This window comes from Manis javanica, chromosome 8, assembly GCF_040802235.1.
Source record: "Manis javanica isolate MJ-LG chromosome 8, MJ_LKY, whole genome shotgun sequence".
NCBI lineage: Eukaryota > Metazoa > Chordata > Mammalia > Pholidota > Manidae > Manis > Manis javanica.
The window spans coordinates 35,921,466-36,043,714 of NC_133163.1; the positions used below are offsets into that span (position 1 = coordinate 35,921,466).

General features: G+C 46.8%; 1 protein-coding gene across 9 annotated transcripts; it reads right to left on the reverse strand.

Annotated features, from left to right (window-relative positions):
- Nucleotides 1–2,065: 2,065 nt before the first annotated feature.
- On the reverse strand, nt 2,066–65,066 carry PLEKHG3 (pleckstrin homology and RhoGEF domain containing G3). 9 transcript variants are annotated; one of them, XM_073242261.1, is made up of 19 exons: nt 41,364–41,622; nt 21,375–21,538; nt 16,674–17,057; nt 15,497–15,594; nt 14,221–14,290; nt 13,854–13,900; nt 13,593–13,743; nt 13,369–13,500; nt 12,928–13,110; nt 12,651–12,743; nt 12,333–12,419; nt 12,045–12,078; nt 11,606–11,704; nt 8,979–9,017; nt 8,526–8,545; nt 7,781–8,032; nt 7,082–7,195; nt 3,929–5,318; nt 2,066–3,442 (listed from the first exon to the last, which is right to left on the reverse strand). In XM_073242261.1, the coding sequence occupies exons 2-19, from the start codon at nt 21,435–21,437 to the stop codon at nt 2,712–2,714; spliced, it is 3,987 nt and encodes a 1,328-aa protein (XP_073098362.1). In that variant the 5' UTR covers nt 21,438–21,538; nt 41,364–41,622; the 3' UTR covers nt 2,066–2,711. The 9 variants fall into 9 exon arrangements, with proteins under 9 accessions (XP_073098362.1, XP_036862206.2, XP_073098361.1 ...); XM_037006311.2 differs by having other exon boundaries at nt 7,694–8,032; XM_073242260.1 differs by having other exon boundaries at nt 8,526–8,548.
- Nucleotides 65,067–122,249: the final 57,183 nt, after the last annotated feature.

Genomic DNA, 122,249 nt, shown 5'->3' on the forward strand with positions numbered 1-122,249 from the left:
CTTCTGGACATGGTCACACGGTCCTCCTATCCTTCAGCTCCTGGCCTCAACTGGCTGAGGTGGGCACGGAGGGTCCTCAGGCTTCCCTCCCCTTGCCAGCACTCAAAACAGGAGGCCTGTGTAAGGCTGTGTTCCCACACCACTCCCCCTATCAGAGGGCAACTAGGGTTCCCGAGGCTGGTCCTGCATCTTCCTCCTCCCTTTAGTGGTTGGGGGGGCAGAGACCCAAGAGACCACATGGCTTGGTCCCTTGGACAAGCAAGCTCAGGGAGGACGCCAGTGAGAAGGCGGCTGCAGAGGACTGCGAGCCTGCTGGGCACAGGCCATGCAATCTGGGGAAGGCCCTGGGGCCAGCAGGCCTTTTCCTCCACCTGCTCAAATGTGCTTCCACTAACCAGAGGAAACCCATTTACTAGTTTTTCTAATAAATCAGTAACACTCCGTATTTCTCTGTTTCTCATTTGACTAGTTTCCCTTTGAACCAACCGAGGAGCACTAGTTGTATGAGTGAAGAGGGATCTGTGTCCACAGGCCCACCAGGGAGACCAGGAGACATGCAGACCCTCTGGCTGTCCCCGGGAGTCTCATGCTGGCACCCAGGTCTTGTGCCCCACGTGAGACCCTGAGGAAAGCCTGCTCATTCACGCCTTCAACCATCTTGGGGGCCTTTCCCCAGAGAGCTCAGAACAGAAATCTCAGCCCCCACTGGACATCAGAATCACCAGAAACCCCATGCCTGGGATTCAACCTGAGGGCGGTTCCATCTGATCCGGGTGGATGGTTTGCAGGCATCACTTTTCAAAAGGCTCTGTTGATGATTTTAATAGGCAGCCAGTGAGAACCACTGAGCTGGACCAAGGTTCTCAGACATACCTAGATGGTTGTGTAAGCATGACCTGAGGAAGGTGTTCACAACTTCCCAGGCCCCGCCCCCGGGAGAGTCTGAGTCAGGAAGTTTAAGAAGCAGTGACTCATCCATCTCCTTCAATTTATAGAAGAAAAAGTAGGAGTTTAGGTGACCCAGGTAGTTAATGGCAGGGCTGGGACGAGAACCCAGGTCTCCTGACTCACTCCACTCCATCTATCATGGCTGAGCATCATAACCTGAGACTTGGCGGGTAGGAGCCAGCTCTCTCCTCAGTGACTGTGGGAGTGGCCACAGAACATTCAGGGCAGCCGGCAGAACATGGGCAGACCTGCCCTGTCCACCTGTGCCAGGGGGTGGCCAGCTCTGCCCCACCCACCTGTGCTGGGGGGCGCAGATCTGTCCCGCACACCTGTGCCCAGGAGGCCTCCACCCACTTCCAATCCTCCTTTGACCTCATTAGGCTCAGCACACCCCTCTTCAAGTTGAGTCCATCCTCCTGGGCCACAAGACTCAGGCACCGACCCAGCAGACCTGGGGGAACACTTAGATGTTCCTGCAGGCCCACTCCTCCCAGCCCCCACTACGAGAAACAGGATGAAACCAAGCTGGTCTGCCAGAAAGGTCAGAAAACACAGAAAAAGGCATTCCTTGCACTTTTGACTCAAAGACACTTTTGAGAATGGGGTGAAAACTAAGGACTCATCCCAAAAAAAATGCACTTGTACTCTTCACCCAATATTGCAAGCCACTGTAGACATTTCTAGGCTCTAAGTTTAGAATTCTTGCTTCCTAGGATGCCTCCTGAAAACTTGGGAGGGAGAGAATAAAAGGCACCAGACACTGGAAACTTCTGCCCATTGTAAAAATATTCCACTCAGTGCCCCCTTTTCAGTCCAACTTTGGCCGTTAAGGAAAAGTGTTAAAAGGCTGGTATGAACGCCTGCCTCCCCAGGTGGGAAGTCAGGCTGTGGGCAGAGAAGCCCATGGGAGCAGAGCAGCAGAGAACAAGTTCCCCCTGCACCCCTCCTGCCCCAGCCTCCCTGACAAGCACCCTGTGCCTTATGCATTGTGAGGATGGATAATGGATATGTGAACATGGAAGCCAATAACCCCCATGTCCCACCTCCCCTAACACATCCCTGGCCATGATCAACTCTCCCCACCCCAGCCAGACCCAGGAAGGAGGCCACACACCAGTCAGTGGGTCAGAGTGGTTATTGCACCATTGGCAAATAATGAAATGTGTATACATTAGCGACAACCACAGGGTCAGCAAGGCAACCCACAGAAGTACCTGAACTGAGTCCATTACATTCTTCAAGGGAGGGGGAATCAACAGAACATACACTCATGTGCACACATGTGCACACACACACATACCACAGAACAGAAAGCAATAAATTATGGGTCTCACTCCTGCCTGGATCCTAAGAGGCACAAAGAGCAAAGCCTCCCCAGCCACCTGCCCACAGCTCCTCTGGATGTGCTGTGGCTGACCAGTGCTGGAGGCCCAAGCAGGGCTGGCTCTTGCTGGGAGGAAGTGAGCTTAAATATTCGGCTTCTGACCAGAGAGGAACTGTATACAAGGGAAGTAGTCACACTGGCCTCAGAGGGAAGGGGGGCTCGCCTGGGCCTGTGGAAAGTTGCTGTGAGCCTGCGGGAGCACCGGCTCGTGCACAGCAGGTGAAGACACCTGCAAGTACACCAGAGCTTCTTCCAGGGGGACAGCCTACTGAGGGCTCCAGGCGGGGCTCGAATGCACAGGATGAGCCCAGGCTTGTTAACAAGTAGGCCAGGGTTCCTCCCCAACCCCAGCACCGCCTCCTTCCCCCAGTCCTCAGAGTCACCCTACAGAGTTCAAGGCCTGGAATTTCTCCCTTAGGTTTTTCACTCTGCCCTGCTGGCTTGAGTCCACTGGGTCCTTGGGACCCTCTTCCTTTGACCCATAATCTGCAGGCTCCTGGAAATCCTGGCCCTGCCCCATCACAACTGCTGCTGAGTTCAGTCCCTGCCTGCTACCCTCCTCCAGGCTGGCGGCAGGGCCAGGCAGGGGCCCCTTCTCCATGACAATCACCCGCCGACTGTTCTCCAGGGGAAAGTCCGCAGTGACGTACAGGGCCCCCTCTCCATCAGGCTGACTTTGGCGCAACCCCCCAGGGGGCTGGGGCTGGGGGGCCTCTGGGCCTGCCCGGCCCCTCTTTGTGTTGAGGCTGAAGCAGCGGCTCACCCTGCCAGACACAGCTGGCTCCACGATGTTGTCCGGCACAGAGCGGCTCCTGTTGACTGGTGGGCCACGGGGCCGGCTACCCTCGGCCTGGAACACCTCATCATGCGAGGTGTACTTGGAGCAGAGCTCACGAACATCCGGCCAGTTGAAGGTCTCGGTGTCAAGTGGGCTGAGGGGGCTTCGAGTAGACGGCCGGACCCCGGGCAAGGTGGTGCTTGGGCTGGCAGCAGAAGGGCTGAAGGAGAAATGCTGTGGCGACACCTCCCGGGCAGAGCAGGGCTTGGGTGGGCTGTGCTCCTGGGCTGTCATCTGCTCATAGCTGAGGGACAGCACCAGCTTTCTCTTACCTGTGAGGAGAGAGCCAGCTGCCTGAAACCACTGGGCAGAGTGGGTAAGGGGAGGGGCGGGGGAGGTGCAGGGAGGAGGAAGTGAGGTCCCTGAACTGCCTTCAACTCACTCTCCAGACAAGGCTCCTTACTGGGGTGTAGGGTGTGACAGAAGAGAAACCTTACCACTTACAGCCTCTTTATCAAAGGGAAATGGGAATATGAGGAAAAGGAGGTAGACAAGGGGTCAGGAGTCAAAGTAAGAGACAAGCACTTCTGCTGTCCTGGAGAACAGGGGGCCTGTGGCACTTCCCCCATGTCTGCTCCATGTGGAGGGCAGGTGGGGAGGGCTGGCAGTGAGGGTCATTCCCCATCAGACCAGCCACTAGGCACACCTCGGCCCTTGATGTGCGATCCAGCCCCTCTCCCTGGCAGGGTCTCATCAGGAGCTTTACCCCAGGAGCCTCCCCAGTCTCGTGGAAAGGGCCCACTCCCCCATCACTGTACCTCTGCTGACTGGTGCTGCTCCAGCCTCCTCCTGCAGGTGGGGAATAGCGGGAGCTTTTTCCCACTGCACTGGTGGCCTGGCTGCCACTGACTTGTTCTTGATCCGGAGGCTATACTGACGGGCCAACTGGTAGACCTTGTTCTTGACTCGCTCGCTCACATGACTGTCCATCACATGGGAAAGCTGCACAATTCGAGGGTGCAGTGGGGCCACCAGCTCTCCCTGGGCACTACTGTTCAGCTCCTTCACCAGCTCCTTCAGCTCCCGGGCCAGGTGGGCAGGGCTGGGCCTCTTGGTGGGGGAGGCACTCTCTGGGGAGGCAGCGGCCGACTCCTCGGTGATGGCCCCTAGCTCGTGCTCCTCCAGGATGAAGAGCGGCTCGTGTAGGTCAAAGCCGTTGGCTTGGCCCTGAGCTTGCCCCTTCTGAGGGCTCCCCGCAGGAGACTCCATTCTGTCCCAGATCTTCACAATTTCTGAAGATGGACGGAACTCAGCATCTGTGATAGGAGCTGGTTCCCTAGTGCCAACCTGCCCTGGTCCCGGAAGATCAAACAGGGCCCAGGAGGCTGGCCGGGAGCCAACCTGTCTCTTCTGCCCTGGCAGAGCCATTGGCTCTGGGTCTGGCCTGGGAAGACTGTTGAATCTGGAGACCGAGTTTCTCACCAGCCCTTTGGGGATGTAGGAGAGGCTCTCCCGGCGCCGGATGCTAAAGCCTGCATCGTGGTTCTCTGCATTTTCATAGTAGCTCTTAATTTTATCTAGCAACAGCCGGTCTCGAGTGGAGAGAGTCGATTCCTTCTTGCAGGAAGACCTGTCAGGCTCTGCCAGGCAGCCTGGGCTTGGTGGCTCTGTCCCATTGACAGAAGGGCCACTCTCTGTGGCCACCCCAACACTGATGTCCACCTCATGGGGGAGCTGAGAGCTGAGAGAATCTGTGATGCTGCCACACCGGGCTGAGTTCTTTTCACTGCCCTCCAGGCTGAGCACACTGCTGCTCCGGCTGGTCAGCCGTGGGGTCCCAAAGCCACTAGACTTGCCATCCTCCAGTGCCAGGCTGCTCCGCCGAGAAAAGCTGCTGACGAATCGCTCAGCAATGACACTGGCCTGGTCCAGCACAGAGGGTGGCAGGAGACTCTCAGGCTCCTGGGCACCCATGTCCTCCTCTTCCTCCTCCTCACTGCTCAGGGCCTTAAGGTCCTCGGTGTTCTCAGCCACAACAAAGTCCACCAGGTCACCCGGGTGGTCCAGCCCCAATAGGCCCTGGTGCGTGTCAAGCTGTGATTCCAGGACTTCTGGAGACTCTGTGTCTGAGGGTATTTCCTCGGTGCTGGGATCTTCCACAGCAGCAAACACCTCTTGCTCCACCTCAGGCTCAGGGTCTGGTTCAACCTGGGACAGTACAGAGAGTTCATATGAGCCAAAAACCTCCCTCGTGAGACCCAGGGAACGAAGAGACAGTGAGGCCTGCTCACAGCCTGGCAAGAGGGGCTGCAGGTCAGGGCCGAAGGCCATCAGAATGAGCATGACTCAAGAGTGGGGCAAAGGCCGGCCTTAGGTTCAGCAATGTAATCATGTCCCTTAGTCATCCTGCAGCATGAGGACTTGCTCATGTCTTCAAACCCAAGGAAAAATTCTAAGAATGTAGGTGAATAGAGTGGTGGCACCTCTCGGTGGCAGCCTGCCTGGGAGCTACAGGGACAAGGTGAAAACTTACAACAGAGTGCCAGGTCAGAGCACCAGGACTCACCTGTCCAACGGTGAGCTAGCTCCCTAAAGCCTGAGAGGCTCCCCACATGGGGACTGTTCTGGGCTCAAAGCCAGGCCTGAGCACCATGAGAGGCCACTCCAACTTCCCCGAGGGTCCAGAGGGCAGCAGGACCATGTGCAGGAATCCTGTCAGAGGGCAAGCCTGCATATGCCCAGCAGATGGGCAAAGACGGAAACATATCTGAGAACTCCCTCTTGATCACCGTGCAGGTCATTCGAACCATAAAACCAGCCAGCACAGGCAAGCTTTCCAGAGGGGTCTTTAGGAAGAAGATAAGAGCAAACACTACATTTTGGGGAACCAGGTCTGATTCCTACTGTTCTAGTCCAGAAGGTGCAAAGCAGGATCCATACTCTAGCCCTGCACTGTCCAACATGTATCTGCCAGCCATACATGGCTTTTGAGCACCTGAAATGTGGCTAGTTCAAACTGAGAACATTTATAAGGATAAAATACACACCAGATTATAAAAACTTCATACAAAGAAAGCAAATATCTCATTAATAGCTTATTATACTGACTACACATTGAAACAGTGTGTTGTTTCATGTTGAAACATTCCACGCTCAACATTATATGTTGAAATAATAGTTTGGATGTACTGGGTCAAATAATTTTTAATTCAGCTACTAGAAAATTTAAAATTACACATGTGGCTGGCATTCTCTTATCACTGGACAGCACCATTTGGGACTCTTAGCCAATGGCATACAGTTTCTAAGTCTCATCCTGGTATGAGGCCCACCTCAGGGAACCAGGCCTCATGAACTTCTCCTTCTGACTTTGGGAAAACAAAAGACTCTGTTCCATACAACCCACAGACTGCACAGCACGCCAGAAAGAGGCCTGTAGGTTTCTGGGCCACAGACCCACATCTGATCTCAGCTCTATTCCTCAAAAGCTACCCAATGTCAGACACATCACTCAACCTCTCTGAGCCTCTTTCTCAGTGGAACTGCTGCAGGGAATAGAAGAAATAAAACATTAGACATGTAGATTGTCCAGTAGATATCAATCCCCTACCCCTTCCCCCAGCTGGGTGCAGAAGTATTTCAATGTCTACCATGCTGGCAGGGGCAAGGGCCTTATGCCCCATACAAGAAGGCTCAGCCTAGGAGACCTAAAATCTGGTCCCTTGACAAGGGAAGGCCTCTAAAGGAAGGGGTACCTTTTTCTAATTTATAGAAAGAGGCTGTCTGTTCACCAAGCCATGTGCCCTCAAGCCAGACAGGCTTCCTGAGCAATGAGAGACCTGGGGAATGAAGAATCTCTGTCCCCATGGGTCTGACCAGAGAGCACATGCCTGACCACCTGGCCTGCAGACCTGGAGATCTGGGCACCAGTCACCTCTTCACTATCCCCTTTCTGCCTGCTGGCCACTCACCTCTGGCAGGGAAGAGATGGACTCAAAGCTCATGCGTTTCTCAGCAGAGGTTGGAGACTGGCCACTAGGCCTTCTGCAGCTCCTGGGGTCTTCAGACTCCCTGCGACCCTTCCCCTGAAGCAAGCAGAAGGCCGACATCAGCTCCCAGGACAGTTGGGAACTGGTCCCTTCTACATCCCAACATGGGCAGCACCTCCTGAGCCCCAAGGGGGCTGGACTGCGTTGAGAGCCAGCCTTGGACCTGAGCCCAAGAGTCAACCTAAACTGCCAGGTCTGGGGATGCAGAAATGCAGCTAGGTGTGTGGCCTCAGCAAAGCCCAACCAGCCTGCCCCTCCCAGCCCCACTGTGCTGGCTTCTCCCCTCCCCCACCGCACCCACCCCCCCTCAGTCATGCTCACTGGGCAGTGTATTAGTTAGTGTCCCGTCCTGGAACACCTGCATGCCAGGGGCTCACCAGGGCACGACAGCCAGTGAGGGGTTAGGAAGTGCTGATGGCAGGAGTAGAGGAACAAGGACAGACGGGTGGGAAGGGCAGAAGAGGGGACTCTCGGATGGGCATGCACTTGCCAGGGAACATGCAGCAAGGAGGGGAGATCAAAGAGACACCTCACCATAGCGCCCCGGGAGAAAAGTAAAGCGTTGGCCCGATAGTGCCAGCAGTGGAGGGCAGCCAGCAGGGAGCTGGCGAAGTCGGCTACCTGCTCCGCCACCGCCAGGCTCTCCTCCTCCTCCTCCTCCTCCTCTGAGCCCGGAGGCTCCGGCCCAGCCCCCTTCTCGTTGCCTTCATGCCTTGCCAGGTCCTCCAGAGAGACCTGAAAGGCCTCCTCCACCACCTCCTCCTCCTCCTCCTCCTCCTGTTCCTGCAGGGCGGCCCCTTCAGCCTCCGGCTGCAGGTCCCGAGTACGGGGAGGCTGCCCAAAGTCCAGGAGAGTGCCGGCACTGCCTGCATGCTGTTCACAGCACAAGAACCCCTTGTGACCAGCCTCTGGGCAACCCCTTCCTCCTGCCAACGGCTGGGGTGGGCAGGCTTTACATAGAGAAAGCCATGTCTAGACAACCAACACAACCCCTGGTCTCCACCAGGGTCCAGGGATAACGGAGTTCTCAAGGTGGGACACTGGGACCCGGGACAGCTGGGGCTGGGGCCTAGTCAGGGGCTCAAGACCCAGAGAAGCCTTCCTGCTCCAGAGAGAGGGGAAGATGAGATAGGATCCAGGCTGGGCAGGCCACCACTAGGGTGCTGTTCCAGGAAAAGAGTACAGAAGGGTCCCCAGGGAAGGGCCATGGCTTTTCATCTGTGGCCCTCATGACGGAGCCCAGGGCACACAGGTGCTTCCTATGTATTTGTTGAATGAATGAAGACCTGGGAGCTAAGGACCAGGGGCTAGCCAGGCAGTCCCCCCTACCTCCATCCAGCCAGTCCCCTCTGCCCACCGGCCTTACCTTCATTCCTGCTGCTCTGGCTGCTGCCACCACCACCACCGGGTCCCAGCACATGGGCGAGGGGGAGGGGAGATTGGTAAGCAGGAGAAGAGCCTCTTTGCAGAGGCCAGGAGCCCCCTGGGGAAGGCCTCGCTGGGGGCTCTGATTCCCAGAGCCCTCGCCCAGTCTCCCGGGCTTCCAAAGGCATGACTAACAGAACAGAGGCCCAGGGGACACAAGGCAGCACAGATCTGTGTGTGTCCCTTGCTTCGCTATCACCTGAGCACAGGGTGCAAGCAGTGGGGGGTGCAGGCCAGGCCCCCTCCCCAGACAGCAAGGGGTGAGGCGCATGCCCAGTGAGGGACAGAGGCAGCGTCCCCTCAGCAGTGACTTAACCACCCTGTAAGGTGGTCACCTGCGTCACCTGCCAACCTGCCCAGAGCGAGGGAATCGCTGTCTGACCCTCACACTCACCTTTCTCGCTGAGCTGCCTCAGCAGGTGTCGGGCCGGCTCTGAGGAAGAAAACAGATGGACAGCGTCAGCGCAGGCTGGCAAACAGCCAAACCCCATGCTCACAGTGCCACCGGCCCACCACCAGTTCAAAGTCCAGTCCGGCTTGGCCGCCAGCAGCTCTAGGGACTGAGGAAGGCTGCCTGCACACCCACCCCATGGGGAAGCAGGGCCTGGGCCACCACCACGGCGCCCTGGGGACCTCCCTGTGCCACCTGCCCCAAGGAGTGGCAGTGGCCACAATCCCCACATTAGTGCCCCTCACCCAGGGCCCTCGAGTCTGGAGCCAAAGCCCCACTCTGCCTGCTTCAGACCAACCAACCATGTTTGTGGAGGTCCCCGGCTCCACCTCAAGCCCCACCCTCCCCACAAAGCACGTCAGCCTATTAGCTCCACACAAGGCCAAGCCGCTTCTAGCACCCCGGCTGGAGAGCAGAGGTCGCACCCGACTTTCTACGGCCTTACAGGCCTGGTGCCATGAAGCCTTGCTGCCTGCTAGGGAGTGTTGCCTGGTTGTACAGGGGCTGAGCAGGCTCTGGGGATAGGATACAAACACGTCCATCAGGCTGATGATGTCACCACCTGAGACAGGTAGTCAGGGATAAGAGGATATGTGTGAAGGACCCTCTCTATGGAGCCCTGGCCTGAACCCATGCTATCCTTGCCTCACTGGCTTCCAGGAGTACCCTTGCTATAAGCTCAAGCCAGAAGGAAAGTCCACCAAGGTCTGAGCTGTTCCTGAGTGGTGAAGCATATCAAAGAATTTTCTGCTCAGATAGACACACACATACTATCTGTACAATATAATTGAACATCTAATTGTTTTTAAAGTGAGAAATATAAAACTACCCTTTCATTCAAACTTAAATAAGTGACAAATAATGACAAGAGCACCTTACTTGTCCATAGGGCATACTTATTGGCCCATCTCAGCTCTGGAAGCAGGCAGCAGCAGCCAGGAGGCCTTAAGTGTAGATGCCTGAGGGCAGGCACTAAGGGGTCTGCACAGGGCCCACGACCTCCCTCTCAGCGACCTGGTGGCCTGCTTTTACACACACTCTCCCAAGCCTGACTGACTGACTTTTAACAGCTGGAAGGAGAAGGGCTACTACAGGAAGCCTGCTAAGACAGATGAGAATGAACACTCGTCAGCATAAAAATGGACAAACCACCTCAGATGTGGGCTATCTGTATGGCCACCCACAGCCACCTTCCTCAGGGGCGCTGGAGAACCTAGCAGTTCACACTTCCTGGTGACACTGCCACACTGACCCCAGAAAGGGCAAAGTTCAACTGTGGGCAGCACCCTCTCTCTTTTAAAGTTCTCCAGAGTACGGAGCACATCTTAGGAAGATGACTATTCACAATGGTTAAAACTAAAACATAAAACATGCTAAGAAAACCCAACTCTTAGTGTTTACAGGCTAAAATCTCGGCTGAAACTTTAGCTCCTAAACAGCTCACTTATTTCCTGAGTGCCTTGGTCACTGCAGTTTCAATACTAACATTACGGAGGTCACCACCACCACCATCACTTACCCAACACTTCCATGTGCCAGAAGCTCCCAATCCAAAGCTATGGCAAGAAGGAACGTTAGGGAGACAGGAAGAAAAGAAAGGGAAACAGAGAGCCAGAGATTGGAAGTAACACCCCGACTTGGAGCGTTTAATATATGGCACCGTAAAACTTTTGCAACCACAGCAAGTTTGCCTAGGTTTCATGACCCATCAGGAGCCATACCGAACAGACACACAAAAACTTTCCAGCAACTGCTCAGCTCCATCCTCTCACCCACACAACTATCCAGGGCCCAGGGGACGCCCAGCCCATGGCCCATCCAAGTCTCGTCCACCGTGGACAGCTACACAAAGGCACTGCTCCCACTCACTCCCGAATCTTTCTCTCTGGGGGGTCTCTAAGTTCTCACCCCACCCCCCACCTCGTGTACAAGTCTGGCAAGTACCTGCTGAAGCCAGTGTGTCCCTGGGCCAGAGTATAAGAGACACAGAAAACACATAGACTCATTACCACATGAGCTAAGAATAAAAGCAAGGCTCTCCCTTTCTCAGTAGACGATTCATTCCAAGAAATCCAAGTACAAGGCAGCAAAACCAGTCATGGAAGGAAACCCAGGAGAGGAAAATGGAACTTTTTCCCAAGACCCAAAGTAAATATTTCCTGTCTGGATTTGGTGCCACTTGAAGTCTAATGCATTTTCCCCACGTCCTGCCTCTGCTCTGCTCCAGAACGTGCCTGGGGACTATCCGTGATGTCCAAGCATTATTCCCAAGTGGCAAGGAGGGAGGTTTCGATCACAAGAGTGCCAAGGCCTGAGTGAACAAGCATTCTAGGACCTTGGATAAGGAGAGCTGCCCCACCCTGGTGGGCAAGAAGGGCCCGAAGGTGCCTGGCGGAGGGCAGCGCAAGCACAGAGAAGAGATGTTTGTTCACACAAGCTCGCCCACTGTCCTCCTGCCCTTTCTCGGGTGTTCTGGGGAGGGGACACTCTGATGCACATGCTGCTGCACAGTCCCTCTGCCTGCCCAAAGGTCCCGGGAAGGGGCCTCTCTGCCCGCACTGCCCCCGTACCAGACTGCCGACGTCCCTGGTGCACGTGGGCGGACACCTCGTCCTGGGAGGACCAAGCCTTCTTCATGCGCTCTGGGCTATAGCGGTACCGACTGGGATCTGCCCCCGAGAGAGAGACAATCAGGCCTTCGGGATGCCATCAGCCCAGGCCCAGACTCTGCTCGAACCCTACCACGCCTCGGCTGCCCACCCCCATCCCACAGGCCAGAAGCCTCCAGGGCTCCCTCCTCTTTCCTCTGTGAGCATCAGTCACTGAAAGTCTGGCCCATCAGCAGCACTGTACCCCTAGTCTTACAAGAGACCCAAGTCCCTTGACAAGAAGCCTCCCAGTCCTCCCTGACCCCTGGAATATAAGGATCAGACAAAGCTTCCCCAGGATACAGCCTGTCCTAGACATGTGCACAATCAAAGACAAAGCACGCAAAAAGGGTACACTCACAATAGGAGTCCATTTCCAAGATGGCTTCCTTGGCCTGGACGGGAGGAAAACCCACATATAACTGCCACGCTAGGTGCTGTGCCTCCACCAGCCTGGCCAGTCACTCCACTGCACTGGAACACCCCATGGCGCTGTGCTGAGGCCGCGGCATCTGCTGAGCTGGCCCCCACTGTCCAGTGGTGCCCACACCCAGGACATGAGGCCCCAGAGGAGTCCAGAGCTGGCTCTGAGGGACACCCCCTTCCACACCCCATCAGACACGGGGTGTGGGGAGCCCCGGGAACTCGCCTTCTGGGGGATGGTGGTGTGGTGGTTCTCCAGGATGAGCCGCTTGATGTGGTGAGTCCAGCTCCGTTTCTCCTCCACTGTTTTGGCCTGGGAAGACCCAAGGGAGAGGGAGAGTTATCCCAGGGCTGCAGCCATCTGGTGCGGGCCACACTCCACTGAGGGGGCAGAGGGGGAACGAGGGCCTAGGCTGGGGCCTGCGTGAGGTTACCATGACTCTTCAGCACAAGCCTGAGAGGTGCCCACATGCTCCCTTCCTTCCAGAGGGAGACCGAGGCAGGTGCGGGGTGAGTGGAGGAGGCTGTGTCCTCAGCCCCTCACCTGGATGTTGTACTGCTGCTTGCCATGCTTGTAGTGGGTGACGGTGAAGCACAGGGAGTCTCTGGTGCTCTCGATCAGCATCAGGGAGGAGCACTGGGGCAGAGGGGGTGCAGTCAGCACGGGGCCACTGCCGGGCTGACGGTCTGGGCAGGCAGGGACAGGAGTCTGGGAAGGATGGAGCTGCACCCAGTGACTCCAGGCCCAGGGAGGATGGCAAGGGGAGGAGCCCAGACTGTAGGTGGGAAGCCGGCAGAGGAGAGCACAGTGGCCTCGTTACCGGGATGTGATCCTTGCAGACAAAGTGATCGCCCCGCTTCTTGGTGATGAGCAGCGCTTTGTCGAAGAGGAAGAAGGTCCTTTCATTGCGTACTCGGTGCACACGGAATGTGCCCTCCAGGACAAGCTCCCCGTAGGTGGTCAGGTCTGGTCCCTTCCAGTTGATGAGCAGTGACTGAATCTCCTGCAGCACAGAAGCCCCGACCCCTGAGGTCAGATTGCTCACCACCGCACCAGGGACCTCATGGGGCCCTATGAGGCTCCTGTAGACCCAGCCACCACCTGGGTCCCCCAAAGACATGCTGCCACAAGTGACCCCACAGAGGCCTGTCCCATGCAGACACCACCCCTCACTCACCTTAGCAAGCCAGCCACATTCCCTCCCCGCAGCCCCAAAGACCACCCCTGCATGTCGTCCCTCCAGTGACCAGCCCCACAGCACCTGGAGCCGGACTGCATGCTCATGCCTCCTCTTCATGTCATTGATGTACCAGGCCACACAGGTCATGGTGTCAATGGCATCCTCCACCACCTCAAAGCCATCCTCTTCTTCATCAAAATGTTTGGCAATTTCCTGTGCAGGACACAGGGGCTCAGACAGCCAGGACTCAAGGACCCTGCCCCTCCCCCAGCCCCGCCATGTACTCTAGAGGAGCTGGGGGTTACCTGGAGCAGCAGGTGGTACTTGAGGATGCGCTGGACTGGCTTCAGCAGGTAGGAGCCCAAGGGCAGCGAGTGCTTCAGCAGCTCCTGCCGGTCCCGGAAGAACTTGGCCTGCTGCTTGTCTCGCATGCACTCTGTCAGGGCCGCCACTGAGCTGGGAGTGGGGGAATGGGCCATCACTGCCTGGGAAGGCCTGGGTGGGGAGGCGAGGTGCTCCAGATTCACCAAATAGTTCAGCCTCCCTTCTGCACCCCAACTACTTACTTGGGGTAATTGTTGCAATACTGGGTGTAGATATCAAACTCTTGGCTCTAAGGAGACATCAAAAATAGTGACTGCAGGGAGAATACCGTTTGACTGTAAATCTGGGTGTACCAAAGCCATACCCCTGGCCTCCAGAGCATCCTCTGCTCCCCTTCCCCAAGTGCCTGCAGATCTTTGTACCCATCTGTTTAGTATACATCCCACCCAGCAGCACCTGCTCCAGAACACCCTGCCCACTTGAGGGAGGGCACTCGGCACTCCACTCACAGAGGGGCCCCCAGGTCTCAGGCGTCCTCTTAGGCTGGGTTCCTGTCACTCTGAGCTCCCAGCAAGGTGGGGCAAGAGGCAAGAACCCAGCCCTTCTTACCCGTTCCACAAAGCAGCTGGCCACAGCCACGGGGTCACTATTGCAGCTGTCCAAGTCTCTGAGTAGCTGACTGGGTGAGGGGAAAGTGGTCGTGAGACACTGGACAGCTCACAGCCTCCACAGCTACCAACTCAACCCTCCCCAACCACCAGTGCCACACAGCCAGCCCTGGCATCAAGCCAGAGTCACAGCTCCCACCCTCACAACAAGCTCTGCCCAGGGTAGCAACCACAGAAAGTACTCAGCTCCCCTGCAAAGACAGGGAGCAAAGGAGACCCATGTGCTCAGTCAGAGAGAAAGGAGACCTGGGTACCCACCTCGGGAGGGACACAGCTCCTCTGCAGGCAGAAGGAGTCAAATACACAAAAGCAGAGATTAAAGGGGGAAGGAGAGAGAGAGAGGGACCCACAAAGGAACCTAGCCCCCAGCTAAGAAGGAGGCGAGAAAGGGACAAAGCGTGGGTCTGGCACCCCTTGTTCTTATTCAGAGGAGGATGCAATAGGACCCCTAAAACAGTGCTCCCTGCCTCTTCCTCATGTGCTCTTCTTGCTTCCCAACCGCCCCCAGTCTGGCCTGTCTCCCTGCACCTGCCCTCCCAGTCTTCTCCAGCTTGCACAGCAGGTAGTCCCTCTGCCCATCTTCAGGAGCCTGGGGTGAGGTTCCTCCTGTCCTATCAACACCGCGCCCTCAAGCTCTGCCCCTTGTGAACAGTCCCCTTACCCTGGGGAGTCTGTGGGCCCAGGTGGCACCCTCCAGATTCTCAAGGAGCCCCCTCTGCCCTGAAGCAGCCCCTCATCAGGCCTTGCTTGGCCTCCCCCATCTCATCTGGCCTGTGCATTCCCTTAATGGACTGGATCACCCCCAGGAAGTTCTCACTCCCCATGGGACCAGTGGAAAGACAGAGAAGAGCTGAAGAGATGTACAAGTGGAGGACAAAGATGAAAGGAACAAAGGGCCCAAAAAGGGACAGAGGGAAGAGCATCCCATGTAAAGGTCCACTCTCCCAAGGGGGCACTGGCCCACACTGGACCCAATATGCACATGACCACACGATTTCCCCACCTGACAGGAAGCACATCAGCCCACGGCACACAGGCACACGCCCTCTCTGCTGCAGTGAGCTAACTGTAACACTGCAGGGATGGAACACAGTTGCCACCCTGGGAGGTCAGGGTCTAGGGCTGCATGTCACAGCATCCTAGGGACATCCACACTCTTCCTGAAGCCCCAAGATAGGCCCCACAGGCAGAGCACGGTTCTCCATGCCATTCCATACCTGTTCAGTGCATAAATGCTTTCTATGTTCCCAAAGAGGGCGCTGACTTGTTCTGGCTTCAGCAGCCCAGGTGTGTCAATGATCTTCAAGAGATAGTCCTGCGTGGAGAGAGGAGTCAGAGTCTACCACCCCAGGACCATCCTGCCCCACACTGCCTCCTGAGCCACATGTCATTTCTGTAGTGCATGTTATGTGATTTCACAGAATCACCTACTATACTGGGTTGGTTTCCCCCCAAAATTAATATCCCTTTGGAACTTCAGAATGTGACCTTAATTGGAAATGGTTTCTTTGTAGAAGTAATTAGTTAAGGATCCCAAGATAATATACTGGATTTAAGGTGGACCCTACATCCAGTGACTGGTGTCCTCATAAAAGAGAAAGTGGCAATATAAAGGTAGAGGCAGAGATTGGAGTCATACACTACAGGCCAAGGAACACCAAGAATTGCCAGCAACCACCTGAAGCCATAGGCGAAGCATGGAATGCACTCTCCCTCAGAGCTTCCAGAAGGACCCAATCCTGTCAACACCTTGATTTCTGACTTCTGGCCTCCTAAACTGAGACAATAAATTTCTACATCTTCAGGCTTGCAGTTTGTAGTTTATGTTAGGGTGACCCCAGGAAACAAATACACCTCCCTCTACTGTGGGCAGAAGGCTTCCTCAGAAGCAGCCACAAAGCCACCTTCTCCTGTGTGCCCTGCAGTGTGAAATGTTTCACCTTAATGGCCCTGTGAGGTGGACGCACCTTCATTTTACAGATGAGGAACCTGAGGCTCAGGGAGTTGGGCAGATATTGGAGATCCACACAGCCAGGAACAGAGCAGGGATCTGTGCTCAGACGGCAGCATCCAGTGCCAGTTTATTCACTGAGCTCAGTCTCCACTGAGCAGGGGAGCTCCTCCCCATCCTGATCCACATGCCTACTCCCTGAGGAACTGCATAGTTCTGTGGCCCAAGCTACCATCTGACCCAGTCATCAAGCAATGTGTGCAGTAATGGCCTCCCCACGACTCCGTGGAAAGCAGATCTTCCAGACAAACATGTCCAGAGAACCTTCCTTCCAGGGGTAGGTGTAAGTTTATGTGAGAGAGCTAGGCCACCTGAACTCAGCCGTGGAGATGTGCAGACCCCTCCCAACCTCAGCTCTGAAGCCCCTTGATGACGGGCCTCACCTCCACAATGCTGCGAAGATCCTGCACGTACATACGCTCAGTCTCCACGATTTCCCGCACCACGCGGCCCAGGTAGCTGAGCTTATGTGCAGGCGCGGCCGCAGCCCGGCTGTTGAATGGGGACAGGGGCCCCTTCATGTTCAGCCAGCCGCTGGAGTTATTGCTGTTGGAAGGGTGCCGGCTGCGCAGACAGCCTGCCCCGTTCTGGGCTGAAGCCTCAGAACCACTGGGCTCCTCCATGGCACCACGGCTGTCACGGGAGGAGCCCGACGAGGAGGTGGTGGAGGTCAGACTTGGGGGCCGCTCCTGGCTGCCATCGTGGCGGAGGGAGGCAGAGACGGGCATCCTGGCATCGCTGCCGGGCGAGGACACTCCCGGGAGATTCTGGCAGGGCAGACCAAGAGTCAAACCTCCAACTCCTCACAGTAACAGAAAGTAAAAAGGTGGCTGCCTGGGGCTGGAGGAGCAGGAATGGGAACTTAGTGTTTAATGGGTACAGTTTCACTTTTGCAAGATTTTGCAATGAAAATTCTGTGGATGGATGTGGTGAGGGATGCAATCCAATGTGAATGTACTTAATGCCACTGACCCACACTTAAAAATGGTTAAAATGTAAATTTTGTTATGTGCATTTTACCACAATTTTAAAAACAACTCTGAATCCCGAGGATGTCCCTTCCCTCAAGGACTTTTGAGCATCTACAAGGATGCCCAAGTAACATTCCTTCCTGACTCCAACAGCCCCATCTCCATCTTTCCCATGGTGGAGAAAAGGTGGCTCACATTTGGGGACAGGAAAGGTTGACCACATCCAGGGCAAAAAAAGGTCCCAGAAACACAGAGAGGACATCTCTGCCAGAGCAGCGGTCAGGGGTGCCTTCTGCTGGAATCCCAAGCCCAGGTCCACCACTCTGGCAAAGTACCTGGACCTCTCAGAGAGCCTCAGCTCCTCACCACCTACCCAGGGGGTATGTCCTTGGGGATGCAGCTCCCTACTGCACGTACAGCTCTGAGCACGGGGCCTGGCATAGGGCAAGGGCTCCAGAAACCATCAAAACAGTAATGATAATGATAGTTACCAAAAAAACATGTTCCAAGTACCCACCTGCTGGGGCCTGTGCTGGGGTCACCAGACAAGCACAGGTAAAGATCTGGCTCTTAGAATCAAAGACAACATGCATGCCAGAAGATAAGATTCTCCCCAGACTGCAAAACCTCAGGTATGAGTGGCTTCACCATAAACCTGAAACCTTCTGCATAGTGACCAGGAAGGCAGAGGAGATGGTGCAAGGCCTGAGCCCACATTATGCCCTGCCCCCAAGCCCAATCACCTGGTGCAGGTCCCTGACTCACCCCAGCTCCCAGGATACAGGAAATTCCCCAGGGCTGAGCCACCAGTGAGTCTCCCTAAGCTCCCCTCAGCACAGCAAGCAGGAAGCCGCTCCCAAGGGCAGGAAACACAGCCTCTGGTGGACTTTATTCCCTGAGCAGATGGTGCAGCTCACAGGTAGGCCTTCCTGGAGCAGCAAGCCGGGAGAGGGGCTGTGGCCTTTGGGAAGGACAGGGGCACTCCTCCGCCACCCCAGAGGACCAGAGCTCACCAACACGACTTTCCAGAATGTACATTTGTTTTTCCACAGGAAATAGTTCCAGAACATTCCTTTCACCTCCACTGACCCAAAGTCTTCTTCTCTAGTTCTAGGGCTCAGAGGCTACTAGACCACAGGCAAGAGCTATGAGAAGATCTAGAAGGTGCCATTGTCCTGGTAGCCTTCAATTTGCTCCCTAAGCTTCTGGGCCTCTGCCTCACCCTGGAACCAGTGTCCCTACCTGTGCCATCACCCCTCGGCTTTGGGTTGTGCAAATGCTCTCTCTGCCTGGACATTATTTCCTCCACATCCACCTCATGCCATACCACCCCCCAACCTGTATCCCTTACACCCAACCCTCTGGTCTCAGAAGCCACTAGCCCTCAGAAACTTCCTAGAACCAAACCTGGGGGCCCCGTCTGTGTAGTCTAGTAGCACCCCAGGGTTACCACCACTGTGTGAGACCCCCTGTCCTAGGCTGGAAGTGACCTAAGGGCAGGGGCCTTAAGGATGACCTGGCAAGTGGGTAATGTTAGTGAACAAATTGGTGCTTGTACCGAGCTGTAAGGCAGGAGCATCAAGACCACTTTACCATCCACACTAGCCCAGCAAGGACCCTTTCTTAAGCACAGCACTTTGTCACTACATGTCTCAGCTCGGGGTAGTGGTGGGAGGGTTCGGGAAGCCTACAAGAACCTCTCATTTTGCAGATGAGGAAAAAGGGGCAGCACTGGGGCCAGTCTGCATTCTCCCTCCCTCCCAGGAGCAACGAAAGGAGAATTAAGTAAAAAGAGCATCCTAGTGAAACTCGGCATCTCAGAGCAGACACAGAGCCCCTTGGGAAATACAACGTCGCTGCTTTCTCCTCCCTCCTCAAAAGAGCCTTTAAAATTAACCAGCTAGGCCTTTCCGCAGAACCAGCCAGGAGGGTAACACCATGTCATTTCAGCACAAAGAGAGACAAAGACCCAAACTCCACCCCAGTCCTTAGCCCCCAGCCCTGTGGGGCTCTGGTGGCCTTCAATGCACACTGCACCGCTCTCCACCCCCATCCATCAGTCCCAGCTGCAACAATGGGGCAGGGACTTATACCCTAAGACCTTTCCCAGATCAGACCTGGGGACAGTCAGCCCCTGTGGGGATGCAAAATGGAAAAGGCCCAAGTCCCAAATGGATTTCACAGCAGGTCAGGTCACAGCCTTAAAGTAAAGGATTAGTCACAGTACCCCACCCCCACCCCACACACACTCTCAGGGAGATTTATCTCTAAAGGGTCCTTCTGAGGGTCACTCTTTGGGGACCCCATTGCCATAGGGTAGCAACATATGCACACTTTGACCCCAGGAACCAAAGCATCTTTTCAACTCAGACAAATTTCCTCTGGTTGAACACAGCCATCTGCCAGCAAAGCAAGCTTACATTTTCAAAGTAGTGTTCATGCCCAAATCCTCCTGGGACTAAAACACCAAGCAGCAGTCAACAGCTGAAATGTTCTAACTGCTATAAAGGGGACAAGCCATTTATATCTTGTAACAACTCTATCTGGTAGGTATTACTATCATCCCCATTTTACAGATGCAGAAAATGAGGCCACAGAAGCAGCATGTGGTGGAGCCTAGATTTGAACTCAGGCACTTAGGCTCCAGTGTTCATGCTCCCCTGCCCCTGCCCACTGCCCACTGCCTTCCTGATGGACTCACACCAGTCAGAGCAGCAAGCAAAGGATTAGTCACAACCCTGGATACTATGGCTTTCCTCCAGCAGAAACCAAAGGGGGCATATTTTAAGATCAGGGCTTTTAACACAACACTTCATTTAGAACTGAGAGTTAAGATTCCTTATGGATACTTCTAGACCTGCTCCCATGTGACCTCTGGCCATTTACCCTCTTGTTGGAATGTGACAAAATACAGATTCTAGGTCAAAGGATCACTCTGAAAAATAGAAGAGAGAAAGCACAAGGCCACTGGGGTGAGACTACACTTGCTCGGATGATGAGAGAAGCTGGGCAGTGCCCAGGGGGCCCCAGCTCACAGGATCGCTCTCCTGGGCAGGAGGACTCACAGGACAAGAAGACAAAGACCCAGCACTGGAGGCAGGAAGGGCAAATGGGGCAGTGCAAGCCAAGAAGGCAGGGCACTGACTGTCAGTAGGCACCATCTGACACTGCCAGAAAAGAGACATCACCCTCAACGTGTGTGCAGTCTGGCCCCCAAAGCCCGAAGCCACCGTTACTGTGTGTGTAGTTCAGCCTCTCAGAGACCAGCAGGTACAATAACTGCCCACATGCCCCAAGCAGAGGCAACCTCTCCTTCCCCTCCACTAGGCATCACTGTGTATTGTAAGATTCACCCCAAAGCCAAGGTTAGAACTCAGGTCTTCAAATTCATCTGGGATGACACTGTCTGCTACAGAAGTGGGGACCTAGAGAAGGCGGTGACAGGCAGACAGCAGCTAAACCCTCAAACCAGCTGCCCACACCCACCCCATCCTACCACACCCAGAGCCCGGGTCCCTAAGTATCCCGGAGCCATGACCTCTTCCACCTTTCCACACGAACCATTCCAGCCAATCATCAGTCAATCAGTCTTCCAGAAAACCTGGAATCTCAAGTCCCTGTGAGGCCCTCTGACAAGGTCCCATAAGGCCTTTCTTTTTGATGGGCCTAAGAAGCTGCTCATACACCTTTGAGGGTCCAGGGGGCAGGAGAGGAAGGGAGATCTTTTTTTTTTTCCTTAACTTTCTCTAAATTTAAACATAATCCGCACCCTCCCGCCACCCACAACTCCTCATGTTACAGCCCCACCTCATGAGGACCCTCTGTGAATGAGCCCAGGCAGAGAGGCAGGGGCAGGCTGTCGCAGGCCCTGGAGTCCCAGCACTGCCACCTGGGGCCAAGGCCCACCTCCTTCTCCTCCCCACAGTGCCTCAGCACCATGCCCCATCTGACCTGCATCCCTGCCTCCAATGGAGAAAAAATAAATAAATAACACTGCCCCAAACCCACAACAGCCCCCATGTTCTGTCCTCAGGCCTCCTGTCACTGAGGCAGCAGGAAGGACCCGTCCCCTGCCCACCAACGTCAGAAAGGTGATCCCCCAGGGGCACTCACCCGGAGCCTTCTGGAGAGCCTCTGCTTCCCTGGTCCTGGGGAGTCCCCAGGACTCAGCAACATTCCCTTCTGGACCCCTTCCACCGCCAGCAGGCTGAGAAGCAGGCAGGCGACGGGGAGAGGCACTTGCCGGGGACCCTCTGCATGGGCCAGCGCTCTGCAGACTCCACCAAAAACACACAGTGCCGAGGCTCGGACCAGGTGCGGAGGGGGCTGACATCATCCTTCCACCTCCCGCTGCCTACCTCACCCCTGAGAAGCAGAAGCCTGACGCCACACCTGCTTGGGAGGCGGGCAGCAAAGGAATAGGGGGATCCCCCAAAGGCAACTGCTCCCAAGCCCACTGGCCCAGTGGGGAAAAGGGAGGGGTTCCCGGTACCTGCATGCAGGCCAAGCCCCCCCTCAAGGATCCCAGACTGTGCAGCCGCCTCTAATCTCTCAACCACAAACACCTCCTAGACATTCCAAAGGCCAGTCAGACCAGGGCAACCCAACGGCCTGTCACCTTCCCCAGAACGCTCCCCCAACTCCACTGCCACCATCTCCTCAGAGAGGTCCCTAGGAGGAAGCAAAAGAAAAAAGCTGCAGCTTTTCCAGACAAACTGGGCAGGAGCGATGTGACCTTCCACAGAGATCTCAAACTGCGATCCTGCACTCACTCAGCTGCGCCGTCACCTCAGCACAGCACGGCTCTGCCCGCTGCTCTGACCACCCACGGCAGGGGCCCAGTTCTAGCCAGTCTGCTCCTGCCGCTCCCACTCAGGCCCTTCTACGAGTGCTCACCTGGCCAGCAGAGGGTGGGCAGAGCTGAGTGAGGTCACATTAGTGCAAGGACACTCTTCACCACAACCCCCAAGACTTTCCTGAGGACAGAGAGGATCCTGAGAGGGTCTTTGCCCCTTTCCTGAGTAGCTTCCTCACTCTGCACCTCAGTGTCCATAGTCGAAGATGCAGGGGCCCTAAGCACCCTGAGGAAGGACAAGGAAAGGCTCCCCAGGAAGTGGCTGTGTTCAGTGGAGCCACGTGACTGTCAGAGAGGCTGTGCAAACAGTATGACCAGGGTTTCTGGGCCACCCAACCCTGGGCCAGCTGGTTCAAATTCATTTCTCTCATGAACTCACTTTCCCTTGTGAATTCATTTTCCCACCACCCAAGAAGAGCAGGGGACCAGCAAGTGAGGCTGGGTCTTCAAAGCAGGACTTCAGCTGCTGGGAAGGAAAAGGACTGTGGTTGCCAGTGGAGCCCTCCCACCTGAATTCTGGAACGTTAGGCCTACAGACTAAAGTCCAGAAAACTCCCTGGACTGGGCCTTGGAAGGGAAGGAAAGCCCCTGCATGTTGTTTCAGTGGGAGGACCACTCATCCACACCCACCACTCCAGCATTTGCCCATGTTGTTCTCAAACCTGGAATGTGCCCCAGACCCCTCTCTCCCTACACTGATTTGGTCAAATCACCTCCTCCAGAACCATTTCCATCTCCTCCTCCACTTCAACCATTTTAGTCTATCCAACACACACTACTGTAGACTGCCCTCTCCCACCCCAAAGAATATCCACCCCTCAATCCCTGCATATAGGAACCTATGAATGTTACCTTATATCAAGAGAGACTCAGAAGGTGTGATCAAATTAAGGATCTGGAGATGGTTACCCCAGATTACTTGGGTAGGCCGGATGTAATCACAAGGGCCCTTACAAGAGGCACACAGCAGGAGTCAGAAGCTGACGCAACAAAAGCGCAAGGACCACAAGAAAGAGACTGGACGACACTAGGCTGCTGGCTTTGCAGGCAGAGGAAGAGACCACAAACAAAGGATCTAGGCAGCCTCAGGAAGCCGCAAAGGATAAGGGAACAAGTCACCCCTGGAGCCTCCAGAAGGAACACAGACAGGCCTGTGAACCCAGATTCTCTTCTGACCTCCAGAAGCATAAGATAATAAATGTGTGCTGTTTAAAGCCACTATGTTTGTGGCATTTGTTATAGCAGCTGTAGGACACTAATACACACATACTTTTTTGAACTCTAATGACCCTGAGTATTGATTAAAGTACTGGTCCTTGGGGGTCACACATGCAAGCTTTTCTTCCTGACTAGATAGTAAAATTCAGTGGTCTAGCCTTCTTTCAACCCCAGAGGGCAATGCACACACTAGATGCTCAATAAGTACCTGTAGTATTTTGATTAGCACACATAATGTGAGGGGGGGCACAGGGAAGGCAGTATAGCACAGAGATGACAAATAGTGACTCTATAGTATCTTACTTTGTTGATGGACAGTGACTGAAATGGGGAATGGGGGGATGACATGATAATATACATGATATAATAATTACAATGTTGCTCATGTGAAACCTTTATAAGATTGTATATCAATGATACCTTAATAAAAAAAAATCCAAAAAAATAAAAATAAATACCTGCAGGTAAAACTGCAGGATTGTGCCTGGAGCACCTCTTCTCTTAACCACTCCCAAAAATAAACAGTGATCAAAGTCAAGGCCTGAGCCACTTCCTCCTAGACTAATGAGTATCAGTCCATATTAATCATAGATAGATCCATATTAGTCACCACCAGCAAGTTTCCAATCTACCAATAGGCACTCAGGAATGGTGACTGCTCATTCACCCCAGCAGTCCTGTCCTACCTGGCCCCAGACAAGGGACTAGAGCAGGGGCATAGCTGCCCTGCTATGCCACATATTAAGTGAGCAGCCACAAAAGAACTGCGAGGAAGGAAAAAGTGGCCAAGGGACCACTTTGGAGTTTGGCGAAGGGACTGCAATAAGGTCCCCCTACAAATACCCCAACAAAAGTGATCCACCAGGAATTTCACATAAACACATACAAAAGGCAAATGAGATAATTACTGTTGATTAGAAATTGCTCACGGCCAGGGCAGGTCAACTTGTCATTAAGCAGGGAAATGACACAATGTCCCCAGGAGATGGAGCAGCAAAAGACAGTGCTAGAAATCACAGATAAATCCAACTTCCCAGAGCCCTACCTCTCTCACCTCTAGGTCTAAAAGTTCACAGAACCACCACTCCTTATCAGCAAAATCCAGGGACCCAGCCCTGCAAATTAGCCATCTTGCTGCCTCCCACCCCACTGTAGGGGCTGCTTGTTTTGAGGCTTATAGACTGGGTGGGTCTGGGGAGAACACAAGTGCCACACCTTCAAAGAGTTGCACCATTTACTACTACATCACTGCCAAAGGTACTAGAGAATCTCAGCTGGAATCCATGGGAACCAAGGGCCCCCACAGGTCCCTCTGAGTTCTGGCAGAGGAGGAGAGAACATGCAAGCACATGTGTGCAGAGGCCACAGAGAGCACAGGTTAGACGCACTGAATGGATTCACAAGCTCTACAGTCAGGCAGACCTGGTGTGAACCCCAGCTCCTCCCACTTTACTGGCTGTGTGTGGCTTTGGTGGCAGGTCACTTGGCCACACCAAGCTCCCAGTTCCTCATCTGCACAATGAGTACAGCAATAGTACCAACCTCACAGGTCTCCTGTATTGAAATGATACCAGAGGAGCAGTCTGTACAACATCTGACACACAGTAAGCCCACCATAAATGGCAACAGTGAAGAGGATAAATGAATGATTTGTTCTGCAAGCATGAGGACAAGAGATTTTTCTGATTTGTGCCTAAAATTTTGACCCCATCTCAAATTGATAATAATGTGTTAAATTTGGCTTGCATGATCAAACCCTCCTCCACCAACCATCCATCATCTATGATCCCAACACCAGTTAGGACCATGATCCTAAAAAGAAAAACAAAGCAATTCAGATGGAAAGGAAAAATGGTCTGATATCTATGCCCAACAGAAGGTCAAACCAGAAGCTGAAGTGTATGTGACTCAGAGTGCTTTGCCGTAGCAGGCAGAGCACATTCCTGAGGGTTCCGCAGGGAAAGACAACAGGTACTACAGGGAGCCCGAGAGGAACAGAGCCATGTGGGATACAGGCCTAAGCAGGAACAGAACACAAGGCAACATGAGTTGGCAAAAGGACAAACAAGTGATTGATAAATATCCTTGACACTGGCCCTTGGGTTTTAAAGAAAAAACAAAATCCAGCTCCAAGGTAGACACATTTCGAGCCACGAAGTAAGACAAAGACAACAGGTACTGGGCTTCCTGGTGTCCACCCATTTCCGGTCACAGGGAGTATCAATGAGGGGCAAGTAGCAGGATGTGTAAGAATGAGCCGTGCGTGGGACTCCGGTCAGGCCTGCTCAAAACCAGCTCTAACTCTGCTCCTAACTAGCTAGACAGTAAGGAGCAACAGGGTGAGTGACTTGTGCTACTGCCCCTTCTCTCCTTTAGCGGCAACACTACTTGTCCTTCCTACCTGAGCTGGGAGCATTAGAATTCACAGGACAAGTACTTCCCAGCCACCACTCCGCTGAGACATCGTGGCAGCCTCTGGGAGACACAAAGATAATCACACACAAAGCCCGCACCTTAGAGCTGATACTCTAGTAAGAGACACAACACAAACACATCAGTACCACAAGGAGGTAGACAGTGGTATCACAAGCAGGATGGGAGTTCAAGATTGCCTCAGCTGGGGAATTCATTCAACACTTCTGAGCATGATGCTACCTGGGCATCTGCACTGAATCCGGAAATGAGTAAGACACTATCCCTGTCTTGAAGGAACTGAATTTCTGAAGAAAAAACAGCCATATGAACAGATTATCCACAAGGCAATGCCTTAAGTGCTGGTATACAAGTATAAACACGTGGGCTGTGCCAACAGAAAAGCAAGTAGCCAATGTTCCTGGGGGACCGAGGCAACTTAAAAGGAGCTGACATATTAGCTGAGTCTTGAATGATGAGTAAGCTTTTGCGAGGTGAAGCAGAGACTTGAGAGCATTTGATGCAAAGACAGCAGCATGGGACAGTAGAGTCCCAAAGGACCGGGATCACCCAAGGGCATAGGGCGTCTGGAGGGAAGAGGCCATGCCAGAAGGCAGGCCAAGAACACGCTGGAGGAACCAGGCACACCCGAGCCAAACCCGGAGGAACTACCAGGACAGGTGGTGAAGGGGCTCCCAGAGACAAAGTGTCAGCACGTGCCCTAAAAAGGAACAAAGCACCATGTGGCACAACGGCAGCAGACATTCATATAGCCAAATGCCCAAGAAGGTGCTGATGTACAGTGAGGGCTTCAAGGAGGACAAAGAGACAGGGAGCGTCTGCTAGAAAGAATGAAACCTATTACAACCCCTATGAGGGAAGAAACGAGGCCCCAAAGAAACATGAAGGTACCAAGCTACATGTCAATCAGATGCTTCTAAAAGCAGGAAAAGAACACCTCCTCCAGAAAGCTGAGACACCAGGGCTTAACCGGAGGGAATCTCCCATTGGGATTCCAGGCCAGCAGCTCTCAACTGGAGGAAGTCTGTGTACATCTTAACCTCCTGAAGGTTTTTCCCCTTCCCCAAATTCTCACTTTCCCTCTCCAAGCAAATCAGAATTAGGGGACAAGGCTGCCAGCAAGGCAGCTCCCACAAATGCAACTTCCTCTCCAATTCTAAACAAGACCACACAGACTCTGAAGGTCTCCATATGTGAGCAACCCACTTTTGTGAACTGCTGCCATCTGTCAAATCACCTGGGCCTTCCCCATCCCTCAGGCACTAAGCAAGATAAGTGCTCCAAACCGCCCCCCTCCCCGCAACACACACTTCTCTACCCTGGGTGCTGACCTTGGGCCTGGTGACTGACCCAGACAAGTAAGGAAAGTGGGTTTTCCAGGGCAGACCTGATAGATTCACTCAAGTGTCAGTTCTCAAAAGCAGCCAGCCCTTCAGACAGCAGGGCCTCACAGACCCCCTCCCAGAGCTTAGAATGGCCCCTTTCCACCCTACAGCACCTGCCCCCACCCCGCAGGCCCCGTACCGTACCTTCCCTTCCAAGGGGCCTCAATAGGGAAAGCCCAGGAAACTCACCCAACCAGTTCCCAGGTGGGTGGAAAGGAGCTTTCTCCCTTGGCTGAGAGTTTACAGAGACCAGAAAGCAGACAGGAAGGGCAGGTGTCACCAACCCGCAGATTCTGGGGTGAGGGGATGCCAAGGTATGGAGTGGCACAGCCCAGGCAGCAGAGTGCCTCTCCGGGAAGAGCAGCATTGATTCAAGGTTGAAAAACATGGCCAAGTCAGGGCAGCCATCTGCTGTCTGACTCCGTTCCTGCAGCCCAAAGCTCTGGAAGTGGCAGGCACAGGGGCAACACGGGGTGGGGAGGACTTCATTTCACCTGCCCAACCTGCCACCACTTCATGTTTATCCATAATAACCACGCTCTGCAGAGTCTAGGAAAAGGAATTTCAGGATAAGTAGATTAATTCTGCTTTTCCCAGTGTGTTTGCGATTGTGTGCTGGGTCACCCAACTCGATGTTCAGAGACCAGAAGACCCTCTAAAGCTCCCTGGCAGAACTATTTACTGCCACCTCTAGAAAGGACACAGGAGTCCCTTGCCCTTACCCAGCTATGATGGCCAAGTCCACCAGAAAAGGCCAGGGCCGCTCTTCTGCACCTGCACCCCTGGGGTCCTCAGTTTCTGAACCCCTAAAGAAGAAACCTACTTTTTGACCCAACCCCGTGGCTGGCCAGGTTTCAGTGGGGCAGAGGCCTGGAGCTGAAATAGTCCTGGCCATGCCCCATTCACACCCCCTGGCCTGGCCCCAGGGGGTACCTACCGCTTTCCTCAGGAGGGCTCCCATCTGAGCACCCAGAGGCCCAGGTGGGGCCCAGGGGCCGCATTTTCTGGACTAGCCGGCAGCCGGGCAGTTAACAAGCTTGGGGTAAGCAGAGCTGCCACCAACAGCCAGCCTCGGGAATTAAAGCGCCCGCCGCCTCCTGCAAAACCTCTTCAATAAATGTCCTATTCAGAACCAGTTCCGCGTGTGGGTCATACTTTCTGCATTTCTTTCATTCCTGATTCCTGGGGGGCCTCTGACAGAGGAAATGAAGCTTTCCACCCCAACAGAGCAGGTCCAAAATGGCAAAGACCCAGTCCAGTCCTGTAGGTGAGCGCCACACTGCTGAGGACAGGCAAATATACCAGCAATTAAACACGGGGGACACTAACAGCAGAAAGTAAAACACTGAAGAGGCAAGAACAAAGCCAGATCATTCACCAGCACAACAATACTCCATTTAAGCAGCTCCTCCCCCACCCCAGGCCCTCAAGCCTGAGGATATTAACCCTTTGATCCTTACAATGGGGGTAGGGGGAGGTGGTCAAGAGGTATTATCATCCCTGTTTTACAGATCAGGAAACTGAGGCACAAGTGGCTCCCAATCTGCCAGACTGGAATGCTATCAACTAGCATTTTATTAGAGCATACCAGGCATTGTGAGAACACATTCTCTGTGTAATCTCACAACACCCCTATGACCTAGAACTATTTACTCATTTACCCAAGGGCCATATGAGTAGGTAAGAGGGAAAGCCAGGGTTTGCTGGAATACATGCTTCCTGTGCTCCTCACCATTCCTCAACACCGCCTCCCATGGACGCAGAGGCACAGAATGGAAAGGTGCCATCCCTGGGAAGACCTTGTGGGAATGCCCTCGGGCACTTTGTGCCCTTTTACAAGTTAACATTTTGCTACAACAAGATCCTACACAGAAGGGCAACCTCAGACAGAGGCCAAACTGGAGTATCCTGGGAATTCATAACTCCCCAGAAGACGCCTCCAAAAACCTTTTATGTGACTGCAAATGATGACCCAGGGACCAGCGCACAGGCTCCCCTTCCCCACCCACAGGTGCTCACAGTACAGGGTACTGATCTGCACTGAAGCTCAGTGAGTGCCAAGTGTCCTGACCTGTTTTCTGTGAATGATCTGTCATCTTAACTCAACTATAGCCTCCTAAAGGTAAGGACCAGATCTTCCCAGGGGACCTTTTTCCCCCCAGGTCTTCTGGCACTCATATCCCTACTACTGATTTTGGCAACTGGGGAAACACATGCCAGAAGAAGACTGAAGCACATGGGATGGATGGTATTTTCTGGGCTCATGTGACAGAATAAAAAGGCATAGTCAGTGGAGGCACAGAAAACACTTTGGAAATGGAGAGCCAAGCTATTTACCTGTTCTCTACTGTCTGGTCATACCCAGCCCAGCTGAAAGCTGCAGAATCAGGGCTGAGATGACTTCCTGTCTGAAAGCAGGACTACTCAAATCTCAGCAGTATAAATCATACGCCAGGTGCCAGAGACATAGCAATGAATAAGACAAATTCTTCCTATCATGGAGCTTACATACCAGTGGGGAAGAAGTCCACAAAAGGTAAACAACTACTTAATATATTTCTGGATAGTGGTAAGTGTCATGAAGCAGGGAAAAGAGTATGTCTGGGAGATGGAAACTTTGTTAGATAGGCAGGCCTGGGAAGGCTTGGAGGAGGTTACTCTTGAGCAAAGACAAACTAGAAATAAAGGAAAAATCTGAAAAAGACTGGAAAAGTACTAAATAGAAATGAAATATATGATATTGAAATTTAAAATCCAACAAGTAGGTTAAAGAGAAAATTAGTGAAATGGAAAAACAGAGGAAATCATCCTGAATTCAGTGCAGAGAGATATGATAGAAAATGTGAACATTAAGAGACACAGAGGTCCACAGAGTTCCTAAGAAGAAAAAGGAAATGGGGAAGAGGCAATTTCCAAAGACAGAATGTGTATGAATTTTCCATAAGTGATGACAGACTTCAGATCTCTGATTGAAAGCACACACCTAGTTAAATTTTAAAAAAGTTTAAATTAAGACACATCATATGTAGTATAATGCAGAACACCAAAGACAAAAAAAGATATCTTGAAGGATAAGGAAATACTTTGAAGAGCTATATGCCAATGAATTAGACAACTTAGATGAAATAGACAAATTTCTAGAATGACACAAAACAATGACCAACTCAGGAAGAAAGACAATCCAAAGAGACCTGTTAACAAGTAAAGAGACTGAATTAGTCATTTTTAAACATCCAATAAAGAAAATCCCAAGACTAAATGACTTCACTGGTGAATTCTACCAAACATTTAAAAAAGAATAAATAACAATTATTCACAAACTCCTCCAAAAAATAGAAAAGGAAGGAACATTTCCCAACTCATCCTATGAGGCCATTATTACCCTGATATCAAGACCAGGCAAGATAACATAAGAAAAATCCTTGTGAATTTTTTTCAGTCCAAATCCCTTATGAATATGATGCAAAAATTCTCAAAAAAATACTAACAAATTGGATCCAGCAACATATGAATATATGTGGTTTTATCCCAGAAATATAAGATTGGGTTAACACGCAAAAATTAATATAATTCAAGAGAGTAATAGAATGCAAAAGCCACCTGATCATCTCAATTGACCCAGAAAAACCATTTGACCACATCTAACACACTTCCATGACAAAATCACTTCCATAAACTAGGAATAAAGGGAATATTCCCAATCTTATAAAAAGCATCTATGAAAAAACCCTCAGATACTTCATAGTTAATGGAAAAAGACTGATGTTTTCCCCCTAAGATCAAGAACAAAACAAGGATGTTCCCTCTTACTACTTCTTTTCAACACTGTATTGGAATTCTAGCCAAGGCAATTAGGCAAGAAAAAGAAATAAAAGACATTCAGATTGAAAATAAATAAAACTAACTCTATTCACAGATTACATGATCCGGTATGTAGAAAATCCTAAGGAATCCACTATAAAACTATTGGAACTAATGAAAGAGTTCAATATGACAGGACACAGGATAAATACAGAAAAAATCAATTATATTTCTATTATACCAGCAATGAACAATCTGAAAACAAAATTAAGAAACAAAAGAATCCCATTTGTAATAGCAGCAAAAAGCATAAAATACTTTGGGATAGATTTAACCACAGAAGTGTAAGACTTCACTTCATAAAACACTGTTCAAAGAATTAAAGAAGATCTGAATAAATGGAAGACATCCCTCATTCATGGGTCAGAACACTTAACATCGTTAAGTTGGCAATTCTCGTCAAAATGACCTACAGACTTAACACAATCTCTACCAAAATCCAGGCTGGCTTGCAGAAACTGATGATCTGAACCTAAAATTCATATGGAAAAGCAAGGGACTCAGAATAACCAAAACAACCTTGAAAAGTAACAAAGTAGGAAGACTCACAGTTCTTAATTTCAAAACTGACTACAAAGCTACAGTTCTCAAGACTAGCATAAAGAACAGATAGATTAAGGGAACAGAACTGAGAGTACAGAAATAAATCCTCCCAATTATAATCAACTGACTTTCATCAAGAGTACTAAGACAATTCAATAGGGAAAGAATAAGATTCTGAACAAATGATACTAGGACAACTGGATATTCACATGCAAAAGAATGGATTTGGACATCTAGTGTACACCATACACAAAAGTTAAGGCATATGGTTCATACACCTCAATCTAAGAACTAAAACTATAAAACTCTTCAAAGAAAACATAAGAGTAAATCTTTGTGACTTTGGGTGAGCAATAGTTTCTTAGACACAACACCAAAATCACAAGCAACAAAAGAGAGAAATTGGACTTCATCAAAACTTAAACCTTTTATGTTCCACAGGGCCCTATCAAGAAAGTGAAAGACAAATCACAGGACACAAAAAAATATATCTGACAATGGACTTGTATCCAAAACATTTAAAGAACCCTTACAACTCAAAAAAAAAAGTCAATTTAAAAATGAGCAAAGATTTGAATAGACATTTCCCCAAAGAAGATATACAAATGGCCAATAAGCACATGAAGAGATGTTCAACTAAGGAAATGCAATCAAAATCATAACTAATACCACTTCATACCCACTAGGATGGCTAAAATCAAAACAGTGTTCAATAGCAAGTGTTGGTGAGGATGTAGAGAAATTAGAACCCTTGCACATTGCTGGTATGAATGTAAAATAGTGTGGCTTTTTGGAAAAAAATTTAGCAGTTCCTCAAAAAGTTAAACATGGAGCTACCATATGATCCAGCAATTCTACTCCTAGATATAACCCCAGAGGAATGAAAACAACTGTCCACATGAAAAAAGTATATATGGCTGTTCATAGCAGCAGTATCCACATTAGGCAAAAAGTCGAACAGCTCAACTATCCATCAACAATGAAAGGATAAACAAAATGCAGTGTACCCATACAATGAAATACTATTTGGCAATAAAAAAAGAGCGAAGAGCTGTGAACCTGCCATAACATGGATGACTTGAAAACAACAATGAAGAAGCTAGTCATAACAGACCACATATTGTATGAATTCATTTATGTGAAACATCCAGAATAGGCAAATCCATAGAGATAAAAAGTAGATAAGTGGTTACCTGGGGCTGGAGGATGGGAGAAATGGGAAACGATTGCTAACACATGCCAAGTTTCTTTGGGCAGGGGTGATAGTTGCACAACTCTGTGAATATACTAAAAACCACTGAACTAAACAGTTTACATGGGTGAATTTTAAGATATGAAAAACATATCCAAAAAAGTTATAAATCAGTCAAGCAATCAAACCTTAAAGGTAACAAGTCAGAGAGAAAAGTATAGACTATTTGATAACCAGTACTGGAAAAATTGGCTATTCCTCTGGAAAAAAGTAAATCAGTTCTATCTTACAAGGTTGAGTGGTTCTCAACCTTGTCAGGACATAAGTCACCTGAGGCATTTCATAACCATGCCTGGGCCCCACTCCAAGATATTTTTATTTTATTGGTCTGATCTGAGGTGAGGCTCAAGGCATCAGTACTTCTTGTTTTTAAAAAATTCCTCCTTTAGTGTATAGTCAGAGTTTAGGAGCAGTGTCATAAAGAAAATACATTCCCGGTGAATTTGAAATGTAATTGTAGGAAGCAAAATCTAAATTTAAAAAGAAGTATTTTTAAATGTATATTTACAAAATCAGAGTAGGAAAGGATTTCTTGAACAAGACACAGAAAGTACAAACAGAAGATTGGTCAAATCAAAACATCCCATGAGAAACATTAAAGTTTAGACAATCCAGAGCTATATATCATGAATCTAACCTACAAAAGATAGTTATTTAACATATATATCATAGCTCCTTCAAATCAATAACAAAAAAAATGGCATTTTAAACTCTGAAGAAGTACACAAGAACCTCTAACATTATCTCAGGATGGGAGCTGGGCAGCTGAGGTGCAGAAGTGGAGACTTTTCACTATATTTCCTTTTGGAGTTTGAATCATGTGGCTGTATTACCCAGTTAAATAAAACATTTTTAATGTAAAGGGAAAGACTCATAGAATAATAACCGATTAACCAATGAACGGGAAAAGTGTTCATCCCTACCTGTGATCAAAGCACTTTTAAAATAATTTTAAAATACCACCTCATATTTACCAGATTAAAAGACACAACCCAAGTGTTAGTGAAACAGGAGCTCTCATATTCCTAGCAAGAACATAAATTGATTACAAATGTTATTAGTTGGGGGAACTTTTGGCAGTGTTCTTGAAAAACACAATTTATAACCCAATAACCACACTGCTGATGTACACACTAGAGAAGACTGGCACATGGATTTTTGATAAGGTATTCACAGTGGTTAAAAAAAAAAAAGGAAATAACCTAAATGTCCATCAACAGGGAATGGTGATATAATTATATAACAGACACCATATAACATTTAAAGGAATACACGAGACTTAAACATGTCAACATGGATTCATCTAGATGACAATGCAATTCCCTAAAAAATGTTAAGTTCAAGGAGGATACACTCAGTAAGATGCTATATAAGTCAAAATTAAAACACCACCAGACTATAAATTACTTATAGGTAGCAGTGAAAAAAGTACCAAAACACACATAAATACTGTATGGAGAACTGTTACCTCCAGGTAGGGAGGGAAGATAGCTGCATCTGTAACATTCCAGCTTTATCACAAACAAGAGAAGTAAGACAAAATTACCATTTGCCAGATAATGAGATGGTGGGAGAATGGAAACAGGGCTCCTAAATGTGCCACCCAAGCGGGCACAGCCAGCAAGACAGCACACCCACAGCAGCGTCCAGAACCAAAACAGGCACAAAACGGAGGCCTGGGAGATTTTGAAATTGCAGCTCCTCCCTGACGTTTTCTGGTCTCAAAAAGTGCTGTGTGGCTCCCAGTTTGGTGCTTAAAATGTAAATGCATTGAAAGCACTCTTGTTTCCACTGAGGCAAGCACCCTCTGGGGTAACTGGCAGTCTGTTGGGAGGAGATGAACAAAGGTAGGACCCCTCTCTGCTCTGCTGAAACACAGTAAAATCTTGACTAGCTAGAACCCCTCCAGAGAGAGTTTTCCGAAAAGCAGTATCTTCAAGAGTTTTGAAACAGTCTGGGGTAGAGTTGAGAGCATGTGCTCCAGAGCCATTCAGAGTTCAAACCTCATCCCTGCCAAGTCTCAGCTGAGTGATCCTGGACAAGTTACCAACCTTGTGTGGTCTCAATTTCCTTATCTGTGATTGGGGGTAACACCACTTATTCTGCTTTGTTTTTAATATCACTAATTATTACCTACTTACCAACACTTTAAAAAATGTCAGTCAATCTGATTGGGAATCTTTTAAAAATATATTATATACGTCCTTCCCTGCCTTCCTCAACAGAGTCAAGGGAACATGATTTAACCTTTCTTGATGACCGTTACCAGCTGAGCATCAATTTCAAAATGATGATCCGTACAAGGGCCAAGGTGTGCCAAGCCATTCCCCCTAAATAAATGGTCCCTGTCTTTTCATAATGTTTTGATGTCTGTCCATTCTTCCTGGGTTTTGTTTTGTTTTTTTTCTGCTTCCTTTCAGTTGTGGGCTTGGAAATAGGATGATTCAACATATAAAAGTTAAATAGGGTCTGAGGGGGCTGGTGCAGAAAAAATGTAGGAACCTGAGTCCTGGCTGATCTGAAACCTTCTTGACTATATGCAATAAGCAAGGCTGCTGGGTGGCCAAGTCCTGAAGAGAGTAGGAGAGGTGTTATAGGATATTATGGGACATAGTATGGGATGAACTATATTCAAGACTATAAGCACACCCTATTGTTCACTTTGGGCCCAATTTGCATGGGAGCAAACTCAGCAGCAGGCCTGGGAGGCCTGGTCCCAGTGAACCCTTTCAGTGTTCCACACTACAGAAATACAGAGCTACCTGCCCCTCTGCCAGAGCAGCTGACCACAGCTTAACTTCTTCGAATCTTATACTCTGGGCACATTCGGACAGAAAGAGAACATATGTGAAGAGCGTGAAAATTTAATTCCTAAGGTTTCACCACACAGAATTTTACTTACTCAACTTATATTGGGGTATAGCACAGGGGAAAGAGACTCTGTGAATAGTGGTTCCCTTTTCCTGTCAATAAACACTCGCCATCCATTGCTCAAGTACCTCCAATTTTTATATATGTATATATACACACACACACAGTCTCACAGCCAGGGGAATAAAGGACATGAGTTAATAAGAGCTTCCAAGTACCCGTAGAACCCATCTCTCCTCTTTAGATGCTGTTACCACAGTAAAAAATAGACACCCCATTCCTGCTGCATCCCTCTCTCCATTCTTACCCAGACTCCAGCAATAAGCAGAGCAGCTTCTAGGACCCTCAAACTGTGTTTCCCAAAAAGCTGCATGCATAGCCAACACTGCTCCCAGTGGAACCTTGTTCAGGTCCTATGTTCAGCCTGAGTCTGCTCAGCATGAACAGTCTAAGCTATACCATTCTCTGAGCTGTACCAGGGCTCTCTTCCCAAAGGCCCTGCTCTCACTTCATGTGCATCTCCAGCTGGCAACAGCCCACCCAGGGCAGGACTTGACCCCCACCACTGCCTTCTTCCTCCTACCTCCATGGAAGAAAAGCTGGAGGAGATGAGACCACCAAGCAGAGATTAGTCTCAGGATGGGACCCCAACACAGGTTTATCAGGCCCTGCCAATTACAGTTGCTACTTTTCTCTGTGCTACATGGAAACAAAGATGGACCAAGCAGAGTTCCTGCCCTCAAAGAGCTTCTAATAAAAATAAGGAGAACAGAGCAGAGATCCAGTTAGCAAGGCCAGGCTCTATCTCAGGCAGCTAACTCCCAGAGTGGCTGCCAGTGACCCCTGATACCCCTCCTTCTGATCACAGATTTGGTGACCCTACCCAGTTTTCACCCACCCAACATCACAAAAATGCCTGGGGCTGTTTAGGGCCCTCTCTGCAACTTCCAGATTATACCAAGCTTTACCAGGGCTCGAGGCACCCATTGGCAGGCGCAGGGAAGTTCCTTCACCACCCAGCCTGCCCAGCTGTCCTGCAGGGGCACTGTGGGGCGCCAAGGGGGAGTGGTCTACCTGATGACCACTTCCCACGGCCTCGCCCTGCATGGCCCAGCCCTGCTTCCTGAGCCAGCCCAGCACCCCCAGGAAACCGCTCACCACAGCTGCAGACAGAGCCTTTTTGATCAGGCCGCTCCCTGTGATGCCTGTGGGCCCTGCTGAGAGGGGAAGACACGCCCCAGACTGGCTGCATGGAAGCAGCAGAGAGCTGAGCAGAGTCTAGCCAGACCCTGAGACCTCATAGTGTCTGTCCATTCTGTTATTCTAAGTTCTAGTCCATGGTGGACCCTTTGGGAGACTCTTTTTGGGACTGCCTCTAAGCCTCCATCAACCTCACCACCTCTTTGGGCTCTCCTAGAACAGCATCTGTCACCATCTGCCCAGCTCCCCTCTTGCCACTGCCTCATCTTCCCCGCCCCTTTCTGTCCCACTGAGCATAACTTATCTACAGGACATTGGGGGAGGGGCAGATAGCCTTCCCAGCTGAGAGGCAAAGGGGAAGGGCCAGAGAAGAGGAGTGATTCATCAGGCTGGTGGGAAGCAGGAGGAATTCCAGCACAAAGGGTCAGGGCTGCCCCTGGTCCACCCCGTCACCCAGGGAAGTAGCACACACTTGGGAGTCCGAAGCACAAAGAGTGGTAGAAGAAACTCACTAACTAGCAAGTCTGCATTGACTAAGGTTTCCATTTTCACCTTCTTCTAATCTACCTAACCCTGACACAGAAAGCGTGTCATCTAGAGTCCTTAGCAATGGCACTAAGAATCTTGGGCTACCTCCACAGAATTTGGATGGAGAAATGATAAAAAGACTATTATATTTGAACATCTCTATAGGCTTTGCTAAGCATTTGACATACAATATCCCTTTGCTCATTCTCACAATACCAGAGTGGGCAGGTAAAATGACTAACTCTTTCCCGGGTGAGAATCACAGGCTCAAAGAAGTTCAGCACCGCAAGGCTTGTAGGCAGTCAAGCTGGGATCTGAACCAGGTCTGTCCAATTTCAAACCTCACTCACTCCTCAGTGTTGCCAGAACTGGGTTTCAAGAAAAGGAACTTGAGATGAAGGGAAATACGTCCTTCGGCATTATCTCAAAACTATCATTCTTTGGGATGGTTCCCAGGCCACCCCATCTATAATGCCATCTCACCCCTCCTATGACAACTTATATCTACCTTCCCAATCATATTTTTCTGCTTATCACTAACATGCTTTAAATTTTTTTAATTTCTTGACTGGATTTTATTTTTTATATTGAGGTACATACAATAAAATGTACAAATCTTAGTGTACAGCTGGAATTTTCTATGTGTTTACACTCATGTAAGCATCACCTAGATCAACATAGCAAACATTCTAATTCCCCCCTCCTCACCTATTTCACTCATCCTCCCACATCCCTCCCCTATGGTAACCACCAGTGTTCTGTTTATGAGTCTGTTTCAGTTTTGTGCGTTCATTTGTTTTTTTAGAATCCATGTATAATTGAAATTATGTGGTATTTGTCTTTCTCCACCTGACTTTTCACTCAGCATAATACCCTCTAGGCCCATCCATGTTGTTGCAAATGAATATATCGTTCGTTTTTGTGGCTGAGTAATATCCCATTATATATATGTGTCACTTCTTTTTTATCCATTTGTCTATCGATTGACTTTGGGTTGTTTCCCTATTTTGGAAACAGTGCTGTCATAAACATAGCAGTACATCTATCTTTAGGATTAGTAATTTCAGTTTCTTCAGAAGAACTCCCAGAAGTGGAATTTCTGGGTCACATGGTATTTCCATACTGCTTTCCATAGTGGCTCCACCAATTTGCAATCCCACCAGCAGTGTACAGGGTTCTCCCTCTCCACATCCTCACCATCACTAACAAGCTTTCTACTTCAATTATCTATCTTGCTTATTGTCAGCTTCCCCCACTAGAAGTCAGCTCCTTGAGATCAGTGATTGTTGTATGTTTTATTCACTGCTGTATCCCCTGCATCTAGCATTCATATACAATGGGTACCCAATAAATAACTGTTGAATGAATGAATGAATACTTTAACACTGAACTAAGGGGCATTGAGTGTAGGGAGAAAAGACGATCCACCCATTCAAAGGAAGAGATGAGAAAAGATAAATAAGAGAATCTGGCCAGGGGCAAGTTAGGCATCCAAGATGAGCCTGACAGGAGGAAATGGTCTGCTAGGTCCCCTGTGCACTCCAATGTCACCTTATTGCTGGCAGCAGTGATTTCCAGGCGCCAGGGCTCCAGCCTGTGAGCTTTTGCTGGGGAACTAGGGGCTTGCAGCCCTGGAACAAAGGCCTAGGGACAAGCAGCTAGAGCTGGCCAGAGAGTAGGGACAGAGCAGGGCTGGGCCAGAGGGGCAGCCTGGGATGAGGGAGGGAGACAAATGAGGAGTTAAAGACGGCCCTCAGTGCAGCTGCAAAGGCAACACCCTCCCAACATCCAGAGGCCCCTCCACCCCCAACATAACAAAGAACTGCTAGATGGTTCCACACTTCACCCTCCCAAGTCGGTGTCCAACCTGGGATCGTGGCAACCCCCCAGGCTTGGAGGCCGCACCTTCACAGGGTTCTGATGGGGGCTGGAGGGGAACGGGTGGGCCAAACATCTGGAATACAGTCCCTTTTCCCCTCCAGCCCTGGTCGTCCCTCAGGCCATGGCCTTTGGCCTCCTCCAGTGTAAACACAGTGACCCTGGGATAGCTGTGGGTTTGGTAAGGCAAATGTTTACTCTGGAGCTGAGACATTACAAGCCAGGGGTATAAACCCCCACGACTGGTTCCTGGTATCTACAATCTCCTTGCGGCACACAGGGACATAGCCAACAAACTGTAACGTTCTTGAGATTCCCTCCTAGCTACAGTGAGCTCTTTATTTTGTATAGGAGCTTATAGAAAACTTCCCACACATGTGGGCTCCTTACCACAGCCTCCACGAGGAAGAGTAAGCAAGAACCCACTTTACTCACGTGGAAACCGTGTCAGAAAAGGTATGTGACTTGCTCAGGTCATGCTGGAAAAAGCATAGAGTGAGAAAAATCTGAGTTCTGGTCCCTATTTGGCCAACAGGGACCAGGCTCAAATCACGTCACATCTCTGGACTCTGCTGCCTTCATGTGTAAACGGAGTAGGCTAATCTGAGGCCCCTTCCAGCCCGAGTGATTCTATCAATCTTTGATGCTATGCAGTACAGCCAGGACTAAAACTCAAGCAAAATTCTGCACTGGGTTTCCAGGCCAGTGCTCTTTCCACTCTCCCTGACAGTCTGCTTCTAATGAAAGGCAATAGAAAAGCCCCCAAAGCAGCTCTTAAACCAGTCCCTCTGCTTCTAGGACTTGGTTTACCCCATGTCAACTCCCTGCCCCATACCCAAAGCAAGATACCCTTGGAGCCAAGGGGTTGCCCAACCTTCCCAGGAAGGAAGGAAGGGGCAGCAGGAGTATTAACAGCAGGCATAGGAGATGAGGTGTTTCAGGATCACAGGGAAGCGGGTGAGAAACAGAAAGAGGGGTATACCTTTCTTTTAGTTATTCCCCAGGCTTTCTGCTGGGGATGGTTGGGGAGAAGTCACTCCCAGCTAAGTCACTCAGGATTCCACTCCCAGTCCAGCAAAGGAGGTGCTAAAAAAGGCACTTTCTTGAAAGGAGAGAGGCAATGTGCTCAGCGGGGACACTCTGGGGCTGTCATTACTCTCCCTGCTTATTATTTCTTGAGCAAGGATGGTGTGATTAGGCTGCATGCAGAGGCAGGTTAGGGAGACTCTGGGAACCCCCAGTTGAGGATTCCCTGTAGGATGATGCAGTCTGGGTTGCCTCCTGGGGTCCACAGAGCAGAAGACGGGCTCCTTCATATGCCAACAGCTTAGCCAGTGACCTCAAAGATGAAACTCTTACAATGGCCACTAACACTGCCACCGCAGCGGCCTCCCTCCCCACCACACACCTCTTCAGCTTCCCACCACTATATTTCACATTCCTTTCTTCCTTTTCTTTGCAAAAGCACTCCAAAGAGTGTAAGTAGCTATACCTAAAATCGTCTTTAAGATTTCACGTTTGCACTCCTTATCCTAGCTTTTCCAAACTAAAGGGCCGAGAATAGGACACGAGCTGAGATTCCCAAGAGCGAGCACCGTGTGGCACCAACCCGGAACCTGGCGCCTCTTGGGCTCCCAGGACCCGACGCTCGGGTCCTTCTCTAGAAGAGTCCACCCCGCCTGGGCCCACAATCCGAGGCAAGGAACAGCCCTCGCGCGACGGAGCGCGCAGTGGGGCGGCTGGGCGCAGCTTCCCGGGCTCCCCGGATTTCAAACTGCGCCTCTCGGAGCCACCTGGCGTGTTCGCTCCTTTTGTTTCCGGTGGGGGGTGGGGAGAAGGGGACCTGAAGGTCAGAAAATGTCTCTGTGCACAAGCCTCCGGCCCTCCGGCCCTCTGCCTGGAGGGTCGCACTGGAAGGAGCCAACGCAGCCCCGGGCCCTCCTTGGCCGTCCCGAGTACCCACCCAGCAGGGCGCTGGAGCGAGTGTCCCGGGAAGTGGGGGCCTTGGACTGACTCTGGCATCGCCACTTCGCCAGTTGCACTAGCAGAGATAGAGGGGAGAACCGAGGGACACTCACCGAGAGGTCGCTACCCCGCCGGGTCGGCTCGCACGGCGCGCAAGGCTACCCAGGTGCCGCCGCGTCGCGAGCGCGAGTTTGAAAATCGCTCTCGTAAGGGGCTGAGGCTGCCGGCCGCTCCCGCCCACTGCCAGCCCCTCTGCGGCCAGCTAAGCGGCCAGCTGCGAGCGCGGCCCCTGGGGACCCCAGCCTGAGCGCGCGGCTTCCCAGCGTCCGGCAGGAAGTCGGGGCCCAGCCGAGCCGGAGCTGCAGCGGGAGGGAGGGAGGGAGGGGCGCGCAGGAATTTTTCCAGTGGGTGGAGACTCGGGCCCCGGCTGGAATCCAGCAATTGGCGGTACCGCGGGGACCCGGAGAAACTTCGCGGCGCTGCGAGCGGCAGCCGGAGTAAAGTCTGCGGCGGGTGCGGAGCTCGAACAACGCTAATGATTAACGCCCGCTGGTGGGGCGAGCGCGGCCAGGGTGCCGGCCGTCCGCCGAAAGCTAGCAGCGCCCGGGCTGCCTAGAAGCTCTAAGATACAAAGACGCACGTGGTGGAGGGGGTCACCCTAGTGTCACAGACCCAATATCACGGCCTCCTGAAGGGCACGAAACAGCCAAAACATCCTCCATTGTACGGACAGAAGAGGGGACTTTCAAGTGAGGATCGGATGTAGGGGTCCTGATTTTACCTGAGCAGGTCACCTTAGCTGTTCTGGGTCAGAAAGCACGTCTTGAGTTCCTCACCGAAACTCGGTCTCCATGACCGTTTACAGATGTAAATCCAAACCTTAATGAAGCAACCAGAAAGAGTTGAACTTGGAGCGAGTCCACCAAGAGACTGTTAGGTGGGAAAACAATATGCAGAGACCTGTGTAATAGAGGACCCCGTTTCTGTAATATTAAGAGACTCTGCCTCCTGCTTTTCTGTACGTAAATCACTGGGGCACGGAAAGGTACGCACCTGGAAAGCGGGGAGAAGACAGGGACACTCTGAGGACAGGCTGGATTTGAGCAAGAGCATAAATATAAAAACCCGAAATAATTCATCAGTAAAGGTCCTAAAACAGAAATGCTGCCCCGGCACAAGGCAAGAGAGAACCCCAGGTTACCACCAGTTCCTAGGGAGAAGGAAGAGTACACTGAGCAGAACTACTGGGTATATTTGATACCGGGGTGTAGACAAGTGTGTATAGTAAACGGCCTATAAAGTTCTCGTTAGAAACAAGCCAAAAAAAGAAAAACCTGCTCAAGGCAAATGCTAGGTCCAGGTGATTTACAGGGAGTGCAGGGGAGGGGCGGGCGCGGAAGGAAATGGCTTTCAGGTGACTTTGAAAGGATCCTGGCGGAGGGTGCAGTGAAGGCAGCAGGGCTCCCCGCTCTGGACTGCGGGGAATGAGGTAGGCGCTGGGCCCGCTCGCCTGGGGAAGCGGGACCCGCATTCCTCAGGGAGGGAGGTTCTGCCCCAGCCGTGCGGAGCCCTACACTCGCCGACTGGGAAGGTAAAAGCAGATCTTGAGGAAGGCGGGTAGGAGGGAAACAGCCGCCGCGCCTCTACCAGATGCGGCCGGCCAGGCTGCCTGCCAGCTGAAAGAAAAAGGAGCCCCGGTGCCTTCCTGCCTTCCAGAGGGCACGGCATCCTCCGCCCTCCGCCTTTTTTTGACCCTGCTTTCTTCTCTTATCACCTGGAACTGTCAGTCCCTTCCTGCCCACCTCAAATTGCAGATACTAAAAAAGGTCCCTGACTTAACTAAGCCATACTGAGTGCACCCTTCACTCAGCTTAGGACAGCTAACAGTGTCAATGACTAATAACAACTCATTTAGTGAATGCACACCATTTGTAGGGCCGGTGCTACCCTACTTGCAAATATCGTCTCTGTGGGTAAAATTGTAGTATTTCCAGAATCTCTCCCCTGGCTTTAGTGCATCTCCATATCAGCAGGTGTGTTCCTAAGGGGTGACGAGAAGTAGTTCAGCTCCATGTCAATGGGTAAATTACCTGGGCTACCGAGGGCTTATCTGAACCTGAGAGGTTGAGGGGAGCTTCGCTTGCTTCTGCTGGAGCAGGAGAGAGACGGCCCCTGGACCGCAGTTTGTAAGCAATGAGCGGGTTTTTAACCTTTATTTCTGTTCTCCCTTTGACTGATCTCACTTTTGCCACAGGATTTCCTCTCCTCAGGGTTACAGTCTCCCTCCATCCTCACAGACACCTGTGAGCTAGTAAGTATCCTTACCCTATTTTACAGCTCAGATAACTCAGGATCAGAGGGGTCTAGCAACTTGGCCAAGATTGCAAAAGCAGAGCCTGACAAGATCCCAGGTAGGGACCACGTTTGAGTACTTACTATGTGCCAACCATTATTCCAAGCCCTTTTATACAAACAATTCCAGTTCCAGGAAAAGAAACAGGCAAGGTCACACAGCTAGCGTGTGGTGCTGAATTCAGATGAAATAGCCCAGTTTGTGAGAAATCACACAATCTCACCTCTGACAATAAAAACCTGCGTCTAGGCCCAGACTGCCCCCACATCTCAAGGCCTCCCTCTTTCCTGCCCCAACCCATTTTGCGTTGGTGGCCTCACCCTCCCTGCTATTAAATCATTAATTATTATAATAATACCTTGTGCCTCTGTAATGCCTTTAATCCAAGATCTCAAAGTGTTCCAACACATACAGATTAATTTATCTTCACAGCACCCCCACATATCCAGATGGGGAGTTAGAGATGTTCACCCTCATTTTATGGGTGAGAAAACCAAGACAGCATAGGGTTGAAGTGACTGGAAAGCAGTGGCCTGGTTTCCTCTCCCAGCCCTTCCCCTCCTCCTTCCTAATTCTTGGCTGCCAACATTAGCATCAAAATTTCAAACCCTACAGACAAAGGCCATTGAGTTCTCACAATAAAGGACATTTCCAAACTGTCGTTTCAGCTGCTCTATTGTGGTAGACCTCAGGAGAGGGAATTGTAAACACGGTGAAGGTCCCTGGGGCTCTGTGCTGTCAGCCCAGAGGAGAGCCAAGGCTGGCTGGGTTAGGGAAATGAAATCCCAAACTTGGAGGAAATCCCCCAATAAGGTGACCTAAGAAACCCTGCCAGGCTTTGAGGTCTCAAAGCTTCCACGGTTTCTAGTTGCATTTTAAGCAACATTTCTCAAAATGTGAGCCACAGTCTGCAAAGATGAAACATATATCAGATATCATCAAAATTTTAAACTTTTATGCCTCAAAGCACATCAAGAGAGTGAAAAGACAACCCAAAGAATGGGAGAAAAATTTTGCAAATCATATATCTGCTAAGAGACTTTATCTAGGATATGTAAAGAACTCCTACAACTCAATAGTAATAAGGCAAATCACCATTTCAAACATGGGCAAGAAGATATACAAATGACCAATAAATATGAAGGGATATTCATATCATTAGCCACTATGGAAATGCAAATTTTAAAAAGCAACGAAATAGCAGACATCCCATTAGGACAGCTGAAATAAAAAACACATGATAATAAGTGTTAACAAGAAAATGGGAAATTAGAACTCGCATATACTGCTGGTGGATGTAAAGTGGTGCTACTGCTTTAGAAAACAGTCTGGCAGTTCCTCAAAATGTCAAACATAGAGTTACCATATACCGTTTGACTGAGTGATTCCACTCCTAGTTATATACCCACAAGGAATGAAAACATCTGTGTCCACACAAAACCTTGTACACAAATATTCATAACAGTATTATTCCTAACAGCCAAAAGTAGAAACAACCCAAATGTCCATCAGCTGATGAATGGGTAAATAAAATGTATATCTGTACAATGGAGTATTAGTCACAAAAGGGAAGTACTATTCATGCTGCACCATAGACGAACTTTGAGGAGTATGCTAAGTGAAAGCAGCCAGTCACAAAGGATCACATATGTGTACTTTAAATGGGTAGATTGTGTCATGTGAAATATATCTCAATAAAGCTATTATTAAAGCAAAAAAAGTGTGAAACACTACCACCTGTCCCAGAGTTTCCTTGCTGTCATTAATCAGAATCTATCAGAATCCTGTCAAAATCTTTGGTGAGCAGGGCCCAACTCCACATTTCCCCAGAGCACATTGAATAAAGTTCAGTGTAACGCAATGCCTTCTAAGACAGTGATTCAGAGCGTTGGGGCCCCCAGACTTCTTGAAATGAATTAAATGAAGAATCTGTAAGGACTCTGAGAGGGCAGAGGTCCAGAGGGAGGTGGAGGCGGAAGGAGTCCCCTTCCTGAAATTCTCTATCAATAGCTTCTTTCCCCCAGTCTGAATTCCTTTGTGTCAGAAAAATCTGACATCAGAAAAGGGAAGAAGGAGTGGGGGAAGGGAGAGGAAGACTTCTTCCCTCCTTACTGCATCAGGCTCCCTGCCAGGCTGTGAAGAGCTCTTGAAGGAAATGAGCTGTTTGTTTGAGTGTGTGCCTGCAATAGAAACATTTGCCAATCACTTGTGGTTTTTCAAGAACCTGGGAGTCATGTGTGAACCATTTCTGGAGATCACTTATGTCCACCTTTGTTATCACTGGATAAAAGGACAGTAAGTCAGCATTTACAACACCTGAGACCAGCCTTTGATGCTCTTGGGGTGGATGGAAACACTGACTGTTAGATCTCTGATCTCTGGCCTACGTTCTTCTTTTGCGTCACCGCCTGTAGATGGATGAAGTATAAACATGCAACAGTCTAGCATTCCCCAGCCTAAATGCTCAAGTGAGAGATTTTCTGGCGTGGGTTTAGAAACTATACAGTGTTTAGAATTGTGTGTGTATTTCCTTGATCTAGGTTGTTAATATCCGAAAAGAATTTCCTGTTCTACCTGAGATTTTCAGACTTGGGTGTTAAGGATCACCTGGGAAGTTTCTGACTCAGGACTGAAGCAGATACCAGGAATCTGCATTTTAATAGCAAGTGATTCAGATAGATGCAAGAGATATCCATAGCCCACATCTCAAAAACCGCTGGCCTGAATTCTGCCTTGTGTCTGAATTCTTTTCCCCTCTTGGTGCTTCCTCTTTCTCCTCTGAAACACAGAACTGGAATAAAAAACACACAGTTCCTCCCAATGCTTCCAAAACAAAAAGGCATGGCTTTTAAAACCTCATGATGTTGGAATAAATCAGGCAATTATGTTTAATCAGATGAAAAAGTTCCACCTTGATTCATGTGCAATGCATAATCTTCAACATGTTGGTGACAAGCAGGGCGGGGTGTATCTACCAGGTACACTACTGTAACCCTCAGAAAACAAATTAATGAAAGCTTAATTAGGAGGTAATTGCCTGCTTACTTGCAGAGGAAGGCAGTTCTTCCCAACTGTATTTTTGTTGTTGACGTTTTTCTCCTAGAAAGGGGCCTATGGGTTCCCAGTCCTAGCTACTGTCTAACCCAAACAGGACAGAGCAGCTATGCCAAGGAATCAAAGGGGCCCAGATCTGCATCCCCTCCCTTTGCTTTCCACGCCAGACCTTACAGGAAACATGGGTTGGCTCTAACCAGATTAGGGCAAGTGGAACCCAGTCCATCTAGTTTCCTAAGTCGCCAGCATCTCCTCCAGGGGAAATGAGGAATCAATCCAAGGGTGGATGGGGTAACTTTCTTTCTCCACCTGAGCGGCAACCAGGCTCATGGACCCTGCAGTCCTAACCTTTCTCGGCTGGCAGGCACTCCCATCAAAGCCTCAGACCCGTTCATGAGCAGCCCTGGCCTGCCCTCTTTTTCACTCTTCTGCTATGTAACTGCCTTCTTCTCAGTCTTAGTGGATTTCCAGGGTCTCTTCCAATCCTGAAAGTCCTGGATTCTGTCTTCTTAAGGTCCCCAAAGTGGATGTTTCAGCTACAAGCTCTCTTTTCCTTTCACCTCCCAGCTTGTCTAGGGAAAAGCCTAGTGCATCACCCCTGACTCTATGATCCAGACACCTTTGTCTCAGGCCTGTGTTGCCTCAGCCTGCTAGGAAGATTAAGGGGACAGCACTGTGCCAGCATCAGGATTAAGTGCTCCAGAGTATTCTCATTTAATGCTCACAACAATCTTTTGAGGGAAGTAATAGTTTTCTCCCACTTTACAGGTGAGAACATCAAGGTGCAGAGGGGCCAAGTCACATGTCCCAGGTCATGTGCCCTGTAATGGCAGACCCCAGGCCCCTCTGCAGCCTAAACTTGTGCTCTTAGCCAGCATTCTGCCATCAAAAACACCCCGCTGAGCCACTAGACCTGATGGGAAGCCACTAACAGATGGGAGCAAGTTAAGCAAATTAAATCCAAGAGAAGAAATGCTGCACTGATCTCTGCCCAGCCAAACCCATGTGATTTGCCTCACAACGGACCAGAAAGCCTTCTAGGCTCGCAAGTGAGTTACCGACTTGTTCCAGAGGCTGGTTAATTGAGCGACAGGGGTAAAAGGAAGAATGTGTTTAGGGTCATAAAGCTGACTAGAGAGGAAAAAAACCAAAATCTCTAAATACTTGTGACATCTCAAGCTAGACGGCTATAAAAGGTAAGGCAGGGCCTTTGCCTAGCAACCACAGACTTTAAAGCCCTAATTGCAGCTCTGCTCTGTTCCTGAGGAGTAGTCCTGCTGTTGGAACTCAGAGAACAGCCTGTCCTGCCCTCCCTGGGTGAGAGAGGGAGCAAAGCTGAGACTCACCAAGTGCTGCTGAAGGGAATGAGGAGCCAGCCTCTTACTGGGCTCAGAGATTCCTGCAGAATGGTCTCCAGAACCTACCTCAGCCCCAGCTGCCCTGCGTGCCACCCCTCCTCTCAGTGGATCTTTCTGCTACTAACACCACCTCCTTCCTCCCAAACCCTCCCCCAGCTTACAGGCTTCCCTGTGGCCCCATGGAAAGGCACGTTCTCAGGCATCCAGACAAGGTGTGGAGGGCTTGGCAGTCCCTCTGGAAGCATGGTGATTACAAGCGTAGGCTTTAGGGTCAACAGACTTATATACTTGCTCTGCTTCTTACACAAGCCATTTAACTGCTCTGTTCCTCAGTTTCCTCATCTGATAATGGGGTGAGTGGTAGTACCTTACTCAGAGGGTGTTATTCAGGAATAAGTGAGGAAACATTTGTAAGGTACTTAACACAGTTCCTAGCCCACAGAAAGAGGTAGCTAGTACAGTTATTTTTATTTCTGCTTCCAAGTGTTAGGTTCCCCAATGACACAGTAAGGCAAAGAACAATCTGGAAGATGCCCTAGAAGTCACTCAGTGTATTTTTTTCTTTATGTAATTTCCATATATATATATATATATATACCTCTAAGAATGAGATAATATTAGTAAAGAGCTTCACACATGTTTGGGATATAGTAAATGATTAAAATGTTAAGGTTTGTGATACTTTATTTTATGTGTCAACTTGACTGGATCACAGGATGCCCAGACATCTGGGAAACGTTTTTTCTGGGTGTGTCTGTGAGGTGTTTACAGGAGAGATTAGCATTTGATAGGCTGAGTAAAGTGGATGGCCCTCCTTGATGTGGGTGGGCATCATTCAATCCATTGAGGGCCTGCCTAGAACAAAAAGGTGGAGGATGGTTGAATTTGCTCTGCCTGGTTCTCAGGCCTTCAGACTTGGACTGGAATCTATACCATTGGCTCTCTGCTTCTCAGGCCTTCAAATGATACCACCAACTTTCCTGGAGCTCCAGATTGCAGAGAGCAGATCATGGGACTTCTCAGCCTCTATAATCATATGAAATTGCTTCATATATATGTATATGAATGTGTGTGTGTGTGTATACACATATATATATCCTACTGATTTTCTTTCTCTGGAGAACACTGACTAATACAGATTTTGTTGCTGTCATTTACTTGTTTGTCTGGGAGGCTTTTAGTGAGTTTTTATCCATCTATCCAGTAGTCACTATGGAGTGTCCTGGTTGCTAAGATACATACACTTTGTATAAGATGTGGCATTGCCCCAGAAGGAGAATGTATATCCAAATCAAAAAGAGAAGAGCCAGAAAACAATTGAAGAACAGTTGAGGGCCTAATTATACAGTATTTTCTGTGCTCTCAGAAAGAGATTCTCCCCTTTTTACAAATGACCCAGAATGCATATGTTCAGATAGTGTTGACTTCCAAAGATTGGGGAAATGTGCCTAGTTCAAAGATCTTCTCAGAACTCAAAAGCCCTCTAAATTATTATAATAGCTTCAATGTTGGAAATTCTGGGCTTTAATGGTTGGGGTAGGATATTGGGGAAAGAGCCTAATGCCATTCAGATCCAAGTCTGGTGGAAAATGTAATCTCCAGCTACATTAAAATGGATCCGGAATGAGGAGTGACAGTGGGGCAAGGACGCTAGTTTCTCCCATGCGGCCCCTGAGCCAGCTTTGAGGACACTTCCAAGGAGGAGCTGACTCAGACTGCACCTTTCCCCACCGCACACACCCCCTCCTGGTCTGCAGCCCTCCCACAGGGAGTTCAGGGAACTCTGAGGCACAGGGTCCCCTCTCTTCTCCACTATCTCATGTGACCGAGGAAACCTTCCCTGGGAGGTCTTGACCATTAAACAAAGATTTATATTCTCACTTCTTCTCCATTCTCTTCCCCTGCTCCTCTGCTTCCTCCATCCTCACTTCCTGATGTAAAGAGTGTTCTTTGGTAAGAGACCAGATGCCTTTACTGGAGGAATGAACCCACTGTCATCCTGGGCTCTACACTGAGTGCTGACTTCCCACATAGACTGACTCCTGTAACTCTCACATCTGTTTCCACAAGTTTCTAATCTGTAAACATTCACTTTGGTTCTGTTATGTACCAGGTATTATGCTGGCTCCTGTCAAGGTCACAGAAACATCAGACCCCATCTCTGACTTTAACCAGGTGGGAGAGTGTGACAAACTGTAAACATATTACAGTAAAATCTTTAAAGAGCCATGCTAGATAATGAGAGCAGACATAGGATAAGACAGTTCACAACTCTCTGATAATTATAATTGGTACTAGAAGCCAGAGGGAAGAGAGCTTACTACAGGCTGGGGTGGTTGGGGAAGACTTCTTGGAGGAGGTGGCCTCTAACCAGGGTCTTGAGAGACAGGGAGCATTGAGGGGAGCTGAAGAGGAGAGGAAATAATGAGCAGAAGACAGTGCTGGGAAGACAAATCTATGATGAAGACTGGTCTGCAGGTGGCCCTGGTATTTGTGTGAGCCATCTCTGTTCCTCTATTATTTCTCAGTCTGGTCATTCTTTCCAGGTGTCTTGACAAGAACCTGAACTGGATGGTCAAATAGGCTTCCTTCTCCCAGAATATGACTCTACATTACTGAGGATTCTTTTAGTTGCAAGTGACAAGAGACAACACAAACTAACATAAGCAGAAAGTGGTTTGTCTCTGATAATTGGGAAGTCCAGCATAGAGGTACATTAGTTTGCAGGAGTGTTAAGGCACAGCTGGCTCCAAGGGCTCTAATAATATTGCAGGGTTATGTTTTTCTCTCTTTTTCTACTCTACTGTGGTCTACTCTACAGGCCAGCTCTCATTGTGAGGCCAGGAAGATGGCTAACGGCAACCTAAATTCATATTCTCTGAGCATATTGACCTTGGGGGAAAGAGAGGAAGTTTCCCTCCTAGTCCCCCTCCTCAGCCCCTTGTTGGACTCCCTGACAAAGCAGGTGCAAAGGAGTTCCCTGGCAGAGATGCCAGATTGGCTGTCCTGTGGGGAATACCCGGGGCAGTGCACCTGGAACGCTTAAAGGATAACCTTGAGTTGGCCTGGGAAGGAGGCAAGGCTGTGCTGTATTATCATGGAAAACCTTCCCCCATTACAGGCTTCCCAGAATGACACATGACCCAGCTTCTCTTTCCACAGGGAAACAAATGGTAAACTGCTAGGAGAGCTTGAGGAGGACAACAACTATCTATCACAGGACACTGCCCCAGAGTTCGTAACTGCGCAAACCCAAGGGGATGTGGTGTTGAAGGAAGGGATCTAGATCGGAAGACCAGGTTAGGCTGGTACACCCTCACACCTGGGAAAATTCACAAAGCGGGTTTGGTGGTGAGCAGAACAGAATCCCTCTGCAGGTTTGGGTGACACCTTTAGGATTAAAAGTCAGGAGAGCAAGATTTCAGAGCCTAAGGCTGCCTGGACTCAACACTGAGCATTTCCACCTTGCTTGTTCTCTTCTTTTGAATTCTTATTGGTAGCCCAGGCCAAAGCCCCCATCCTAAGAGAACAGCAGATTCCGATCAGTCAGGTCAGAGTCACAGAGGAGAAAGGGAGAAGGGGCTTAGGGCAGTGCTGTCCAACAGTTCTATCTATGCTGTCAGAAATGTTCTTTATCTGCAGTGTTCATTACAATGGCCACTGGTCATATGGTTACAATCACTTACATTGTGGCTAGTGACTGAGGACCTCAATTTTTTATTTTGTTTAATTGAAATGAATTTAAATGTCAATAGCCACATGTGGATAGTGGCTAGTATTAGACACTAGGCCTTAGAGAACTTCTTTCCTCCACCCACCTCCGGGGCTTGGAAGGGAAAAAGGCAGGATAAATCGGAATGGAATATCCCCAGCAACGATCTACGTCAGGAAAGGCAGATGGTATAGCATGGGAAACAGGGAAGACCCCTGGTGTCAACCTCCTTCCTAGACATAGACACCAGCTGCCTCGACTCTGGCAACTGTTGCCCAGCCTCTCCCTCTGAGACTGCTGCCTCTGCAAAGGAGGTCATCCGAGGCTACCAGGTGGCCCGAAGCCCTGGCCCAGGGGGGAAGGAAATAACTTCCACACCTCCCAGTAACCCCACCGGGAACACCCTCCCCCAATGATTTTGAGGACCCCAGATCCCACACCCTTCTGCCACTGCGGGAAGTACCCCAGCTCTCCTGTCCATTAATGGCCAGGTCCCTGCAGGACTTCAGTTCCACATGTGTTGACTGAATGCCTCCCAGATCATCAGAGGAAAAGCTGAACTTAAATAATTTCCTGTCCAAGAACAATCTGTCACCTAACACAGTGGGAAACCTTTCAAGCTAGCCAGCAGGAGTGACACCGATCCACCCACAGCCTCCAGCCTAGAAAGGAATCTGTTCTACCAGGCAGTTAGGGGCTGGGTGAAGGGGTCCTGAGAACCCAGGAGGGATGGAAAAAAGCCCTGCACTTAACACCAAGGTGGAGGTGAGCTTGTGGGAAAGTGAGATAGTTAATCCAGTGGAGACTTGGCTTCCCACTGAAGTCAGAGCACAGCTGCTTACAGGCAGCAGAAGCCAGGCCAGTGCACTGGGGAGACATAGGCAGGGCCAGGAGAGCACCAATAGTGGGCAATACTGCAGAGGCAGATGGACGGCAAAGTGGACTATATGCCAGGCTAATGCCAACTCGGTCCTTTCTGTGCACCTTCCATGCTCTTCCAGAACTCTACCTCACACTTTCTGCAGCTTGTAGACCCTCCCAGTAGGTCAGGCCTTCACTGACTCTCCAGCTGTCAGAAGGATGGAGGCATGATGCCCAAGAGTTCATGCCCTCGGCTTGCTCTGGCCCAGGAGGAACTTAAACAAGTTCTGGGCCTTCTCTTACCATTGTTGCCACATCTATTTGGGGTGTCTTTTTTAAAAAATAAATTAATCTTGCAAGCCATGTTCATTGCAGCATTTTTGCAATAGCCATGTGGTGAAAGCAACTCAGGATCTATGCGTAGATGAATGGATAAAGAAAGTGTGGTACATACATACCATGGATTATTATTCACCTTAAAAAAGAAGGAACTCATGTCACATGCTGTGCTGCATCATGGATGGAACTTGAGGACATATGTTAAGTGAAATAAGACAAATATTGCATGATTCCACTTTTATGAGGTATCTAAAGTAGCCAAATCATAAAAACAGAAAATAGAAAGGTGGTTGCCAGGGGATATGGAGCAGGAGAAATGGGGGGTTGTTCACTAAGCATAAAGTTAGTTTTACAAAATGAAATTCTAGAGCTCTGTTGCACAACAATGTGAGTATAGGAAACACTATTAAAATGCAAACACGAAGATGATTAAGATGGTAAATACCGTCATGTGTTTTTACCACAATAAAAAATGTTAAACTAAACAAATAATAAACATTTTCATATAGTCTCTTACCATACAGTGTCATTATCATACATGCCCATTATGGAAACTGTGGGCAATTGAGAAAGTATTTCTTGTAAGTTTTATTCAAGTAAAACCTGCCCATAATTTAAATGTGATGTAATAGGGATTATAGAGAAAAGCAACAGTTCCCCACCCAACTCTGGTCCTCCTTCCCAGAGACAACCAGTTTTACATTCTTCTGCTTGTAGGTGGTCATCACCCTAACACTAAGGAATTTGCTGCTAAATTTGTATTTATCTATGTGAGGTATGTATCTATGACTCCTGCCTAAGAAACCTGAGGATGTAGCTCAGTAACCCAACCCCTAGTCCTCTTGTTTTTGTCACTGCAATTTTCAGTTATCTATTGGTTATCTTTGTAACTTTGAACAGTGTACTTAAAGCTTGCCTGGTTTCTGGCAATAGCCTCCTTGCTCAGTGAAATGAGTTAATGAGGCCCTATCTCTTTCCACCAAGATGTCCCTTTCCACCCACAACTTTTGTCACTTCTACGTTTAGATTGTTATGGTTGGTAACACTTCATTTAATCTTCCTCTTTTACAACAAATTGATTCTAGGAGTTGAAAACTAACCAGCCATGCTTATGTAATTTTGACGTAATGAGTATAGCTTCTCCAGGTGGGGCACCCCATTTCCACCCCGCGGGTCACAATGGAGGTGACCCATCCAGTGGCATGGGGAATTGCTGCTTAGAAAGGTATATGGTGAATATGAGGCACCAAGAATAAGAAGAGCTCCCACACTTAAGCAAATCTTTCATTTCTACAGATTCCTCACAGTTAAAACCAAAATAAAATCAGGGCAGAGACCCTGGAGTATATCATCCTAAACGAAGTAAACTGTTGCCAATACCCAATACAGCGAGGTCCCCTGTGATCCACCCAAATCCCCTCCATCCCTACCCTGGGCTGGCCTGCATGCCTGACTTCTACAGTTAGCAATTCACTCCTTTGCATTAAGCAAAAGCCCTCTACATGATGTCATCTCACATGCAAATATTTCTGGGAGGACTACCTCGCTGAGTGACTGACAACTAGATACAACCCAGTTTTATCAGATTGCTATTTTCCTGGATCTGGAAGGGTGAGCTGGCTTTGGCTCTGATGAGCAGGGCTCCAAGCAGCTGGAGTCAGTCCTCCACAGGGTGGGGGGTCCCTGAGCTCTCCTCACACTGTAGCTCCCACTCACATCATGACCACAGCTTCTGAGGAGCCTGAGCAGCCATGTGGCTGCAGCTGTGCCTGGATGGCAGCATCCACAGGCTGCCAGCCCAGTGCCCAGGCCCCCAACGGCCCAGAGCAGGAGGGAAAGGGGGTGGCAGGAAGGCAACCAGGGAAGGAGACTGAGACCCTGGGGTGGCTCCAGGGAACACCTCAAGGGGCTTCAAAAAGAAGAGTCATGGGGTGCCCCAGCCCGCCCCTAGGATCTGGGGTTGACCTAAACTGAGGACAGTTCTTTCCTGCCTGCTTTTCTGTCACGGCTCCTATCATTTGTGAATTATTTGCTTTGTGTCTGTCTCCACCATACAGCTGCAAACTCCATGAGGGCAGGGCCTGCCTTATCTGTGCCATATCCTCACCCCCAACACAGTGCTCAGCAGGTGGTGTGTGTCCCATGAACAACTAAGTGAAGCAATAGGCAAATGCAGGAGCATCATGCCCTTTGGTTTGCAAATTTCCTTCTCCTCAGCAGTAGTTTATTCTTCACCGTCCTCCCACAACCAGGTGATATAAGCTCATTACATGTGAATTGAGTCCTATCTCAATGCTAAGAATCAAAAGGAAAGGGTTGTGTACTCAGCCAGCAGGGGTCATTGGGGGTGGTTCATGGCACACCTTCAGTATTCCCGCAGCCCCAGGTTGTAGAAGTGAGTGCCTATGTAAGAGGAAAAGCAGCTTTCAGTGCTCATTTTATAATAGTTACAGTACTAATAGTTATACTCACACCTGTGGGAACTGATGTCTGTACAAGATTTCCACCAAAGCTTTGTTTGAAGCAGCAAAAGTTTGGAAACAACCTAAAGTGTCCCATGCATTGAGCACTCGTTAAATAAACGATGGTACCTGTATATAATGGAATTCAGTGCAGCAATAAAACAATGAGGAAACCCTTTATGTACTGATAGGGAACATTCTCCAGGATACGTAGTTAAGGAAGAAAAATAAGGCACAGAACAGAGTGTACACTATGTACCATTTGTGGAAAAAAAGGAGGAAAATAATATATGCATGTATAGTTACTGATATATGTAGAAATTTCTCTGGGAAGAAATAGAAGAATCTGTTAACACCGGCGGTGGGGAAGGAGGCCAGGTGGTTTGGGAATAAGGTGAGAGGGAGAGTTCACTGTATACCCTTTTCTGCCTTTTGAATTTTGAATCATATGTCTGTTACTTATTTTTAAATGAAAATGCAATTGAATTTTAAATAAATAATAAGAAATGCCTCTTTTATGTCAGGCCATCTCTTTCAAATCCATTTCCTAGTTTTGTCACAACTCCATGAAATGGGTACCATTATCCCCATTGTCCAAATAAGAAAATTGAGACTTGGAGAAATAAGAAAGTATGTGAGTTCACCCAGCCATAAAATGATTGATCTGGGATTTAATCCAAAAGTCAGTCAGGCTTCTAGCCCTCTGCATGGTTCTATCAGAGGGCCCAGCCTCTTTCTGTCAGTGTTCATTCTCCCAACAAGACCAATGGGTGCTTTATCCCAGGGGACCCATTTACAAGCCACTAAGTACCAACTCAGCCCTGCTCAGGCACAGCTGAGTCCTGAGCAGGGAGATTCTGTGAGTGTATATGAGGCAGTGAGCATGTGTGTGTGTGTGTGTATGTGTATGAATGCCTATGTTTGTGAGAGAGCATTGCAGGTGTGTTTGAGTATGTGAGCATGTATGAACACATGCACTTGTGTGAGTGTGTAACTTACAAAAGAGTATGTGAGCACGTGACTGTGCCTAACTTGTAAAATGTGCGTGGAATTGGGTGGACACATGTGAGAGTGACTGTGCAAAGTGTGTGTGAACATGTGTACACATTTGTGAATATATAGTGTGTGAACATGTGTGTGTGTAACTGTATAAAGCATGTATGAGTGTGCCCACTGAGGCCCGGGAGGCCTGACATGGAGGAAACCCATCACGGAGGTTTCCTTGGAAAGATGGCAGGTGGAACAGGAGCCTCCATGTATTGGCAGAGGAGAGGGAAGGAGGCGGAGGAGGCTGGGGCAGGCCTGGGTAGAGCTGAGAGGAGAGCTGGGAGAGAGGCCCAGGGCAGCAGCCTTGTGTGTGTGCCTGGAGGTGAAAGTCCTAGGCCCAGTACCCTTCAGGCCAGGGATGCTGGAAGCAACGTTTCCACCCCCTGACGTTCCTTTTCCCTGGCCCCACCTACACCGCATGAGCGGGAGCCCATTAAGTGAGGCCCAGCAGGGCAGTAGCTGACCTGGTGGGATAATGTGGGTGTAGCTGGAGGTACAGATGGAAGAGTCCAGGGTGTGGCTGGCAAGCTGCCTCCCTTTTCCTTCCATGCTCTGTAAATAGGTCCTCCTGTGCCAAATGCTAGAGCTGCACAGAGAGACAGGCCCTCTTGCTTCCAGCCGACTCAGACTACAAGAAGGGCTCCAGGCCAGCAGAAACGAGGTGAAGAAGGATGAGCCTACAGGGTAGAGGGATGGGAGGGGAAGTGAGGGATAGTTAAAGGACAGATTTGGTGTGGCTTTGTGGGAACACTGTGCATGGAGGAGAGTGTCTACACTACCGGCCCTTTCCTCTCCATCCTGATGGGTCACCTGGCACCCTCCATGCCTCACCCTTGCTAGATGTCAACTGTCTCCATGGATCCAGATGTTAACATGGCAGTCCAGCCTCCATCCTGACCATTGCTGACCATTGCTGTGGTGTGTGTGTGAGCCAGTGAACAGAGACCTGAAAAGAGATTTTCTTGTCCTGTCCTGGAATCTGAGGGAACCATCACCTCCTCTTTTTTTTTTTTTTTTATGTGTGTTATCTGACTGCCCTACCAGCTGGCTGTTCCCGATTCTCTCTCTTCCTTGTACCTCCCTATTTCCTGAGATTCAATATTGAAATTAGGCCAATTAATAACCCTACAGTGGCCTCTAAGTGTTCAACTGAAAGGAAGAATCAATTGACGTGGCAAACTTTATGTCATCTTATTTTAAGAAATTGCCACCCCAACCTTCAGCAGCTACCATCCTGATCAGTCAGCAGCCATTAACACCAAGACGAGTCCCCACCAGCAAAAAGACCATGTCTGGCCAAAATCTCAGGTGACAGTTAGCATTTTTTAGCAATAAAGTGTTTTTCAATTAAGATGGCCATCACCTCCTCTTAATGTTCCTCAGAAAGCCTGGGCCATCAGGATACTGAGCAAGGAAGGGTTTTTATTTACAGATTGAATTTTGTCCCCCAAAAGATGAAGTCCCAGTACCTATGAATGTGATTCTATTCAGAATAAGGTCTTTGCAGATGATCAAACTAAAATGTGGTCATTGGTGTGGGCCCTTTTCCACACAGCTGGGGTCCTAATCATCAGGGGAAATTTGGACACAGAGACAGCCACACACACAGGGAGAATGCCCAGGGAAGATGAAGGCAGACATCAGGCAATGCATCTACAGTGAAGGAGCACCAAAGACTGACTGCCAGCGAAGTACCAGAGAGGTGTGGAACAGATTCTCCCTCATAGCCCTCAAAAGGAACCAACCCTATCAGCACCTTGATCTCAGACTTCTAGACTCCAGAACTCTGAGACAATAAATGTCTGTTGTTCTAGGATGCCCAGTTTTTGGTGCTTTGTTACAGCAGCCCTGGGAACCTAATACAGGCACGATGACACAGTGGTCAAACACTTGTACAGTACCTGAACTCAGTCAGAACTGTGTTTGACTCCCAGCTGCACCACTTACTAGTTTTACCACATTGGGAAAGACACTCAAGTCCTTGAGCCTCTGTTTCTTACACTTAGCAGGGGACTAGAAAGAGCACAGCCCTCCCAGGGCTGTTATGAGGCTATGAGTTTGGCCTGGAGCCATGCACCTGCTAGCACTTAGTAAACCATGGCTGTTATTGCTATTAAGAACACATTTGTTTTCAGTGTCCCTGTCAAAATTCCTTATGACAAAATGATCTGCAACCTGCAGAAAGTCCAAACATGAGAAGCCAGAAAAGGAAAACAGAAGAGAAAGTCACATTTGGGGAGAGCCTGTTGTACCAGGCACGGTGCTGTATGCTTTCCAGAGTAATTTATATCAGGGCATTCAAAGGCTTGGAAGTGTGAGATGTGGGTCCAGGGAAGGACCTACAGGAGGGGATGGAGGGTGAAAGGACCAGTCTGATACGAGAGGCAAGGCAGGAGCCTCAAGAGGAAAGGACTCCCGGGCCTTGAGATCCCCTTGCCCCCTCCGCGCACAGCCTGTGGCAGGGCGGCTAGTGTGGGGAGGCTCTGGGTGGGGGATGTGCAGACTGCAGACATCACCCCAGCCTAGCCGAGTCACCCGACCGCAATAATGCGCCTTTCTGCCCTGGTGGAGACAGAGGGCATTGTGTGGGCCGGCTGAGGCCACTCAGAAAGGCAGGATTGTCTTAGGCAACCTCCGTGGCCTGGGGCTGCCACCCAGCACGTCACAACAAACCCAGAGCAGACGAAGGGACAGCCACTCTCCTAGGACAGGGTGCCTTTGAGATTCCAGGCTTCAGGACCCCATAGAGCCAGAGTGGAATGGGAGCTTTGGGCCAAACTGGATAATTCATAGCTGAAGGGCTATTTGAAGGCCCTGCAATAGAGCCTCACAAAGCTTACATCTAGAACATCTCAGGAAAATCTGGTTAAAAGCAGGGGGTACAAGGTCAGAGAGCTGGGAGTCAAATCCCAACTGGGACATTTCCTGGCTTAGAAACTTGGGGCAAAATTACAGATGAAGTAATAGTTTCCCTCACCCCATAGACAGTAGGTTTTGAGTATTAAATGAATTGATCTCCTGTCCTTTTACACTCAAGAACTATTAGTTATTACAATGATTATCAATCTATATTGTCCCAAATGAAATCAGAAATGCAAAACACTTAGCACGAAGTCTGGTACCCAGGAGCTGCTTAATGTTAGCCAGTGCTCTGACTTCTGTCTGAGCAGCCCCAGCTTTGCAGGGCTAGCAGGGTGGCCTCTTTTCCTTAGAGGCATCTCTTCTCCAGCAGCAAAATGTGCTCAGTGAACCTGCCTAGAACTGCTCTGGGCAAATGATCCTGTTCATTGCATTTCGGGTCTCGGCCCCAGACAGCCTGTAAGGAGCTTCTGTTTTGCAGGTGGGAGCTGATAGCACACTGCAGACAAGGAGGCCCCCCTTTGCCTGCCTCCCCTTTGCCTCCCACTGAATCCACATCCTGTGTTTTGCCTGAGCCTTGACCTGGCCCAGTTCTTGGGAGGTTTTCTTTCTTCTACCTCATGTCCAGACACTGGGATGAGCCAACACCGTCACCTCAATCAGCAATCAAATGAGCTTCCAAAATCTATCCCCAGCCAGGCACAGCCCTCTCTGCCTGGTGGCTCAGGACCCTGCAGGAACCGGGAGGGAATGTGCCTCCTGGGCCCGTGCCCAGTTCTGACTGAGGCTGGGCTGAGGGCCTCTCCTCATCCCTCCCCCACAGACACACAGGGCTTTATAGTCAGATTATGCCATGGAAACTATGCACATGGCCTGCCCCCTTCACATGGCCTCGGCAGAAAAAATAACAGAGCCTTCTCTCTCTGCCAAGACCCACAGTCCTACAGGCATGAACTACCAAGACAGGTCTCTTATGTGAAATAGGTCCCTGCAAAATCTCAGGAGGATTCGCCTGGGGGGCCCCTCAAGCCCCTCTGCTCCCCCAGCCCACAAGCCATCTGCCTTTCTCTCCTCAGCAATCGGGAGGGTTCTGTTGGCCAGGAATATGTAGCCTTATATGGCAGTTTCCTTTTGAGAACAAATCTCATTTTCCTCTTCAGCATCTTCCTGAGACCTAGGAGCCCCAGCCTGGTCCTCCTCCAACCCACCCTCTTCCCATGAGATGAAATCAAAAGAGTCAACAGGACATGTCCATTCAGAGCCCCTCACCACCACCATTTTCTAAACCTATGCTATCTAATAGGGTAGCCACTAGTACATGACAACTTAAATTTAAATGTTATCTAATTTAAATTTTTTAAAATTAATTATCTTAGTTCTTATTTGATGATATTTTTATTTTAAAAATTTAGTTCCTAAAAATGTGCACTAGCCACATATCAAGTGCTCAGTTGTCATCTGAAGCTAGTGACTGCCACATTGGACAGTGCAGATATAGAGCATTTCCAACACTCCAGAATGTTCTTTTGTGTAGCACTGGCTGTGCGCCAAACTCCAGAATTCTCAGGGCAAAAGGACCCTGGTCCACTTGGGCCTGTGATGATCTCTTCTTCCCTGAGTCTGGCCTCTCAAGGGCAGACTCCACTACCAGTGTTCACACCCCAAACTGCAAGGCCAGGAGGGGGGCTGTGCCCGGAGCTGGAATTTGTGAGCTAAAGGGTCTACCATCGTGCTCATGAGGCCTCCCAAGGTGCAGGACAGAGCTGGGGGCGGGAAGGAGAGACACAGGGAGGAGGGAGGCCTAGACCAGCTCTCTCTGAGCTGCCACATTTCCATGCAGAATTTCCAGAACATTATGAAGGAATGCTTTCAAAGTAGGAAGACAGAACATAATTGGTTTACCTGTAAAACTTTTAAAATCTTGAACAGCTTAACTGAGATATAATTCACATGTCATACAATTTACCCATCTAAAGTGTACAATTCGATGGTTTTCAGTGTATTCATAGGTGGGTGCACCTTTCACCACAGTCATTTTTGAATATTTCATCACCTCAGAAAGAAACTCCATATCCTTTCTCTATCAGCCTCTGATGACTTTTAATGTTTAGGCGTTTGGCAGGTGGCCTCCACTGGCCTGCAAATGCCAGGGTAAGCTGTCTCCCTCTCACCTGTGTGGTCAGCGTGCTGAGGACCAAGACCGGGTGTAAGACCTCTGTGCCCTCCCACCCCCCAATGCATCTGGTGAGGCGCCCACCACACAATAAGTTCCCGAATATTTGCTGGCTTTGCTGTCGTTGTTACAGTTGCTTTTCTGTGGGCACCAGAGAAGCCCAGTGATCATCGGCAGAATGAGGAGGAGCACAGAAATCTTGTTCCATGAGGAACCACGAGGGTGTGTAGCCCGGGCGAGCCAAGGGGACGGAGTGGGTATGGTTGCTACTCACACTGACCATCGCACAGAAGAGGGACTAGGGGCAGTTGGTCAAAATTCCAGAACCTGCATTTCCAGCCAGAGGAGGGGCTCAGCAATGGCATGGGCAGGCTGGAAGGGTAGTGAGCTCTCTGTGACAAAGCACATGCTCACAGGACCTGGAGGCCCGCCTGTCTGGGTGCCACCCCGTGGCCTCTCACTTCAGATCAGGGAAGAGTGGGCCTCGCGGGATTTGAAGATCTCCCTTATTTTCAGGATACTGAGCCTAGATCTGCCCCAGGGCAGAGGGATTTCTAAGAGACACAGGGCCAGGACTTGCAGCCCTTTGCTGTCTTTGGTTTCAATTTCTCTGCAGCAGCAGGATCCAGGCTCGTCCACTTCTCAGTTCAGGGTCTGGCCCCTGCCCCACACCCACCTCCAGGGCTCCAGGGTTGTGACCAGGGCTGGGGCTGAGCTTCCCTCTCAGAGCCTGGGGTGTGTCCTAATGCAGAAGGTGCCTGGGGTTGGCATGCATTGTTCACAGTCTAGCAAGTGAGCTAAGTCTAGTAAACCCAGGAAAGAAGCAACAGGCCCTAACAGGCCTCAGGGAGGTTTTGGGTGCCAAGGCCCAGGCCACAGAGCTGAACAAAGCACCCTGAGTCAAGCCAGAGGGAGCCCACATTGCCATGGACCTGGGAGCAGGAGACACAGCCCAGGCCTGGGCTTGAACTTGTTACCCCTGACATGCAAACACAGGGGTCGGGGGAGAGCAGGCTCCACATACGAAGTCAGCTGTGGTCAAGAGGTGGTGACTCCAGTGACCGTGACTCCAGTGTTGTCTGTGGCTCAACAGAGAAAAGGGAGGACTTGGTTTGCCCAGATTTATCATGAGCTGGTACAGGGCTGGGTACAAGATGGATGCACAAGCTAGGAGCCCTTAGAGAGGCCGAGGAGAAGGAAGTCTCCCATATTATGTGCCTGGCACTGTGCATAAAGTTTTCACTAGCTTACACTCTCACAGTGCTTTCACTGGCCAGGCACTGTCCAAATGCCACACAGATACTAACAAGCCCACGGAGAGAGGAAACTGAGTCACACAGAAGATAAGTAGTAGGTCTGCAGTCGCACACCTTGCAAGGTGTGGAACGAATTCAACCCCAGGTGCTCTAGGTCCATGGCCAGACTTAGCTGAGTCGCTGGCTGCTTCCTGAGAGCCTTTTTCATCCCCACGACCTCTGTTTTTACAAACATGAAAGCCGAGGTGGAGAACAGGTAAGTGACTAGCCTTAAGTCCTGCCGTTGAGTAAGCCGCAGGCCCCAGATCCTGCTTGGGCACCAGGGTGGACAAGAAACCCAAGAAGAACAGGCTTGGGGAAAAAGATAACAAGGTGACTTTGGGAAAGATAATGTGTATCTGAGGGAATGGGAATTCTAGCATTTTTAGAAAACTTGTATCATTTTGAAGACAATCTGTTCCATGCCAACAACAGCACACCCTTGGAATGATTCCCTCCTCCCTGAAATCCTACAGCGGCACAGATGCTGTTTTTGACACACTTTCCAAGTCATTTTCATCGTCAGCTCCATTCTCTTACTGGGCCACAGGGGCTTGTTGTCCTAGGGAAGGAGAGGGGGCTACCATCCAGGATGAAATCGGTAGGGCAGGAGAGAAGGAAGATGCAACAGAAAGGAGGTCTATGAAAAACCGAAAGAGAAAGTATAAACTCTTCTGGTGTTTGGAGGGAGAGAGGACACAGGTGGGGAGATGGGAAGCCAGTGCTCCCCACCAGTGTCAGTCCTTGCTGGCAGTGTGGAGAACAGTAGAACACTGCCACAGAGGTTGAGAGCATGCCAGAACAAAAAGGATCTGCGCCCCACTCCTTGAATGGGGCCTGGGCAGTCCCTTCTGCAGTATGTCCCCATTCCCATCTAGGGTGGCTGCAACAAAGTAGAGAGACAGCTGTATGGTATGTTTAGTCAGGAGAGGGACTGTGGATGGCCCCGCCCTGCCCTACCGCAGTGTTCCTCTGGCTTGAGTGTGGCTCAGGAGAAACCTGAAAGTTCCTAGAGCCATCAGGGAATGCAGCAGGGTGTTGAGAGTAGAGAGCCTGTGGACCTGACTTGGGAAATGGGAAATGGAAGAGACATGGAACAGGGGAAGGTTTGTATCTAGAGACCCAGCAGAGCTGAGAGAGTACCAGCAAGCCAGGTGACCCATCAGGCCCCACCAGCCAGGACTGCACCATGCACACCTGGTGGGTGAGGGTCATGTCTGCAGAGGCCAGTGGGGGCCAAGGTAGCCAGGCCGGCTGCCCTCTGCCATCACCCTGGAGCTGTACCCCAGGGTGGGGAGTGGGGAGAGGGGGAGGGACAGGAGAGAGACACCTGGAGAGCAGGTAACAATCCAGGCAGGGATTGGACTGAATATTTATCCAAAAGAGGCTTCACTACTCTAATAAGTCCTTTTTAAAGTGGGAGCTAGTTTTCCTTTAATTAGCAGGTTTAAATTCTCCCACCTAATGTTGATAGGAATGAGGATTTGTGAAGAAATTTATGAAGTTCTGAAAAATAAAGGGGCCAAATTTTACTTTTTCCATGCAGTTGGGTTGTAGTATATAATTTTTGATGTCTTCCCCAACATATTTTTTAAGTCAGGTTTATGAGGCATAACTTATCTACCATAAAATTTACCTTTTTGATTGTACGTTTCAATGTGTTTTGACAAGTGTGTACATTTATGTCAACATCACCTCAGTGAAGACACAGGACAGTTCCATCACCCCCAAAATTTCCCTCCTACCCCTCTGCAGTGAATCACAGCCTCCCTACCCTTAGCCTCTGGCCACCACAGATCCAATTTCTCTCATAATTTTGTATATGTTCCAGAATGTTGTATATGTTCATACAGTCTGTAGCCTTTTGTCCTAACCTTTTAGACACTTCTCTTTCACTACCTCAGCTTCCTCCTCTGCTTCCATTCTGCCTTCTCTGCAAATTGCTTTATATGGACAAATCGGGGTTGGCTGTGTCTCTGCAGCCTCCCACCCCACCCTGCACCCTCCGTGGGACGACGGCCCCAGTGCGAGCCTCCTCCGGGTCACGTTAGGATGTCATCCTAATCCTGTTGGCTCTCTGGAATGTTTGCTGTTTGGCCTTTGACGGTGCATCTTATTGCTCCTCGAGACACAGATCCCTCCCTCCCCGTCATTCCCTTCTCTCCTCCTCACCTGCCCCAGCAGCCGGGGTACCGGGGTCCCACACACACGGGCCTCACTCCCTGTGAGCTTCAAACAGCCCTCTTGTTGTCAAGCTTTGTCCTCTCCTTCTCATCCTCTATCCTTTGTCCCCTTGGTTTCTGGGCTGGCCCATCTTGTGACCTTTTTTGCCACAGATGCAGCCCTGCTGCCCAGCAACTTGCCAGCATCATCCGGTTGATTGGCTTGGGGTTGGCTGACAGTTGGGGTTTTTCTCTCTCAATGAGGAAGAAGCAAGAAACCTCAACACTGCAATTTCCTTCTCACTTCAGAGCCATGGCAACAGATTCTGAATCTCCAGGGCAGGGACAGAGTCTTTACATGCCCTGTTGAGTGTTGTGTTCACAGCAGTGAACAGAGAAGGAGGTGAAAAGGCAAGGCAGGAGGGAACAGCATGTGTGCTTTGGGCAGGGCTCCATTTGTCTGACAGGGGAGGATCTTTGATGTGTTTGTTTCTCTTCTCACCCGTGCCAGAGTGGACTGTGCCCCAAAGGAGCTACACACCCCTTCTTCATATGCAACAAGTCTTTGCAAAGGCTCATACCCAGACAACTGAATGTCTCCCTGGGTCTCAGGCAGGCAGGCCACTCGCTGTGGAAAAGGAGGACACAAACATGTGGGCAGGAGCAACACCCTGACAGAGTATGGCTGCAGGACACCCGCTTTCTTCCCTGATGGCACTGATACCCGGACCTGACTCAGGAGCTGGCCAGAGGGAGTCCAGGCTATAGTTAAGCTTTCTGATTAAAAAAAAATAGTAACTGGTATTATCAAGACCTTAGGCTTTATCACCGCTCCAAGGGAAAGGAGGGGTGGGAAGGCAGTGTCTGTGTTTGCTCAGCCCCCTCACAGCCACGTGGTCTGCAGTTCAACTCTGACTACCCATGAGGGTTTGAGTAAGTTACCTAAGCCTAGTTTCTCCTTCTGTAAAATGAGGGTGGTCATAGGAACTAACCCACTGGGTTGCAGTGAAGAGGGAATGAGAGAATCCATTTGCATTTTGCACATAAGAAGGGCTGAAAAAAATGGTAGCTGTTTGACCATTATTATTATTTTTTCCACTTAGGAACTGAGGATCCTGAAATCTCAAGCTATTCCAGGTGAAGCTAAAATGAAGAGAATCCTCAAGTCTCAGGGTCAAGATGCTTACTGACACCCTCCACAAACTCAAACCCAGGTCCCCCAAGGTTGATGTTGAACACAAAATTCTCCTGGAGGTGGGAAAGGCGTGCAGCTTTCCCAACCTGTGGAGGCACCAGTGAGATTAGAGAGAAATCTCCAGGGGAAGGTGAAAGCTGGGAGACAGAGCCAAGAGATGCAACCACTCGTCCTGTGCAGAGTGTCCCGGCAGCTGGGGCTGACCTTGGAGGAAGCCAGTTTGATTTTATTAAGGAAGCCAACACATTTCCTTCCATCCAGTGTGGCCTCTGTGTTGCTCATGTTATTGGTTTCCAGGATGTGAAATGTCATCCTAGGACAGAGCCTGGAAAAGAATGGGCTGAATGCCTCTTTCGAGAGTTTTATTCAACTATTGAAGAAAGTGGAGTCTAGCTTCCACATAGACTTAGTAATCATATGAAGTTTAGAGAACAGCAATAATAGTGGTGTTAACAATAAAATAACAGCAGACTTAATTTTTTTAGCAACTGTGATAAAAGGTTCACCATAATCCTGTTAGGGTGGTGGTGTTACTATAATTCCTGTTTTTACAGAACAAGAAATTGAGATTCAAAGAATTTAAATAGTCTCCTGGGGTCACAGAGGTAGTAGATGACTGACTCTGGATGTGAACTTGAGTCTGGTTTTCTTACTGTTTTTTCTAGTTTTATTGAGATATAACTGACAAATAACATTATGGAAATTTAAGATGTACAATGATGATTTGATATACATATAAATTGTGAAATGATTACTGCAGTAAGGTTAGTTAATGCATTCACCACCTCACAGAGTTAGTGAGCGTGTGTGTACATTTAAGTTATACTCTCTTAACAAATTTCACATATACAATATAGTGCTGTGAACTATACTCACCATGCTGTAAACTGATTGACTCTGAATTCAAAGCCTGAGTTCCTACCAGAGTTCTGTCTCTTGGAGGATTCTAGATCACATTTCAACCTAGTGAGAAAAGCATGTGTAGCATCTGCCTCCTTTCCAACCACCTTTGGGTGTTTATTTTCTTCTTAAGGTTCTGGAAGTCTGAAGGCTCAGCTCCAAATATAAAACAAGTGGCTCGTTTCTGCCCCCTAGGGGATGCAGCCTACAATAAAAGCAGGAAGGCGGTGGTTAAAAAGTGTGCTCAAAATCTGGACAGGTCCAGGCCTACAAGAAACAAATAGAAAAAGAACACCCTTCAGTTCATGAAAAGTTGGTGGTAATGGGTTGGGAATTTTCTGGACCAGGAGTGAGAACAGTACATCAAGGGCAAGACCTGTTGTCAGACTGGAGTTCTCATTTTTAACACCTGCCCCCAGATGATTATTATGCTCAGGCAGGTTTGGGAAACACAGATGCATGATTCATTCATCCTACACGGTTTGAAGAATACCTCCCATCCATAGCCCACTGTTACTTCAGCATGGGACGGGCCCCAAGGGAGTCAGCTTTGGGTCCCTGTCCTTGGTCAATTACATCCCTATTTAGAGCCTTGCCTTCCTAATTTAGAAAGTGGCCCATTTTCTAAGTGGTGTGGGAGCCAGGAACCAGGTTGTGCTTGCAGGGAAAGGTGTGCTTTTCCTCACCCCCCAGACCTGTTTCCCACCCACAATGGGACAGTGTGAATATACAGGGAAACCTTGGGTGAATATACAGCCCTCCATAAGGGCACAGACCTGCCTCCTCCGCACTGCGCACAGCTCCTCAGGACTAGCCTGCGGTTTCCTTCCTCCCACAGTTCAGGGCTTTGTGCATTCCTGTTGTTGGCCTTCACAGCCGCACTGTAGGATCCTCCTTGTCACTGCTGTGTTGGGTATAAAGTTGACTTTACACCCAAGAGGCCCTGGGGCACATAAGGTTGGCTTGGACAAGGAATGTTCTTTAGAAATGCAGAAATAGGTTTCTGAGATCCTGAACTCTTGGATCAGAGCAGTCTTCAAATCCTAGCTCTGCTACTTACTCATTAGCTGTGTGATTGAGGGCAAGTTGCTTACCCATTCTGTGCTTGGTTTCCTCATCTGTAAAATGGACATAAAAATAGTACATATTTCATTGGGTTGTGGTGAGCGTGGAATGGGATGATGTCATGAAAAGTGCTTAGATTAATACCCAGCACATGATAGGTGTTCTGGAAGCTTCCCTGGTTGCCACAGCTAGAACATCGCAAGGCAGTTAAAAAACGGTACCCCACATAGAGATTTAGCATCCAAGCAACTCCTTTGGGAAAGTCCAGCTTGACCTCTACAATGGTCCAAAATGCCACGTGTCTCCTCTTGTTGAAAGGTGTTCCAGTGAAGCCAAACCTTCGTTTCCCGAATTTCTCAAGGAGAGTCCTTCATGGGTCCTCGGGCTCACTGTGCCATATCAAGTCACTGGGGATTGTGGTGAGCTGGATTTGAGGCTACAGGAACGGAGATGCAGAGCAGGCCCAGGCGTCACTGACGCCCTTTGCAGGAACCAGCCCACCAGCAAGATCTAGGGGGACTGAGGTGTGGCCCCGCTTGACACTTTGGTTGTTTGCAGGTGGAGAGTGGACACTAACTGCCTTTGCCCTTGTGATAAGCTACTGCTTTGGACTAAAACTAACGAAAACTAAAATTCACAAAAACTCCCAGGCACTGCAGGGCATCAGCAAACAAGCACAAATGGGACTGGCCGGAAAGGGCACTAAGGTCTTAAAAGCAAATTGCTGACTGACTGAAGAGAAAGCTCTTGGTAAGAACTGGCTTCAGAACAAAAACACAGCTCCTGAGACTGTACCCAAGTGAACAGCAGCCGCTGGGCCTGTGGGGTCTATCTGGGGATGGGGGGGGCACACAGGGACACTGGGCTCTGGGGTCACCATCCGTAAAAGGCCCATTATCTCCAGATGACAGGATTCAAAGAAGGTAACAGAGTAGAACTCTAAATCCATATTCCATCATTTCCTATAAAGCACTTCACATAATATATTTTTAAATTAATATATTAAAATACGTCCTGGAATTATCTTGCAAAATCACAATTACCATTGTTCTGTTTTCCTGTGCTAAATGTATTAATCTGTCTAATGTAAACATTTAAAATACACCACTGTTCTCAGTAACCTTTTCTTTTGTGAGGAAGGGGGTGCATTTCTTCACATTTTAATATACTAGGAGCCTTAAAAAGGCACATAACTGCAGGTCAGTCTTGACCTCCAAGAGGCCCTGGCCAGGACTGGTGAGAGAGCGAAGGCTCAGTGCAGCCCTCCATGTAACTCTGTCTCTCCTGCAAAAATTGTTTCTCCTTTTTCAAATTGGTTTCCTCAGGATCTCTTTGCTTCCTAATGAGAGGACAGAACTTGGTGAAGGGTCAGCCCCTCCCTTCTCATTCAGGGGAGGATATATCTGCAAGGACAAACCCTGAAAATGGCCGTCTTTGAACCAACTGACAAGCGCCTCTGACTGTGTTCACGAGAGGACAGCCTGGCCCCTCCCAACACCCATTCCGCCGGGGTTTGAACTACGGACATAGCACATTTTTCTGGATTTTCGACAGCCTAATCAATGGTCCCAGATAGCACCAACTGGTTTTCTTTCACCTCTTATGTAAACTTCCAAAGCCTAGAGTAAAATTAAATTAAATTAAAATTCTAATTCCAGTATTTGCCACATGGTCCTGTCCGCATATGATTAAGATGATGTACTTGGCCTCAGTGTCTAGGACATGATTGTTAATCTGACACACCTCAGAAATCAGCTTCAAGAAAAGGGTGGAAGCCTCCCTCTGCAACTTCCTCTCCTAAAGTTAATAAAAACGTCAGTGATCACATTCAGCAAGAGCGTGGGCAGCCAAGTACAATCACAGATAAATCATGGCCACGCCCTTTTCTCACACAGGCTGCCAACGGTTCAGCTCTTAGAGGCCAACTTTTCTCATGAACCTTATCTAGTAGGAAAATCCAGAAAGGCTGAGTTGATCCAGGGCTCCCTGAGTTTGGATCATTTTCAGGGATGAATTGTTCACTCAATAAATATGTTTGGAGGCAGTATTTTTGAAAATGGAGATGTAATTCACATAACATAAAATTCACCACTTTGAAGTTTACAATTCAATACTTTTTAGTATATTTCCTGTTTTGCAACCATCCCCACTCTCTAATTCCAAAGCATTTCCATCATGACAAAAAGAAACTCTGTAACAGTTCTTTCCCAAAACCTCTTCCCTCTGCCCCTAGTAACCACTAATCTACTTTCTGTCTTTATGGATTTGTCTATTCTGGACATTTCATGTAAGTGAAATCAATATATGGCCTATTGTGTCAGCTTATTTCATATCGTAATGTTTTCAAGGTTCACCCATGTTTTAGCACACAACAGCACGTAATTCCTTTTTATTGCTAAATAATATTCCTTCACATGGATATACCGCTTTTGTTCATCCATGCATGAGTTGATGGACATTTGAGTTGTTTCCACTTTTTGGCTATTGTGAATAATGCTGCTTTGAACATTTGCCTACAAGTTTCTGTGCAGACATATATTTTCAGTTCTCTTGGGTATATGCGTAGGAGTAGAATTGCTCGGTCATATGGTAAATCCATGTTTAACTTTTTGAGGAACTGCCAGGCTGTTTTCCCACTCAGTACACATTAATCAAGCCCCAATGTGCTGCTGTGCTAGGAACCAACAGCTCAGTGGTGGACCAGATAGGCCTGGTCACCTGCTCTCGCAGAGCAAACTGTTCGACAGGAGGAGGCATTAAACAGATAATTAAAAAATAGATATTTTTATCACACTTGTGCAAATGCCAAGAAGGGGGAGTTCAGGCTGCTATGAGACTATAATCAGGGAGACCTAATCTGAGGATTGGACAAGGTCACAGGGCAAAAACACACTTTTTAAAAAATTAATTGAAGTATTGTTGATATACAATCTTATATTGGTTTCAAATCTACAACACAGTGGTTCAACACTTACCCATATTATTAACTACTCACCCCCTCTAGTGTGGTTACTATCTATCAACATAGAAAGATGTGACAGAATCACTGACTATATTCTCCATGCTGTACTACCATCCCCGTGACCATCTTATACTGTGATTGCGAATTATTGTGCCCCTTTATCCCCCTCACTCTCTCCTCACCACCCGCCCCAACCCCTCTTCCTTGGTGACCACTAGTCACTTCTCAGTGTCTACTGCTGTTTTGTCCCTTCTGTTTTGCTTTGTTTTTATACTCCACAAACAAGTGAAATCATATGGTATTTGTCTTTCTCTGCCTGGCTTATTTAAACTGAGCATTAATACCCTCTACAGCCATCCTTGTTGTTGCCAATGGCAGGATATCTTTTTTTATGGCTGAATAACATTCCATTGTGTATATGTATAGATGTATTATCCATACATCTATTGATGGACACTTAGGTTGCTTCCATATCTTGGCAATTGCAAATAGTGTGGCAGTAAACATAGGGGTGCATATATCTGTTCAAATCAGAGATGATGTTTTCTTCTGGTAAAGTCCTAAAATTCCTAGAAGCAGAATTACTGGGTCAGATGGTATTTCTATTTTTCGTTTGTTGAGGAACCTCCATACTGCTTTCCACAGCAGCTGCACCAATTGACATTCCCACCAACAGTGAAGGAGGGTTCCCATAGGACACAGACACTCTTGAAACATCAAATCCAGGGCCTGTACCAAAACACCCTGCCAATAAACTAAAATGAAGAAATTCTTGAAGTTCAGCAGATATCTGAAAGTTGTCATGCCTTGGGGGCAGAGAAACTCCATACAGGGGCTCTGATAGGTCTGAAATGATTACTGGAAATATTTAGACATAAAATTGTGAGTGGGGAACAGGTCATAACATTTGAGGATGATAATTCTTGGCAGCTTCCTTTAAGTAGTCGAAGAGACTCTCACCCTGGCTTCCTCCTCCTTGCCAAGGAATCAGGACAACACTTGCTTAAGGCCAGGGAGAATTTACTGCCTTCTTCACCTGCCCCCTGCCTTCCCTCCAACTCAGACCTCTGCAGCTCACCCTTCCCAGCAGCTGTTCCCAGCTTTCACTTAAACAAAATCAATGCCCTAGTGTTTAAAGTAGCAGTTAATGGCTCAGCCTCTCGCAGGAAGAAGGGAAGCTCTGAATATGTCAGCAATCAATTCCCAGTGATGTGAAAGTTGAGTTGTCACATTTCAGGAGGCAGAATTTATAAAGTTTCATTCCTACTTAAGTAACTTAAAATAGTTCTACTGTGATCAAGGCCCTGGGGTATGTGCTGTGGGAAAATACAAAAAAAACATGGATATCAGTGTCAGTCACTGTCCTTAAGAAAGTATCCTGTGAGAGAGATGAGCCTAATGAAACAGCCATAAGAGCAGAGTCATGTCAGGGAGGAAAATATTTCTCCTTGGGCTGGGCTGGTAATTCCAGACTTCTTGAAGGAAGTAGGACTGAGATGGACAGGCTATCCACAGGCTTCTAGGAGGGGAGATGGCATTCCAGCAGGGCAGACAGCAGATGCAAAGGCCCCAGGGTGGGAATTTAAAAGAGACATTAGGTCTAATATAGTGGTTCCTACATGAAGCTTGGTTTTTCTGTTTTGTTTTGTTTTTTTGTTTTAATGGGGGCCTCTTGAAGTTTCTAGTTTTTATCAAATAGTCCCAATAGGTTTGAGTTCTCTTTCATCCATACCAAAGAGAGGCCCAACCATTAGGGTGCAATGATCAAAAAGAGAATCCTGTGCACCCTGCAGTCCCTTTTTCCCATGCTTCACCCTCAGTGTGGGAAATGTCCTACAAGCTTAGGGCCTTTGGTATGGATGATGGTGGACATGTGGAAAAGGGTTCTCTTGCTACTGATCCTGGCTAGTGCCAGATCCCTGGAGGAGCAGGGGGGCCTTCTTTGGGGTCTCTGGGATGGGTTGGACTCCACCCACCCTGATGCCCGACACACACACACACACACACACAGTGATCCCCCTATCAGATGTGGCATGGGGCTTTTTGCCTTACATCCTCTGATTTGTCACTGATTCATTTCTATACTCCGGGGACAGTCTAGCTGTTTTCCCCACAGGAATCTTTGGAATTTCTCTGTTCCTTTCCTTTGTGGCACTGATCCTCAGGCGAGGTGCTACTACCCATCAGGATATGTTCTAGAAATTTGTGAGGGCTTTTTTTTTGGCTGTCTCTATGCTGGAGAGGGCACTATTGGCTCTTAGAAGGGAGAAATCAGGGAGGCCAGAAGTCATCCTGGGAGGTTCTGCAAGAACTGCCCTACATCCTACATGATGTTTAAATGTTCCATGAGACAATTCTATAGGTAAAACAATCTACTTACACTGCTTTGAACCTTGAAACATAACTCCACTTCACACATAAACACAATGTTTTTTTTGCATACTTTCACATACCCAGATTTTCCGCCCTGTCCCAGGAATGCAGCTACTGTGTAAGCAGAGGGAAAATTGAACTTTGTCTTGTGTAGAATTTTGCAGTGTTCACCATTTTGGCAAATTGCACCACCCACGGCAACTCCATATGTTTTCTGAGTTTCCCACACAACACACTTGTTGGGTCTGCATCTGTAGTTCTCACATTCAAAGTGATGCCGTACAGGTGCAGGACACCTGACTTCTCTGCTAAAACTTCTAGTGCAGCTTCATCCAAAAACTCACATTTTGAAAGATGTAATATTTTATTATAAACCAGGTGTTTGTGACATTGTATTTTCTGAAGATGCCACACCAATATGTAGCCCATTCACATGCTCTTCTTACAACATGACATTGAAATTCCTCCATTGAGTTGTGGGTGGGGGGATCTGTGTTCCTTCCCTTGTACTTGGATGAACTTTGCAACTGCCTTGACCAATAAATGGTAGAAGTAATGCTGTGTGTGTGATTTTCAAAATGAGGTGTGATGATTAATTTTATGGGTCAACTTGGTTGGGCCACAGTGCCCAGATATTTGGGCAAACATTATTATTCTGGACGTTTCCCTAAAGGTGTTTTCAGATAAAATTAACATTTCAGTCTATAGACTTTGAGTAAAGATCATGGCTCTTCATAATGCAGGTGAGCCTCATCCAGTCAGCCGAAGGCTCATCTAGAACAAAAGCCTGGTGTCCCCCAAGCAGGGACAAATGCTGCAGCAGATGGCCTTGGGACTTGAGGCACTGGTTCCTCTCTGGGTCTCCAGCCTGCTGGCCCACTTTGTAGATTTTGTATTTGCCAGCTTCCATAATTGCAAGAACCAATATCTAAAAATATCTATCTATCTATCTATCTATCATCTCTATTGCTTCTGTTTCTCTCAAGAATTCTGACTAATACACTAGGTCATAAAAGGCAGTACCGCCTTCATCTTGCTCTTTCCCTGGGTATTTGCCTTTGGAAAGAAGCCACCATGTTGTGAGGAAGCCCAGGCCACATGAAGAAGTTCCCACCAACCACCCCAGTGAGGCCCCCAGCTGGCAGCCAGCATCAGTCACTAGACATGTAAGTCAGAGAGCCTCTGAATGAGTCCAGCCCCCAGCCTTCATCAACATCTGCCATCTGAAGCCCCAGACATCGTGGAGCAAAAAGTAGCCATCCTCACTGAAACCTCACTGTAAAGTTGAAAACTAACTCCACTTTATACATAAACACAATGCATTTTTTGCAGACTTTTTGCATACTGTGTTTGGTCTATAAATTCTTAACCAACAGAAATCTTGAGATAATAAATGACTAAATAATTTTGCTTCAAGACTTAGTCAAGATTTCTAATCTAAATGATTCCATACTTGAAAGACCAAGATAGATAGTCTCTTAAGAAGGTGAAGATTAAAATTGCAATGAAAAAAAAAAAAAAGAAAATTGAGCACACTCTACCTAATCAAGGGACCCATCAGCCCTTAGTGATTTCCTGATCAAGCACTTCAGGTGATGAGGTAGAGTAGGACACAAAACACACCCTCTAAATGTCTGGCCTGGAGAGATGCCCCGTCAGTGGTTATACTTCCTGGCCCTCAGGGGTCTGACTTCCCATGTACTCTCCAACCCTGGCCTGTCTGCACTCAAAGGAAGCTGGTGGCCAGCTTTGAGGAAGAAGCCGCTGGCCAGGAGCACCTGGGTGCTTTCCAGGTCTTCTGCAACAAGGAGATCTAAGTGGGCCACCTCTGAATCCAGAGTCATGCCCTCTGGAGGCCAAGAGGAAATTCAATCAAGCCCCAGGCTGTTCAGGAAGAGATAGAAGGTAGCCTCAGCATGCCGCAGCAAGAACAGGAAGCCTGGATTGTGAATCAAGGGCTTGGTGCCAGAGCTTTCCTTCAGACCTCAACACTTTAACTTGGGAATCTGAATTCAGGCCAAAGAAAATAATGCTGACCAGTGGCTGGTCCCAAAAACAACAATGCCCGTGATGAGGGTAACGTTCTCAAAGCAGAGCAGCCAGGAGGGAGCCTGGAAGGGTCCCAGCCATAAAACTGGAAAGCCAGTGTTTAGTACAATGAAAGTTGTTCATCCCCTCGAAGCTCATGCAGGCAGCAAAGATAGCTAGAGTCTATGGAGGGCTTGCTATGTACCAGGCACTAGGCTAAGCTCTTTATAAACGTTATCTCATTGAATTATTAAAATATCCTCTGAAGTAGGTATAAGATTACTTTACAGAGGAGGAAACTGAAACTTGGCCTGAGATGCAAGTCAAGTATACTGCATTTTAAAGCCTGTCCTCTTCCCTGCTTTGTTGTTATCCTGCATTTAAAGGCAGAGGGACCATTCCCTACCTAATACTTGAGTGTTTACTTCCCAAGTACAAGGATAAGCTCCTACATGACCACTGAACAACCAAGACAATCAGGAAATTGACACTGATTCAGTAATACCAACTAACCCATAGGCCCCATTCAAATTTCCTGATTATCCCGATTATGTTGCTTACAGGCCCAGAACCCAAAACGTTGCATTCAGTTGTCATGTTCCTTTAGTCTGTTTTGATCTAGAACATTTCCTCCAGCTTTCCTCATCTTGACCTTGACATTTTTGAAGAGCAGAGGCCAGTTACATTATCACAGCATGCCCCTCAACTTGGGTTTATCTGATGCTTTCTCATGATTATGTATTTATGTACTAAAATAATACTGTGCTCTTTTCAGGACATCATATTAAAAGGCACACAACATCAATTTGTCTCATTACTGGTAAACACAGACTTTCAGACAAAGATATGGAGTCATATATAGAAGAATGACTGTAAGAACCTAGAATTCTGCCCAGCTCAGGAAACCCCACTTTGACTAGTGTGCCAGCCAGGCAGAGGTCAGGCCTGGTCTATAAGGAGAGCAACAATATCTCTGGAAAGGTATTAGGACAGAGGCGGTTGTGTTTGCCAAAACTCCTGTTAGCAAGAAAACTTGAGTGCTTGGAAGGAATCCTTCACCAAGCCATTTGGAGAGATGAGTAAGATCCCACAGGGCATTCTCAAATAGCTAGAACAGCGAAGATCTGGATGCTGGGTAAGAAAAAACATGAAGCTGACACAAGAGAGGGAAAAATGAGGTAAGAAAAAATGGGTAGGAAGGCAAGAGAATAATGGGTCAATGTATTTGCTTCATATACCTTCACGGGTATCCAAAAAATAAGTTTATTTTGATGTACTTCCTATTTTGTGGATTTGAAGCCAAATAACCTGTGTTAATCCCAGATGATTGGGTAAATTACTGTCTTGATGAGACTCAGTTTTCTCAGCTGTAAAATGAGGAGAAAAATGCCTCACAGTGTTGCCCTGAGGACTAAATAAGACACCAGCTAGTCATATATTCAGGCAATATTGATTGTGCATCTCCTGTGTAGCACCACCATTCTTTGCACTGGGAACACAGCAAAGACAGAACAGAAAGGAATCCCTGACCCCATGGGTGGGCATTTGGGGCACAGCCTACCAGCGTGTTCTCTAAGCTGTCCAGCACTGTGCACATTCGAGGAATTACTGCTTTTCAGAGGTAATAGTGAGTGTGACCTGTATTCCAGATGGGGAAGCTAAGCCACAGAGGTTATGTAAGCAATGGTAGTACTAAGCAGAGATGGGAGGTCACCTCTCCATTCTTTCCAGAGTTCCTTATCTGTGGAAGAAGTGTGCCCAGTTGAAAACCTACCGCAGCTGTTAAGAGCAGGACAGCTCTGGAAGAATATTCATCAGACTTCCCTGGGAGAAAGAATAGAGACAAACTCACTCAGCTGTTGAGTCAGGAGCAGTCTGGGTCTCTGTGTAATTTGGGGCATCTGGAGTCAGTGATCCTGTTGGGAAAAAGTTGCTCCCTGCGTGAGGTCTTTGGCTCACTCTTTGCCTTTCTGACTTTCTCTGCCTCTTTCTTAAATCTATGTCCTCCTCACAACTTCCCAGACATGCACAAATGCTGGCACATACGCAAACATCTCAGTCATTGTGATTTCAAGTTGGATTTCATTATTTAGCAGCGACACCTCCCTTTTCACTTCCTATTTTGGAGACCCCATTTATGTTCAGAAAAAAGAGTTATTAACAGAAGCACAGAAAGGAACTCTCTTTAGAAAAAGTGTAAGTATACAATTCAATGGCGTTACATACATTCCCAATGTTGGGTAGCCATCATCGTTGTCTACATACACCCAAACTTTTTCATCATCTCCAGTAAAAACTCTGTACCTATTAAACTCTGTACCAATAACTCTTCCCTTCTTCCTTCCCCCAGCCCCTGGTAACCTCTATTCCTCTTTCTGTCTCTGTGAACTGCCTGATTCTCAGTACCCCATATAAGTGAAATCATACAATAACTACCCTTCTGTGTCTGGCCTGTTTTTTCTGGCATTATGTTTTTAAGATTCATCCAATTTTCAGCATGTATCAAAATTTCATTCTTTTTATGGCTGAATATTTCATGGTGTATGTGTATGTACATTACATATACATACATAGATCACATTTTGTTTGCCCATTCATCTGTTGATGGACATTTGAGTTGCTTCAGCCATTTGGCTATTGTGAATAATGCCACTATAAATATTGTTGTACAATATCTGTTCATGTCTCTGCTTTCAGTTCTCTTGGATATATCCCAGAAGTGGCATTGCTGGGTCATATGGTAGTTCTATGATAGTTTGAAGCAACTCATTTTTTTTTTTTTTGAGAGGGCATCTCTCATATTTATTGATCAAATGGTTGTTAACAACAATAAAATTCAGTATAGGGGGGTCAACGCTCAATGTACAATCATTAATCCATCTCAAGCCTAATTCTCATCAGTCTCCAATCTTCTGAAGCATAACGAACAAGTTCTTACATGGTGAACGAATTCTTACATAGTGAATAAATTCTTACATGGTGAACAGTACAAGGGCATTCATCACAGAAACTTTCGGTTTTGATCATGCATTATGACCTATAAACAATCAGGTCAAATATGAATATTCGTTTGATTTTTGTACTTGATTTATATGTTGATCCCACATTTCTCCTATTATTATTATTATTTTTATTTTTAATAAAATGCTGAAGTGGTAGGTAGATGCAAGATAAAGGTAGAAAACATAGTTTAGTGCTGTAAGAGGGCAAATGTAGATGATCAGATGATCAGGTGTGTGCCTATGGACTAAGTATTAATCCAGGCTAGACAAGGGCAGCAAGACATCCACGGATGCAGAAGATTTCTCTCAAAGCAGGGGGGGTGAGGTTCTGAGCCTCACCTCTGTTGATCCCCAAATTCTCACCTGATGGCCCCCCTGCAACTGTGCCTGTCTTAGGTTGTTCCTCCCTTGAGGAATCTTACCCGTCTCTGGCTAACCAGTCATCTTCTGGGGCCATACAGGGAAATGTAAAGTTGGTGAGAGAGAAGCCATATTGTTTGCAAAGGTTAGCTTTTTACTTCTTTGCAGATTTATGCCCTGTGGCTTCTATGCCCAGCACTTGTCTTGAGGTATCTTTACCACCTGGAGGAATTATGATACTCGGTAAATTCGATATGAGGCACGAATTCTATTTAAGGGTTGTAATTAGGAAGGAAGAAGAAAAGCTATAGATGTAGCATATGAAGGAAACATGGGAGGACTGATTATTTCTTTGACATATCTTCTTGTAGAGTACCTTAAGTATGTATAGGTTTTAAACTACTAACTAATTTGCACACACATATTAACATAATAGGAATACGGTGACATAAACAAAGCAAATCTATAATTACCATCCATCTCCAGTGAAGCCAAGAAAACCATTTAGGCACCCTAGGCATTTGTGAAAATTTATCTATGATATGATGGATATTGTCCAACTGTACTTGAAGCATTAGACAAATTAAAGCAGCCCATTTCTGGGATCTGTTCACATCTCATATGTTCTTTTAACCATAGATAGTCTATAGTCATGAGATTTTGGAGTGCTACAACTTGCACCCCTCCCAACTCCTGGTTGAGCTCCAACAGTACAGATCCGGTCAAATTCGTTGTCTCACTGTATGCACATGCCAGCCTAGACATCTCCCTCCTCATTCCTATGGCAAGTCCAGGAGACGGTGGGCTGGATGCAGCCACAATCGCAGCATCGTCCGGATACCTGTGGAGGCTTTTTGATGATCATCCCCCGGCACAAGTCCTCCAGAGAGTGCTGATGCCGGAAGCTCCTCCTCATATCGTATCTTAGTTCATTTTCTGGGTAGCCAAGCTAGGCCTTGATCTTCTGCATAGAAACAAACAGACCCTTTGCCCACACTTTGACATGCCCTCTATACCACTGTGCAGAACTCATTGGAGGTCAGCACACAGTAACTGCTTTTTTTTTTTTTTTAAATTAAGAGAAAGGAATATTATCGGAAAAGAGTACCTCCATAGCTGATCATCTGACACCCTTTAAGTGATCAACATTAAGGATATTTAAAGCATGCGCTGATCTTTGATTTACCAATAGTTTTATCCTGTCAAGGAGTAATCCCCCTTTTCTTTCTTTCTTTCTTTCTTTCTTTCTTTCTTTCTTTCTTTCTTTCTTTCTTTCTTTCTTTCTTTCTTTCTTTCTTTCTTTCTTTCTTTCTTTCTTTCTTTCTTTCTTTCTTTCTTTCTTTCTTTCTTTCTTTCTTTCTTTCTTTCTTTTCTTTTTTTTAATTTTTAATCTACACTTACATGAAGAATACTATGTTTACTATGCTCTCCCCTATATCAGGTCCCCCCTAACAACCACATTACGGTTACTGTCCATCAGCTTAGCAAAATGTTGTAGAGTCACTACTTGTCCTCTCTGTGTTGTGCAGCCCACCCTCCCCTTTCTTCCTCCCCACCATGCATGCTAATCTTAATACCCCCCTTCTTCTTCCCCCCCATCCCTCCCTGCCCACCCATCCTCCTCAGTTCCTTTCCCTTTGGTACCTGTTAGTCCATTTTTGGGTTCTGTAATTCCGCTGCTGTTTTGTTCCTTCAGTTTTTCCTTTGTTCCTATACTCCTCAGATGAGTGAAATCATTTGGTATTTCTCTTTCTCCACTTGGCTTATTTCACTGAGCATAATACTCTCCAGCTCCATCCATGTTGCTGCAAATGGTTGGATTTTTCCACTTCTTATGGCTGAGTAGTATTCCATTGTGTATATGTACCACATCTTCTTTATCCATTCATCTACCGATGGACATTTAGGTTGCTTCCAATTCTTGGCTATTGTAAATAGTGCTGCGATAAACATAGGGGTGCATCTGTCTTTCTCAAACTTGATTGCTGCGTTCTTAGGGTAAATTCCTAGGAGTGGAATTCCTGGGTCAAATGGTAGGTCTGTTTTGAGCATTTTGATGAACCTCCATACTGCTTTCCACAATGGTTGAACTAATTTACATTCCCACCAGCAGTGTAGGAGGGTTCCCCTTTCTCCACAACCTTGCCAACATTTGTTGTTGTTTGTCTTTTGGATGGCAGCTATCCTTACTGGTGTGAGGTGATACCTCATTGTAGTTTTAATTTGCATTTCTCTGATAATTAGCGATGTGGAGCATCTTTTCATGGGTCTCTTGCCCATCTGTATTTCTTTTTTGGAGAACTGTCTGTTCAGTTCCTCTGCCCATTTTTTAATTGGGTTATTTGTTTTTTGTTTGTTGAGGTGTGTGAACTCTTTATATATTCTGGACGTCAAGCCTTTATCGGATCTGTCATTTTCAAATATATTCTCCCATACTGTAGGGTTCCTTTTTGTTCTATTGATGGTGTCTTTCGCTGTACAGAAGCTTTTCAGCTTAATGTAGTCCCACTTGCTCATTTTTGCTGTTGTTTTCCTTGCCCGGGGAGATATGTTCAAGAAGAGGTCACTCATGTTTATGTCTAAGAGGTTTTTGCCTATGTTTTTTTCCAAGAGTTTAATGGTTTCATGACTTACATTCAGGTCTTTGATCCATTTTGAGTTTACCTTTGTATATGGGGTTAGACAATGGTCCAGTTTCATTCTCCTACATGTAGCTGTCCAGTTTTGCCAGCACCATCTGTTGAAGAGACTGTCATTTTGCCATTGTATGTCCATGGCTCCTTTATCAAATATTAATTGACCATATATGTTTTGGTTAATTTCTGGGGTCTCTAATCTGTTCCACTGGTCTGTGGCTCTGTTCTTATGCCAGTACCAAATTGTCTTGATTACTATGGCTTTGTAGTAGAGCTTGAAGTTGGGGAGTGAGATCCCCCCTACTTTATTCTTCTTTTTCAGGATTGCTTTGGCTATTCGGGGTCTTTGGTGTTTCCATATGAATTTTTGAATTATTTGTTCCAATTCATTGAAGAATGTTGCTGGTAATTTGAGAGGGATTGCATCAAATCTGTATATTGCTTTGGGCAGGATGGCCATTTTGACGATATTAATTCTTCCTAGCCATGAGCATGGGATGAGTTTCCATTTATTAGTGTCCCCTTTAATTTCTCTTAAGAGTGACTTGTAGTTTTCAGAGTATAAGTCTTTCACTTCTTTGGTTAGGTTTATTCCTAGGTATTTTATTCTTTTTGATGCAATGGTGAATGGAATTGTTTTCCTGATTTCTCTTTCTATTGATTCTTTGTTAGTGTATAGGAAAGCTACAGATTTCTGTGTGTTAATTTTGTATCCTGCAACTTTGCTGTATTCCGATATCAGTTCTAGTAGATTTGGAGTGGAGTCTTTAGGGTTTTTTATGTACAGTATCATATCATCTGCAAATAGTGACAGTTTAACTTCTTCTTTACCAATCTGGATTCCTTGTATTTCTTTGTTTTGTCTTATTGCCGTGGCTAGGACCTCCAGTACTATGTTAAATAACAGTGGGGAGAGTGGGCATCCCTGTCTGGTTCCTGATCTCAGAGGAAATGCTTTCAGCTTCTCGCTGTTCAGTATAATGCTGGCTGTGGGTTTATCATATATGGCCTTTATTATGTTGAGGTACTTGCCCTCTGTTCCCATTTTGCTGAGAGTTTTTATCATGAATGGATGTTGAATTTTGTCAAATGCTTTTTCAGCATCTATGGAGATGATCATGTGGTTTTTGTCTTTCTTTTTGTTGATGTGGTGGATGATGTTGATGGATTTTCGAATGTTGTACCATCCTTGCATCCCTGGGATGAATCCCACTTGGTCATGGTGTATGATCCTTTTGATATACTGTTGAATTCTGTTTGCTAATATTTTATTGAGTATTTTTGCATCTACATTCATCAGGGATATTGGTCTGTAATTTTCTTTTTTGGTGGGGTCTTTGCCTGGTTTTGGTATTAGGGTGATGTTGGCCTCATAGAATGAGTTTGGGAGTATTCCCTCTTCTTCTATTTTGTGGAACACTTTAAGGAGAATGGGTATTATGTCTTCTCTGTGTGTCTGATAAAATTCCGAGGTAAATCCGTCTGGCCCCGGGGTTTTGTTCTTGGGTAGTTTTTTGATTACTGTTTCAATTTCTTTGCTCGTAATTGGTTTGTTTAACTTTTGTGTTTCTTCCTTGGTCAGTCTTGGGAGGTTGTATTTTTCTAGGAAGTTGTCCATTTCTTCTAGGTTTTCCAGCTTGTTGGCATATAGGTTTTCATAGTAGTCTTTAATAATTCTTTGTATTTCTGTGGAGTCTGTCGTGATTTTTCCATTCTCATTTCTGATTATGTTGATTTGTGTTGACTCTCTTTTTCTCTTAATAAGTTGGGCTAGAGGCTTATCTATTTTGTTTATTTTCTCAAAGAACCAGCTCTTGGTTTCGTTGATTTTTGCTATTGTTTCATTCTTCTCAATTTTGTTTATTTCTTCTCTGATCTTTATTATGTCCCTCCTTCTGCTGACTTTAGGCCTCATTTGTTCTTCTTTTTCCAGTTTTAATAATTGTGATGTTAGACTATTCATTTGGGATTGTTCTTCCTTCTTCAAGTGTGCCTGGATTGCTATATACTTTCCTCTTAAGACTGCTTTCGCTGCGTCCCACAGAAGTTGGGGCTTAGTGTTGTTGTTGTCATTTGTTTCTATATATACCTTGATCTCTATTTTGATTTGTTCATTGATCCATTGATTATTTAGTAGCATGTTTTTAAGCCTCCATGTGTTTGTGAGCCTTTTTGTTTTCTTTGTAGAATTTATTTCTACTTTCATACCTTTGTGGTTTGAAAAATTGGTTGGTAGAATTTCAATATTTTGGAATTTACTGAGGCTCTTTTTGTGAGCTAGTATGTGGTCTATTCTGGAGAATGTTCCATGTGCACTTGAGAAGAATGTATATCCTGTTGCTTTTGGATGTAGAGTTCTATAGATGTCTATTAGGTCTGTTCTATCCATCTGTTCTAGTGTGTTGTTCAGTGCCTGTGTGTCTTTACTTATTTTCTGCCCAGTGGATCTATCCTTTGGGGTGAGTGGTGTGTTGAAGTCTCCTACAATGAATGCATTGCAGTCTATTTCCCTCTTTAGTTCTGTTAGTATTTGCTTCACATATGCTGGTGCTCCTGTATTGGATGCATATATATTTAGAATGGTTATATCCTCTTGTTGGACTGAGCCCTTTATCATTATGTAGTATCCTTCTTTATCTCTTGTTACTTTCTTTGTTTTGAAGTCTATTTTGTCTGATATTAGTACTGCAACCCCTGCTTTCTTCTCACTGTTGTTTGCCTGAAATATGTTTTTCCATCCCTTGACTTTTAGTCTGTGCTTATCTTTGGGTTTAAGGTGAGTTTCTTGTAAGCAGCATATAGATGGGTCTTGCTTTTTTATCCATTCTATTACTCTATGTCTTTTGATTGGTGCATTAAGTCCATTTACATTTAGGGTGACTATTGAGAGATATGTACTTATTGCCATTTCAGGCTTTAGATTCGTGGTTACCAAAGGTTCAAGGTTAGCTTCTTTAGTATCTTACTGCCTAACTTAGCTCGCTTATTGAGCTGTTATATACACTGTCTGGAGATTCTTTTCTTCTCTCCCTTCTTATTCCTCCTCCTCCATTCTTCATATGTTGTATGTTTTGTTCTGTGCTCTTTTTAGGGGTGCTCCCATCTAGAGCAGTCCCTGTAGGATGCCCTGTAGAGGTGGTTTGTGGGAAGCAAATTCCCTCAGCTTTTGCTTGTCTGGGAATGGTTTAATCCCGCCATCATATTTAAATGATAGTCGTGCTGGATACAGTATCCTTGGTTCAAGGCCCTTCTGTTTCATTGCATTAAGTATATCATGCCATTCTCTTCTGGCCTGTAGGGTTTCTGTTGAGAAGTCTGATGTTAGCCTGATGGGTTTTCCTTTATAGGTGACCTTTTTCTCTCTAGCTGCCTTTAAAACTCTTTCCTTGTCCTTGATCCTTGCCATTTTAATTACTATGTGTCTTGGTGTTGTCCTCCTTGGATCCTTTCTGTTGGGAGTTCTGTGTAATTCCATGGTCTGTTCGATTATTTCCTCCCCCAGTTTGGGGAAGTTTTCAGCAATTATTTCTTCAAAGAGACTTTCTATCCCTTTTCCTCTTTCTTCTTCTTCTGGTATCCCTATAATACGAATATTATTCCTTTTGGCTTGGTCACATATTTCTCTTAGTGTTGTTTCATTCCTGGAGATCCTTTTATCTCTCTCTATGTCAGCTTCTATACGTTCCTGTTCTCTGGCTTCTATTCCTTCAATGGCCTCTTGCATCTTATCCATTCTGCTTCTAAATCCTTCCAGGGATTGTTTCACTTCTGTGATCTCCTTCCTGACATCTGTGATCTCCTTCCAGACTTAATCCCACTGCTCTTGCATTTTTCTCTGCATCTCATCCCATTGCTCTTGCATTTTTCTCTGCATCTCTGTCAGCATGTTCATGATTTTTATTTTGAATTCTTTTTCAGGAGGACTAGTTAGGTCTGTCTCCCTCTCAGGTATTGTCTCTGTGATCTTTGTCTGCCTGTAGTTTTGCCTTTTCATGGTGATAGAGATAGTTTGCAGAGCTGGTACAAGTGACCGCTGGAAGAGCTTCCCTTCTTGTTGGTTTGTGGCCTTCTCCTGGGAGAATAGCGACCTCTAGTTGCTTGTGCTGGGCAGCTGTGCGCAGACAGGGCTTCTGCTTCCTGCCCAGTTGCTATGGGGTTTATCTCCGCTATTGCTGTGTGCATGGCCTGGCTGGGGCTGCTCCTCCAAAATGGTGGAGCCCCATTGGAGGGGGAGCGGCCGGGAGGCTATTTATCTCCGTACGGGGCCTCTGTGCTCCCTGCTGCCCAGGGGGTTAGAGTGCCCAGAGATCCCCAGATTCCCTGCCTCTGGTCTAAGTGACCTGTCCTGCCCCTTTAAGACTTCCAAAGAGCACTCTCCAAACCAAAACAACAGCAACAATGAGAGAGGGAACAGAAAGGAAAAAAAAGGAAAAAACACGTGATTTTTTTTTTTGTCCTCAGGTGCCGGTCCCAGGCACCCGCTCACTGGTCCTGCTGCCCTGTCTCCCTAGCACCAGGGTCCCTGTCCTTTCAAGGCTTCCAAAAAGCACCCACCCACTGGTCCCGCAGGGAAAGAACGCTCGATATTCTTTGTCCTCAGGCGCCGGTCCCAGGCACCCGCTCACCAGTCCTGCCGCCCTGCCTCCCTAGCACCGGGGTCCCTGTCCCTTTAAGGCTTCCAAAAAGCACTCTCCAAAAAGAGAGAAAAAAAGGGGAAAAACGCGCGATTTCCTCCGTCCTCAGGTGCCGGTCTCAGGCACCCGCCCACCGGTCCCACAGGGAAAAACGCGGGATATTCTTTGTCCTCAGGTGCTGGTCCCAGGCACCTGCTCACCAGTCCCGCTGCCCTGCCTCCCTAGCACTGGGGTCCCTGTCCCTTTTAGGCTTCCAAAAAGCACTCGCAAAAAAGAGAAAAAAAAAAAGGGGAAAAACGCACGATTTCCTCCATCCTCAGGCGCTGGTCTCAGGCACCCGCCCGCCGGTCCCACAGGGAGAAACGCGGGATATTCTTTGTCCTCAGGCACTGGTCCCAGGCACCTGCTCACCGGTCCCGCCACCCTGCCTCCCTAGCAACGGGGGCCCATCCCTTTAAGGCTTCCAAAAAGCACTCGCCAAAAAAAAACCGCTCCGGTTTCTTTCCACCCGCCGGGAGCCGGGGGGAGGGGCGCTCGGGTCCCGCCAGGCTGGGGCTTGTATCTTACCCCCTTCTCAAGGCGCTGGGTTCTTGCAGGTGTGGATGTGGTCTGGATGTTGTCCTGTGTCCTGTGGTCTCTATTTTAGGAAGATTTTTCTTTGTTATATTTTCATAGCTCTATGTGTTTTTGGGAGGAGATTTCCACTGCTCTACTCACGCCACCATCCTGGCTCCGCCGCCGACGCAACTCATTTTTGAGGTTTTTTTTAAAATGAATTTATTTATACCCTCACTTTATTCCATAAGAGGATTGAAGTGTTTAGAAAAATACAAGAAAAACAGATAAAGAGTTCAAGGAATTGGGGCAAAGGGAAAACCATTTAGTGCTCAATCAGGGCGGATCTTCCCCATCAGAAACAAGCTCAGGTCTTCTCCCCTCTTGGGACATTCTGTGACTACACTCAGAAGACTGATACCTCTGCAGAAGATTTGGTTGCCTTGCATTGATGGAGCTGCCTCTCCAAATGGGACGCTTCATGTGGGCTTCTGTGTGTGTATGAAACAGGTGGCAGTTAGCACCATAACCTTAGCCACACCGCACTTCTCTTGGAGTCAGACCTGGCTAGGCGGGTGCTTAAGGATTAGCTAGGGCAACCCTCTACACTTCCAGATGAGGAAAGTAAAACTCAGAGAAGGTAAGTGCCCTGTGGAAATTCACAGAGTGAAAAAATTAGCAGAACTGAAATTCAAACCCACACATCTCCACACCATCCTAGATCCTTCCTGGTGGTGTGTCACCTCTCATTTCCATAACTCTGCTTTCCTTTGCCTCAGCTGTGTAAACTCTCCCTATTTGGGAAATCAACATGTTCTCATTCTTTTTAAACTTCTTTGATAATGATGCAGTTTCAAATTTCTGAGGTTTATAAGTAGTATTACGGGATGATAAGTGAAATTGACATTAACCATGTAACAAGGGAGAGATGCCACAAATTCCCTGGCTGAAGCATAGATTGTGTTACTTATTTTATAAAACTTTCCATTAGTTGGTTCCCCAAAATAGTAGTGTTGGTTCCTGGTTTCCATGGTGATTTTTAAAATTTCGCTCCAACATTAATATCCAGATGAGACTGAACATGAGTCCCACATAACCAGTTTTATGATGACCAGAACCTTTATAAGTTGTGATGGACAGAGCATCAGGCAAATACCCAGCCAGATGTCTGTCACAGCAGCTGGGGGGCAGACCAGCCAGCTCCTGATCCAGCTGTATTTCTATTTTGATGCTAACATGAACCCAACTGCTTGGCTTTATTTGTGTTCATTGATTGTTTTTTCTACTGATAATGGTTTTTCTTTCTTTTTTTTTTTTTAGAGCAGTTTTAGGTTCACAGCAAAATTAAAAGGAAGGAATACAGACTCCAATATATCCCCTACCCCAACACATCATAGTCTCCCCCTTTACCAACACCCCACCAGTGTGGTAGATTTGTTACAAATGAAGAATCTACAATGATGGATTATAATCACCCAAAGGCCAAAGTTTACATAGGGATCCCCAATTTCCATGAGTTTGGACAAATGCATAATTCACTTCCCTAAAAAAATCTTCTAGTTGTGCATTCATTTTTCTCTGATATATGTCATCCTTCTCTAAACCAACCATGCTTAAACGCATTGCAACTTCCTCTCTTCCTTCCACGAGTCACCTGAAGGCATACTTGTGGTTTCCAGGACTTCCTCAGTGTTTTTCTAGATGTGTCTGATGTTTATTTACAGGCTTTCCCTAGAATAAGACTGACAGATCTCCTCTCTCAACTTTAATTCAATTCCACAAACCCTTAGATGTGGCCCAGAGGGTGGTCACAGACTCCAGAATACAGCTCCCCAGCGAGTGCTTTGTGCTCTCTTAAAAAGCTACCTAACCTCTTTGTGCCTTGTTTTCTCATCTGAAAAATGGGGATGAAAATGACATAACCTACCTCACTAGATTAATGTAAGAATTAAAATGAAGTTACACATGTATTGGCCCTGAGAAGTGCCTGGCATTTGCTCTCAGTGTTCAATAAATTATTGACAAAACTCTTTCCTACCCAAAGCCAGGCACTGCCAGACTTTGGAGACACAGTGATAAATAAACCAGATCCTGCTCCCAAGAGGCTTACTCAGAGAAGAACACAAAAACTACATACAGAGAAAAATAGCAACATCATGTGTCCTTATCATGAACATTTTTAAACAAGACAGTACCACGTCACTTTTGTGTTCCATATGGGAACTTGCTGTTATGCTATTATGACTGTAAAGCAGCATTTTCAGCTAGAATTTGTTAAATGCCACCACCCACTGATTTACCAACATTTATTGAACCCACTATGTAGCAGTCACTGTACTAGACACTTAGGATATAAATGTGATACAGACACAAAATGTTACCATAACACTCCCAGCCTTCCCTCCTGGTCTACTCTCTATGCCCCACTTAAGAGTGCCTGTGGCTGCTTGCCTGGTTCCTGGTGCTTCACAGTCAAGAGGGGAGTTTAGAGGTGAGAGAGGCTGACTTCCTCTACATAACTGAGGTGGGGAGGGAGTGACTGGAGAGATGTGAAGAGTTGAATAAATTTGCATGAATAGAGACTTCAGAGAGAAGTCACTGTGAAGAGTGGGACTTTAGCCAAGAGGAACTTTAAAACTTGTGGGCACCCTGCAATGTAATTCCTACTCCTTACCTCTTGTATAGACTTCAGTAAAGACTCCAGTTGCTTTTCAGTGTTTTTGGGCATGAAATTGGTGCTTGTTTTGAATATGTGCTGAGACTGGCTGCAGTAGCCAGCTTCCAAGAAAGCCCCGGCTGAGCCTTGCCTCCTGGTATTCCTGCTCCTCTGTTGTCCCTTCCCACAATGAACGGGATGGACTGCGGACAACAGGATCTTGAAGTAAGGAAAGAGCGGACCGCCTGAGGCTACATCCTAACAGACATCGCAGCTTCTGCCTCATTCTGTTGGATTACTTGCTCTCAGGAAAGTTGGCCGCCCGTGTGGTGAGAATACTCAAGCAATCTTATGGAGAAGTCCATGTGCACAATAACCAGGAACCCCCACTAAAAGCCAACATAATTTACCAGCCATGTAAGTATCCTTCTTAGAGGTGGATCCTCCAGCCCCAGTCAAACATTAGATTCTAGTCCTGACTGACAGCTTGCTGCAACCTCACAAGAGATCCCCAAGCCAGAACCATTCAGCTAAATGACTCCCAAATTCCTGTTCTGTGTGAGACAATAAACATTTACTGATTCTTTTAAACCTCTAAGTTTTGGGGTAATTTGTTATGCATCAATAAATAACTAACATGTTTGTTATGAGGTGACCCGGTCTTATTGAGCTTCCCCAAATGTACATGAGTTTCCAAGGCCACGTCAGCCCACGAGTACAAAAGGGGACATAGTGAGAAAAACAGGTGGATTTCATTGTTCCTGCCTCTTCTGCCGAAGCAAGACCTGGGCCTGCAGTCATCTATAAATTAACCATTGTCCCGCTCCTATAGGAAAATAAAAAGTACGACTGAGAATTGGGAGAGGAGGGATAGGTCTCCTGTGTTTATGAATCTCCCTGGCCGCTGTTTTGCTGGCTCTTCCTGGCCCCTGCTAGTGGTTTTTGAGATACCACCATTTCTTGCCAGGCACCATTGTTGCCACTGGAGGCCAGTGCCCCTGGTCAAGCACCAAAGTCTCCCATGGGCATTGTGCCTACTTTCCAAGTATTGCTTCTGTAGAACCCACTGGACCAAAACTGGGCGCTGCTCCATGATGAGTGGCAGAAAGATGTTTCTCTCCTCCCTCATGTGCTGCCCTTGCTCTACAGCTTTATGGAGATTTTACCAAAAAATTCATTTTTACTCACAACCCTCTCTCTTGCCTTAGGTCTCAGACATGCATCTACAGGTTGGGTTGGGACAGAACTGAGGGACCCACACATTTTCAGAATTGTTACCATCCTTCGTAGACCCAGACTTTGCTACTGGGCTGGCCCAATGCGGCTACAGGCAGCTGTAGGCTCACACCACACCCATCTGGCAACACTAAGGAAGAATCTCCTGCTTGAGAAGATGTGTCTCCCACGGAAGGGCTCTGATCTGCTGGACATGGGGCTCATGTTCATCTCTGGGCTGTAGGGAGCGGAAGGCAGGGGGCTGTGATAGGCTGCCCCACCAGAGCCACACGGATTCCCCAGGAAGAAGCATGCCCTTGCTCTCAAAGCGTGGGGCACGGGGAGGAGGGGGAGGTCGCGGCACATCGCAACAGCTTCCTGCCGTCCTCTCGCTCCCAGACCTGCTTGGGCATCCCAGGCTGACTGCTGGCAGCCAGCCCAGTGGTCCCAGCTGTTCAACGACACGCCTCCGAGGAGCTGCATCTCCAGACTGGGATTCCTCTGCAGCACCGTCTCCTCCGCAGTCGTTGTGTTCCTTCCTCAGCACCTAGTCCAAGGCTCAGACTGTCACCATGTTTATCATCTTCCCTCTGAACTCCCCTGAACGTTCCCCTCTGAGGTGTCTTCCCCCGCCTCCCATGTGTCTGCCTCACGCTCCCAAAGTCACTCCCATGTAACTAAAAAAGCATGCACAAATTTGTGACCTCCAGCCTAGTTCCCAGCTTTATAAATCCAGCTGTGAAGATTTTAGGGCAAGATGCTCTGGGATCTAGGTGTTATGACTTCACATAATGCAGGTATGGCAGCCTGCCTCACCTCATCCCATGTATCTTTGACATGAGCAATCAGACAGTCGTTCTTTTTGTGACCCGGGGAATCTTCTTGAAGTCCTTTGGCCACTGCCAGTAGCCCCTGACGACTGGATCCAGAAACTAACCCGTCACCGTGGGATGTGGTGTGTCACCAGAGGCCCAGCCAAAGGCCTTTCCCAGGCTGCCAGGAGATGTGCACCAGCCTCTGTGGACGGTCAGGGGGTTCTTTGAAGAGTAGGACACCATGGGAGGAGAGATACTGACCAGACAACATTGCCACCCCCTCAGAGAACACAAGGCAGAATTGTGTGGATATACTAGCCTCCCAGAGCTGTGGTAATGAAGTGCCACAAACTGAGTGGCTTAGAACAGAAATGTATTGTGTCACAGTTCTGGAGGCTAGAAGTCCAAACTCAGGGTGTCAGAAGGGCCCTGCCCCCCTGAAGACTCTAGGGAAGGGCCTGGTCCAGTCACTTGGCTTGTGGAAGCGTAACGACAATTCATACGCAGTGTGCTCCTTTGTACATGTCTCAGGTCCGCCCTTCTTAGAAGAACCCCAGTCCTACTGAACTAGGGCCCCCCAATGACCTTATATTAACTTGATTGCCTCTGTAAAGGCCCTGTCTCCAAATAAAGTCATATTCTGAGGTACTGGAGTTAGGACTCCAATATGTCTTTACTTTTTGGTGGAGGGCAGCATCAGGACACAACTCAACCCCTAACAGGCACACACCTAGGCCTTCAAAAGAATGTCATCCTGTGGGGTTGCTGTATCCCCACTTCTTTCTCTGTACTCCAAATTCCCTTTGTCCAGGCGGCTGCCCTTTCATCTGACGCCTCCCTCAGGAAGCCCTGCCCCTGCTCGCTGGAGAAGGTCTCTCCTGCGTCCACTGGACAAGGCTGCTGAGTCATTGCAACTCTAGAGGGATAGGGTGGCCACACACCGGGGGTTCCCACTCTAGCTCAGTCTCTTCACAGCTGGAGGTGTGACAGATTGCTCACCCTTTCTCCCAAACAACTGGAAAGCCCCTCCAAAATGAGCTTTGACTTTTCCTGGCAAGAACACATTCCAGCCTCCTTTAAGGAAAAGAATCCCTTGTGGTCAGTGCATTTGTTTCGTGCAGAGTTGAGTTAATCATGCTGTCCAGCTCAGGGGGACCCACCCCCCAGGGTTCCAGGCACTGCCTGCTCCTCTTGTGCTTGGTCTTCCCTCTTCCTCATCCGTGGTGTCACCCATCCATGCCTCCTCCCCATAGATCTCACTGAAGGTCCTTGAAAAGGTCTGGGTTTTTGTCAAACAGGTAGAGTTGTTTTGATTTGTTTAGTACTTCTAATTTTATAAGTGGTGTATCACACTCGATTGTGTTCTGTTTCTTACCTCTATCACTCTACTAATGGTCCTCATGTTGACAGATTTCATTCTCACCACTTGCGTAACATAAGCTTCAGCGTAGCTGAGTTAAGGAGAATTTGATGCCTTCTTGGTCTAGCTTACGTAGCTGACACTCTACATCCCAGAGGGGTAGTGCAGGGTCTGATCACAGTAATTTCTCATTCCACATGACTCCTCACACCTCCCATGGAAAGAGCAATGAGAAGTTCCCCCGATCACCTCATGTAGTCCAGACACAGAAATGCACTGTGGTTAAATGATACAGTGAGGATACAACCAGCCATATCCATGGGGATCCTATTGTACAAATGATCTGGTTTCTTCAACAAATAAATGACATTAAAAGATGTCAAGGCAGGAAGGGCAGTGAGGGAGAAATGACAATGGATTAAGAGCTACTTAAGAGACAACTTAACCAAATTATACATATGAAGCTTATTTAGATCATGATGTGAAAAAGCTTGATTTAGATCAAGCTGTAAAAACGTTTTTTTAGGATAACAGAGGAATTTTAAACACAAATCAGAGGAAACTAATGAGTTATTAATTTTGTTATACATAATAATTCTATTATGATATGGTTTTAATGAAGCTTGTATCTGTTAGAGATTCATATTGAGGCATTTAGAGATGAAATAGCATGATGTCTAGTATTTGCTTTAAATTACTCAAGCGTAGGGGTTGGCAAATTTTTTTCTGTAAAAAGCCAGATAGCAAATATTTCAGGCTGCTGTGATGGAAAAGTAAGTATAGATAATACATAAATGAATGGGCGTGGCTGTGTTCCAATAAAACTTTATTTACAAAAACAGGAGGCAAATTGGATTTGGCCCATGGGGTCATAGTTTGCCAATCCCAACTCTAGTGCAAAAAAAGAGCAAATAGGTGAAAAAGATTGACAAATGTTTCAACTGTTGAAGTTGAAAGACAGGTATGTGGTGGTTCCTTACACTATTTTGTGGGTGGGTGTTTGAATATTTCCATAATAAAAGAGAATTCAAGTGCACTGAAAAGAGATTTTTGCAAGGAAAGAGAACTATTGGCCTTTGACCTCTCTCCTTTTCTCCCTCGCTTCCTTTACTTTTGCCTTTTTCTCAGATCTGCTTCACACACCCACTCACACACACACTTTTACTTTGATATATTTCTTAATCAAAACAAATTTCCTAGACAGCCCTGTACTGCTGAGGAATGTGGCAAAGCCTTTACGGTGGGCTGTCCTTACCGTAGGCTCTCATATTCCTTCCCTGGAGATTCACAGGACCATTTCCTTTCAGAACCTTATACTCTTGTAAACACTTCCTAAAATGGAGATTCTAGGCTGCAGGGCTCAAGCATACCACCCTTTGGGAAGCACTGTTGTTTTCTTATTTCTCAGCAGGAAATCAGAATGTCCCAGGGAGGATTAGAAAATTCTGAGACAGCTCTGGGGAAGGGCTGGGAACATGGACTGGAAGTTGGAACCAGGTCAGCACATCTGGGAGTTCAAAGAAAGAAACGTTAAGCTGTTCATCAGGCTCCATAAATTCTCTTAAAAGTAGATAATTATGAGACAGAGAGATGACAATGGAACCATGTTGTCCAAGGAAAAGAATTAGACACAACTCACTTGAAACTGCCCTGCAAACGTGTAGGCTGAGCACATACGTCACTTCAGATTCTAAGCTGCAGATCTACTGAGGAAAGAATAGCTGTGGACCCTTCTTTCCCACGATCCTTCAGTGATGACAAGGGCACCTGAAATGCTGGCCCTGACTTATTTGCCACCTGCAGGAACGGGATGTTCTCCAACTGTCCTCCAGAGCATGGGCCCCCAGGCCTCTGCTCCTGCCTGGAAGGATTTCCCCCTTGACTTCCCCAAGCCCCACCCTCCACTGGAGATGCGGCTCCTGCAGAGGGGAAAAGGCCTTTCCTGACAACACCAGCTCCTGGTGGCCACTCCTTCGGGTGAGCTTCTCAGCACATTCTGATGGTACCACCTGTCATCACTTAATTGTCTATTGCCCTATGTACTGCTGAGGATAACTAATGCTGGTTGCTGAAACAGATTAACCCCAAATTCTCAGTGACCTAACTCAAAAAGCTATTTTTCACTCATGTCATAATACAAAATGGGTGTTCCTGGCCCGGTGTTCACATGCCCATTCAGGGTTCCCTAAGCTCTGTTTTGTGGTCTCTTCTAGGTCTGTAGAATCCTTGTTACTCAGCTGGCAGATGAGGAAAGAGAGCAGAGGGAAGGTACATCTGCTGCTTTTGTACAATATCATGTCTGTGAGATTCATCCATAATTGAGTCTGAGAGCCCAAGAAGAAAAGGAAAGGAGTTTCAGGGAACACAGCAGATGTATCCATATTCTACACTGAGATTTTAACATTCATGGGTTTACCCTGTTACTTCACCGTGTTGCAAAGAACTCTATAGCTCTCCAAGTCCTAAGACAGTGCATAGCTAATATATGACTTGAGGAGTCCTTCAGCATGCTCTAGCTTCAAGAAGACTGCATTAATCTAGTCATTTAGAAAAACACTGCATTAATAGTTACACTCTGTTACTTTGGACAGTCCTATGAGCCCAAGGTGATCATAAACCTCATGCAAAATATCACCTTGAAATTATATGGCAGAAACCTGCTCTATAATGGACATAAAGATCATCCAAATTACACTTATATTTCTATGGTTAGATCTGCATAGATACAAAGCACGTGTTGCACACCTCCTAATTAACTTTCAGATCATACTCCCCATGCCACCCCTCACTTTTACTATAACTACCCAAGGCTGAAGTTACACATAAACAAGTTACTTTCTTTTGAATGACCTGGTTCAAAGTTTTGCTCTCATAATGTTGTGTGCTCTTGGGTTTTATTTGAATTGCTGCTACCAGACACAAATGATTTACTTTCTCAGTTAATCTAATTTGCTTAAAAAGTGGCAGAGAGGCTAAGCCCACGTCAGTCACTGAACTCTGATGGTTGTTGCTGGGCTCTGCTGAGTCCTGGCTGGTTGAATTTGAGGGTGGTCTTTAGCCTTCAACAATGAATACCACATACAGCTAACTGCTTTGTTGTTGTTGTTGTTGTTATCATTAATCTACAATTACATGAAGAACATTATGTTTACAAGGGTCCCCCCTTCACTAAGTCTCCCCCACAAACCCCACCACAGTCACTGTCCATCAGCAAAGTAAGATGCTGTAGAATCACTACTTGTCTTCTCTGTGTTGCACAGCCCTCCCCATCCCCCCACATTATATATGCTAATCGTAATACCCCCTTTCTTCTTCCTCGCCCTTATCCCTCCCTTCCATCCCATTCTCCCCAGTATCTAACTGCTTTTGTAGGGATCAGATGTGCTCTTGTTTTATATTTTACACAGAACATAATTGCACTTGTTCTGAGTACACATCTGACAAACTTTAGGTCAATGGATTCTGAGGCCCAGATACTCAGAAACACAGTATCTCCCCCTAGACAGCAGCTGGAAGCATATGCACACTTCCACTGCATGTTTGCACAGATAGCACTGCAGTGAACAAAGGAGAAATTGAGTGTGAATGGACTGTTGCCTATTGTCACACAGACCAGGGGGATTTAGTAAGGTCATCAAGGTCTGAGGCTGAGGCACAGTCCTGCCAGGCTCTGAACCTCCAAGGAGCAGTCACAGGCCCTGGGTTCCCTTCCAGAGGAGCCGCATCTGGCTATGCTTCATGACACCACCTGAAGTCTAGCCAGAGAGGAGGAACTTCCACAGCATTTGTGGAAGGAAGAATGGGTTCAAGAGGCCATTTCCCAGCTCCAGGGAACTTCATTCTCCCCTTCTCTCCCCTTTCCAACCCCCTCCTCTGTTCTTCTCTCTCACTGTCTTAGCTGACGTTTAGCTAAGAGTTTCCTAACAGATACTCTTCCCACCTTTCATGACCCCTGCTCCGTGCCCCTCCCCCAACCCCACCCAGAGCTTTCCCTCAGAGGATCTATTTTTTGTTTTATGTTGTTTTGCTTCAATATATTTCTAAAGTGTTTTCTCCTCAGGTGCTGCTGAATTACATTTGAGCTTTAACCAGTGGCTGAAATTAAAGTTCTAAGGCCAGAGCTGAGGGATGAAAGTGTCAAAGGCAAAGTGGCCTTCAAGGGCCCAAGAAAGGAAATCCTTGAAGACTTTCTCCTTCTCCACTTTGTCAACTGTAGTTCTGGGCACGTTCTGGTCAAAATTACTGGTGCGCATGTGTGTTGGGGAGTGTTTGTTCTGTGTGGCTTCCTCAGGAAAAGCCGGATGGTGGAGCAGGCGCTGAAACCCAGGGTACCGGGCAAGTCTGGGGCCAGGTTCGACTGACAGGGTCAGCTGACATTCCCCAAAGGCCCAGCAGGTGGCAGCATTTCCCACACCAACAGAGCCCACCAGGCTCGGCACTGAGAACCCTGGAGGGGACCTGAACACAAATCGGTGGAGACAGAAAGACCGTGCCAACCTGCCTGTGTCATTCTTTTTAAAAAAGTTTTTCCTTTTCCTATATTTGTTCCTGAAACATTTTAGTAAAAAATAATCAGGGTAGGTTTCCGTGAGACTGGTAGGAGAGCAGGTGCCTCCCTCTCTCCTACCTGTTGCCCTGAGCTGCCCAAACCCCTCACTAGGATGCTTCCCACGGATGGATCCCCATCCTTCCAGACACATCCTTGGGGAGATTGTTTCCGATCCTCAACTTCACCCGCCCGTCCCCCCATCCCATCATCCACCTGTCACTTTGCTGCCCCTCTTCCTTGAAGGCCAACTCTGCGAAACTGGAGAGCCAGCTCCAGACATTCAGCTGTGCCTCTCCTGGGGGAACGGAGCCCACTTCCTGGGGTAGACTGTGAGGGAGGCCATCTGAGAAAAATCCCGCTACCCAAAGGAGTAACGAAGGGCATCTGTTTGCTGTGAGGAAGACACTTCCGGACTGACAGCGGCTTCGCCAGGGCTGTCTGCAGCTCCAACTGGCAGTTGCTGCAGGTTCAGCTACAAGCAACACGAGAAGTGTCCCCTCTCCCACCCACAGCCTTCATATAAATATTTCTTTCTACCATATGTCACACAGCCTGAAGTCTCAGTATTGGAACTATATTTCTTTTGATTTTGAACATGGTCAGGTTTTTAAGATCTTCCTACTAAATATGCAAATGTGGGGGGAACATCAAATTGGGGTGTAAATACTATGGAAGTGAAGAGGGGCTTGTTCAGGGGAATTGGTGATATGACAGTAGAGATAAACATGGTAAGAAACTCTGGTAATTTTCCTAAAGATAATGCAAAAAAAAAAAAGTATTATTTTTGAAGTTAATTAGAAAGCTAAATATTCCTAGAAATTTTGTTTTTAAAACAGACCATTTTAAATAATGCCTCAGAGTTTTGATTGAAGGGACAGGAAGGACCAGGCAGGAGGTGCTGGGAAATTTGGGAGGAAAGCTTGCAGTTATGTCTAGCCTTAACCTACTATCAGCTAATTTTTATCAAGATGATTAACTGCCTACTGTGTGCCATGTGCTGTAACAGCCACTTTGTACGAACGATTCTCTTTAGTATTGGGCCTTTTTTTGATAGAAAACTGAGGCTTCACCAAGTTAACTTGACCAAGGTCACCAAACATATAAGCATTAGCCAGGATTCAGATCAGACATCAAGATCCAAGCCCATCTTGTCCTTGCTACTTGACCACACTGCCCGTATGCCAGGGCGAATCAACATCACAAGCCATGGGGAAGTGCCCAGCTCCTGGGAATCTCCAAAAGTCTCCAAGATATTTGTTCTAGGTCTTTATTAAGATATAAGGACACAATTCTTTTACCAGGATCCCACATGCTCTGAAAGTCCATGTTACGCCACTTCACTTTTCCAAAAGATCTATGTTAGTACTTGTATTTCCTAACAAAGAAATTTGAAGAGGATTTTCATTTTTACGAGAAAAGGCAAAGAGCGAAAATAGCATTCAGCGTTTGGTTTTCAGCAAGTGATAGAGGTAGCATCATGCACCATGAACAGCGAGAGTAGCCCCACCAGCCTTCTTCCCTGTGAACCACACTCAGCTGCCAGACCTTTGAACTATGTGCACACCTGTTTTTTTGTTGATTTATTTTGCACACCTGTTAGCAAGATGTATCCCATGGTATCAGAAAAGCCTATGGTGGGGTTACTTTGTGGGCCTGAGAATGCTCAAAACTTTTTCCATATATTTTAATGGTAATTGCTTCTTCACTTTATGCCATTTCAGCTTAAAAAGGCTTCATAGGAACACTGCTTCCATATAGTGGGGGAAGCTGGTAATCCATTTCCTGACTTCCTGGGTTCTCAGAACCTCCCATGTGAGAAATGCTGCACTTAGAAGGATTTTATATTTCCCTACTATCAGGACTGGCATTCTTGCTTGGGGACTTCCACACAAAGCGATACACTATTGAAAAGGGGGATTTGGTCAGCTTCTGGGATATCACAGCTAAGCCCTGATTCAGAGTCCATGTCCTTTTTATTCCCAGCACTTAAAACTTAACATTCCTTGCCCTGTCCCCCATCCACCTCTTGGTGGCTCCCACCTCCATGACACACATATACAGGTTTGGGTGCGCACACCTTTCTCTTGCCAGCAGGCACCCTCACCGTCCTGAAGCCCCAGGGAGGGTAGGGAGCCACAAGCACCAACCCCTCCATCAGTTTTCACGTGATGACAAAGGGCCTGTTGTTTGTTAAGGGCCACAAAGAGGCAGCTTGTTTTTTCCCCAGGCCTCGGCCATCAGGGCCAGCCCTTGGCTTGGTTCCCATTACATGGGATGATACTTTTGAATGTATATGAAACTGCTGTGTTTTTCTTTCCACTTAAACTATGATGTTCTGTGGCTCTCCACCCATTTAGTCAACAGGTTTCCATGCTTCAGGGAAAGAGAGATGCCAAGTGAACAACCAGGTCATTGCTCAGCTTTGCATGCCAATTTATTTTTTTAGTCCCTTGCAAGACAAAGCAGTAAACAGTGGCCTCCAAAGTAGGGTGTGCCCAAGACAACAACACGCTGGGCTTCAGAAAGAAAATTTGGATATGTTTGTTTTCATTTTCCCTTATCTTTTAAAGTGTCTCTTTTTGGATGTATGCTCATAAAGCATATAATGTATTAGTACAGTATTAAATGTATATAATTCTAAGATATATATCAAATATATATGCACATATTCAATTTTTTTTTACCGCTAAGGATCAAAAAGTTGAGGCCACTGATTTTGAAAGCAAGACTGTTTTAGGAGAGGAATTTTCCCCTAAATTCCAAAAGTTCCCTTTCACTATCAAAAGTATTGTTAAGAGTTCTGTATGTTGACTTTTACTACAAGTGTAGAGAGAGATAACTTAGATTCCTGCCTATCTAGGGAAAAGTTAGCACCTCCAGTATAGGAAGGTGGGGTAGAGAAAAGGAAGAGAGGCAAATAGTATATGTGTGGAGCTTGTCTTACTCCCCACTTGGGCTCAAGACCCTGCTGGGAAAGCCGAGGAGATGCCCAGAGCAGTGGGGCTGTTCCTTCTTTCCTCAGGTACCTTCGGGAAGGTCCATAGCCCACATGGGCCATGCAGTGGAGAGGTAGGTGGGCTGCAAGGTGGACTGTGGTCTCGCAGAGCCCCGAATCTTGCAATGGGAGTGCAATGGAAGCCAAAGGTCCCAGCCCCACTAGGAAACTGAGTAAGTACTCAGACCCAAAAGATTACAGAAAGTTGAGGGACAATGAGAGGCCACCAAATGTGAGAACTGAACGACCAGGGGACTCAGGCGCCGCAGAGCCAGGTGAGACCAGTTTCACCTGAGTGAGCTCTAGGCAGGTGTTCGTTTTCAGAAACCAGACCAAACCAGCCACTCTACAGGACGAGCATGAAGGAAGTGAAGAATGGTTCCCACACCCACCCCCCTCATGAGGACCAGTGCAATTCCCTTTCCACTCAGACGCTTCTACAGCCAAAGGCTCTTTGTTATGGGTTGAACTGTGTCCCCCCAAATTCAAATGTTGAATTCCTAATCCCTTGATAAGATTTCTGCACCCAGTGTCGATGTGGGAAGGAGGGTTTTTCACACACTACAAGCAATTCTCCAACACCAGATGGATTTAACTCAGTTCTGACACTGTCTACCAGGAGATAGCATCAGGTTCCACAGATCAAGGGCTCAGTCTGGCAGGACTGCACCCCATCTCCAAATTCAGATGCCAATTGCAATCCCAGGTTATCACTGTGTTTTGGAGCCACCTATTATGGAGCAGAGCTTCCAGCGACCACCTTCTTGGGTTGGATTAATTTGCAAGAGCAGCTCACATTTTCCTTAGGGAAGAGATGTGTAGGCCAAGGTATAGGGAAAGGGCGCGGGGCTTCCATGCCCTCCTGGACTGCACCACTGTCCCCTTATCTCACCAACTCAGAAGTTCTGCTAAGTTCTCCATCCTTTGGGTTTTTATGAAGATTCATGGCATAGGCATGGCTGATTTAATTATCATCCAGTGGTCAGGGTGGGACCGAAAGTTCCAATCCTCTAATCACTTGGTTGGCTCCACCAGCAACCAGTCCCCATCCTTTAGGCACCCTCCAAAAGCCACCTGATTTACAAAACAAAAGGCACCTATATCAGTTCATCACTTAGGAAATTCCTAGAGTTTTAGGAGCTCTGTGCCAGAAACAGTAAGGCCAAACACATGTTTATAAATTACAGTATCACACCACTCATACAGTACCTCAGAATGTCACCCTATTTGGAAATAGGTTGTTGCATATGTTAAGATAAGGTCATACTGGAATAGGGTGATCCCCTCGTCCATAATGATTTTATCCTTATAAAAATGGGAAATTGGGAGACAGACACACAGAGAGGAGGCACCATGTGAAGAGATGGCCTTCTACTAGCCAAGGAGAAAGACCTGGAACAGATCATTTCCTCTCATCCCTTGGAAGGTAAACAACCCTTCTGACATCTTGACCTTGGATTTCCAGACTCCAGAACTGTGAACCAAAAAGTTTCTCTTATTTGAGTTACCTGGTCTGTGTACTTTGTTACAGCAGCTCTAGCAAACAAATACATCATCTTGCTTAAGATGCAAGTGTATGGGGAGAATATGAAAGACTAGCTCTGTATTCAAGAGGGGCTGAGAGACCCTGAAGGAGACTGTTCTAGACCAAAAAGAGATGACATCTCTTGAGTTACCTTTCACAGACAAGCAGAAGTCCTCTGTTCCCACCCCAGGATAGAGGCTGTGGAAGCAGATAAGAATAGCCACAGCAAACAAGGTTGCCCTTTACTGTACATCTGAGTGTGCTCAACAAGATTTCAGCCCAGCTCTACTCAAATCTCTGAGAGATTTTGGCCTAACCTGGCCTGCTTGCTCAGTGTGACCATGGTCCACCCGCCTGGGTATTTCACAGTTCACAGGATGCTCGCTTAGTATGTCACCGTCTTATAACAGTGCAGGCCCGCACCCCCCACCCCTTGCTTTAGTCCAGATAGCAAGATCCTGAGCTGTATAAGGAGCTCGTCTGTACAAGCTCACAAGAGCTAGGTATTGAATCTTTAGAATCTTTAGGAACCAGTTGTTAAAAACACAGGTATTATTAACAATTAAATTATAAAAACTTATAATGAAATAAACTGTTTCAAAAAGTAATAAATACTACTCAAAAATCATCATTTGCTAATTATTTTACTCAATTTTACTATTATCTGTACTTTTGAGGTTATCTGTGCTCCATCTGGATGATAGAGAAACTTTCTGATGAATTGTTGCTGTGCATCTCTCCCCAGTTCCAAGTTCAGTAAATTCACGTTGGTAGCTGGAAAACGACTATGGTTGGGAATATGTACACAGTGGAAATTGGCAAATACTGCATATCAGCACCACCACCCCCTCCCAGGAGAGCCAGCTGTTGGGCATTTACCAGTACACCATTGCATAGATGCCAACCTGGGCCTTGTGTATTTATTCTGATAAAGTGGTAGATTAACAGAGAAAGATTAAGAAACAACTGTTACCAGGTATGCCCAGTTCTGATTTTGGGATTTAAACCATCAAGGAGCAATGAGAACAAATCTAGTCTTGCAGTTACCCAAAGGAGAGGGACACCCAGTAAGGTGACACCAGCAAGGCCATCCTGTGTTGCCAGATGTGGGACAGGACACTAAACAAGTAGCTACTCACCTCAATGCCTTTGTTTTCCTTTGCCAGTATTGAAAACCAGTGCTGAACAGGGAATCTCTGACCTCACTTCTACCTAACCCCTACTAGTGTAAAATATCTTGTACTAACTCTTCTAATCCTGCTTCCCTGCAGCAAGAGAATAAGGAAGCCCATATGGACCCCAGACCTCCAGGACTGACTCACAGCACCCTGAGCTCCACTCTGTAAACACTCCTCCTCACTAGCTGCCATGGTATTTTAACTAGCCAGCAGGGCTGGGCCCTTGGGCAGGCTGCTCTCCTTGCGTAGTAGCAGGTGTAAAAATAGCAGGTGACCCCACTTCAGGGATAAGGTGCCAGGCAAAAGTGTTTCTGGGAACACAACAGCCTAGCCCGACTTGGGGGCTGATCTGGACTAGTCACCAGCTCCACCACTTACCAACTGTGTGGCCTTAGACAAGCAACATTCTTTCCAGGCCGCTGTTTTCTCATCTGTAAAGTAGGGAAACAACAGAGATTGTTAAAAGTTGAATGAACAAGAGCTAGAGATTTAAGAATATATTTTTCAAAGTTACAGTGTTAACCAATGTAGTAGAGGGAAAACCAATAAGGTAACTATAAAGAAGGAGGAGATGTCATAAAGGGGGTAGTGTAATCTAAATCCTTGTGTGAGAGCAGCACAAGAGAGATCAAGCATATCAGAGATGAAGAGGTCTTCCCCCCCGCAGAGCAGTGACAAGAGAACAGGTAGAAGTAATTACCTTTAGGGTTTAGGACTCAAGGTGGGGAGAGACGCAGCTGTTGATTTTCATTGCCAGATTTTCCAAGCTTTACTTTTTAATCCTGTTGGTGAATGATCTTGATCCATTTTTTTAAGAAGAAAACAGCTGTGCATTATGTTAGGTAGATTTGTAACCTCTTGAAAAGTAGTTGATTTCATTTGCTCTTTTCTCTGGAGTTGAGTTTACACCCCTTGCTAGGACACATTGGAAATAGTTTCTTTTTATAGCTCCTGGGTCTCTGAAAGTTTCTGCAGCTCCTTTAAGTCTGCTTTGTATGTCTCTTGATTTATAGTATGTTGGCAAATCATTCCAAATAAAGCCTTCTTTTCTTGCAAAAATATGTAAAGAAATAGCAACGGATGATTCAGAGTTTGATGCGAATGCTTTCATGTCTGAAGTGCTAAGCAGGGTGGCAAGCAGTCAGGCAGCCTGGGGAGCACATAACCCTTGCTCAGCTGAGCCTGGCCGTGGACCCAGAACCAGTCTGCCTCCTGCTTGGTCCTCTCCAGCAAACCCACCATCCTCTCTCACCCCCATCCTTAGACCCAGTAGGAAATCTTAGACCCATTAACTTGAAGCTGACCTGCCCCTAATGGTTCTATTGATAGGCTTCAGAAGACCCACAACCCCCCAGAATTACATTTGCATGTATTTTTCTGGGAAGAGTACCTAGATAGTCTTCAGATTTTCAAAGTCTCAGGACCCTAGAACTGAAAAGGTTTAGCTGTATGTAGGTCTCTAATACTCCTGACAAAGCAAACTTAACTGGTTTTTACACCCATATAAACAGTAAAGACTGATTTTCTACCCCTTCTCGCATTTCTAACATACAGTGGTTTCTGCGAGCTCCAACCCTGGACCAACTTGTCTAAATCTGAAGCCTACCTCCACCATTTCTTAGCTGTGTGACTTCAGGAAAATTACTTAACCTCTCTGTGTCCCTGTTTTCTCAATTACAAAAAAGGGTAAATACAAAGAAAACTAAATCCTGATTCAACAAGATATATGCACCCCTATGTTTATTGCCACATTATTTACAACAGCCAAGATATGGAAGCAACCTAAGTGTTCATCAATAGATGAATGGATAAAGAAGATGTGGTACATGTACACAACAGAATATTCTTCAGTCATAAAAAGGAAGAAATCCTGCCATTTGCAACAACATGGATGGACCTAGAGAGTATTATGCTCAGTGAAATTAGCCAGTCAAAGGAAGACAAATACCATATGATTTCACTTATTTGTGGAATATAAAAACAAAATGAATAAAATAGCAGTAGACTCATAGACACTGAGAAGTGAAGGGTGGTTTCCACTGGGGAGGGGTTGGGGTGGGTAGGTGTGGAGAGTGAGGGAGATTAAGGTGCACAGAAATTCTCAATCATAATATAAATTGGTCACAGGGGCTGTAGTACAGCATGAAGAATATAATCAATGATTCTGTAACATCTTTCTATGTTGACAGATAGTAACTGCACAGTGAGGATAACTATTTAATAATTTGGTTAACTGTTGAGCCACTGTGTTGTATACTTGAAACCAATATAAGATTGTATATCAATACTTCAATAAATTTTTTTAAAATTTTGAATATGCCCATATCCACACCCCTAAAATATATATGTGAACATTCTGTTAGGGCCCATGTTGAGACCTTGGAAGGAGCCCGTGCAAGGGAGGAGCCCTGAAAAAAAAAGGGTAAATGATAGCAGCTACTCATTGGCTTGTAGTGACGGCTGAATGAGGTTCAGTGCTTAGAACAGAAACAGTGTTAGGGGGCCTTTCGCCCCTCCTTCAAGCAGACTGACGACTCCCAAGTGGTGACCCCTGGTGGAACTGTGCGCGTATCTTCCACATGCTTGGGGATGTAGCTGAAGCACATCCCGGTAGTCAGGGCAGTGCCTGGCAGGGCCTAATGCATAGATGACACGGCAGAGATTCCATGGAGAAGAGCAGAACCTTCCATAGTGTGCGTTGTGTCTTGCAGGTGGACATCTAGGCAGCTCCTGCATTAAGCACTCCCTCAATGGCCTTCTGGGGCCCCTTCATCTGCTGAGCTAGGAGGACAGTGTATTATTCTTATCAGCCCACCTAGCCCACCCTTTCCTCCACCCACTTGATCAACATGCACATATCCTGGAAGACTTAGCTTGCGTCTCTCCTCTGAGAAGTCTTTGTGGACACCCCCTTGTGAAACACACTGCTTTTCCTTAGGGACCCCCCGTGCCCTGTGATACTGCGTGCCAGCCCCTGTGCCGAGAAGGCTTTCTACTTTAGTCCATTTAAGCCTTACAACAACCCCCAGAGTAAACAGAAATTATTACTATCCCCCAGTTACAGAGAAGGAAATTTAGGCTTAGAGAGACTCCTAAAACGTAATCTCTCTGAGCCAGGACCATGCTTTTATCTACTTCTCTAGACTTCTGCTCCGATTCTGCCCAATTCCATTAGCATTTTAAAAAATCTTTAAATTGTTTAAAGTCTCCTGTGTCCCTCCTAAAGACAGATATTATATCTGAATCACTTCTGTATCTCAAACTTAAATCATTGTGCCTGGTGTATAGTAGGTTTTCAATACATGGATGGATGGATCTTGAATTCAGGCTCTGCGAAATTCCTGCTCCAACTCTCCTCCAATTGCAACCTTTGAAAAAGACTTCCAGCCTTGATCAGGTGATTTTTAAACAATTAATAATCAAAAAACAAATATTTACCTAGTGTCTACTATGTGATAAGCACCCAGGATACAGCAGTAAACAAAATAGCAGACCCTCCTGCCCTCATACTTATGCTCCTTTCATTGACAAACCTGTATGGGGACTGCCTCCTGGCAGTGCCTTTCTGATGCCTCTTGCTGGGAAGATAGTGGTGAAGAGCCAGACATGCCCCCAGGAGTTACATACAATCCTGATGAATAAATACACGGGTATCACTAAAAAGCTACCCCCACACTCAAACCAAAAGTCTCAGCTCCCAGGCAGGTTGGCAGCCCGGGCTCTGTCTCAGGCACAGGAGCCCTCCTGGCACCCTCCTCTGAGTTCACTGTTCCCATGTGTTGGGCTGCGGCTTCTTCCCCCCCCACTCCCCCTGCCCCTGCCCCTCCCCCTCCTCCTCCTCCTACTCCCCCTCTCCCTCCCCCTCTCTGGGACAGAGCCTGGGCAGGCCTGGGACACTACTGTCTGGCCTGGGCTGTTGTTAGCACAGGGATCAAGGAGAGGAAACCCTGCCAGCGAGTGCAGGGTGGTGAAGCCAGGAGCTGGCTCCGGTTGGCGCTACTGGGGCAGCCAAGGTCAAGTGCAGGGAGATGACTGCAGAGGCTCTGAGACTAGCTGGGGAGCCAGGGACCCAGAGCTCACCACACATGTCCTTCCTGGCATTTTCTTCCATGCACAGATTTTTGACTATGAAGTGCCTTGCAGCTGCAGAAGGGAGGGAAGGTACAGTCTGTTACCACAACAAAAACTGTGTTACTAGACTATGACGGCTCGTGCAGAGCACAGAGGGTGGGTCAAATCAGCCTCAACTCTTTCCCTCCAGTTGCCTCTCTTCCCACACCTATAAGACAAGCAGAGCTGTCTGGCCATCTGTCCTCCTCAGTGACACAAGAGTCCCAGTCCCAGCACAGACCTTCAACATTCTTCAGCAGCTCTTCCTGAGGTACCCCCGGCCCCCTCACCTCCCATCCCAACTAGTCTTGGGCATTCAGTGGTGTCTCGCTCAGTCTAACCTCCCTGCCCCCCAAGATTTGGTAATTAGCTATTTTTACTCAGTGACTACACAGCATGCACTAGTTAGAGTGGGAGTAAGCAAGCTGGGATGTAAGGGGTTCTTCACCTTCAGCAATCCGGTCATTCTAGACTTGGGGGTAGGCCTGCAGACTAACAGGATCCTCTTACTCTGCTAAACCAGGTGAAGGAGAAAGCCTGGAAGAAGTTCAAAGTAGGAGAGGTCCACAGCATGGATCCCTGAATGTGCTGGGTTCACCCTTACTTGGTGGCATGGGGGACCTTCATTTTCCTCCCTGCTTTTCCACCTAAATAACTCTTCCTTGATTTTGAAGATTCAGTTCAAGTAATTCCTCTTGTAGGTCACCGTCCCAGAGCCCTCCAGTCCACAGTGAGCTCAAGCTGCTCCAACATTGTAAAGCTGTCACTGTATATGCAACAAATTTATTCACATGTTACCATTTTGTCTTCTGGGTTGAGAACTGGACCTGTTCGTTTTCGGACACATGGGTCTACATGGAGAATACATTTGAGTGCATAGTTTACATGGTGAACTCTTTGGGGGCAGAGGGCATATCTGTACCTCTGGGAAGCTCCCTCACTCTGGTTTCCTGACTTGTGTGGGGTAGGTGTGTACTTCCTTGCTGACTGAGGGCTGATTAAAGAGGGAAGCTTGCTCCATCATTTGATTTCACACCTGATAAGACGGGGAGGTAGCTGGCACTTTGGGGAAGGGCCCATACCTTGTCTCTTCTCTGCCTCATGTGCTGTTTCAGCAAAAATCTAGGCTGAATAGAAATCCAAAGGAGTGGAAATTACAGGAATGTTGTGCTTTGCTAGATCCATGTTTCAAAGTGATGATAAAACATCCAAGTACACTTCCCTTCCTAGTTCAGAAACCACAACAGATGCAAATAAGCGTGGGCAGTAATTAGAGGCCAAGGTGAAGGAAAAGAGTCATCCACCAGGCCCTGGAAAACCTCATCAAAGGAAATCAGCACAGAGAATAAAGACTCTCTGGGTTTGTTTTGGAAGAAAAGACGGGGGATTATGTCCTGGCTCCTATAAGTACAAGAGACCTGGCACTGGCTTGGGCCATCCAAATATTAACCTAGTAATTACGTGTTGTGGGCAGGGCCCGTCTGGTTTCCTAGTGCCACATCCATATCCTGTGGTGGGTGGCAGGTCTACAAGGCATGGTGATGCCCAGTTTTCTCAGCTCTCTTCTCAGGGTGGGGAAGTAAGAAAAGGCCAGAGCATGGTCTGCAAACACACAGTGAGCCACCCGGAAGATCATTTGAGCAAAATGGGTCAGGTTTCAAGCAGAATGCCTAGTTCTTTATGAACAGGAGCCAAGCCAAGGAACATGTTCTGGTGGCAGTACCAGCGTAAGGGAACAAGGACCCCCCTGGATGAAAAGGTACCAAAGGCAGGAAGAGGGTGAGGAGGTACATTCTATGATCTGTACTAGTGAACACTTTGCCCAACTTCTTTCTTACCTTTCCCAAGGATTACATGGACGCACCCAGGGATTTCTGAAACCTGTGTGAGGCTTAGGGTGATGGCCCCTCGTCTCCCCCTTGGCCCTGGCATTGGCACCCTCTGTTGAGGGAAATGGCTCCTTTCCCTTCCTCCTTTCCCACTAAATCAGCTCAATAAAAATGACCTCTACATTGATAGTGCCTGCACTAGAAGGGATGAGAATCTAGTAAAATGCGTAACTGCTGAACCACTGTGTTGTTCCACATAAGATTGTGTATCAGTGATTCTTTGATTTAAAAAAAAAAAAAGAAAGAAATAGGAATGACTTACTTGGTAAAAATAGTCCTTGTATAGGAGCCATGGGAGCGGGAAGGTACCCGAGAGAAAGAAGTTATGGTCTCTGCCATTTTGAAGGTCAAGGTTGGAGATGGCCTCTGGGGATGCCGGCTTCAAGAGTGTCTCTCCAAAAAGGTGTCCTTCCCAGTGTTACGCACCCCTCGGAGCAACATTCCAGGGTGTCTGACCCCTCATGCCCATGTGACTGCAGACCACCTCCAGAGCTCCTTTGAGGTCAGGGTCTCTACCATCCTGAAGCTTCTGGAATAGGGCCTTGCCTGAGTTAGCGCTCAATGATCTCAGATTTGTGCAAAATCTGGTTACTTCATTTAAACCCTCTGAATGTTTAGGGAGCACCCATTGCTGAGATGTGTTACTCAGCATTAAGGGAGTAACTTACTCACATGCCAAGGTTGGCATGCAGTCAACTGCCTTGGTAAAGGTGACTGGAGAACATGTCCACTGCCTCTTTTTTCAACTTCTCTGTGGATATGTGCCACCAAAAAGCCCTTGAATTTTTTTCCAGCTTTATTGAGATATAATTGACTGACTTTGTGAAAGATGCACAAAAATTTTAAACAATAAATTTAATTTAAATCATTTAAACAATTATTTTAAGATTGCATTAGCTAACATTTATATTAATATTTGTTCATAGGAGAAAAGTCCAAAAAAAGAAGAAAAATTTTAAATCTCTTGTAACTGCACAAATTAGTTAGTTACTGCTACCTTTTTGTAACTATGCTTCCAGTATTCTTTCTCTGTCCCCCCTTTTATTTGTAAAATTGAGATCCTGTGGTGTATGTGTGTATGTGTATGTGCAGGTGTGTAATACTTTTATTTAGTCACATTGTAAATAGTGACAACAAATATTTCCTCATACAGTCCTAGAACCACTACCACAATCAAGATACAGAATATTTCCATTACTGTAAAAAGTTCTCCGTGCCCTTTCTGTGTCAATTCTCTCAATCCCTACCTCTAGGAAACCATCGAGGAGCTGTCACTAAAGATTAGGTTTGTCTTTATAGTGTTTTAACTAAATGGAATCATACAGTATGTACTCTTTTGTGTCTGACTTCTTTCATTCAGCATTGTGTTTTGAGGTTCATCTACATTGTTGCAGGTATAAGTAGTTCATCTCTCTTAATTACTGTGTAGTATTCCACTGTATGGATATACCAGTTTATCCATTCACCTATTGATAACATTTGGATTGTTTCCAGTTTGGTACTATTATGAATAAAGCTACCACTCTGTACAGGTCTTTGTATGGACACATGTCTTCATTTCTCCTGAGGTAACTATCTAGATTTGTAGGAACATAAAGTAGGTAAATGTTCAGTTTATATATTTTAAAAAGTCAAAAGTGTTTTTCAAAGTATTAGTACTATTTTCAGTCCCACCAGTTTTATATGAAGGTTTTATTTCCTCCACATCCTCAGCAACAATTGGTATGGTCAAACTTTTTACTTTGAGCCATTCTATTGACTGTGTCATTATATATAATGCTTTTTTATTTAGCATTTTATCATGAGTGTTCCCCACAATATTAAATATTCCTTGTAAATGTCACTAATGTGGATGCATTCTATATCATTATATGGGTGAATCATACTTCAATTAACCCCATTGCTGAATGTTTAGGTTGTTTGTAGTTTTCTCCATAAATAATGCTGTTAAAACATCTTTGTCAGAATAAGTGGTTATTATCTTAGGATAAATTACACAAATAGTTCTTTTTCATGGTAGAAAAATTAGAAAAAAATAAAATATATATAACATCACTTTGAGATGGCTAACCTGCATCTCAAAATAAGGTCAATTTTTTTAAAGCTAATTCTATGAAAAAAAATTTTTTTAACTATCTCCACTTATTTTTTTCTATCTCCATAAAAAAATAAAAATAAAAAATCATAGTGGAGAATGAACTTTTTTAGGACTCTTGATACATTTTGCCAAAAGCTCATTTCTGGCACTTTGGTGCAAGCAGAAAAGGTTTAAGCATTTTAATCTGTCCAGTGGGCAATTCTGGATGCTTCCAATGGAAGGGGTTCAAACCTTGAGAATAATTGCCAACAGAGCTCAGGGCAGACTCTAGAGATGCTACCTCTGAAAATCTCAAACACTCTTTAAAAGAAGCTGAATATACAAAACTAGGAAGCAAAAAAACAGGCTCCTTTTTTCAGGCACCCTGATCCCCATCTGCCAAATATATGTATGTGCATATACGAAGCATTCTGATGGAGTCCTCCCATTTCTGAGCCCTGGAAAGAATGTATTGCCAGACACACCCTCTCTGGATCCAGAAAGGAATTTCCTAAGTGCTGGGTGTGTGTGTGTTGAAAGCAGAGAGAGGCTCTGAGCTGGACTGTGGGGCACAGGCCCTGACAGGCATACGTCTCAAAGCCCCAGGCCAGTGAACACCTGGGGAAGACAAGGCTAGCAACCACCGCTCTCAGGAGGATAAAGAAGGGATGAGAAAAACTTGGCTTCTTTTTCATCCAGAGGCTATAGTTCCTGGAGGGTACATGCAGGCGATTACCTCCTAGGCAGACTCAATAACTGACACCTAGAAAACGTGTGCTGGTGTTGGCTTGGCACTTCCTGTGTGCCTGGTTCTGGATTAGGTTCTTTATATGCATTAGTCCTATTATTTAATATTCACAGTGACTCCATGAGGTTGTGGGTAATAGTACCCCAATTTTTTAGATAAGGAAATAGAGGCTCAGAGAGGTTAAATAAGTTGCTTGAGCTCATACGTGTGACCTGAGCCTCTCTGACCAGCCCCATACTACAGGGAGCCACACAGCCCAGTCATTCCAGTCCCTTCTCTCTCCCCCATACCAAGTCAGTCTCGGAACTGTGCCCCAGTAACACTGCCTCTGCACTGTTCATTATAGCCACACCTGCATCTAAGCTGGTGACACTGGCACTTCGGGAAGTATATACTCCAGATTGTAGGAAATATGAGTGATTCTGCTAGGGTGCCCTGGAGAGGGAAGCAGCATTGTGTAGAGCAAAGACTAGAAGGGCTGAATCCTAGCTTGAGACCTGCCATCAACAGCCTAATGCCAAGGGTAAGTCTCTCTGGGTCTCTGTTAGCTCCTCTGTGCAGACACTGATATGTTTCTACGACCCATCTCCCCATCTGATGATCATGCCTCCCTGAGAGGCCCTTGTGGGGACTCACTGAGACCGTGTGCTTCAGTATGAAGCCTCTAGAGCCACTCAGTTGCTGGAGGAAACAATTTGGATAGAATCCCACCTCTGTCATTTGCTGGTTGTGGGACCTTTAGAATTTATTATTCTCTAACCAAGATATGGAAGCAACCTAAGTGTCCATCAGTAGATGAATGGATAAAGAAGATGTGGTACATATATACAATGGAATACTATTCAGCCATAAGAAGAAAACAAATCCTACCATTTGCAACAACATGGATGGAGCTAGAGGGTATTATGCTCAGTGAAATAAGCCAGGCAGAGAAAGACAAGTATCAAATGATTTCACTCTTTTGTGGAGTATAAGAACAAAGCAAAACTGAAGGAACAAAACAGCAGGAGAACTCACAGACTCTAAGGAGGGACTAGAGGTTGCCAAAGGGGAGGGGTGGGGGAGGGTAGGTGGGGAGGGAGGGAGAAGGGGATTTAGGGGCATTATGATTAGCACACATAATGTACATGGTCACGGGGAAGGCAGTATAGCAGGGAGAAGACAAGTAGTGACTCTATAGCATCTTACTACGCTGATGGACAGTGACTGCAATGGGGTATGTGGGGGTGGGGACTTGATAATAGGGGGAATGTTGTAACCACAATGTTGCTTATGTGAAACCTTCAAAAGATTGTGTATCAATGATACCTTAATTTAAAAAGAATTTATTATCTCTCTGTGCCTCAATCTCTCCTCTGCAGAATGTACCTACCTCATGAGGTTGCTGTAAGGTTTAAAGAGATAACACCTGGGACAGGAGTAAGTGGTACATAAATGTTATGATTACTATTAATGTCATATAATCTATACATCCCCATACCTCACTTGGCTTTTCCTGTTATCTAAAACTCCATTCTGGCTCTTTCACCTATGATAATGGAATAAATTCACACAGGCCTCTGGTTCTCTTCAGAAGTTTACAGTAGGGCAAGACACATACTTGGTACTGTTATTCAAAGGTATTTAAACCCAGAGACAATAAGGCGGCTGTCTCCTGCTCATTGAGGAGACAGCATCCTGCCTCTTGGTTCACTGCAGTGTTCGTATCATGGGCGAAATGCTCTCCCAGAAAGGCTCAACACTAGCATGGTGTCCGGAGTGAAATTCCATTGTGTGTATGTATTCATCAGTGATCTGAAGTGGGCGGAGCCAGGAAGAGGGCAAGCAGGAGAGGGCATTCCACAGACATTGCCCATCTGCTCTTCATTTAAGAGGCTGATGAAAGCAGTGTCCTGTCTTAATCCAATTGCCCCAGTGGCACATTGCCTTAAAACCTGCAGGCAAACCCCACTAATTCAGACCAGGTGGACTTTGTAAAATGTCAGCATTTTAGATTATTACATTCAATTCAAAGTATTTTCTAATTTCCCTGTGATCTCTTCTTTGACCCGTGGGATATTTATGTGTGTTGTTTAATTCCAGATATTAAGGGATTTTACAGATATCTTTCTTTTATTGATTTCTAGTTTAATTCCATTGTGGTTGGAAAACATACTTTGATTTCAATTCTTTTAAGTTAGTTAAGGTTTGTTTTATGGTACAGATTATGGTGGTACATATTTCATGTGCACTTGAAAAGAATGGGTATCTGCTATTGGGTGGAGTGTCCTATAAATGTCAGTTAGGTAGAATTTGTTCTGTCTTGATGCTGAGAGAAGAGTGTGGAAATCTCCATATAATAATGGCTTTTTCAACTTCTTCTTTCTTTTCTATCAGTTTTTATCTTAGATATTTTGAAGTTCTGTTATTGAATACATATATATTTAGAATTATGTCTTCTTAATAAAATTATTCTTTTATCATTATGTAGTGTATTCTTTATCCATGGTAATATTCCTTGTTTTTGAAGTCCACTCTAGCATTCTTTTGATTACTGTTAGCATTATTTATCTTTCTCCATTCTTTTACTTTTAATCTATTTGTGTCTCTATATTTAAAGTGTGTTTCTTTTTTTTCCAGCTCTTTCTTTTATTTTTTTAAGTATCATTGATATACAATCTTATATTGGTTTCAAGTATACAACACAATGGTACAACAGTTACTCAAATTATTATTAAATCCTCACCCTCAATAGTGCAATTACTATCTGTCAACAAAGAAGACATTACAGAATCATTCCATGCTGTACTATCATCCCCATGACCAACTTATATTGTGATTAAGAATTATTGTGCCTCTTTATCCCCCTCACCCTCCCTATCCACACATACCAACTCCTCCCCCATGGTAACCACCAGTCACTTCTCAGTGTCTATGAGTCTACTGTTGTTTTGTTCATTTTGTTTTGCTTTGTTTTTATATTCCACAAATAAGTGAAATCATATGGTATTTGTCTTTCTCTGCCTGGCTTATTTCACTGAGCATAATACCCTCTAGCTCCATCCACATTCTTGCAAATGGAAAGATTTATTTTTTAGGGCTGAATAATATTCCATTGTGTATATCTACCACATTAAAGTGTGTTTCTTATAGGTGGCATATAGTTTAGTCTAACGTTTGTGTTCAATCTGGTAATCTCTGCCTTTTACTAGGGGGTGGCTTAGATAATTTACACTTAATATAATTATTGATATGTTGGATTTAAAACTACCATCTTGCTAATTATTTTCCGTTTGTTGTATTTGTTCCTTGTTCCTTCATTCTCTTCTCCTATCTTCTTTTGAATTCATTTAGTATTTTTTTATTATTCCATTTTACTGTCACTTAAATTTTTTAATTGATTGTATTCCCATATATACCGAAACCTTTAAAAATACTGATTCTATTACTGTATTGCCAAGTAGAGGTCCTTTTTATTTCAATTGGAAGAATGTGGACTTTGGAGTCAACCAATCCTTCATTCGAAACCTGGCTCTGTCATTAACTGGTTCTGTGTCCTTTGTCAACTTAATCTCTATAGGATTCAATTTCCCCATTTGTAAAATTGAGAGGGTCATTACTACTTTTCAGACTATAATGAGAATCAAATGAAAAAATTAATGGTATCTAGCATAGGCCTAGAACATAATAAATGCTTAATTAATGTTATTTGCTTTCATTTTATTTGTTTCTACACAGCTGTTTCTAAAAGAGATTTGATCACTGTCAAGGAAGCAAATACCTGCCTATTCACTACCATTCCTTCCTATTCACTACCATCTCCCTTCCTGAGCCTAGAGCAGACATTGCTAATCAATCACAGTACTGTTTTTAATAAACTAGGATATATGCGTTCTTTCCCTTCTTGCCTCCTTCCTTTCTTTTTTTCCCCTAAATTGTATAATCTTTTTCAACATTGTACCAACTGGAGATGGGCCAAAATATAAAACCTATCTACCATCAGGGTCTAACACATCAATCCTTCTTAAAGTCTTTTTAATACATGTATTATTTTAATTGAGTTGAATCCCCCCTTCCTCTAACAACTTTTTACCTTATTAGTTTACTTATCAAAACCTTCAGTAAAGGTATTACAAAGCAAAACTTCAGTCTATTCAGCTCCAGTGATCCCACATGCTGAATCAATGAGGTTTTTATTTGGCATCTGTGAAACCAGATACCAGAGAAGAGAAAGCATGAGTCATTGAACAGAGGTCGGGGCAGGGTTGGCTCATCATGTCCCATTTTAGAGTCTGACAGAGCATATGATGAGGTGGTGGTGTCTCGTGATAGGCACCAATTATTCCTCCTGGGGCCTTAGGTGTCACTTAGCTATGGATGGACAAAGGATGATCTGTCATTTGCTTTGAAAAAAGTCTTGACCTTGTACCATGGGAAGGCACTGAACATTCCTTGTTTAGCTGCCTCTCCCCTGCCCAACCCTGAAAATAAAGACTTCTTGTTAATAGTGCTGGGGCTATTTGCCATGTTGGTGCCCAGGAACATACTGTAGCTTTGTCTCCTCAGGATCCAGAGCCTGCTGAATGGGGACTGGCCTAGTCAATGGCACCAATGCTGCCTTCCTTGTAACCCCAGGAGGGGCTGGTTTATAACAGGATTCACTTCTTATGACTTAGGAAAGGATCAGTGAAGAGAACTACCCCACTGCCCAAAGGGAGATTAAAGGACATCTCCTAACCTCCTCTCGGCCTGCATCTGCAGGGACACCGGTGTTCCCACCACTGTCCTTGTTCTCTCTTCTTACTGTTTCTCCCTATTGTTCCTGTTGGAAAACTTTGGGGCAACATTCAGGGAGTGGGATTTCTTGAATGTTCCCACATTATCTGTAGAGTGTTCTATACATTCACCAGTTTGAAACACAGAAATAAACTGGAGTGAGTGACTACTTCTAACATATTTCTGTGACTTGGGCTGCTATTATTGGACTCCTTAGAAACAGTGTTGGAGAAAGAAGTTACCTTATTGCATTTATCACAAATAGGGTATCTTGCTCTGGTATTTACTGTTTTACTATTGAGAAAATAGTCTTGGTCAAAATGTGTAAGAATGCTTAAAAATAAACAAATACATATATACACACGTGCGCGCACGCACACACACACGCACCCACACCAGGATTCTTACTCTGAGTTGTCAGTGGTGCTTTTGAAATCTCTCTGCAAGGAGGAGGTACAGACGAAACCCATGGCCTCCGAGTTCTTGTGCTTCAAGCACTGCTTCATGCTCATGTTCCCCCAGAGGTGTAATAGCTACGCTAACTTCACTTAGGCAAAATGGTAATGGTAACAATAACAAAAATCCCTCGAATATCAATGAAGCATCTACTTTAAGCTAGCTGCTTTCATATGCAGTCTCTCATTTGATCCTTACTAGAGCCCTCTGAGTTGGCCATATTAAGCCCTTGACCAGAAAACCTGACTAACGATGAACTGCCTATTCAGAGTAATGCAGGTATTAAGTGATAGAGTCGGGATGTGAACTCATGCTTAAACCTGACTCTAAATCCAGTGCTTGTTCAGCATTTCTTGATATATAAAGAGGATATAACTTCCCTAAGACCACAGTGATGAAATGTGGATTTTTTTTTCTTTATTGGGACAATGGAATACCTATAAACTTACCTGAATTTCTTCTAAAAACAGAGAGCAAGAGAGAACTGGCAGGCACCATCTAGCTGGTTCCCACAGTTGATCACTAATGGATACCAAGGTAGAATAGAGCTCTAGCAGAGCCAGGATGTATGGCTCAATGTTACCAGCCCCTGGATTCAGTGGCCCCTGTTTCCTCAGCGTGCCTCCTCTTCCCTACACCTCCATGCCCCTCACTCCATGACACCAAGTGCCAGTCCCTGGACCTGGCAGAAGGTGCCACTCCTTTGACCTCTGCGCAGCTTCACCTTGAGAAATGTTCTCCCCTTCCTCCTTTCTAGGAGGCTTACTTAAATGTCCAGGTTTCTGTGAGCTTTGGTGATTCCCAGGCAAAAATCATCAGTTGGGTTCTATGCTTCCATGGCAATTTGACCATGAAATGTGTCATCTATCGCATGATATTAAAATGAGCTATTTTTGTTTCTTCCTTTTCTTGTTAGATTATGAGGTCTCTAGAGGCAGACAGCAGGAGTTATTAGTCTTTCTAAGGGCCTAGCACAGGTCCTCAATAGTGTTTATTTGGTTATTTGAACTGAATGGAATTCATTTGAATTGAACTAAACTGGCTCATTAACACAAAAATCATGGATATATTCCATGGTATGTATGAAACTTATTTGATAATTTCTCTAAGATATCTAAAGGCCAAGGAACAAATATTCTCATGAGCCATGTCCAGGCTCACAATCTGTGTGACTGAATATGTATATTGTGCCCAAGTCACCCACAGCTGAGTACACAAGATACGAGAATGTGTTCAGATAAGGCAATTTTGAAATTATGACTAAAATATTATGTGAGATGTTTAATGCAGACAACCAAGTTTTCACAGAGTTGACTCAAATTAGAGCTACAAATTCAGCCATAAGTCTGAGAAAGACTTTTAAGTAGTAATAGACTCAAGGATCCCTTCCAGGAGCCCATTCGAAAAGTGTTGCTCTCCTTAGTAATCAGCCAGTAGTCACACACTTCCTGGGGCTTGGCATAATCATCCCATACCACACTCCCCACGACCTTATGTGGCAGACACTGTTGATCTCCCCACTTCTTAAGATGTGAAAACTGAGGCAGCCTGAGGATAAATAACCCACCCATGGGAGTAAGTGGCAGCAATGGGATCTGAGCTCAGGCAGGCTGGCCCCAGAGTCCATGCCCTGTTCACTCCCGGAGCTACACACTGTTACTCAGCCCACTGATCCGCCTCCAGAAAACTCCTCCTTAGATCTGGTTTAACCCAAATTATTCCATACTTACCTCATGATTCCAGTCGTGTCTTCTGTGGAAAGAGAAGAAGATATACTCCACACTCTTTTTAGAATAACATCATGAATCTTTGAAGATAGTTTTTAAGTTGTTTCTGAGTTTTCTTTCTGCTGTTTAAATAATTGAATTTAGCTTAAAATTTTTCCCAGAGTTATCCCTGCTCCTTTCATAAGCCACCCACATCCCTCAGGGCACACTTAATTTTTTTAGATAGGCTTGCCAAATTATGAAGGCCCAAACTGGATAGGCGTGTTCTCCAGTTAAGACCTGACCAAGACCCTGTGTGGGAAACGTATTCAGGAGTGCGGCTTATCTTTTCCTCATTAACATTCCAGCATCATGTTCTTTTGTTTTCCCAGTAGTTTCTCTATTGCTGACTAATTTTGTACTTGTAATATAGCTGCTAACTTTGAAAACCTCATGCCATTTTTTTTCCTGCTATAGCTCTTGTGAGCCATTTCTCATCTTGTGTTTGTGATACGGATCTTTTAATTTTTTTTGTCAAGGCCAGTCTGAAAGGGTCATATTGAGTTTAGTTCTCACTGTTTGGGATGTTAGCAACTCCACCTAATTTGGTATCATCCACCAAACACAAGATGCTTTTTCTTAATTCCATCATGTGGGTCACTGAAGAAAGTATTTATATAACCCTCTTTTCCCATAAATAAACTTTTCTGGCTCCCAGATAGCCTGGGAGTGGTGAGCTGAGTTCACATTTTAATCCTTTCCAAGAACTGCAGTTGATTATCTAAGCTTTATGCCAATTTATGAAGAAATAATCAAGATTCATTTCCAAATCTGAAGAAGTACTGATGTTTGGCCACTGCTCAGTTTCTGGAGAACAACCAAAGCTGAATTTATTTTAAATACAGGGGCGACAGCAACGTTCCTTGGAGTTGCTTGGTGTAGTTATCTGGAACTTACTGAGAGGGCTCTGCCCCTCATCTTGCTTCTAGACTGGCATTCCTTTTGTTATTGCTAAGCAGAAAAGCTACAATCCGGAGCAAGCCAGGGGAACTATAAACTGAAGTATTGGAAATCTTTAAACACAGGTTTTATATTTATTTTATATCTTGTGTCCTAGGAAGAAGAAAACAGGCCTTTTCTGAAAAAGGACATTTCACGGTTTTTTGTGTGCTTTCATATTTGTAGGGTGAACTGATGTATTGTTTATGCTAATAAATCCCATACCGGGCTGATAATCAGAACCACCTGGAGAGTTCAGAAAATTCCTATGGTCAAGCCCTCCCCAGACTTCCTGAATCTCCATCTTGTAGGTGGTGGTAAGACACGGGAGCATGGCATCTCTATTTTTTAAAATCTTCCCAGATTGGTTAAATCATTTATCATTAATCATTTTAATCCTTATAATGGAACACCAAGAAGCCATTTGAAAAGGGAAGTAAATGGACATGTGCTAATATGGAAAGATCTCACATTAGCCACAAAGAATCTGTAGTAAGTTCTCATTTGACATGAATTTGTCATGAACATATGTTATGGACATATTTATACTTACATACATCTACTTACATATGTATACTGTATGCATTTAGCTGCATCATCAGAGGCATCTGACAATCGGAAAGAGTGACACCAGTAGTACCAGAGCTGGTGCCTGGTGTAAGCCCTTGAGTTAATGGACTGTAGGGGAGAGGTGTAAGGGGAGGGACCAAGGAGCCTGGGGTCTCAGGGAGCTGGGGGCAGGGCCTATTTACCAACTGACATGGAGGTATTTTAACATTTTCACATTGCATGAGGCTTAGTCCTGTATTTATATGCATAAAACAATTCTGGAAGATTTCCTAAGAACCTAAAACTAGTAGCCTATCCATCAGTGGTTGATTTCAGCAGAAAGAGAATGTATGGGAGCATGTTGGGTAGACTCACCAAGAAGCCTGGGAAAATGGCCAAGAGTGAAGGCAGAGTAGACAGCCCGCTGTAAGCACAGGCAAGGCTGTGCTGCTGAACCGGTTTAGTGAGCCCTTTGCTGCCACCATCACTGGTCACTGGAGGCTGCTGCTGGCACTTCTGCCACTTGTGGACTTTGGCATAGCACTTAGCACATCATCTCATGACTATTTATCTGCTTCTGCCACTGGACTGTGAGCCCCTTGAGCATAGAAACAGTATTTTATCAATCTCCCGTCATCCAGCCCCACTCCCTAGTCCCTAGCACCAAGTAAACAGAATGCTGACTGAAATAAATGAACAAATACAATTTAACTGTGAGACATGACACTAATATAGGCAGTGAGAGTGAGAGCTGGATTACCTGCTGTATCACTTGAGAACCTTGAAAATGAATACAGTACACACTCCCTCATCCCATCCGTTCTTCCGTTGATGGTTTGTCAGATGTGGCTTCAACAATCACAGACAGCTTGGGGTTCATGGCGGACTCATTCTGTCTCTTTCTCTGAATTGAGCATTCATTTTGGCAGAGATTAGTATAAAACCATGGTTTCATGAGATGATTTCCTTTATTTCAAATGTTACATCCTGATGGAGTGGGTCTAGGCGTCCACCGTAAGGACTTTGGTTTTAATGGCCCACACACGTGAAAGATGCCCAGCCACACCTCTGGGCCTTTCCTAAGCAAGCAACTTGAAACTCAACACAGTTCCTGTAGACCAGGATTCTGGAGAGGAGAAACAAAAATAAACTATAGCTTGAGAATGCAGTGGTTTTCATCATAGCCTCATAAAAGCCAGGAGTTGAAAACATGTATTAGAATTCAGACTCCACTGGGTCTGCAAACACACTAAGTGACTCTTCTCAGTTTCATCTGCTCTTTTTCCAGGCCACAAGAGGAGTTAGAGATAGGCAAGCCATGAAGATGAAGGCTAATAGCTCGCTAATACCACTCATGATACAGAGAAAGCAGATGGTCTCTGTTTATTTATGATTATATACTAACCACTCACAGAAGAAGACCTAACACAATTCATCATGAAAGGTATAAGCTCAGAGAAATGAAAACTTACATTCACACTCAAACCTGTACATGAGTTCTGGTCTCTCAGATTTTGGTCTTTCTCATCCCTAACAGCCAATCAGCGAATCCTGTCAACCCTACCTTATCCAGAATCCTAGTCCAAGTCACCATCTTCTCTCTCTAGCCTCTGACTGACTTCCCAGCCCCCATTCTCCATCCCCCACCCGACCTCCAGTCCATTTTCCACACAGTAGCCAAAGCAATCCTTTCAAACAAAAATTGGATCGTGTTACTCCTTTGCTTCCATCTGATTCCTGTCCCAGATAAAATCCCAACATCTTGGCAAAACCTACAGAGCACAAACCATCCAGTCCCTGCTAGTCGCACCCTCTGCCGGGAGGAGCTCCAGCCACATGGGAGGGCACAGACCGTGTCTGCCTTGTCAGGGGAGTATTCTCACAGCAGGTACACACTAAATATTTGTTTGTGAATCAATAAATCAATGATTTAGTAAGACAAATGTACAATGCTAGACTGGCAACAATAGCTCTGCACCTCAGGGGTCTGCCTTGAAAATAGAGCAGCTACAACCACCACTCTTCCTGGTTT

What these genes read in the sequence shown, in the direction of transcription:
- PLEKHG3 (XM_017660424.3), bottom strand. Translation starts at nt 21,437, where the DNA reads ATGTTGCTGAGTCCTGGGGACTCCCCAGGACCAGGGAAGCAGAGGCTC. An exon ending in ACACCACCATCCCCCAGAAG is followed by an intron (nt 12,079 to 12,332) that starts GCGAGTTCCCGG and finishes CCTCCCGTCCAG; the next exon opens with GCCAAGGAAGCCATCTTGGA. An exon ending in AGCAGCACCAGTCAGCAGAG is followed by an intron (nt 3,443 to 3,928) that starts GTACAGTGATGG and finishes CTCTCCTCACAG; the next exon opens with GTAAGAGAAAGCTGGTGCTG.